Source organism: Hypanus sabinus, chromosome 1 (assembly GCF_030144855.1).
Source record: "Hypanus sabinus isolate sHypSab1 chromosome 1, sHypSab1.hap1, whole genome shotgun sequence".
Classification (NCBI taxonomy): Eukaryota; Metazoa; Chordata; class Chondrichthyes; order Myliobatiformes; family Dasyatidae; genus Hypanus; species Hypanus sabinus.
Window position 1 is genome coordinate 49166660 of NC_082706.1, and position 144179 is coordinate 49310838.

The 144179-nt window shown below is 42.3% G+C and overlaps 1 protein-coding gene across 1 annotated transcript; it reads left to right on the forward strand.

The window, feature by feature from the left end:
• Positions 1-12707: 12707 nt before the first annotated feature.
• On the forward strand, positions 12708-109075 carry LOC132399850 (carcinoembryonic antigen-related cell adhesion molecule 5-like). The gene is made up of 15 exons (XM_059980725.1): positions 12708-12759; positions 12957-13274; positions 13757-13844; positions 45059-45242; positions 46938-47232; positions 48927-49190; positions 51895-52170; positions 53600-53854; positions 61287-61559; positions 61646-61903; positions 67820-67961; positions 83952-84004; positions 84293-84349; positions 87156-87199; positions 107159-109075. The coding sequence occupies exons 1-15, from the start codon at positions 12708-12710 to the stop codon at positions 107273-107275; spliced, it is 2676 nt and encodes an 891-aa protein (XP_059836708.1). The 3' UTR covers positions 107276-109075.
• Positions 109076-144179: the final 35104 nt, after the last annotated feature.

Below are 144179 nucleotides of genomic sequence, written 5' to 3' on the forward strand. Positions count from 1 at the left end.
AACAACAGTCTGGATGTAGGGTGTAAGTTGAATGAAGAGTTAAAATTGGCATGTCGCAAAGGTAATGATACAGTTGTCATGGGGGATTTCAACATGCAGGTAGACTGGGAGAATCAGAATGGTACTGCACCCCAAGAAAGGGAGTTTGTGCAGTGCCTCCGAGATGGATTCTTAGAACAGCTTGTACTGGAGCCTACCAGGGAGAAGGTAATTCTAGAATTAGTGTTGTGTAATGAACCGGATTTGATCAGGGACCTGGAGGTAAAGGAGCCATTAGGAGGTAGTGACCATAATATGATATGTTTTAATCTACAATTTGAGAAGGAGAAGGGAAAATCGGATGTGTCAGTATTACAGTTGAACAAAGGGAACTATGGAGCTATGAGGGAGGAGCTGGCCAAAGTTCAATGGAACAATACCCTAGTAGGGAAGACAGTGGAACAAAAATGGCAGGTATTTCTGGAAATAATGCAGAAGGTACAGGATCGGTTCATTCCAAAGGGGAAGAAAGATCCTAAGGGGAGTAAGGGGCGGCCGTGTCTGACGAGGGAAGTAAAGGGCAGTATAAAAATAAAAGAGAAGAAGTATAACATAGCAAAGATGAGTGGGAAACCGGAGGACTGGGAAGCTTTTAAAGAGCAACAGTAGATAACAAAGAAGGCAATACGCCAAGAAAAAATGAGGTCCGAAGGTAAACTAGCCAAGAATATAAAGGAGGATAGTAAAAGCTTCTTTAGGTATGTGAATAGCAAAAAAAATAGTTAAGACAAAAATTGGGCCATTGAAGACAGAAACGGGTGGAATTTATTATGGGGAACAAGGAAATGGCAGATGAGTTGAACAGGTACTTTGGATCTGTCTTCACAAGGGCAGACACAAACAATCTCCCAGATGTAATAGTGACCAAAGGTACTAGGGTAAATGATAAACTGAAGGAAATTTATATTAAGCAAGAAATGGTTTTGGATGGACTGTTGAGTCCGAAGGCTGATAAGTCCCCGGGACCTGATGGTCTGCATCCCAGGGTACTTAAAGAGATGGCTCTAGAAATTGTGGACGCATTGGTAATCATTTTCCAATGTTCTATAGATTCAGGAACAGTTTCTGCTGATTGGAGGATGGCTAATGTTGTCTTACTTTTCAAGAAAGGAGGGAGAAAGAAAACATGGAATTATAGACCGGTTACCCTGACGACAGTAGTGGGAAAGGTGCTGGAGTCAATTATAAAAGAGGAAATTATGACACATTTGGATGGCATTAGAAGGATCAGTCCGAATCAGCATGGATTTATGAAGGGAAAATCATGCTTGACTAATCTTCTGGAATTTTTGAGGATGTAACTAAGAAAATGGACAAGGGAGAGCCAGTGGATGTAGTGTACCTGGACTTCCAGAAAGCTTTTGAAAAAGTCCCACATTGGAGATTAGTGGGCAAAATTAGTGCACATGGTATTGAGGGCAGAGTACTGACATGGATTGAAAATTGGCTGGCTGACAGGAAACAAAGAGTAGTGATTAACGGGTCCCTTTCGGAATGGCAGGCTGTGACCAGTGGAGTACCGCAAGGTTCAGTGCTGGAACCACAGCTGTTTACAATATCCATTAATGATTTAGATGAAGGGATTAAAAAGTAACATTAACAAATTTACTGATGACACAAAGCTGGTTGGCAGTGTGAAATCTCAGGAGGATGTTATGAGAATGCAGGGTGACTTGGACAGTTTGGGTGAGTGGGCAAATATATGGCAGATGCAGTTTAATTTGGATAAATGTGAGGTTATCCACTTTGGTGGCAAGAACAGGAAGGCAGACTACTATCTAAATGGAGTCAAGTTAGGAAAAGGAGAAGTACAATGAGATCTAGGTGTTCTTGTACATCACTCAATGAAAGCCAGCATGCAGGTACAGCAGGTAGTGAAGAAAGCTAATGCTATGCTGGCTTTTATAACAAGAGGAATGAGTATAGGAGTAAAGAGGTCCTTCTGCAGCTGTAAAGGGCCTTGTTGAAACTCCACCTGGAGTATTGTGTGCAGTTTTGGTTTCCAAATCTGAGGAAGGACATTGTTCCTATTGAGGGAGTGCAGCGTAGGTTCAGAAGGTTAATTCCCGGAATGGCGGGACTGTCATATGTTGAAAGATTGGAGCGACTGGGCTTGTATACACTGGAGTTTAGAAGGATGAGAGGGGATCTGACTGAAACATATAAGATTATTAAGGGATTGGACACACTGGAGGCAGAAAGCATGTTCCTGCTGATGGGTGAGTCCAGAACTAGAGGCCACAGTTTAAGACTAAGGGGTAGGCCATTTAAAACAGAGATGTGGAAAAACTTTTTCACCCAGAGAGTGGTGGATATGTGGAATGCTCTGCCCCCAAAGGCAGTGGAGACCAAGTCTCTGGATGCATTCAAGATAGAGTTAGATAGAGGTCTTATAGATAGCGGGGTCAAGGGATATGGGGAGAGGGCAGGAACGGGGTACTGAATGATCAGCCATGATCACAGTGAATGGCAGTGCTGGCTAGAAGGGCTGAATGGCATACTCCTGCACCTACTGTCTATTGTCTATTGATCCCTGTGGCACACCAATTGTCACTGGCCTCCACTCAGATTAGCAATCCTCCACTAACATTCTCTGGCTTCTTCCATTGAGCCAATGTCTAATCTAGTTTACTACCTCACCATTTATACCTAGCGACTGAATCTTCCTAACTAACCTCCCATGCGGGACCTTGTTAAAGACCTTACTGAAGTCCATGTATACAATATCCACTGCCTTCCCTTCATCCACTTTCCTGGTAACTGCCTCGAAAAACTCTAATAGATTGGTTAAACATGACCTACCACACACAAAGCCATGCTGACTTTTTCTAATATGTCCCTGTCTATCCAAATACTTGTAGGTCCTATCTGCTAGTATTCCTTCCAATAATTTACCTACTACCAATGTCAAACTTACTGGCCTATAATTTCCCGGCTTACTTTTTGACCCTTTTTTAAACAACAGAACTACATGAGCTATCTCCAATCCTCCGGCACCTGACCCATGTATATCGGCTTTTTAAATATTTCTGCCAGGGCCCCTGCAATTTCAACACTAGTCTCCTTCAAGGTCCAAGGGAATACCCTGTCAGGTCCTGGGGATTTATCTACTCTGCTTTGCCTCAACACAGCAAGCACCTCCTCCTCTTTAATCTGTGTAAGTTCCATGACCTCCCTACTTGTTTGCCTTGTTTCCATAGACTCCATTCCAGTTTCCTTAGTAAATACAGATGCAAAAAATACCCATTTAATATCTCTCCCATTTCATTTGGTTCCATACATAGCCGACCACTCTGATCTTCAATAGGACCAATTTTATCCCTTACTGTCCTTTTGCTCTTTACATACCTGTAGAAGCTCTCAGGATTATCCTTCACCCTGACTGTCAAAGCAACCTCATGTCTTCTTTTAGCTTTCCTGATTTCTTTCTTAAGTATTTTCTTACTCTTTTTATACTCCTCATGCACTTATTTCCTCCATGTTGCCTATACATGTTATGCATCTCTCCCTTCTTCTTCATCAGAGTTCAAATAGCCCTACCGAACCAAGGTTCCTTATTCTTATTCACTCTGCCTTTAACCCTGACAGGAACGTACAAACTCTGCTCTCTCAAAATTTCTCCTTTGAAGGCCTCCCACTTACCAATCACATCCTTAATACAACCCTATTAATGTGGTCATACCTTTCCTGTTTCTCAGCTCCACCCATATGGCCTCAGTAGACAAGCCCTCTAATCTCCTGCCGAAGCACTGCTGTCATATATTCCCTGACGAGCAAAGCAACCCCACCCCCACCGTTCATCCCTCTGCCTCTATCACATCTGAAACATTGAGCTGCCAGTCCTTCCCTTCCTGTAGCCAAGTTTCAGTAATGGCTATGATGTCAAAATTCCATTTGTTACTTCAGGCCCTCATCTTGTCCGCCTTTCCCACAATGCTCCTCGCATTGAACTATGCGCACCTCAGATTATTACCAACATGCACAACCATACTATTTGTGACTTTGCATGAACTACTAACATCATTTATTTTTACCTCCATTCCACTATCTGCTCTGGCACTCTGGTTCCCATCCTCCTGAAAATCTAGTTTAAACCCTCCCCAATAGCACTAGCAAACCTCGCTGCAATTATATTGGTCCCCTTGTAGTTCAGGTGTAACCTGTCTCTCTTGAACAGGTCCCACCTGCCCCTGAAAAGGTCCCAATGATCTACAAATTTGAAACCCTGTCCCTTACACCAGTTTCTCAGCCACGTGTACATCTGCCAGAGCATCCTACTCTTACCCTCACTGGCACGTGGCAAGAGCAGCAATCCGGAGATTACTACCATCAAGGTACTGTTTTTCAACTTCCTGCCAAGCTCTCTGTACTCTCTCTTCAGGACCTCCTGACTCTTTCTACCTATGTTATTGATACTGCTGTGTACCACAATGTCTGGCTGATCACCCTCCCACTTCAGAATGATGTGCACACGATCAGAGACATCCCTGACCCTGGCAACCAGGAGGCAACAAACCATCAGGGAGTCTCTGTAATGACCACAGAATCTCCTGTCTGAACCCCTGACTATGGAGTCCCTTATCACTACCGCTCTCCTCTTCTTCCTTCATCCCTTCTGCACTGCAGAGCCAGACTCAGTGCCAGTGATCCAGCTGCCGCAGCTTATCCCAGGTAAGCCATCTCCCCCAACAGTATCCAAATCGGTATGCTTGTTTGGAGGGAAATGTCCACAGGGGAGCCCTGCACTACCTGCCCTTTTCCCTTCCCTCACCTGACGGTAACCCAATTACCTTTGCCCTGTTCCGTAGGTGTAACTACCTCCTGGAAGCTACTATCTATAAACTGCTCAGTATCCCGAATGATACGGAGGTCATCCAGCTCCTTCTCCAGTTCCCTAATGCTGTCAGTTAGGAGCTGCAGCTGAATGCACCTCTTGTAGGTATCAGTGTCAGGGAGACCAGAGGTCTCCCTGACTTCCTACATCCTGCAAGAGGAGCATTCCAGCATCCTGCATGGCATATTCTCTAGTCTGAAAAAAAAGAAGAAAAACTGAAACTTACCAGAACCTACCATCGCCTCTGCCTCTCTCTCGCCGAAGCCTGATTGAGCCAAAGCCGTCCTACTCCAACTCAGTCCACTGCAATGTGGGCCTCTGTATATGGCGGTCTTCCTTTTAAACCTTGGCGCACTACGTCATGCACCTGCACAGTCTAGCCTCTTTTCCCCAATCAGTTACAGAAAACCAACCTTCACTCTTAGCCTCTTGCTTCAAATGAAAAGACCGTTGAAAGTTTTTCTCCTCCTTTTAAACCTTGGCACGCAATGTGTGCCTGTCTGACAGGCCATTAAATATCCATAATGTTTTAGCCTGGCAAGTCATTTCAAGCACCCCCAACCTCTGTGTAAAAGACTTACAACTGATGTCTCCCGTAAGCTTCCTTCCCTTAACTTTCTACATATGCCCTCTGGTGTTTGTTATTCGTGCTTTGGGAAACAGGTACTGGCTATCCACCCTATGTATGCCTCTGATAATCTTGTAGAACTCCATCACGTCCCCTCTCATTCTTCTACGCTCCAAAGAGAAAAGTCCCAGCTGTCCTAACCTTGCCTGATAAGACTTGTTTTCTAATCCAGGCCACATCCTGGTATATTTCCTCTGTACGCTCTCCATAGTTTCCACATCCTTCCTATAATGAGGTGACCAGAACTGAACAAAGTACTCTAAGTGTGGTCTCATCAGAAATTAGTAGAGTTGCAACATGGCCTGTCTACTCTTGAACTCATTCCCCATATTAAAGAGGCCTTCTTAACTATACTATCAACCTGTGCAGCGTCCTTGAGGAATGTATCGATTTGAACCCCAAGGTCCCTTTGTTTATCCACACTCTTAAGTAACTGACCATTAATCCTGTACTCAGTCTTCTGGTTTGTTCTTCCAAAATACATCACCACACACTTGTCCGGATTGAACTCCATCTGCCACTTCTCTGCCCAACTCTGCATCCTGTCTATATCCTCTTGTAACCTTCTACAACCTACTTCTCCATCCACAACTCCTCCAATCTTCATGTCATCTACAAACTTATCCATCCTTCCACCTCTTCATCCGGGTAATTTATAAAAATCACAAAGAGCTGGGATTCCAGGACAGGTCCTTGCGGCACTCCACTAATACCCACCCTCCAGGAAGAAAACTTTTCTTCCACTACTACCCTCTGCTTTCTTCCTGCAAGCCAATTTTGTATCCAAACAACCAAGGTTCCACTGATCCCATGCCTCATCACTTTCTGGATGAGTCTCTAGTGGGGGATGTTGTCAAATGCCTTGCTAAAATCCACATAGACCACATCTAGTGCCCTACCCTCATCAATTTCTTTTGTTACCTCATCAAAAAACTCAATTAGGTTCATGAGGCACAACCTCCCCTTCACAAAACCATGTTGACTATCCTTGAGTAGACTGTACTTCTCCAAATGCTCATATATCCTATCCTTAAGAATCCTTTCCAATAGTTTGCATACCACTGACGTAAGACTCACCGGTCTATAATTCCCAGGATTTCCCCTTATTACCTTTTTTAAACAAGGGAACTACATTTGCCATTGTCCAATCCTTCGGTACCTCCCCTGCAGTCAAAGAGGATTCAAAGATCATATCTACTGATCCAGCTATCTCTTCTCTCACTTCTCACAGAAACCTGTGGTGTATCATGTCTGGCCCTAGGGACATATCAATCTTGATGTTTTTAAGAAGATCCAACACTTCTCCTTCCTTAATCTCCACATTGTCCAGCACACAGGCCTGTTCTATTTCGACCTCACCCTGATCAAGATCATTTTCTCCTGAGCATTACTGAAGCAAAGTATTCACTTAGGACCTCCCCAACCTCATCCACGTCCAGGCACATGTTGCCTTCTTTATCCTTTAGCGGCCCCACCCTCATTCTTGTCATCCTTCTCTTCTTCACATATGCATAGAACGCCTTGGTGTTCTCCTTAATCTTACACTTCAAGGCCTTCTCATGCCCACTTCAAGCTCTCCTAAGTCCTTGCTTACGCTCCTTCCTGGCTACCCTATAATTTTCATGAGCCCTTCCTGCTTCCTGCTTCTTACATCTAACATATGGTTCCTTCTTCTTCTTGATGAGTTGTCTTACGTGTTTCATCAGCCACTGTTCCCTTTTCCTACATTTTTTCCTTGTCTCAGTGGGACAAACCTATCCTGAACCCAGCACAAGTGGTCCTTAAACTTCCTCCACATTACTTCTGCGCTTTCACCCTTAAACATCTGTTTCCAATTTACTCTCGCTCATTCCTGCCTCATCCTTTCATAGTTAGCCCTTCCCCAGTTAAGCACTTTCCCATTTTGTCATGTTTTTATCCTTTACCATAGCTATGCTGAAACTAAGGGATTTGTGGTCACTCTCACCAAAATGCTCCCCCACTAAGTGGTCTGTCACCTGACCAGGTTCATTACCCAGAACTAGATCCAATAGGGCCTCTCCTCTCATCGGCTGGTCCACATACTGTGTCAGGAATCCTTCTTGAACACAACTGACAAATTCAGCTCCTTCTCTCCCCCTTGCAGTCAGGAGGTATCAGTCAATATGAGGGAAGTTCAAGTCACCCATAACTACAACCCTGTATTTCCTGCACCATTCTAAATCTGCCTGCTTATCTGCTCCTTGGTGTCCCGAGGGTTATTTAGGGGCCTATAGACTACTTCCAGCACAATGATTGATCCCTTCCTATTTCTGAATTCCACCCACTCCGACTCAGTTGACACACCGTCTGTAGCGTCCTCCCTCTCTACAGCCATGATACTATCCCTGACCAGTAATGCTACACCCCCTCCCTTTTCTACCTCCCATCCTATTCCATTTAAAACACCTAAACCCAAGTACCTGCATCAGCCAATCCAGCTTTTCCTCCAGCCAAGTTTCAGTAACGGCCACAACATCATAGTTCTACGTATTGATCCATACTCTAAGTTCATCCTCTTTATTCCTAATACTCCTAGCATTGAAATAAACACATTTCAACCCCTCTAACTTGCTATATTTATGTTTTCTCTCCTGCCTATCCTTCCTCACCAACGCAGAACACATAGCATTATGCCCTTGTCCTTCTACCCTAATCCCTGCACTCACATTCCGATTCCCACCCATCTGCCAAACTAGTTTAAACCCTCCCCAGAAGCTCTAGCAGACCCGTCCTCCAGGATATTGGTGTCTTTCCAGTTCAGATAATGAGAGACATTTATCGTGTGGAAAGTCAGAAGCTTCTTCTCAGGGCTGAAATGCCTGGCATGAGAAGGCATAGTTTTAAGGTGCTTCAAAGGAGGTACAAAGAAGATGTCAGGGGTAAGCTTTTTACACAGAGAGTGGTGAGTGTATACAATGGGCTGCCGGTGGTGGGAGTGCAAGCGGAAATGATAGGGTCTTTTAAGAGGCTCCTGGAAAGGTACATGGAGCTTAAAAAAATAGAGGGTTATGGATAAGCCTAGGTAGTTCTAAGGTAAGGACATGTTCGGCATAGTGTTGTGGGCTGAAGGGCCTGTATTGTTCTGTAGGCTTTCTGTGTTTCTCTGTTTTCTATGAATTGAATTTATTACTTATGTCCTCCATATACATGACTAAATATCTTTACGTTACATCTCCGTTTAAATGTCCAATGTGCAACTTACAGTAATTTATAATAAATAGTAATTATAACAGAATAGTCAATATAACATAGAAATACAGTTGTATCATCATGAATTAATCAGTCTAATGTCCTGGTGGAAGAAGCTGTCCCAGAGCCTATTGGTCCTGGCTTTTATGCTATGGTACCATTTCCCGGATGGTAGCAACTGTAACAGTTCGTGGTTAGGGTGACTCGGTTCCTCAATGATCCTTTGGGCCCATTTTACACTTCTGTCTTTGAAAGTGTCCTGATTAATGGGAAGCTCAGATCTATACATGCACTGGGCTGTCCACACCACTCTCTGCAGAGTCCAGCGATTGAGGGAAGTCCAGTTTCCCATACCAGGCAATGATACAGCCAGTCAGGATGCTCTCAATTATGCTCCTATAGAAAGTTCTTAGAATTTGGGAGCCCATATCAAACTCCGTCAACCGTCTGAGGTGAAAGAGGCACTGTTGTGCTTTTTTCACCACCAGCTGGTATATACAGACCACATGAAATGTTCCGTGATATTTATGCCGAGGAACTTAAAGCTGTTCACCCTCTTAACCCCAGATACATTAATGTTAATAAGGGCTAACCTGTCTCCATTCCTTCTGTAGTCCACAACCAGCTCTTTGGTTTTTGTGCCTTTGAGGGACAGTTCATTTTCTTAACACCAGTGTGTTAGGGTGGTGACTTCTTATCAGTATTATTATTTGAGAATAGGCCAATCAGTGCAGTGTAGTCATCAAATTTAATTAGCAGATTGGAGCTGTGGGTGGCGGCACTGAAATGGGTATACAGAGAGTAAAAGAGCCCTGAGCATTAGGGCACAGCCCTGAGGGACAGCTGTGTTGAGGTTCAGCGGAGCAGAGGTGAAGGAGCCCACTCTTACCACCTGCCAGCAATCTGACAGGAAGTCTAGGATCCAGCTACGCAAGGCAGGGTGCAGGTCGAAATCTCTGAGCTTCTTGTCGAGCATGGAGGGAATTATGCTGTTGAATGATGACTTGTAGTCCAAGAACAGCATTCTCACATAAATATCCCTCTTCTCCAGATGTGTAAGGACCATATGTAGAGCTGTGGCTATTGCATCATCTGTCAATCGGTTGTGCCGGTAGTCTTGGTTCTTAGTTCCTTGGTTTCTTCATTCTTTATAATAACATTAAATACACTCAGTGCTTGCTTGACATCTGTCTTTGACAGTATATAATCTGCAGTAAGGATCATGGCGGGGAACTTTTTTTGGTAAGTAGTATGGCCTGCACTTAATCACTAGACCCTCCAGGTCTGGACAACAAAAATGAAACAAGAATGCTACATCTGAGCACCATGATAGTTAATCATGAAATAGACGCCCACTACCTCTGTTCTTACCTGATGGTGCTGACCGGTCCATTTGGTGGACTGAGATAGAGTGTGAGAGGTGAGCATTGCCTCAGTGAAACAGAAAAGACAACAATTACTTGTTTCCCTCCAATACAGCAATCCTACCCTGGGCCCTATGACTCGCACTCTAGTATATTGGCCAGGAGGATGATATAGAGCACTGGTCATGTTACCCGTCGCTTCAGTCTGGCGATGTTAAGGCGACAGCAAAGTTTCTGGAGATAGAGGAGCCGAGGTGCGAGATCAGAGCGAATCTATCTGCAAGGTGGAGACGGCTTGGAGATGAAAGTGACCATTGCTTTCATAATGAGCCCGATTCCGCGGATTTCCACACTGTCCTCCTGTAGTACCATCATCTCGCCTGCTTTCTGCGCTATTGCTCTTTCAACTGCGCCATTGAAAGTACGGCCGTTACTGTATTTTCACCAACTTCATTTATCACAGTGCACAATTGTGATTCTCCTTTTGTCAGAATCAGAAACAAGTGCAATATCACCAGAATCTGTCGTGGAAAAGTACTGCAATAGTGTTCAATGTACATTCAAGAATCGCATGGTGGAGGGGAAGACGCCGTTCCTGAATCTTTGGGTTTGTGCTATCTGGGTCCTCTGCCTCCTTCCTGATTGTAGCAATGAAAAGAGGGCATGACCTCAGTGATGGGGGTCTCTAATGATGGACGACACTTTTTGAGGCATGGCTCATTGAAGAGGTCCAGGATATTATGTCCATCTACTGAAAGTCTTGGAACTGGAACTTCCTAATACAGGAATGCCTTTCTCATAGATTGGAAACACTCACCATTATCGTTTGACTTTATCAACCGGGTGGCTGTCTTCCTCCTTGCATTTACCATAGAACCATAGAACACTACAGCACAGCACAGGCCCTTCAGCCCTCCATGTTGTGCTGACCCATATAATCCTTTAAAAAAGTACTAAACCCACACTACCCCATAACCCTCCATTTTTCTTTCATCCATGAGCCTGTCCAAGAGGCTCTTATATACGCCTAATGTTTTAGCCTCTATCACCATCCCTGGCATGTCATTCCAGGCACTCACAACCCTGTATGTAAAACACTTACTCCTGATATCTCCCCTAAACTTTCCTCCCATAATTTTGTACGTATACATATATTTAGGGGACTACATTAAAGATCGTCTACATGGAAAGCTGGTGAAGAGAACCAGCATTCTCGGGTTCGGAAACTTTGATCAATAGAAATAAACTGATTACAAAGGATGATAATAACATCAGAAATATTGGAACTTTCACAATACTTTCACTTTCATTTCCAGAACCAAGGGGTGCAGAGAGAAAACAAATATTTATTTTGCACCAAAACGTGTCACGGTCTTAGCAGCTAAAAAATTAATAACTAAATAGTTATGTGCTTAACATGATTCAAAATATGGTTATTTTTTAGTCATACTGATCTTCCAGAAGTTATTGTGCAGCAACAGACGCGGTTTCCACGAATAGACGGAGTAAAATATAATTTACAGAAACAATGATATAACGTTGTTCGTTTTTGTTAATGTTGATAGTAGAGTTTAGGTGGGTAAATATGGGAACACGGTTACTTTGACATGATAACCATAGCATACTCTGAAGACAAAGACCATGTTGGTCTTGTAACAACGATTTTGGAAAATCAAGGCCCGAGATATTATTTAAACTGCACAGGGCTTGAACGAAATTACACATGAAATCCAGCGTACATTACATGAAGATTAGGACAGACATGTTGAGATCTTGCGCCGACAGATAGGCAAGAACGCTGAGACAGATTGGCAAGGTAGATGGTGAAAATTCTGATTTGCACATTCTTCTTAGCTTCAACAACCGGACGTGCGAAACGGTCGTTAATAACATCTGTCAAAATGCGAGCGTGGAACAGAACATGTGGCTCCTCCGTTCCGCGGTGCCCAGCGAGAAGTTCACCGCTAATCTGAACCTAGTCTCACATCCATCCTCTGATCCTTACAGCATTCAGCATTAACTCCAAGTCCAAACACTCTTCAGTCTCGGCTGGAAATGCTGAATGACAGCCCCTAGTAGTACCCCCTTCCTGGCCCCAACCACCGCCACATTCAAAGCTCTGTGAGATGGAGAATACAAAATGTTCACCACCCACTTTGAGTACAGACGGCATTTTAATTGTATCATCACTCACCTTTTTCCCCGGTTCTGGATATCTCCTCCCCCCACCAAGTCAAACGTACTCGGGATCTTAAATGAAACGGAAAAATCCTAAGCAACTGCAAGTAAATAGTAGAGATGCGAAGGTGCTCAAACACCAGAGGTGCAGATGCGTGGTATGATAATAGGGTAGAACAAATTGTGTATAGAATTGCGTGTGTGTGTGTGTGTGTGTGTGTGAGAGAGAGAGAGAGAGAGAGAGAGAGAGAGAGAGAGAGAGAGAGAGAGAGAGAGAGAGAGAGAGAGAGAAAGCAAGAAAGCAAATTTGATTCGCTGGAAACTTGTCAACTGGACGGGGAGCGTGCCAATGAGCTCTGCCGCTTTTGATGACTGATCAAGTTATCCTGCCCAAAGACCAGGAAATGCGGTCTGTCTCCCGAGCGCAACAGAAGATCGGCGCTGTGATCTCGATATGGCGATGCTGCCTTTCGCAGCGTTTGTTCTTTGTTTCTTCATACCTACTGGTGAGGGTCTCACGGACCGTTAGTGTTCGGAGAATCAGAGCGGTGGGTGGTTGTAGGAAAGAAGATTCGTTTACAAGTGACGATCTCATTGAGCTGAGTACAGATCTTAAGTATCTATACTTACTGAGCTAATTACATTTCTCCAGTCTATCCGACTTTATCGCTTTATCCTCTCCTTATGATTTTCTCTACCTCAGGTGAGTGTCAAACGTTTTCGATAATCGTAAACGACAGCCAAATCACTGTGACCGCCGGGGAAAATGCATTCTTTTCAGTGCGGCCGACCAGCGACATCAAGAGTGGAAGCTGGTCTTTCAATGGAAAAGACGTCGGCCAGTGGATCGGTTCAGCTGTATCTATTGATAATGCGTATACATCGCGGGCTGAGTTATTCACCTCCAACGGGTCGCTGCAGCTGAAGTCGGTGATCACGTCGGACAGTGGGAAGTACCGTGTGACCATGTTTCCAATCAGCGGTAAACAAACCTCGGCGACCATCGCTCTGAACGTCAGTGGTAAGTGAGACGTTGATCTTGTTCGTTCATTTATTGTAGGGCTTCTATTTTTTTATTCTTTATTCCTGTGATGATTTAATACAACTTTTATCTTTACTATTCAACTTACTCTGTTACACTGTAAGTCACTAACTTCTTGGAGGTTTATTTTTGTTGATTGGGAAGTGTTCGTCAATTAATAGGTATCTCTGCCCTACATTTACTAGGCAGCTTTCGGATAGGCGTCGGTCGGCTGGCTGGGCAAACTAAGATCAAGGGTGTTTGTGGGTATGGAACACGACGCTGTCTGACCTCGTCTCGGTCCATCTTTCACCTCTGGCATGATTACGCCTGTTTACTAAAAAAAAACAAGAATGCGCTTTGATACGATAATTATTTCCAAATTTTCCCTTACTTCCATTTAGTATTCCTTCATGTGTGAGTAGCAGGGCCTTAAGTTGGCCTGAGTTTGTGGTCGACCCTTCCCTTGCGATTCTCCTTAGGTCCAGCTGACCCGGCTGGTAGCACTTGGTCAGGGTCCCTTGCTCGGGGTTACGAGCAATGGCCAACGGCGGACCCAGCAGGAGACTGGTGGGTAATGCGGAACAGCTACGGCCTTGGAAGACAATGGTTGCTTTGCAACCTAATGATCTACCAAGAAGAGAGGTGGTGATCTCTTTAAACTCACCCAGCAGTAGATAAAGGCAAACCACTGCTGTAACCTGCCAAGTGCATGATTTCTCAAACAGAGCGGCGTGGAGGAAATCGTCCGCCAATTGGAAATTCCAGATGGGACCTAACGAAAAATTCTTTCATGTAAACCCCGATATGATATAAAATGCCGGACGTTACGGCATTCCTAGTCACAAACCGACTTCTTTCATTCGACATTTGAATCAGACTAATTCTTTAGTCACTGTGTGTGTGTGTGTGTGTGTGATATTGAGCTGATAACGCTTTGTGTGTTTTTGTGGGCAGTTTAACCCCCGTACTTCTCAAAAGTATCCTCTGCCTTCCAGGAACACACTGCCAACATTATCAATGCTGGAAACTCAATGCACAATATATCTCCAGAAACCTGAACAAAACTTTGATAATCGACGTATTTGGTAGATGTTCGGAATCAGAAGGCAATCCTGCAATGAAATTAATAGGAACATAGAGGTTGTGAAGAATGCGTTCATAGAGGAAGAGAAGAATATATTTTGGTATCTGTCGGAAATGACAATCTGATCAAACGTGACGTGTAATGGATCACATGTTTAACAAAAATAATTCTGTTGTTGGGATGGAGAGAGTTCAGATGAAGCATGACCATTGGCCTTCAGTGGAGTAGAGTTTCCAGAAAACCTACTGAGCCACACCAATGATCCTGATAAAAAAAAAACTCATGATGCAGCTATTGACGTATATTTTGAGGTGCAATGCATTCATATTCTGCACAGCCATCTCCATTGGACACACAGGAAATTACCACATTTTGTCTAGTGATTAAAAGGCAAAATAATCCAGATGGCATAAATCTGAAATTAAAAAGTCAAACTTTCCAAAACATCGCAAACCAGGCAGAAACTGTGGAGAGAGAAATTTAACAGAATAAGGGTTCAGATGGGTAACATTTCCTCGGATGCTGTTTTGAGAGATTAATAATGTTCTCAGCAGCCCATGAGTTCCTGTCCTGCCTTAGATCTGTAGTCCCAGATCCTCCCAACGGGGTAAATGCATGCCCGGTCACAACTTGACCGGAGCCCTTCATCGTCACCAGATGAGAGAGATTTGGTCTAAAGTCTCCTAACTGTCCATAGAAGCTATTATTTATCACAAAGAAGCGATGCCTGCTGTCTCTGGAAAGGGTCAGGAGTTCCAGCTTAATATGTTTATTCAGACTTTTTAACTTCAGTGACATTACCTGGTATAGTGCAGAGGAGATACAAGCAGAAGGAAATTGTTTTTGATTCTAAAGTTGTTCTAAATCACAAAGAATCATTATTTATTTATTTATATTGCTTTGTACTAACAGAATGAAATGGAAATTTCATTTGTTCCTGATTACACGGCAAGGTTGTTGTTGATTATTGAGGATCAATCTGTAATGTTGTTGAAACACAATGCACTACATATCTCTGGAAGCCTGAATGATTCCTTGATTATCAACATGTACCTCCCTTTATGTTACATCTTTCCAGTGTATGATCAGAATTGATTGCAGACAACACTAGTTTTGACAGACCTAGAGACAGTTTCCGGTTAGTTAAAGTAAATACTTACAGTCTTTGAACCGCCCCTCCCCCAGGGTCTCAATTTTTACTACTTCATGTGTGAAAACGGCGATACCAACACTGGTTATCAATATACACTCATGTTCAAAAGCTGTACCCATATTGCATTGTTGCTTTGAAGCTACAATTTGGTGATTGAGTGAGGAACTTTCCATTGTTCAACATTAGGAGTTATGCTTGTTGTAACCGAGTCAAACATTTATGTGGTTTTGTCTTTCCATCAGCAGAGAAATTTACTATAAATTCATAAAGTCATACAGCACGGAAGCAGGACAGAAACCACATCCATCCCATTTAGGACATAATAAACTTTAATATTTGGCAGATTTCAATGAGATTTCCCCTCAATTTTCAAAACTCCTTTGACGACAGGTCCAGAGGCATCAAACATTCCTCACCCTCTTCACAATTAATTCATGTGAAGAACTTCCCTCTGTTTTTTTTTCCAGTTGCACTGCCCAACAATTCCTCTGAGCAGGAAATTATCATATAGGCTAGAAAATGTGCAGGACTTTACATTACCATTACACAATGAAAAAAGAAAAATCAAGCACATTTCAGCTACTACCCAGATGTGCACGTGAACGGCTCCATGGAAACAGTACTTCTGAACCTCCACTAGACCCTCTCAAACACTGGCACACAATTTCGCAGAAGAGGGGCCCAAAACTGCTCACAGAACTCCAACTGCTGTCTGACCAATACCATACAAAGGAATTGGGGAGCCTCTGTATTACATTATAAAGCCATAAGATATAGGAACAGAATTAAGCTATTTGGCTTATTGAGCCAACTCCACTATTTCATCATGGTTGACCTAATTTTCCTCTCTGGCCTATTCTCCTGACTTCTCCCCATATCCCTTCATGACCTGTTCAATCAAGAATCTATTAACCTGTGCCTTAAATATACATAAAGATTTGGCATCCACAGCTGCCTGTGGCAAAGAATTCCACAGATTTGCCACTCTCTGGCTAAATAAAGTCTCCCTTAATCTCTGTTCTAAAGGAAGCCTCTTTATTCCAAGGCTGTATCCCCTGATCTTAGGCTTTCCAACTATAGAGAATATCCTTCTCCACACCCAGTCTATCTACACCTATCACCATTTGGCATGTTTCAATTAGGTCACCCCTCACTCTTCTGAATTCCAGTGAGTATATCCCCAGAGTCATCACAAGCTTTTCATATAACAAGCCATTCAATCCTGGAATCATTTTTGTGAACCTTCTTTAAGCCCTCTCCAGTGTCAGCACATCCTTTCTACGATAAGGCATCAAAAATGCTCATAATACTCCATGTGAGTCCTATCCAATGCTATATAAAGTCTTAATACTACATCTTTGCTTTTAAATAATTGTTCTCTTGCAATGAATGCTAACATTGCATTTAGTTTCCTCTCAACAGACTCGTTACAAATTAACTTTTCAGGAATCTTGCATAATGACACCCAGGTCCTTTTACACTTCCATTTTTTTTTTATTTTCTCTCCATTTAGAAAATAGCCTGCCCTTTCATTTCTTCTACTAAAGTGTATAATCATACACTTCCCGACATTGTATGCCATCTGCCATTCCTTTTCCAATTCTCTTAATCTAAGTCCGTCTGTAGCCTCTCTATGCCCTCCAAATAACCTACCACTCCAACTTTCTTCATATTGCCTGCAAAATTCACATCAAAACTGATATTTCCATCATCTAAATCTTTGGCATATAATGTAAAATGTCTCTCTCCCAACACAGACCCCTCAGGAATACCAGTAGTCACTGGCAGCCAGCCAGAAAGGACTCCCTTCATTCTCACTCCTTGCCTCCTACTAATCATTAACAGCTTTATCCATCTTTGAATCATTCCTCTAATACCATGGGCTCGTTGTTTATTAAGCAGCCTCATGTGTGGCCTTCTGCAAATCCAAGTGCACAACATCAGTGAATTCTCCTTTGTCTATTCTACTTGTTACTTCTTCGAAGAATTCGAACACATTTGTCAAACAAGATTTAACCTTGAAGAAACTATGCCGATGATGGCCTATTTTATCATATACCTGAGACCTTATTCTTAAAAACTGAATCTATCATCTTCCCAACCACTGAGGCCAAATTAACTGTCCAATAATTTCCTTTCTTCAGCCTTTGTCCGTTCTGGAGAAATGGAGAATCATTTACAAATTTCCCGTCCTCCAGAACTATTCCAGAATCTAGTGATTCTTGAAAGCTCATTACTAATGCAATCACAGTCTCTTTAGCCACCACTTTCAGAACTCTGGGGTGAATGGTATCTATTCCAGATGACTTACCCACCTTCAGACATATTGGTTTCCCAAGAACTGTCTCCCTTGTTATGACAACTTCCCACTCTGCATGGTTTGTGACACCTGGAACTTCCACTATACTGTTGGTGTCTTCAACAGCGAGGACTGAATCAAAATACTATTCAGTTTGTCTTTTTCTAATTGTACCCCATTACTAATTCTCCATAATCCTTTTCCAGCAGTCTGATGTCCACTCCTGCCTCTCTTTTACACTTTACGTACCTGAAGAAATATTTGGTATCTTCTTTGATATTATTGGCTAGATTACTTTTGTATTTCATTGTTACCTTCTTAATGTCTTTTAGTTGTCTTCTCTTGGTTTTAAAAACTTCCCCAATCCTCTAACTTCAGAATATGTTTTGCTCTATTATATGCCATCTCTTCAGCTTTTATGTTGGCTTTGACTTCTCTTCTTAGCCACAGTTGTGCCATATTCCCTTTAGACTACTTCTTTCTCTTAGGGATGTGTATGTCTTGAGCTACTGAATTCCTGCAATAATAATTTCCAGCCATTGTTGCTCTGCCATCATCACAGCCAGTGTTCCTTTCCAATCAATTCTAGCTAACTCCTCTCTCGTGCCTCTGTAATTCTGTTTACTCCACTGTAATACTGATACATCTACCTTTAGCTTGTCCTTCTCTAATTTTTGGTGAATTTGATCTACTTACAATCATTTCTCCTTAAAGGTTTTTTTTTTACCTGAAGGTCTTTAATCATTTCAGGTTCAAAACCACATTCAGTCCAGAATAGCTAACACTAAAGTTGGCTCTCAAATGAACTGCTCAAAAAATCCATCTCGTAAGCATTAGAAATTTCAGTCCCTGGAATCCAGCACCAATCTGATTCTCCCCATATGCCTGCATACTCAAATCCCCCATGACTATTGTAACATTGCTCATTTGTCATGCATTTTCTGTCTCCAATTCGAATTTATCATCCTTACTATTGTTTGTGGGGCCAGATATGACTCACATGAGTGTCTGTTTACCCTTGGAAACCCTGAGCTATATGCACAATGATTCAATACCTTCCAACCACTGCGAGTACCCATATGGCCATCCTCCTCAACAATAATTACTCCATTTTGAGTACTGTTGGTGTGTGGGGGGGGGGGGGTGGGGAGCTACTGGGGAAGTAACCTTGGTCGTGCCTCTGGCCCTATGGTTCAGAAGGTTATGGAACTGATGAGGATGGCAGCTGTAAGGCAGGCAGAGAGGCAATAGGAAATTTTGTGGGCATGAAAAGGAATCATGGGTGGTCGTTTGCCTCCTAGGTGCCAGTGTCTGAGATGCTTCTGGATGCATCCACAATATCCTGAAAAGGAACGGTGAGCAGCCAGAACTTGTTGCACCAATGACATGTGAAGAAAAAGGGAAGAGGCTCTGAAAAAAAATACAGACTATTAGGAAAGAAGCTGAGAAGCAGGACGTCAAAAGTAGTATCTTGGGATTTCTACCTGTGCCATGCAACAGTAAGGATATTTGCAGACTAGCCAATAAGATAAAACAGTATACCAAAATTGTTTTCAGTTATATAAAGAGTAAAGGGGAAGTCAGAGTTAATATTGGACCACTGGAAAATAATGCTGGTGTGGTATTAATGAGGGACAAAGAAATGGCAGATGAACTTAATGGGTACCTTGCATCTGTTTTCACTGTAGAAAATAATAGCAGTAAACCAGATGTCCATGGGTGTCGGGGAGTGACATTGCCATTACAAAGGAGAAAGTCTGAGACAAACTCTAAAGTCTTAAGGTGAATAAGTCACCTGGACAGAATGGACTACATCCCCGAGTCCTGTGAGCTGTTATTGAAGAGATAACGGATGCATTGGTCATCATCTTTCAAGAATCATTTGATTTTGGCATTCTCCCGGAGTACTGAAAGTTTACAAATCTCACTCCACTCCTTAAGAAGGGAAGAAGTCAAAAGAAAGGCAATTATATGTCAGATAGCCTAAGCTTAGTAGGTGGGAAAGTGTTGGAGTCTATTATCAGGATTGACGTTTCGAGGTATTTGAAGACTAATGATAAAATAAGTCGAAGTCAGCATGGTTTCTTTAAAAGGAATTCTTGTCTGACCAAACTGTTAGAGTTCTTCAAGAAAGTAACAAGCAACGTGGACAAAAGAGGCACTGGATGTCATTCACTTGGACTTTCAGAAGGCGTTTCATAAGATGCCACAGATGAGGCTGCTTAACATGATAAAGTCAAATGGCATTACAGCAAAGATGCTGGTATGGATAGTGGATTGGCTGACAGGCAGGAGGCATTGAGTGTGAATAACAGGTGCCTTTTCTGGTTTGCTGCCAGTAACCAGTGTTGTTCCTCAGGGGTCAGTATTGGGACCACTACTTTTCACATTCTGAATCATTTAGATAATGAGATTCATGGCTTTGTGGCAAAGTTGGTGAATGATACGAAGATAGGTGGCAGGGTAGGTAGTGCTGAGGCAGTAATGTGATTGCAGTGGGACAGACAAGTTGGAAGAATGGGCAAAAACGTGGCAGATGGAATGCAATGTTGGGAAATATACGACAATACATTTTGTTAAAATGAAGAATCGTGCAGACTATTATCTAAATGGGGAAAAGGTTCAAACCTCAATGGTGCAGAGATGTATGAGTCCTCGTGTAAGACTCCAAGAAGGTTAATTCACAGGTTCATTCTGTGGTAAAGTAGGTAAATGCAATGTTGGCATTTATTTCAAGGAGGATGAAATATAAAAGGTGATATTGCTAAGCCTTTATAAGACACTGGTCAGGCCGCACTTGGAATATTGTCACTCCATGAATTGTGATTGGAGGCAGCCCAGAGGAGGTTCACAAGGAGGATGATTCCAGGAATGCAGGAGTTAAAATATGAGGAGCATTTAGGACTCTCAGGCTGTATTCACCGGAATTTAGAACAATGCTGGGGAAATCTCATTGAAGCTTACTGACTGCTGAAAGGACAAGATTGGGTGAATGTGAAGAGGAAGTTTCCTATGGTGGGGGTATCCAGAACTGGAGAGTACATATAATAATTGAGGGACAACTCTCTGGAACAGAGGTGGGGAGGAATGTTTTAGCCAGAAGGTAGTAAATCTGTGGAGTGCTCTACCACAGATTGCATAGTGACCAAATACGTGTGTATATTTAAAGCAGAAGTTGATCTTTTCCTGATCAGTCAGGGTATCAAAGGTTATGGTAAAAACGCAGGTGTATGGGTTTCCATCCTGCATCACCCATGATGGAATGGCAGGGCAGACTTGATGGGCTGAATGGCCTAATTCTGCTCCTATGTCTTATGGTCTTATAGACCCTAGGTCACCTCTGTCAAATGATTTGACATCATTTTTTAACCAACAGAACAATGCCACAACCTTTGCCTTCCTGCCTATCATTTCGCTACAGTGTGTATCATTGGAAGTTAGGCTCCCAGCTATAAATTTTCAACCATGATTCAGTGATGCCTACAACAGCATAAGTGCCACTCTTCAACACTAGGTTCAGTACCCTGTACCTTCACATCCTGAACACAAGCAAATGGGACATCTGCCTGTCCTAGGCTTTCAATACCAGTCCCTTTTCAAATTCTAAGTTCCCCTGATCCTCCCAGTTACTCTCTGGGCAACTCCCCTTCAGAGTAAACTCAACCTTGTGGGTTAAAACAACCTCATCTGCTAACCCAGCAGACTCCCTCAAGGTAGCGGCATCCTTTTCATCTAGGACTGCTCTTATATTATCGGGAACACACTGAACTTCTTCAACTGAAAACAGCTCTGTCATGCCAGACAGATCGTTCGTGTCCAACCCTGGACCTTCTAACTGCCCCATCTGTTTCACATCTTTACTATGTACCTCCATAACCTCCTTCCTCCCTCATAAGTGTCCATCTAGGCCTAGGGGTATCTTGTGAACCAGGTTCAAAATCTCGTTCCTTGACAACACTAAATCTGCTTCGTCTCCCTTACTCTCCTTAGCTCCACTATTCTCCGTTTTACCACCCTCTAACCCCACTTGGTACAGGTTTGGTAAAAACGTCTCTGCTAAATCAACACTGGACTCAGTTAAACTGGCTCCTGTCTCAGCCGCCTTTCTAGACATGCTGCGAGTAATTGCGCATGCGGGATAAATCTTTGACTCTATGGGCGTGTCCTCAGCACTTACAGGCTTACTTGTTAATTTCACTGCTGAATACACGTCACCTCCTGCCAGATCGTTACCAAGTAGGACGTCCACGCCGTCCATCGGTAATTTCGACCTCACCCCTATTTCGACTGGTCCGGATACGAGGTCACATTTCAGAAACATCCTGTGCAAAAGTACCGCCTCGGTCCCTTTTCCGATACCTCTTAACACAACCTCCCCAGTCTCAGTCTCAGGACCGAAGTCTAACATCTTCCTTAGAATCAATGACCGATCAGCCCCAGTATCTCTCCAGATCCGCACTGGAACTGGGGTTTCTCCTTCCTTCACAGACAACGTCCCTTCCCAGATAAACTTCTCACGCCCCTCTTGTGCTCTATCTAACTTTGCCTTCCCCATCGATCTGTTGACCGACTCAATGCAACCAGTCAGGACTGCCGTTTTAGCTTTTCCTGTCACCTTCTTCGGAGCAAAGCATTTAGATGCTATGTGACCAGCTTTCCCACAATCATAACACGTAAAGTTGGGAACCTTCCTGCCAGCCTGTTTTTCCTCCTTACCTTTTCCACTAGCTCCCGGCTTATTCTCTGACTTAACCGGTGGGCTTTCTCTGCCATCCCTACTGCCTTTCTGGTAGCTCTTACTTAGGGAATACTTTGTTTTGTGGTAAGGCATAATCGTCTGCTAATTTGGCAGTCGTAGACAGAGTCACTGACTCCTTCTCATCCAAGTAAGTCTTCATACTCTCAGGGATATAACCTTTGAACTGCTCCATCAGTATTAACTGTAATCGTTTATCATAATCTCCAACGACCCCTCTTGAGGCGCACCAATGCTCACAATACATTTGCATCTCACGGGCATACTCTAAATACGTGTGGTTCCACGGCTTTCTCAAGTTCCAGAACTTCTGCTGGTATGCCTCTGGCACCAACTCGTAACTCCTAAATACAGCCCTTTTTACTTCCTCGCAATCCTTAGACTCATCCATAGACAATGCCGAATACGCTTGTGAGCCTTACCCCTAAGTACGCTCTGTAACAGAACAGCCCATTTCCCCTTAGGCCAGTTCTGATTCACAGCCACTTTCTCAAAATGAAGGAAGAACTTATCGACATCCAACTCCTCGAATGAAGGTACTAACTGGATCCCCTGGCCAATCTTGAACCCCTCATTTGGGTTTGCAACCCGGTGTCTTCCCTGCGATGCCTTTAACCTCTCCATTTCCAGCGCAAACTGCCTCTTTTTCTCTCTGTCCTCCCTCTGCCTATCAGCTTCTTCTCTCTGCCTTTCAGCTTCTATCTCCTTTATCTGGAGTATCTGGAGCTCATGCTCCCTTTCCTCCTTCTCCACAGCCAACCTTAATCTTTCTATCTGTATCTGAACTCACTCTCGACCGGTTGTTTCTCAGGGAACAGGTCCAATACATCCGACGTGAACACACCCTCGGATACGTAATGCACAGCTATTGCTCTCTGTATATCCAACTTGCTCATCGATGATTTCACCGCCGAGAGATTTAATCGTTTTGCAACGCTCACCAGTACAGCCTTCTTGGCATCCTCTAATGCCCCCGAAGTCGGGTCTTCTAAAAATCTGTCAATTTTCATCTCTGCTGGTTTCCCATCTGGTTATCCACACAACCAGATCAGATAAGGGACCTTTATCCCGATTCACTGCCCCCCCCCCCGCAATTTTGTAATCAAATCACAGACAAGCCTCCAATTTGTTACATACCCCGTAACTGGGTGTCTGACCAGCAGAGAAAGAAGAATCCATCGGAGTCTGGTGGTACCAAACTAAAGGTGTTTATTAGTAAACTACACAATACAATATCAAAAATGCAAATATACATACAAAACAAGTTAACAGTAATAAACCTAAAAGTGTAGGAATAATATTAAGCAATAATAAACAAGTTCTATCAATGTCTTGGGGTAAATGAATTGTCATAGGAAAATATAGAGTTCAGTTCATAAATTCTGAGGTGGTTATGGTTGCTGTGTTGAAATTGTTGGAGAGGGAGCGAGCGAGCGAGATGAAACAGCAACAGCTGTGGCAGGCAAACCTTTTGTGGCTTTCTTAATCTGTCGTATCGTTGTGGCCATTCAGTTATGACCCCTCTGGTCTTCAGCTAGACCGTTCTTCTGTGGTGGACTCGTCACTCTGGCATGAGTGGATGCACACACAAGACCCCACCGACCCTGCTGTAACACTGTGAGCTTTACTGACCAATCTCCTGGTTCGGTCTCCGAAGTGCCCACCTTTCTGTGGGTTCCCAACACTCAGTCAGTGTCTACTGGTGTGTCTGAAGAGTGTCTCTCCAGACTTGTCTTTTTATCCCCACACAGGGTCTCAGCTATCCATCAACTCTGAATGACTGTGTCCATCAAATCAGGCCAATCCTGCTATGTCCTGATGAATGTTAACAAGCAAAGTAAAATCCTTGTAGTGGAAGGTAAATAATCCAGGAAGAGTCGAAATACAGTAAATCAACAGTCTCTCTCCTGCTCTTATCTGTAGCAGATGTTCTTGCCTGGGCTTTATCGCTCTCTCTCAGTCGCAGCATAGCAACAGCAATAGTTCATAGTCTTTGGGGGGGGGGGGGAGAAATAGTTAACTCTGCACCCCATTTCCATCAGGTCTGTTCATCACTCATAACATAGCATTATTATCCCCCTTTTATTCGATGCTTCTTGCCTTGAAATATAGATAGCTCTAGACACTAGTTGCACAATACTCAACTATTTGATTCCTAACCTTGTCTGACGTCTTACCACCATCTGCCTCCTCAAACTCTCCACTAACTGTTCTGGCACTCTGGCACCCATTCCCCTGGAACCTTACCATGAACATTAACAAACCTTCCCATGAGGACTTTAGACCCCTACAGTTCAGGTGCAAACAATGATCCAAAAATCTTTTGGGGTAGTGGAATAATTTGTCCAACAGTGCTGATCACGCCAGCTTTGACTAAGTTGTTCCACCATGAAAACGATCTGTTATGATTCAACATGGTGCTTTCAGATCAGGTCATGCATAGCACATACCTCCACCGCACTGCTCAGGTGTGTTTCTAGCTGAGCAGCAGTGAACCATCTGATTGGCCTATCAGAGTTTTCTTTAAGAACTAGTTGACTTGATCAGCATTTCTGATCTAGATAATGTTCACAATTCCACTTAATAAAAAAAGTGGCCTCACTCCTACATCAACTCATCAACCACGTATTAATAATGTATAAAAATAATAGGGTTTTTGTGGTGGGAAATTTTTATTTTCCAAATACTGAGTGGCATCTCCCTAGAGTGAGGGGTTTAGATAGGGTGGAGTTTGTTAGGTATTTTCGGGAAGGTTTCTTGACACAATATGGAGATAAGGGTATTGGGAAATGAACCTGGCCAGGTATCGGGTCTCTCAGTGCAAAATTTTAGAGATAGTGGTCACAATTCCATCCATTTTACCATAGCATTGGAAAGGGATAGGAACAGACAAGTTAGGGAATCGATTAATAGGAGTGAGGGGAAATATGAAGCTATCAAGCAGAAACTTGAAACATAAATTGGAAACAGATGCTCTGAGGGAAACACACGGAAGAAATGTGGCAAACGTTCAGGGGATATTTGCTTGGGCTTCTGCGTAGGTATGTTCCAATGAGACAGAGAAGTGAATATAGGGTACAGGAACCATGGCGTACAAAGGCTGTTATAAATATAGTCAAGAAAAAAGAAGAGCTTACAAAAGATTCAAAAAACTAGATAATGGTAGGGATCTAGAAGATAATAAGGCTGGCAGGAAGGAACTTAAGAAAGAAATTAGGAAAGCCAGAAGAGGACATGTGAAGGCCTCAGCGGACAGGATTAAGGAAAACCCTGAGGCTTTCTACAAGTATGTGAAGGGCAAGAAGATCAGATGTGGAAAAGTGTGTATGGAACTGGAGGAGATAGCAGAGGTACTTAATGAATACTTTGCTTCAGTATTTACTACGGAAAAGTATCTTAGCGAATGTAGAGAAGCCTTGCAGCAGACTGAAATCCTTGAGCATGTAGATATTAAGGAAGATGATGTGCTGGAGCTTTTGGAAAGCATCAATTTGGATAGGGCACATGGACTGAATGGGATGTACACCAGGCTACTGTGGGAAGTGAGGCAGGAGATTGCTGAGCCTCTGGCAATGATCTTTGCATCTTCAATGAGGACAGGAGACGTTCCAGAGGATTGGAACATTGCAGATGTATTTCCTTTATTTGTAAAAGGGAATAGAGATGGCCTGGGAAAAATAGAAAAAAAAACAGTGAGTCTTATTTCAGTAGTTGATAAGTTGATTGAGAAGATCCTGAGAGGCAGGAATTATGAACATTTGGAGAGGCTTAATATGATTAAGAATAGTCAGCATGGCTTGGTCAAAGGTAGGTCATGTCTTACAGGCCTGACTGAATTTCTTGAGGATGTGACTAAACACATTGATGGAGGTAGAGCCGTAGATGTAATGTATATGGATTTCAGCAAGACATTTGATAAGGTACACCTTGCAAGGCTTATTGAGAAAATAAGGAGGCATGGGACCCAAGGGACATTGCTTTGTGTATCCAGAAGTGGCTTTCCGACAGAAGGCAAAGAATGCTTGTAGATGGGTCGTTTTCTGCATGAAGGCCATTGGCCATTGGGCTCAGGGATCTGTTCTAGGACCGCTACACTTTGTGATTTTTATAAATGACTTGGATGAGGAAGTGGAGGGATGGGTTGGTAAATCTGCTAATAACACGAAGGTTGGGGGTGTTGTGGATAGTGTAAAGGGCTGTCAGGGGTTACAACAGGACATTGATAGGATGCAAAACTGAGCTGAGAAGTGGCAGATAGAATTCAAACCAGATAAGTGTAAGGTGGTTCAGTTTGGTAGATCAAACATTATGGCAAAATATAGCATTAATAGCAAGACGGTTGGCAATGTGGAGGATCAGCGGGAACTTGGGGTCCAAGACCATAGGACACTCAAAGCTTCTGTGCAGGTTGACTCTGTGGTTATGAAGGCATATGGTGCATTGGTCTTCATCAACCTTATGTCATGGTCCGGTCCATGAAGTCCGTGTTCTGGTTCACGGTCCAGTCCGTAGATTCTGGGTCTTCCGGCTGTTCCTTGTTTCAGTTTGGCTTAATCACGGGCGCCTGATGCTCATCTTGGTGCTTGGAATATAAGTGGCCCTGGGTTCACATGTAGGTGCTGGTTTGTCTTATCAGTATCCCATCCTTGCCTCTGTGGGGGGTAAGTCTTTGCCATTACTCTGCGGTTGGATTTGTCCCTTCCTGTCCTTGCCTCCATTGGGTAAGAAAGGCCATCTTTGTCATTACCCTAAGGCTGGACAATTCCCCTCCCTTCCCCTTCTTTCTGTAGCCCTTTGCCTGAAGCCTCACCTTCTACCCTTCGCCTGGAGCCTTACATGCGTCTTCACCTATTCTTGCCGTCCAGTTCAACCAGCAGAGCAAGACCGGAGCCTTGCTGAGTCCAGATAAGGAACCGCCTTTCGTAGATTGGAACTGTCTCTTTATGTCCATGCCTTCGCGAGGTAGGTCTGGCCATTTGCTACTACCTAGCACTGTGAACTGTCTCGTCATGTTCAGCTTTCTGTGTGAGTCCCGGCCCTACCTCCTATTCCCAAGGAGGGGTCCCGGCTCTGTGTTCTGTGTTCCTGTCTCCCATGGCCAAGGCTCCGTGTTTTTCATTCCTGTCTCACAAAACCAAGGCTGCATGTTCCGCGTTCCTGTCTCACAAGACCAAGGCTCTGTGTTCCAGTCTCCCAAGTTCAAGTCTCAGCTTCATGTCCTCATCCAGCCCAGGATTCCCGCGTCCAGCCCCCACATCCAGTCCTGTTGGCTTGCCACGTCTTGTCCTCGCCTAGATCCGGAGTCCAAGCCCGAGTCAAGACCCAGGTTTCAGGTCCCTATCCAGTCTCTGGATCAGAGTCCTTGTCCAGGTTCCAAGGTCCTTGTCCAGGTTCCACTTTTGTACTCTAGTCCTAGCCCAGGACCTGTATCCTAGTCTGGTCCAGGGCCTGTGTTATGTCCAGCATCATTTCTTCCCCACTTCCCTTGTTTTCTTGACTCACCTAGTCCTGTCGCTGGTACTTCAGTGTCTGTGTCTTGCATTTGGACCCGCTCTCAGCACCCACCTTATGTGATTGAGTTAAAGAGCCGAGAGGTAATGTTGCAGCTAAGTAGGACTCTGCCCAGACCCCACTTGAGTACTTTGCTCAGTTCTGTCACCTCACTACAGGAAGGACGTGGAAACCATAGAAAGTTTGCAGAGGAGATTTACAAGGATGATGCCTGTGTTTGGGAGCATGCCTTTTGAGAATAGGTTGAGTGAACTCGGCCTTTTCTCCTTGGAGTAACGGAGGATGAGAGACACCTCATAAGTTGTATAAGATGATGAGAGGCATTGATCGTGTGGATAGTCAGAGGCTTTTTCCCAGCGTTGAAATGGCTAACACAAGAGGGCAGTTTTAAGGTGCTTGGAAGTAGGTACAGAGGAGATGTCAGGGGTAGGTTTTTTGATGCAGAGAGTGATGAGTGTGTCAAATCTGATACTGGTGGCAGCGATGGAGGCAGAAACTATGGGGTCTTTTAAGATACTCCTGGATAGGTACATGGAGCTTAGAAAAGTAGGGGGTTATGGGTAAGCCTAGGTAATTTCTAATATAAGGACATGTTCGGTACAGCTTTGTGGGCTGAAGGGCCTGTATTGTGCTGTAGTTTTTCTATGTTTCCATGTACTAAGCTTTATTGAGCTGCCTCAGTAACACATGCTATGAGTTGTAGTCCTGAGATCACAACCCTGGAGTTCCTGTCCTTTAACTTCACAACTAACTCCATGAACGTTCTATGCAGAACCTCATCACTCATCCTACCCATGTCATTGGCATCTACATGTAGCATGACTTCTGCGAGTTCACTCAATACTTCAGAATGCTGTAGAGTCAATCCGAGATCTCCCAGATCCTGGCACCTGCAAGGCAACATACAGTTCAGGAACAAACATGAGGAAATCTGCAGATGCTGGAAATTCAAACAACACACACAAAATGCTGGTGAAACACAGCAGGCCAGGCAGCATCGATAGGGAGAAGCACTGTCCTGACTGACACCAAGATTCATGTGTCCTGCACCCTTGGTGTAACTGCCTCTCTTTATGTCCTATCTATCACCCACTCATCCTCCCAAAAGTTCTGGCATTCATCCATTTCCAGCTCAAACTCCATAACGTGGCTTGTTAGAAGCTGAAGCTGAATGCACTTCTCGCAGTTGCAGTCTTCAGGGCCACTGGGGGTCCCCTTGCCTTCTCATATCCCACAAGAGGAGCATTTCACTCTCCTGCCTGGCACCTCTGCCATCCTAGAATATTGAAGAGAATGATAAAAAAAAATTGAGCTTTTCTTTCTTTTGCTTTTACTGAGTAAAGTCTCTCTTCGTGGAAATCTTGAAGGGCTAAAGCCTTTAGATCACCAGTCTGACTATGACCACTCAAACAATGGCCACACTGAGAGTGGCCACTGTGCATGTCCTACTTCTCCTTTAATTTGTTCTTTGTAATATATCCCAAAGTCTGATTGGTCACTGGTAAAAGCTCTATTACGCTGTCGCGACCCACTCCTTCCTTTTTTCCATGGGTAGTGGACCTGATTGAAGTACCCTCATCTCCAAACTGCTGATGTCTAGATTGGCCACTAGTCAAAGCTCTAATCCTCTCAAAATGTATTATGTTCTAATCTTCTAGAATGTATGCCAACATTATATTTGCTTTCCTTACCATGGACTCAACCTGCAAAATGACCATATCTGCACTGAGCAACTACATCTGCACCAGGTGTGACAGCTGCATCTCCTCAGAGAACTTTAAGAAATTGGCACTACAGCTCAATGACTTTCAACTCATGTGGGAGACTGAAGTTGCAAAATATAGTAGCTACAGTGAGGTCGTCGCCCATAGGTTGCAGAATGCTACTAACTATGTGACTGTCAGGAGAAAGAAGGAAAATGAGCAGCCAGTGCAAAGTAACTCTGTGGCCGTTCTCCTCAATAATAAGTAAACCACTTTGGAAACATTGACGGGGACAACCTGCCAGTAGGAGCTGCAGTGACCAGGTCTCTGGCACTGGGTTTGGTACTGCACCCAAGAAGAGAAGAGAGGTGAATATGACTTGAATGGTGATAGGGGCTTCCATAGTCAGAGGAATAGAAACCAAATTCTGTGTGTGCAAAAGAGACTCCTGGATGTTATGTTGCCTCCTAACTGCCAGGGTCCAGGATGTCTGTGATCGGGTCCATATTATTCTACACAGGGCGGTGAGCTGCCTGACCTCCTGGTACATATTGCCATCAATGATTTAGGTAGGAAAGGTAAAGAGGCACTGAAGGAAGATTTTAAGGAGCTTGGTAGAAAGTGGAAAAGAATGACCACCAGGGTAGTAAACTCTGGATTGCTGTCTGTGCTATGCTCTGGTGAGGGTAAGAATTGGATGATTTGACAGGTGACTGCGCGTCTCATGAGCTCGTGCAGGGTGAAATTGGGTCACATTTCTTGATCTCTGGAATCTCTTCTGGGAGCTGTACAACATGAACAAAGGGGATCGGTTGCAACTGAACCTGAGGGGGAAGAATATACCTGTGGGTAGGTTTGCTATAGTTGTTTGGGAGGTTTAAACTAACTTTGTAGGGGTTTGGGAATTGGAGTGATAGGGCTGAGGATGGGCAATCAATTTACTGACAAAGTGTGTAGACTGCCTGCTATGATAGGATGATGATAGGGCAAAATTGCAGACAATGAGCTGAGTTGCAATGCAAAAGGAGGACAAAATCAAATGGATGATGAATGCAGGACTTGAAGGTGTTATATTGGGATGCATACAGTATACAACATAAGGTAGATGAACTTGTTGCACAGTTGCAGATTACAATGTATGCCCTTGTGGACCTCTCTGAACCGTAGCTAAAAGAAGATTATATCCGGAACTTCAATGTTCAAGGATTCTTATTATATCGAAAGGACAGGCAGGTAGGCCGAGGGTGTTGACTGGCTCTGTTGGTAAAGCATGAAATCAAATAATTAGAAAGAGATGACATAGGACCAGAAGGTGTAGCATCATTGTGAGACAAGCTGAGAAACTGCAAGGGTAAAAAGATATTGATGGGGATTATATACAGTGCTTCAAACTGTAACAAAGATGAGGTTTACATGTTACAGCAGGAGATAGAAAATACATGTCAAAGGGCAATGTTGCATTAGCCGTGGAAGATTTCAATATGAATGCAGATGGGGAAGATCAGGTTGGTGCTAGATTCCAAGAGGAGGAATTTGTAGAATGCTTACGAGAAGACTATTCAGAGCAGCTTGTGGTAGAGCCCACTATGGGGTCGGCTATTCTGAACTGGCTGTTGTGCAACAAATCAGAATTGATTAGAGAGCTTAATGTAAGACATATATGTCAAAATCAAGGCCCCCCGCGGTGAAATTATCTTTGGCCCGCGAGATAATATCTAATTACTATTAAAGCTGGCCCCAGTAATCGAAGCGCCTATGGCGTATGATATGGCTAATGCTGAGTTTATTCAGGTACCAGGTTTTCAGGGTTTTTAGTGTTTATTCGGTTTCCCTGGTTTATTTCCTGAATATCATTAATGAATATTTTTTTCTCTATTAGAGCTGGCCCGCCGGTATATTGCATGCACCACTAATACTAAAAATCCCACAATGCACTGCCAGTGCATTGCTCGCGCTTGCCTTAATCTCTCATCAGCATCCTTATGGCGCTAGTCACGTGTGGTCAACTTTCAGCTATCCCTCACCCCAAAAATGGCTGAACGAAAGGTGGACTTTGAAAACAGGGTTTTTCAAGGCAGGTGGGAGGCAGAGTATATGTTCGCAGTTATAAAGGGCAAACCTGTTTGTCTTGTGTGTGGAGACGGTGTGGCTGTAATTAAAGAATATAACGTAAGACGACACTTTGAAACGAAACACCACGACAAATACAAGCATCTGGACAAGAAACAGAAGCCCGCGATGTGCGGTCAAAAGAGTGGATTGGTGGGCAGGATTCGGGAGAAGATGCGGGAGGAAAACGGCGCAGGTGAGCTGACAGCTTATCACTGCATCATCCACCAGGAATCGTTGTGTGGCAGAGCCTTGAAAATGGAACATATAATGAGCACCATAACACGATCAGTTAACTTCATAAGAGCCAAAGGTTTAAATCACCGCGAGTTCAAGTCGTTTCTGGAGGAGTTGGGTTCAGAATATAATGATTTGCCCTATCACACAGAGGTGCGATGGTTAAGCCAAGGAAAAGTGCTGAAAAGATGTTTCGAGTTGCGTGAGGAGATCTTTCAGTTCATGGAAAGCAAAGGGAAAGACACAACAGAGTTCCGGGATAAAAAGTTGCTTTGTGAAATGGCGTTTCTGTGTAGCATCACGAGCCATCTCAATGTGCTCAACTTGCAGCTTCAGGGGCGGGGTCATGTGATCACAGACAGGTACGCTGCAGTGAGGGCTTTTAAAGCCAAGCTGCGCCTGTGGGAGACGCAGATGCAGCAAGAAAACCATTTTCCGTGTTGCCAAACTATGAAAGAGCAGGTTTCTACCGCAGTGTTCCCACGTGCAAAGTTTGCTGAAAAACTTAGCATAATTGGTTCCGACTTCACACGGAGATTTGCCGACTTTGAAGCCCAAAAAAGCAGGTTTGAACTGCTCAGTAATCCATTTGCAGCTGACGTGGAAAGCGCACCAACCAACATACAAATGGAGCTGATTGAACTCCAATGTAGTGACACACTCAAGGCAAAGTATGACTCGGGGGGCGCTGCACAGTTTCTACGTTTCATTCCCAACACAATGCCCCAGCTGCGTACCCAAGCTGCTCAAATGCTCTCTATGTTTGGCAGCACATATCTGTGTGAACAACTGTTCTCTTTGATGAAGATAAACAAAACATCACACAGGAGTCGTCTTTCTGATGAACACCTTCACTCAATTCTGAGGATTTCCTCAGCTCAGAGCCTGACTCCAAGCATTGATGAACTTGCATCCAAGATGAGATGCCAAGTATCTGGCTTAGACTAGTGTGAATTACAGAGTGTTGGCCTGTAGAAAAATGTTTTCATTAGAAATTACTCCAGAAAAGCTGCAGAGAAAGCCATAAGAAATAAATGCAACTGATTTATTTAGTTATTTAATGTTCAATGTTGTTTTTGTAGGCAATAACCTAAGCTTTGTTAGTTCCAGGTTAATATGTGTAATAAATTCATTTCAATAGATTTTGCAATAAACGCTAAACCAGTCCGGCCCTCGACTTGTACCAATTTTTAAATTTTGGCCCACTGTGTATTTCAGTTTGACACCCCTGAAAGGGATCACTTATGAAGCTGTGATCATAATATATTTTATGTTATATTTGACTTCCCTTGTTAGTTACGGTTGCCTCGTCCTCCCTTTAGAATTCTTTTTTCATCTTTAGGATTTATCTATCCAGGGCCTTCCAAATTTTACACAGAATCACCAGCGACCGCAGTTCTGCTGCCAACCCTGAAAGTGTCCTCTTCCAACCAACTTTCACCAGCTCCCCTGTTCTGCCTTTGTAATTAGGTATCCTGAAACCCCAATTAACACAGTAGGAAAATCTCGCTTTGACTCACATGTTCCTTGCTGCCACAAAATACCAACTTACACCAATTCTACACTGAACCACTTAATTCTCTGCACACTCTCATCAACTACCCCCAGGTTCCAGTGATCACCTGCAAACCCAAGACGAACTGCTTGCCAATAGCATGTGTTCTGCTATCCACTTTTAAAATATGGAAATGCCTGCCATTTTCATGCATAATGCTGATCAAATTCAGAGTTTTATTGTCTATCCAAAAATCTGAGATTGAGGTAAGTGTTACTCTCCTATCAGTTGAATACCTATGGTATGCTATAACTGTGTTTACAATGGAGAAATTCCATGGAACTTAAATGAGAATTTTTAGAATCCAAATTATCAAAACGTTGGGGGCCCAAGTGCAGAGAAAGTGTCACTGAAGTGGGTCAGCAGTTCATTGATTTTGGTGAGAACTATTGCAAATTTTAAAGGAAACGAAAATCAATAAACAACAGGCCAACACAGTCATTAATTAAACTGTCAAATTGAAAAGTAATGCCAGCAGAGTGGCAGGAAGCCATAACAAAATACTTGATGAATATCACTCCTTGACAGCATCATTTGAAGTAGAAGTTTTCTTTCCCGAATAAAGATGAGCATAAGCAGGCTGCGTAAAAGTTTTTTCACTTTTAGTCAAGTCTCGACAAGACAAGAATGAAAACCTTGGAGCTAAATCCCACCGTAATAAAAATCTAATTAGCTAGAACATGCATAGTCATGCAGGCATTTGCTGAACTTGTTCCATAGCCAGCCTGCATGGGTGTGTAGACCCTGCAACAGTGACCATTGCAGTGACACAGAGATCATTAGTTATGGCTATGAATCTGTTGGCAGGAGATTGAGTCTGTGAGGGAAAATGGATCATCCACAGTGGAGTAGACCCAGTGGGCAAATGGCCTAATTCTGTTCCTATATCTCATTGTCTCAACAACTATTGATCCAGTGTGGTGATGATAACTCAAATGCAACTAATGTAATGAAAGCCCTGAGTATTAGACAAATTTTAATCATATTGGGAAACAAGGGACTATGGTGTTGCAGGGTGTGGAAAGAGCATACCAATATGGTACTTAAACAAAGAATCAGCCACTGTTGTACCAAGTGACAGGCCAAGTTCACAAACTGACAGCATTTTCTAGATCAGATTTCTCCATTTAACATGTTTTTTCATCTAACAAAGAACACATGAATATAGTTACTCAACAGAAACAGCATTAATCTCCAGTAGCATAAAGCTGTTGGTTTATTATAATGTATAATGTTAACAGTTCATTGCGTCTAGATCATTTATCCTGTGCTGGCTCATTGTCTAATGTCCACGGGAGTTATATCACTGGAGAAAATATGGCAAAGCAACCAGAATTTCAGCCCAAAGAAAAAATATTTAAATTTGTGAAGATGTGGTTGGAAGGGTAGGACTTGATTGCTTACAAATCATTACATGAACAGAGATGTATCTTTGGGAATATGAAAGGAACGGAAACAATCTAGCCATGCGGTGACCAATATAACCTTAAATTCAGATCTGAAACTGTCAGATCTATGACTTGTAGTGAACTCCCAGACTAAGCAGGTAAGGTAACAGAAGGTGGGGAGGGATTCCTGGAAGATATTTGGCTCCGTCAGTGTTTATTTTCTGAATGGATGAAAATCACTGGACAGAATATGATGGCTAACCTTCTTTTGGAAATAGAACGGTGAAATTTATAGTTATTACAGTTAAACAACAGAAGTTTTCAAAAGAGAAAAGACACCAGTTCAATTCCAGAGAGGAATGATTGGCCTTGTTCTCATGTGGAAATATACTAAGTCTAGCTTCAAATGAAGATCTTGCTCATTTAAGATAGGGGCAGTGTGGACGATTTGAACTTCTTTTCTCAGATGGTCACAAAACCTAGTGATCATCTCAACTCTCCTCCCACCTCCAAGGTGAACGCATTGAATTGCTGTATTAGGCTTTGGAGGCTGGATCATCTGGAACATTTTAAGGGAAAGATTTTAAAATATTCAGGGCATTGCAGGCGATATATAACTGTTAGGAAAGAGTAGATGAGGTCAGAAGCAGATGAACAATAATATACTGAATGTGAGGCAGTCTTTATGGCTCCAGGTCTCCTCTGCTTTTCTTATTTTCCACTATTTTTATTCATTGTTCCATTTTGTTCTCAGTTTTTTGACAGTATGTGGGCTACAAGGGTGCTTGCTGAGGGGCCAATATGCAAAAACGCTGTACAGTATTATTGACTTGTAGAGGGTGGGTGGGCTTCTTCCTGCTCTGCTCATGAATAAGAGCTCCTACTTTGCATGAGTTATAGTTTGCCCCATGGACCTGTTTTAATTCAGCAACAAACAGAGCCTCAGTATTATGAAGGGCAGAAGAGTAAGTGGATCTGCAACTTTCAGGAAAACAAGGAAAACTGTCAGCTTTGAGACAGAAGTAGTGGAAAGAACGTTCTGATGAGGATATTATTTCTCTGCAATTGGGATTGGGGTGGAGGGTTGGTATTAAGTGAGTGGGTGAAAACCAGTCCCAATAGAATTAACATTGGAAGTATATGATCGTGCAATTCAGAAAATGGTATCCAAAGCTGCATTATGAACTAAAGGGAAAGATAATGACTATCATCTGAAGGATCTCAGTGGAATTTTGGCATGTTTAAAAAGAACATAGCAAGCAGCCGCAAAAGGTAGTCAAGAAACTACATGTTATTTTGCATTGGTTGCAACAGGGCTTAGCAATAGGGTGCTTTGTTCCTGGTGTACATAGTATTGGTAGTCTTAAATTTGTGGTCCACATCAAAGAAGTGATAAAATAGAATACAAGGCAGTACAGACAACAGTCAGCAATCTAATTCCTGGGATGAGTCTTATCAGCAGAGGTGGAAAAGTTTGTTTTGTTCTGCTCTGAAGTGTAGCTGAACAGAGTTCTTCTCTTAGAAGTGGGGAAAACTTGGAATTAGCGAACCCAAAGAGCATCCAGAGCAGATATATTGAGATTATTTCAAACCACTATTCACAGACATTGAAAATACAAGATTCTCAAGCAATAGAAAATAATATAGTGTCGATATCATGATGAAATCATTTATGATCTTATTGGCCATTGCAGCGTACTTCTCTAATTGGTAGTTTGTGACTCTATGCTGCGATTTCACAAATGAACATTTCCACTTGTTTTCCATTTGTTAAATAACTAATATGCACAATAGTATTTTTTCTGTTCTCAAACTTAGTTAGGGTATTAGCAGGACCTTCTTTTCGTTGTTCACGTGATTCTTCGTGTTTCTCTTTCTTGGTAGAGATCTCTCGATTTCCCAAACTGACACATCATACAAACTATTATGATGCAGCTGTATATTTCAAGTTTTGCACTCATTAAACAATATAGTCAGAACCAAGTGTCTCGCATTCCATCTAATATGTTGCTTTAATTCAGTCGTGCTTCTTTGCGATATATAACCCCAGTGAACTTGACTCTCCTGTATTTTGACAGAAGCCATTACTAAACCTACGATCTCTGCCAATAAAAGTCACCCCATAGAGCACGACGACACAGTTGCTCTATTATGCAATACCACGGGGTCACCAAGCTCATTTCTGTGGTTCCATCGAAATGAAAAGATCCACTCTGGTAATAGGACAGCGCTGAATCAAGATAATAGCACGCTCTTCATTTCGGGAGTGTTGCGGACTGACGGAGAATTTGTGTGCCGTGTATCTGATGGTAATACTGAGAAGAGAAGTGACCCATATGATCTGAATGTTGCCTGTAAGTCTAAAATCAAACTACATAAACACAGTTTAATTATTACCAAACCTACGGGTGGAACTGGAAGGGAAGTTGTTCACCTTAGGTAATTTCTATGCGATTTGCATATGGGACAATAAATTTGAAAAATATTGTATATGATCCCATGGTTACACAAGTCGTTCTTGTTTAAGTAGGTGTAAGTAGGTGTGGTAATACTGTGGGAAGCTGGTCGATAGGGAAATGAACAAAGATTATGATTCTTTGATTCCCTGTCAATGATCTTGTCCCGATAGAACTTCCTTATAACTGCATTTTCTGAGGTATGCTAAACAAAGCTTCAGATCATCCCCTCAGGAGTTAAAGATAACCTCAAATTCATGCAGTGATGGACATTTTAACAAGTAATTAGTTCAATCCAATGATTGCAAAGTATCAAGCTGACGACTTGGATTTATGTTGAAGCAAAGCTTTGTTTTCCATGAACTCTTCAGGCTTTAGGTTTGTTGCAAATTTGGTTTAGTTCAGTTCTTTGCGTTGTATTACTGGTAATTTCATGAGTATGTTGGTGTGAGAAGCTCGTAGTTTAGCATCTTTCCATGATCGTGTATTATCTTTGAAACATTCAATGCATTTGTTTTAGATGGACCTGAATCTCTACGCGTATCCACCAGCTCGGAGCTTACATTCTATCCTGTGGGTTCAAATGTAACCTTTTTTTGCTATGCTGTCTCAAACCCCGCTGCTCAGTTTCAATGGATTCGAGATCATTCAACACTTCAGACAAGTGGGCAACAGCTAAGTATTGCTGACTTGTCTTTGAATCACACTGGTAATTACAGTTGCAACGCTTCCAACTTGATAACACAGAAATACGCTGTGGCAACAAGGCTCATTGTTATATTAGGTAGGTAATATATCGCCGAGGTTCTTTCTTGTGGTACATTTTGTTGTGTTAGCAGCATGAACAGCTGTAGAAGTAGAGGGAGTTGTTTGACATCGCATCTGCTAATTTAGTTGCTAGATCTTGCTCTTCTTGAATTTACTGGTGATTTTATTTGTGAAGTTGTAAGCTCAAGGTGCTTTTATTCCATTCTTTTCTGTAGTCTTGCTACAAAATTGGACAATTTTCCTTCGGGGGAAACTAATCTTTGGATTCACATTTGAAGTTAAAAAGTGACGTATGTGGTTTAGTTTGTAAAACTCATTGTTGGCATAATGCATCTGAACCCCAAGTTTTGGATCGGAACAAGGGTTCTTAAATTGTATCAGGAACGGCTCAGAATTTAATGGCTGCAGCAATGCGTACATTTCTGGCTGCCACGGAACAAGAATCATCTGGCAGCACTGGAGAAAGGGCTAACGGTCTGACATGGCCTTTCTTAACAAGAATGTGAGACTGAGGTTTTTCTCCTTTCACAGAACACTCCTTAGAGGAATATTGAATAATGTGTGGTCGCTGACAATATGGAGTCCTGTGCACTAAACTTCAGTATTAGTCCAAAGACTAGGCTAGGGCAAGTGTTGCGAATTTTAGTCAGAGATCCTTTGGTCTAATTATCATTCTGACGTAGAACAAAGTTTTCACAATACATCAGAGAAACACAAGAGAAAGGCTCTGCTGTCAATAATTATGATAAGGAATTCAGCTTCTCTGACGTAGCTTCATTGAGTCAAAGATAATATATCACAGCAAACGGTCCTCGGCACAACTATTGTTCAGCCGTGTCCCATCGGCCTGTACCGAACGTAACTCTCTCCTCCCCTGCCATTATTCTGCTTACCCAAACATTTTTTAAATGCTGAAATCGAACCAGCACCACCGTTAGCCGCTCGTTCCATACTCCCGTCACCCTATGAGTGAAGATGTTCTCCTGATGTTCTCCATAAAAATCCCATCTTTCCCACTAAACTTATGACCTTGAGATCTTGTCTGACGAACCTCAGTGAGAAAACCCTGCTTGATTTCCCGATCTATACACCTCATAATTTCCCTTCATCTCCCACGTTCCACTGAATACACTCAACCTCTTCACCCTTTCCTTATAAATCAGGTCCTTAAGACCCTGCAGCAGCCTGTAAACTTTCTCAGTACTCTTTCCAAATAATAAATATTATTCACAGTCTGTATGTAACCAGGACTGAAGGTAATGCTCCAAATCGGGCCTCAAAAACGTAGTAAACAACTTCAACATAACATCCCAGCTCGTCTATTCGTATTTTGATTTATGAGGATCAATGTGCCAAAAGTTCTCTTTATGACGCAGTTTAACTGTGATGCGACTTGCAAGGAATCTTAATTCCCAGATCCCGCTTTTCTCACTTACTCCTCAATGCCGTACTGTACACTAGGTACCTCCCGCGCAGTTTCTTCCTCCCAGAATGCAACAACGCAGGCTTGTCTGCATTAAATCCCATCTGCCATGTTTTCAGCTCGTCCAGCTCCTGCTGTAAGATTTGATCGTCTTCCTCGCAGACCCTGGTATTGGTCACATTATCATTAAGATCGTTGATATAGATGACAAGCAACTTCACTGATTCCTGCGGCACAGTACTAGTCGCAGAATTGCAGTCAGAGAGGTAACCTTCTACTACCACACTCCGGCTTCTCCCGCGAAGCCAATGTCGAATCCAATTTGCTGCCTCACTCTGAATGCCCAATGACTGAATCTTCTTGTCCAATCTCCCATGCCGGACTTCGGCAAATGTCCTACTAGATTTCATGTAGACAACACCCACTGCCTTTCCATCATCAATGTTCCTATTAAACTCGCCGAAACACATCATAAACTTTGTTAGACAAGACCTACCACATACAAAACCATGTTGACTGCATTAATCCGACCCCATCTCTCCAAAGACTTATACATCCAGCCAGTTAGAATTCCTTCCAATAACTTAACATCTACTGAAGTCAAGCTTACTGGCCTATAGCTTCCTGTTTTATTCTTAGCGTCATTCATAAACGTAGTAAAAAAAATACTTTGGGCATCCTTTAAAGCTGTAACACCTCACCTGTAGCTAAGAATTCTGCTATGACACGGTAAATTTCTACAGAGTGTCACAGAAGGATCAAGGGTATACTTATTAAGCCCTTGGGGTTTATTCAACTCAGTTTCCTTCAAGATTATAAGGCAATATGATATAAGAGCAGAATTAGGTGATTTGGTCCATTGAGTCTGCTCCACCATGCATCATGGCAGATCAAATTTTCCTCTCAGCTCCAATCTTCCATCTTCTTCCTGTGTCCCTTCATGCCCTGACCAATCAAGAATCTGTCATCTTCTGCCTTAAATATACATAAAGTCTTAGCTTTCACAGCTCCCTGTGGCAAAGAAATTGCACAGATTCACCACTTTCTGGCTAAATAAATTCCACATCTTTCCAATTCTAAAAGGATGCCCCTCTAGTCTGAGACTGTCCTCTGGTCTTAGACCCTCCCACCATAGGAAATATCCTCTTCTCATCTACTCATTGAAGGCCTTTCAGCATTTAATCAGTTTCAATGAAGTCAACCCTCATTTTTTTGAATTTCAGAAATACATGCCCAGGGTCATCAAATGCTCTTCATATGACAAGCCATTAAATCCTGGAATTTTTGGGAAATTTCTTTCAACCCTCCACAGATTCAGCACAGTCTTACTAAGATAATCAGCCCAAAACTGTTGACAATACTCCAAGTGAAGGCTCACCAGTGCTTTATAAAGCTTCTACATTAAATTATTGCATTAATGTTCTAGTCGTCCTGAAATGAACGCTAATATTGCATTTGCCTTGCTCGCCACAGACTCAAACTGCAAATTAACCTTCTAAATATCTCTGCACTTCAGTTGGTGTGTGTGTGTGTGTGTTCTCTCCATTTAGGAAATAGACAATCCTCTCATTCCTTCTACCAAAGTGCATGGCCATACACTTCCCAACACTGTATTCCATCTTTCATTTATTTTCCTATTCTCCTAATCTCTCTGTCCTTCCATAGCCTGTCTACTTCCTGAAAATTAACGGCCCCTCCACCTATCTTCATATCGTCTGCAAAGTTTGCAACAATGTCATCAATTCCATCATCCAAATCATTGGTATATAATGTAAAGAGAATTGTTCCCACACAGACACATGTGAAACACCACTAGTCACCAGCAGACAGCTAGAAAAGACTCCCTTTATTCAAACGGTTTGTCTCCTGCGATCTGCCACTGCATTATCCGTACTAGAATCTTACCTGAAATGCCATAGCTTCATATTTTGTTAAGCTGCCTCATGTTCAGCATGTTGTCAAAAGATTTCTGAAAATCCAAGTACACAACATCAAGCGATTCTCCTCTTTCAGAATCTGAATCAGGTTTATATCACCAGCATATGATTTGAAATTTGTTAACTTAGCAGCAGCAGTTCAATGCAATACATAATAAAGAAAATAACAAAATAAAATAATAAATAATAAATAAATCGATTACAGTGTACATATAATGAATAGATTAAAAATTGTGCAGAAAAACAGAAACACTATAAATTTTAAAAAATGAATTAGTGTCCAAGGGTTCAATATCCATTTAGGAATTGGATGGCAGAGGGGAAGAAGCTGTTCCTGAATCGCTGAGTGTATGGCTTCAGGGTTCTATACTTTCTGTAACAGTGAGAAAAGGGTTCTGGAGGTCCTTAATAATGGACGCTTCTCTCTGAGACACCATTCCTTGAAAGTGTCCTGGGTACACTGTAGGCTGATACCCAAGATGGAGTCGACTAAATGTACAACCCGCTGCAGCTTCTTTTGGTTCTGTTCAGCAACACCCACCTTCCTCATTACCAGACAATAATGCATCCTATCAGAATGCTCTCCATGGTTTATCTATAGAAGTTTTTAAGTGTATTTGTTGACAGACCAAATCACTTCAAACTCCTAAAAAGTCTTGTCTTTTTTATAACTGCATTGATGCTTTCGGACTTGGATAGATCCTCAGAGATTTTGACAGCCAGGAACTTGAAACTGCTCACTCTTTCCACTTCTGATCTATCTATGAGGATTATTATGTTTGCCTTCATCTTACCCTTCCAGAAGTCCACAATCAGCTCTTTCGGCTTACTGGCGTAAGTGCCCGGATGTTGCTGCAACATCACTTCACTGGTTGGCGTATCTCACTCCCATACACCCTTTTGTCTCCACCTATGATTTTACCAACAATGGTTGTATTGTCATCAAATTTACTGATGGTATTTGTGCTATGCCTAGCCACACAGTCATGGGTATATAGACAGCAGAGCAGTGGGCTAAGCACACACCCCTGAGGTGCAGCAGTATTGATTGTCAGCGAGGAAGAGATGTTACCATGAATCCGCACATTGTGGTTTTCAGGTTAGGAAGTGGGGATCCAATTGCAGAGGGATGTATGTAGAGAGATCTAGGTTCTGCAACTTCTCAATCAGGATTATGAGAATGGTGGTATTAAATACTGAGATGTAGTTGATGAACAGCATCCTGACATAGTTGTTAATGTTGTCCAGGAGTTCTAAAGCCGTGTGGAGAGCCATCGATGATTGTATCTGCTGTTGACCTATCGAGGCAATAGGCAAATTGCAATGGGTCTAGGTTCTTACTGAGGCAGAAGTTCAGTCTAGTTATGACTAACCTCTCAATGCATGCCATCACTGTAGATGAGAGTGCTACTGGGTGATAGTCATTAAGACAGCTCACGTTATCCTTCTTAGACACTGGTATGATTGCTGCCTTTTTGAAGCAAGTGGGAACTTCTGCCCGTAGCAGTGAGAGGTTGAAATTTCCATGAATACTCTTGCCATTTGTTAGCAAAAGTTTTCAGACCCTTACCAGGTACTCTATCAGGACATTCCACCTGGCGAGGGTTCACTCTCTTTAAAGACAGCCTAACATCGGGTTCAGAGACAGAGAACACAGAGTCATCGGGTGCAGCAGGGATCTTCACAGCTGTAGTTATGTTCTCCCTTTCAAAGCGGGCAGAGAAGGCGGTGAGTTCAACTGGTAGTAATACATTGCTGCCATTCATACTATTGGGTTTCTGTTTGTCTACGCTGCTTGTTATTTCTTTTTTTTGTTATTTCTTGAAATAAATCCAACAGATTTGTCAAGAAATATTTTCCTTTGAGGAAACTATATTGAGTATGACCTATTTTATCATGTGCCTCCAAGTACCCTGAGACCAATTAAATTTCTTCTAAAATTACTGCATCATTTTTATGTATTCTATGTTCATCTCCTGAGTAAATATAGATGCAAGATTTCAATTTGAAATTAAGCCCTACCCTTTCGAGTCCATGCATGATTTCGAAGGCTCATCTTCAAGAGGACCAGTTCTGTCCATTGCTATCATTTTTTACTTAATTTCTCTGTGGAAACCATTGGGATTTCTGTTTACATTGTCTGCAAAAGCAACCTTGTGCCTCCTTTTAGCCCTCGTGATTTCCTTCTTTAGAATTCTCTTGCATTTCCTATAGTCCTCAAAGACCTCATTTGGTTCTTAATGCCAATACCTGCAACACACTGCCTCTTCTTCCTGACCAGAACTTTAATATCTCTCAAATACCAGCATTTATTACACGTGTTAGCCGTGCCTTTTAACCTAATGGGATTATACAAATTATACCATCTAAAAATTTCACCCTTCAAGGCTTACATCTTACATGACACGACTTTGCTAGAAAGATACCCACCCCAGTCCACTGACGCACACACAACTTGCTACTGGGACACAAAATCAGGCAGCTTCTATAGAAATGATGAAAAAAAAAATCAGTTGGTGTTTTGATCTGGCACCCTGCATCCAGCCTGGAAAGGAGGAATTACCATAATAAGAAGATGAGGAGAGGGAAAAGAGTACAAGCTAGAATGAGATAGGTGAATCATGGCGGGTGGGGGGTGGTGGTCGAGTATTAAATTAGAAATGTAAAGGAATGTTCTCGTCCACTTGCTGTCTCGTGGCATGATTTTTTTTTTTCCTTTCTGCTTCAGTGGTGCTACCGTTTAATCAGCAAGCCACGTTTTTCATAGGTATATGTATAAATTCATTCAGGATTTTCCTTATATCTGCTCGGAAAAGGACGTTGCATGGCCCGCTTGCCATCTTGATTCTTGGTGTGAGTTACTTTGAAAACCCTGTTTGATTTCAATGTCTGTTAAATATTTCAGGCTACTTTACAATAGTAAATGTACAATATCCAACAACCTGTACCGTGTGCATCGCTCATTACCGATGAAGCTTCCGAAAGGCCCAGTATCAAAACCCACACGCAGCACTCCCCCGACTTGACGGAGGGCGGTGTGGCAGTGTGAAGCGGCTGACACACAGCATCACAACTGCTGCGAAAGTCGGGAAGCTGAGTTAAAACTCTAAGAGAAAGCAAATTGATTATCAAAGTCTTTTCTGGGATATGATCATAGGAGTTTCTCGTGACTGAGATCCCAGATAACTGCTCTCAAAGTACTTTGCCTTATTAGTGCATGACTCTATAGAGGCAATTCCAAATTAAAATAGATATTGGAATCAATATCGGGGATTAGAAATTAATATATTAAATGGCGGTTATATCTCAAAGCAGTTAGCTGCTAAGTATAAGTTACCCTGACCTTTGGAAAAACACGTTTCTACTTGAGATGGCAATCTCAGTCCTGCGTTGAACACGCAGCTCCAAACGCCAAGTGAATCCAGACATGGAGCTGCTGAAACTGCTGCCGGCTGTGACAGAGATTTACCATCTTGAGGGAGAGGTCAGGCGCAGCCCCCAACACGTACAGACCAAAGTCACAGCCTTGGACAGCGTTAAGTATCTCGCAAAGAAGTCTGTTGCCATCATGCCCCAAAGGAGTTACGTATTTTTGGCTACTGTGCTGACATCATCCAAGATACAAGCATGTTAAGATTGTAATGAACATCCATTGTTAAATGACACCAGCTCTGACCTCTCAAAACGGCAGCGCTCAGAAAGCTCTGATAAGGTTTTTGTTTTCGATATCCCTGACATCACATAATCTGTACACACAAGCAACCGTGACTTCGCAGACGCCACAGCATTAATCTGACCTCAGAGAAAATCGATCTGAGCGTTGATAGAGTGGAAGCGTGGAGGATGATTGGCTGTGGCCGTCATGTCTAGAGACAGGGGTCAACAAAATTGAACAAAAGAAACAAAATAATTTATCGAGTCATTGTATGATACAGAATGGACACAAGCCCTTCGATACTCTATCGCTTCTCTCACTCATTTTATTTCTCTCTCCACTCTCCTTAAATCCCAGCAGTTTCCATACTAGTGGGCTCTTACAATGGGCAAGTCTCCTCCCACCCCATCATTTTTGTGTGAAACTCGACCACAGGCGGTATATGTGTGGAAACCTACACACAGACAACAACGGTGGTCAGGATAGATCACGGGTCACTCCAGCAAGGAGACAGCGGTTGTGCTAAATGCGGCAAGGCTCTGACTGGGATCTAGTGTAGAGTAATCTTTGAGACAGCCTACCCAATACCGGAGTGGAAGCTCAGTCGCTAAGTAGAGTTTGATGGCTTTGGTGGATGTGTTTGGAGCGCTGGGGAAATTTCTATTTCCTGTTCCGTCATTCTCCATAAAACTTCTCCAAGCCAACTTACACAACATGTTGACCGAGCAAAAGTCTTTGAATTATTTCTCACGTTCACCACTTCGGGATAATTGGTATTGAACAAAGTTAGAAAGTTTTGTTTTACAGTCACTCTCGCACCAGCTCATGCATCGCTCCAATGCAAACTAGAACACAAACCTCATCACCACAGAATTTTCCTTCACCCTTTAATGTTTTGTAATCATTAATACCCACTTTCAATGCCTTCATCTTTCCTTTTTAATTGCTCAGCTTTAGTTGGACAGAACTAGTTAGACTGGTAACACCCGGACGAATTCTTTGACCTAAATTGTAGAGATGGGACTTTGCTCTCAAGGAAGTGCTAACTGTTGGATTAATCTGGTTAAAGCATGAAAATCAATGGTTCAATACCGAGGAGAGCCTCCACAGACCAAGATGAGAAATAATAGTTTGAATCGTCTTTTCAAATTGTGGGGTCAAAATATGGCTCTCTGCTTGGGAAGTTTGAGATCCGGAAGTAGAATTTGAAATAGAATCAGCGTTTTGGAAATGGGATGTGGGATTGCCTCTGCATGGACAAGAATGGAAGTTCTCTGGTTTCTTTCAAGCGAAGTGTACCCATTTTATTAAAAATGGGGAGGGCTGAAGATAGAGAAAATTAGGTCAAGACGCAGAGCGAGTAGAAGGATGGGAGATGGGAGTAAAAGAGAAGGGCTATGATAGGAAAGTCCGGGGTAGAGCTTACAAACTGCAGGAGTGACACCGAACTGAACGTTTAACAATGTTTCCATGTCCGCTGTCACTGACTGGTCAGTTGAACATTCAATACATTCTCTGTTTTCATCTCAGTTTTCCAGGATCAGCAGTACTTTACTTTCTGTGAGACATGTTATTATTGGGCAGAAGAAGCATATTTTCTGCACATTGTGTTATAAGTAATTCAAGGTCTGCTATGTTTTAACAGAACCTGTTTCAAAGCCCGGTATCAGATCCAATAACACCGACCCAGTAGAACACAATGACACAGTTAGCTTGACATGCAGCGCAAGGGGAACGGATGTTTCGTATCTGTGGTTTATGAACAATAAGACAGTTAGCTCTGGCGGTAGGATTACTCTGAGCAGCGACAAGAGCAGCTTGACTATTTCTGGAGTGCTGAGATCGGACGAGGAATTCACCTGCTCTGCTTACAATATGGTGAATATGAACACCAGCGATCCATATCGACTGAACGTTCAATGTAAGTTCCACTGTGGTAGCCCGTTTGATCTAACTGCCTTTCCCCATCTCATTGACTGATTCAATTGATCTTAACTCTGAGAATGTTGACCTGGATTTCACTGGCATGAGGTTGGAATGGACAATTTTAAGCAATAATCACATTGGTTGATGGTGTGTGGAAAGAGATTTCTCTGCTCCTTTTGGAAATATTGTAAAATATCCATTGACCAAATCCAACCCCAGAAGACATGGATTCCAGTTCAGCTAAGATTCTCAAACATTATTTGACATCTATGGATAAACTTTTGGAGCATAAATCGGTATGGAAACAATTCCCTATTTCATCCTTCAAACCATCCAAAGTACAACATTTTCTCAATGGAATCTGCTATACCCCCATGAAAATTTTTAAAACCAGCCCTAAGTGCATTATCATACTGACCAATCAAATTTGGTGACCATATATTGATACAGTTAGAAATTATTTAGTGATAAACTGCCCACGGATCATTGTCAAACTGAACAGATGGAGATGTTGTCTTAATTGTTCCATTGGAATCCAGTTACTGTAAGGAAGTAAAGAATTTCTTCCTGAAACAAGAGAACTCGAGTGGTCTTCGCTACTCAGAGACTTCCCAACTCAACTTCCTCGACAAGCTAGTTTCCATCTGTCGATGACAGTTTTATTTGGGACAGGAAATATTCAGGATGAACCATGGCAACTGAACCTTATTGCGTCCTCTGAAGCCAAGTGGTCAGGTTCTCCCAACAGGGTCCAACACGACACAGCCTAGATGTATGTAAGAACAAAACAAAATGAATTGAGCAGTGTTCTTACTAATGCAGAAAGGACGAGTGACATGGTGAAATTTAAGTACATTCCACTTAGAAGCATGTTGGAAAAGCAGTGTCTTGATCAAAGGTTCAAACAACGCCCTAAAACAGAAGTACTGAGGGTTCGCCTCTGACAAAGTCACTGTTAAACTGTAGTCACACCGAGGCCCAAACCAGATGATGGCGTACATTGTACCCTGGGGATCCAAGAGAACCAGCCATGATTTTCACACGGCATGGTCATTTCTAATTTATCAATAGCAAGCCAGTTTTTTGACCACAATAATAGTTTATTTTAACCAGAAATGACCAGTGATATAGAGTCTAGATACTGATATTTTAGCCAGTTGCCGTAGATGCTACCAGTATCTACAAGGGCCTCCACAAGGCGCTCTGTGTAGAACATGCAATGTGGTTATTTCATATCATTAGGCATCTCAGTGGAATTTCAGGAGATACTGCAGGAGCAGGCTGCCTAAAGTCCGTTATAATGCACAGATCTTTCAACATCTGATGTATCAGGAAATATTATAGCAAAATAAATTATTGACTCCTGCTACACCTGAGCTGAGTCTCCCCAAACTGCTGACTTTCCACCATGATCACGCTTTCCCCTTCCTATCAAATTTGCGTCATGTCCTGCCCTCAGGTAGACACCACAACTTGAACAATCCCAGGTAATCATGCCAGGAGCAGACTGCACCAGTTTGTGCAGATTGCTATTGTCTGCAGGAGATTTTTTCCATACCCATATGCTGGGACTGGGTAGCATCTGGTGTTGATGTGTGTTCAGCCGTGTGCAGTTTCTTGGTGAAGGGATGGACATTTGGCTTTGACTGTTGGATAAAGTTCTGCAAACGGACTGTGCATTTGTTTTAGATGGACCCGAAAATTTAACAGTATACATCAACCCAGAACTTCCTGTGTATGAGTCGGGGTCAAATGCGAATTTTTCTTGTTTGGCTGTTTCGAACCCCGGCCCTGAAATTTTGTGGTATTTTAATGGCTCATCTCTTCAGCATAATGGACGCCACCTTATCCTTGTAAACGTATCCTTGAGTAACACTGGCATTTACGCTTGTGAGGCGTTTAACAACATAACCAAACGATCGAGTTCAACAACACGGAACTTTGTCGTCTTAGGTATGTATTATACGACGAAGGGGTCATGGAGTTGGAGTTGTACACATAAAAATAGAGATACTTGTTTGTTGTTTCTTTATCAGCACCTGGTATGGCAAACCCTGGAGATGAGTAATGTAGTCTTAAATTACTAGAAGGAAATATAAGTTTGCTATCCGCGTTCATAAGATAGTACCCAATAGGCTGTCCTTTGGTATGTGAGATAACAACTTCAATTAATTTAATAACATCTATACTAACATAATACCTTGTTTCATCGGTTATAATGTTAATGACTTTGGAAAGTCGTATATGCGTTGGCAATTCTCTGTGCTGACTTATGTTTATTCATCATTACTGACATTGCCTAGTGGCCCTACTATAACCTTAATTTAACTGTACTTCCTTCTCCGTGGAGAACGCTGAACTCCAAGCCATTGATATTGCATCCGGGTTTGTTTGAATCTGCGGGAGGAGGAAAGTCCCTTGTTTATGTGTGATAGGCAATGGAATTTAAATGATCTGCCTGCGAAATGCAATCAGGTACTTTGAGTATCAATGAAAACTCTTCCTGATGGCCGTGTTCGAAGGATCAGGGAACAGTACTAGAGTTTGGACATTTTAGGCAAATGGAATAGAGGGAGAGGGAGAGGAGACAATTTGTTGAGCATATTCGATCGTTATGTGTTGAACAACATATTTCACCATTTACAATGAAATGTTAGGGTTAGGGCTGAGCAGAATTGCGCATCACAGTGTATTCACGATAAATTAGACACGGTCAGGAGAAAGAATCTGTTGAAACGCCATGGGGTGTGAGCGGGGCAGAGCACTGACTGGGACATTCCACTCGGACTGGCATAGGCTGTGGGACCGAACAGACTACTATAGCTTTGGCAATGCACTATAAATTTATGTACTGCCTACCTAAACATATGTACCATATGGAACTTGCTTCTTGCATCCATCTGTTCAATTTAAGATACTCATAGCAGAAAAGTTGCTAGTTTGCACTGTAGAAAGTCGCTGAGTGCAGCAGGTGGGGTGATACAATGCAAAGCCCCGCAACTGTGTCCTGGGCCCCTCTCTTCCAACGTGCTTTGCACTGCCCATGCAGCTGTCATTTTCCCTGGGGACAATGTATGCCATTCAGACTCTGATTTTGTTTCTGCCCAGCGTTTGATGCCATGGACTAGAGCGGGGTGGAAATGCGGCTGGCTGGTGCACTCACTGGTGGGTGTATTGTCGCTCACCAACTTTCCAACAACCTCCAGCCGCTTTCTCACTGCTGAAGCCTCCTAGAGTATTATACACACAGGACTTATGGACTCCGTGGAAGCCAGGCACAAGATCATCCCAAACCTTTCTGAGAAACAAAACCGCGAGCTGTCCTTGATCACATTTTGACTAGTTGACAGATAATCAACCCCTTGCCAATGTAAAAATGCCCATTGGTTCTCTTGTGGTTGTTCAACCAGACGAACCTGTGCAAATATTCAGTGCCATCCCACTGCCTCCTTCCCAAATCCTATGTACGCCAAATATGCCCCGCAGAAAAAATAATTCCAAACATTCCTGGGCATCCTTAACACCTCAGTCTAAGTTGTCAATCCTTTATCGCCATTCTAAGCTACCCTTCAACACCTACTAGATTCCTCCTGTGACCCAATTCTGAAAATACCACGAATGTCTACTGGTCTTCCCAACTGTCTTCATATGGGGCATCCATTAACTCCACTCACTAACCTTTCCTGCACTCACTGCAAGGTAACCCTGTCCCTCCTGAGGTACAGGAACCAAAACAACACCACTGAACAGCGCATCCTTCTGCTCCAGAGGATCCTTGACATCCACAAGAAGCGCACATTCGCTGTATCAGAAAGACAGTATCGATTTAACCCCCTCAGTTCTGTTTGTAGTTTGTTTGTTTGGTCTATGTATGTATATTCATCTATGTATGGATGTATCTAATGATCTAACAATAATTTATGTATTTACTCGTTTTTTTACTTGTACCCTGTTGATTATTAATTTATTGTTTGTTTATTATTTATTTAATTATTCTTTCATTCATTTGTTGTCATCCATTTATTCATTTATGTGATTTTTTTTGTATTTGATTTCCTGTGTGTTTATTTTGCAACTACCAACGAGACAATTATCTCACGAATCTACACAGGTAAAGTCCACCAGAAGGAGAGAAAGGACAGGTAAGGTCTGTATTTTGGAAATTATGTCATTGAATAAATGAAGCCTGAACTATGACCTAGAGGTGGGGTCTGAACCCTCACAACAGTTGAAGTATTAGAATTCAATTTAACAAGTAAATATGAAAATTAGCAGCAGTCACCTTGAGGATTGCTATGAAATTACCGGATTCACAAGTTGAAAAGTGAAAGAAACCTGCCGCTCTTATCCACTTTGGTTCATAGGCGACTCCTAACGCATTCAAACTTCTGCCTGCTCCTGGGTACTGGTGGATTATAAGTGACGTCCACATCCGATGAATGAAGGACGAAGCTGCTTCTCTCTAGTGTAGTACCTGAATCTCAGCACTTGACTCAACACGAATTATCTCAAATATTCTCAATCCATTATCCCCTCTTATTTTGCTGCATGCGAACCAGCTGTTTTAATGCATTTTTTTCATCGAAACAGAGCCCTTTATCCTCTGGATTAACTAATCCAGTTCTTCTGCACTAACCAATCTCCTGTGTTTTAACAGAACCTGTTTCCAATGTCACTGTTACATCTAATGCCACCCAATTGATCGAGTACAATGACACCGTGAGCCTAACCTGCTTCGCAAATGGCACAGATATCTCTTACCTGTGGCTTGAAGAAAATACCCCGATAACTTCTGGTGGCAGGTTTGAACTGAGTGCCGATAATACCATACTGACTATTGCTGGAGTGTTACGGACAGATGGATGTTTCACCTGTCGCGCATCCAACTTGATTAATAACTTAACAAGCGACCCGTTTTGTCTTGATGTTAACTGTAAGTGTCAAGAGAGGCCTGTATTTCAACAGATTATTATTAGTCCTGCTGGGCATGGGGATTTGGTGGGAGTGGGGACATATTATACTTGCGACAGTAGCATAGTGATGATCTCGTTAGACTAATACCCTATTCAGTGGACACTCGAATATCCAAATGCCCTCGGCAGCTGCAAAGTCAAACTTCAAACCTAAAACTTCAAAACTGAAAAACCAGACTCAGTAACAGTGACCATTAAAAGACCAAATCTTTGGGAGAATGGAATCTGGGTCACTCGTGTACGTCAGGTGAATGAAATGCGCGGGGTAAATCTTCTTCCATATATGAAACTCCCGGCCCAACAACCTGGATGTTTCCTTACCAGCCCCTGAGTACAAAGAGAATGTACATTGGATGCCGGCACTGCCGGTAATGGCTATTTCCTGTAACCAGAAGAGGTCACATTTTTCTGTGTGCAATTCCTAAACGATGGAGACAGGCATTTGGTACCTCAGTGGAAATTTGCACCACTGACGTCCACCATAAAGTTTCACTAGTTTAAGTGCAGAGCAGGATGTGTAATAACATTCAGGTTAATTTATGTCACGTCTAATTTTGTATTTCCTGTCGAACCTATTCCTATGCTGGACAACTTTCGGTGTTCCTGATTGGTTCTGCACAGAGCTAGAGCTTCAATGACTCACCCCAGAACCCTAAACTGTGAAAGAAATCAGCCATGAAAATAAGCATAATTTAGAGAACCGCTTCAGGATGACGAATTCCCAGAGTTAGAATCACCCTCTGGACGGACGTCTGAAGAAATTAGAAGCTAGGAACAACTGGAGATGCATCCAGTATGCGAGCAAAAAATTATTGTCCCCTGATTGATATAACAGTTGCCATCCCCAGTGGGTTTACCCTAAGTGGTCTAAATTACCTTCCCAATATTCACACAGGGACTGGGACTGTCAATGGGATTAAGCACGAAAATGAGACTAAATCTGGAAGTATCTTGCACGCCCTTATGTCATTGTGTCCTGTTGGGCATTTATTGAATCTCTTGGGTGGGTCGTCCTTTTTTGATGGATTAATTATCTCTTTCCGTTTTGTGGAATTTCTCACGATTATGTCCATCAGATGACACATGGGCAGCCGAGTCAGGGAAGTCACAAGGGGAGATGTTTGTCCCGGGCGGACGCTGTGGAGCCCTGTGTTCCATGTTTTCGGGGCGGGGAAGGCTGGTAGAAATAGTTTTGGGAATATAATTTAATTTGTAGTGAAATATGATTTATTGCTTCTGATTTATAGTCCAATGCATTCACCGGCAGGCAGGGCATGTGTTGGTACGCAATCTCTCGTGGTGGGCTGCCCTCCCTTTCCTGCTCAGCTTCGCTGCTGCTTTTTGCAGTTCGTGTAATTTATTACAATTAGTTTTGTGCGTTTGTTTTAGACGGACCGGATCGTCCGAATATCGCTACTAACACCACTGCTTACATTGCTGGAAGCACCATCACGTTAACATGCTCTGCAGACTCCCGTCCTGCTGCTATCCTGAAATGGCATTTCAGCGGTGCCTTGCGTCAACCTGGGAAGGAGCTTGTCCTTGACAACATTTCTGTGAACGAGACAGGGAATTATACTTGTCAGGCCTATAACAATATCACAGAAAGGTTTAATGCCTCAACTCGGAAAATAACTGTGCTCGGTACGTAATACATTCCCACTTTATCTGTCGAAGAGAATACAATAGTGATAATATGCACTCGGTCATTGATCTAAGCTGCTGAATTTGATCCGAATACCGATTGAAAACATTGATTTGCACATTGCACGTTGTTCTATTGACAGTTATTATTTGTTCACATAGTTACTCAAGGAAGGACACAGTCTTTTTTACCAATCTGGACGAGCATATACGTGACTCCCGACAGAACCATCGTGTGAACGTTTCACTGCCACCAGTTTCACTGGATGGGAACGGTGCAACAGATAGGGGACAAGCGGTAAATTCCGATCATAACCACATCGAGCACAGACTTTTCACAAATAGCATTCCAGAAGCCCTTAAGATGGTTTTCGTAATAGTTAAGCAACCAAGGTACAAACCAAGGCAACTCAACGTTAACCCAGCCTGTATGTATAAGGTCCAGATGCGAAACTGTGACAGTCCATTTCTGTTCACGCAGCCTAACCCACAGAGTTCCTCCAGATGGTCTGCGTGTTGCTCCGGTCACTCCTGTCCCTCTCTCTACAGGCAGCTGTCCAAATGGAATGTGCAAGGTTCCCGGTTTTCTCCGGCTGATTATAAGTGAATGAGCTTAACTCTACCTCTTTACGCAGTTTTCATCAGTGTTCTCCGGATCCCTCTCACAGTTTGTTCCGAAGTTTAACACGTTATCACCATACAACTCACGGCTCTGAAAATACCCAGGTCTGCTGTCTGGGTCATCTGACCGTGACACGTAGACCTTACTCGTTGCTTCAGCTGGGTTTGTCATAGTTCCGTGGTCTTCGCAGTCTCTCCACAGGGTTTTACATCCTCTGCAAGTCACCAGGATAGCAACTTGTTCGCAAGAGGTGGCCTGACCTCATCAGTCATATTCCCAATCGGAACCAAGGCTCACAGGGGAACCACTCAGCACACCGGTCATGTGCTAGCACCTTGTGGACCAATGCCTCTTATTCTCAAGCCTTGCACTTTCCCTGACACTGATCCCAGTAGATTTCAAAGTCCTGGATGTTAAATTATAAATGAAACATCTTGCTATTCTCGTTTAATTCCCTCACAGTTTCCTAGTATCACGGAGTTGAACCCGCGTCCCAGTCTCAGTGTTGTAGCCGTTTGCAGCAGCTCCACTAACTGCGCCCTCGACAACACCCAACTCCCACCACCACCTCACCTCACGCACGCACACGCACACACGCGCACACACACACACACACACACACACACACACACACACACACACACACACACACACACACACACACACACACACACACACACACACACACACACTATTTTAACCCAATCAGATCGCGGAACCTAATCACATCCACGTTCTGTTTAGCATAAATATGTTTTTGCAGCCGGCCGAGTTGAATTCGTCAGAATAGCAACAAAAGTGTGATAGACTCACAACAGTTGTTTAACAAATGCAATTCTGACAACCTAACGCCAAATCATTTCATTGCCGATTTCCTCGAACACGAGCCCGGCAGTCCACATAGTCCCCAGCTCAAGGGCCTACAGAAAGAGCCAGTTTCTCTAACAAACAATCGTGTAACGACTGTCGGGGTGATCATGTTACAAGATTTGCCGTCATCAACTGGTTTCTGTTGTTAAAGAAAGGCAGTCTCGCCCGATATTTCCATTTTGATTACTTTGGTTGCCAACCTCATACAAACAATCGAAGTTTAATCACACAATAATGCATCCACGTATTTAAAGGTATTAGCAACAAGGTTATTATTCATATGACATAAAAAATAATAATTCCTTTAACCATTTCACCTTTCACCCTGAACCTATACAGTCTCACTGAAACTCAATGAAAAAAAGCCTGCTTGCATTTAGCCTTTCTATACCCCTCATAATTCTGTATACCTCTATCAAATGTCCCCTCTATCTTCCACATTCTAGGGAATAAAGTCCTGAAGTAGAAAATGTGACAGTCGCTGGTGACACCAGTACAGGTAGCCCAAACTGAGCTTGGAAAGGTGGTTGTGAGTTGCATTCTTGAACTCTTGCATGTTGTTGTTGTCCCATAACTAACAGGTTAGGTTCGGTGAAATAGCCGTCCCCGTGAAGGCTCATCCCTTCTGTAAACTGTATTGTGGTTACATGGCAAGAGCAGTCTGACAGCGGCTCTCTAAAGACAGTCTTCATCTACTACAAACGGCAGTGACAGTGGGTACTGTGGCACAACACCACTCGTAGACTTGGAAAATCCTTGCTGTGCCTTCTCTGTCATTCGCTCAAAATCAGCTCCTGGGCATTAGCATGCCACCTTCCTAGGACAGTGAAGAGTGAGAAGATAATGTCAGTAACACCCAATACCCATAAATGATAAAAAAAAGATCACAGGAGAAAGAAAGAGGCCTCCAAACCCATTATCTGTCCATTCTTAATGGGCTAAGTAGGGATACATTGAATATATTTAGAAAGGAAAAACAAAATGTGCTGGAGTTCCTTCTCAGAAGTTCCAGAATCTCTGAAGTTTATAGAAGGATCTATGAAGAGTGAATAATTGAATGTACAACGAATGAATCAGGCAGAGTTTTAGACTGTTGTTGCAGGGTGGGGTGAGCGTGGGGCTGTTAGTTATTCATTTGTCGCAATGAACAGGCCAGAAAATGGAACTGATTCTGCTAGCAGATCAGTAACCATCTACTAAAAGGCTGAACTAGCAAGAAGGGCTACCCCGTTATACATGTTTAATGAGCATTTATCTACAACATCCTTTGAAGTTATCAAATAAGTTAAATCTCCAACAAAAAATCTTTTCTTACTTGAAGTCTCACGGCTAGCTTATTGATTTGTCTGAACTCTATTTAGAATTAAGTATTAACGTTAGGTTTTTCGGATATTCACCAGGTGTATTTGTAAGTTCAAGGGAAGTGTAGATCTCTCTTAGTAAACATTATCCCTGCTAATGAGTATCCAGAAGATGAATGTCTATTCTGAGCAAGCTGTTTGGTTTTATCTTATCGCCTAAGAAGAAAATATCTAGGTTAATATATAACCAGACAGCACATGTTTATGATTGGTAACAGATGGTTGGCAAGGACAATATGAGCTGAATGTTCCATCAGCATCCAGTGCTCCCGGTGTGGCCTTCATTTATTGGTGAGACCCAGTGCAGACTGGGAGACAACTTTGCTGAATACCTACACTCTGTCCGCCAGAGAAAGCAGGATCTCCCAGTGGCCACATATTTTAATTCCACATCCCATTCCCATTCTGATATGTCTATCCATGGCCTCCTCTACTGTCAAGGTGAAGCCACACGCAGGTTGGAGGAACAACACCTTATATTCCGTCTGGTTAGCCTCCAAACTGATGGCATGAACATTAATTTTTCTAACTTCCATTAATGCCCCTCCTCCCCTTCTTACCCCAACCGTTATTTTTCCCCTTTTTCTTTTCTCTCTCTTTTTTTCTCTCTCTGTCCCTCTCACAATCACTCCTTGCCTGCTCTCCATCTCCCTCTGGTGCTCCCCTCCCACTTTCTTTCTGCCTGGGACTCCCTTCCCATGATCCTCTCACTTCACCAGCTGTGTATCCCTTTTGCCAATGAACTTTCCAGCTCTTAGCTTCATCCCTCCTCTCCTGTCTTCTCCTATCACTTCGGATCTCCCCTCCCCCTCCCACTTACAAATCTCTTACTATCTCTTCTTTCAGTTAGCCCTGATGAAGGGTCTCAGACCGAAACGTTGACAGTGCTTCTTCCTATAGATGCTGCTGGCCTGCTGCATTCCACCAGCATTTTGTGTGTGTTGTTTTATCTCCATGTTGTGTGAACTATAGCTCTATGGCTGATCTAATGCTGTCCTGTGGTTGTTATTACAAAGGACTTTATCCTGCGTGTTTTATTGGTTTTAATGTTTACTTATGGCATACAGTATTTACTGATGGGGGGAAATGCACAGACATGGAGCATCACACCAAAGGTTATGACCAGAAATCTTCACAGTCAGTTTGCCTTCAATAAAAATTCCCACCTTGGGAAAGTGTGAGGAAGAGAGATAAGAGATCAAGTTTGGGGGTGAGAAACTTCAACATCATGCAAGTTAATGGAATTGTTCACTACACCTCGGAGATTATGAAGGGGCTGATATCAAAATGGGTGCAAACAATATATATATATATATATATATATATACTGTACACAGTTGAAGTCAGAAGTTTAGCCAAATACATTTAAACTCAGGTTTTCACAGTTCCTGACATTTAATCATTTAATGCAAGAAAACATTCCCTGTCTTAGGTCAGTTAGGATCACTACTTTATTTTAAGAATATGAAATGTCAGAATAATAGTGGAGAGAGTGATTTATTTCAGCTTTTATTTCTTTTATCACATTCCCAGTGGGTTAGAAGTTTACATACACTTTGTTAGTATTTGGTAGCATTGCCTTTTAATTGTTTAACTTGGATCAAACATTTTGGGTGGCCTTGCACAAGCTTCTCACAATAAGTTGCTGGAATTTTGTTACATTCCTCTAGACAGAACTGGTATAACCGAGTCAGGTTTGTAGATCTCCTTGCTCGCACACGCTTTTTCAGTTCTGCCCACAAATTTTCTATTGGATTGAGGTCAGGGCTTAGTGATTGCCACTCCTATACCTTGACTTTGTTGTCCTTAAGCAATTTTGTCACAACTTTGGAGGTATGCTTGGGGTCATTGTCTATTTGGAATACCCATTTGTGACCATGCTTTAACTTCCTGGCTGATGTCTTGAGATATTTCTTCAATATATCCACATATTTTTCCTTCCTCATGATACCATCTATTTTGTAAAGTGCACCAGTCCCTCCTACAGCAAAGCACCCCCACAACATGATGCAGCCTCCCCCATGCTTCACGGCAGGGATAGTGTTCCTCAGCTTGCAAGCCTCACCCTTTTTCCTCCAAGCATAACGATGGTCATTATGGTCAAATGGTTCCATTTTTATTTCATCAGACCAGAGAGCATTTCTCCAAAAAATAAGGTCTTTGTCCCCATGTGCACTTGCAAACTGTAGTCTGGCTTTTTCATGGTGGTTTTGGAGCAGTGGGTTCTTCCTTGCTAGGCAGCCTTTCAAGCTATATCAATATAGGACTCGTTTTACTGTGGATATAGATGCTTGTCTACCTGCTTCCTCCAGCATCTTCACAAGGTCCTTTGCTGTTGTTCTGAGCTTGATTGGCACTTTTTGCACCAAAGTACATTCTTCTCTGGGAGACAGGATGTGTCTCCTTCCTGAGCGATATGATGGCTATGGTGTTTATACTTGTGTACTATTGTTTGTACAGATGAACGTAGTACCTTCAGGCGTTTAGAAAAACCAAACTCGAGAACGTCACAATTTTTTTTCTCTGAGGTCTTGGCTGATTTCATTTGATTTTGTTTGTAAACTTCTAACCCACTGGAATTGTGATATTGTCAATTAAAAGTGAAATAATCTGTCTGTAAACAATTGTTGGAAAAATTACTCGTGTCATGCACAAAGTAGATACCCTGACATCTTGCCAAAACTATAGTTTGGTAATATGAAGTCTCTGGAGTGGTTAAACAATATATATATAAAGGGAGAGAGAGAGAGATTCACACTGATGAAGCAGAACCAATCAACTATACTTTTTTAAACAACAACATCCCTTCCAAATGGAATCCTTCCTTTATTTCATAGGTTATGGTCACAGTGATCTTTCCTACTGCAAATAAATGATTCATCAGTATAACATATAAATTGAAGTTTAACCAATACACAGGTGCTTTCTGGATAATAAGTTTTACTGTTCCTTGAAAGTCAAGTAGTACCTTGTCAGTAAATCACAAGGACATGATTGACAAATGGAATTGTTGGTCATTCGTCCCATCAAGCTAGTTCTGCCATTGAATGCAGTGATCACTTCTCCATGTTCTCAGAACCCTTCAGTCCCCGATTGCCCAGTGAATCCATCACTCTTATGTTGGCCTTAAATGGACTGTGACTCATTCTCCACAACCCTCTATGGATTCAAAGTCCCAAAATGTTCATGATCAGAAGCTGATGACCACATAATTCAGTAACTCTGCCTCATCCTGCATTTCTCCAATTCCTTGAAGTGAGGAAATATCCTAATGATCACTGGACTTCTCTGCTGTCTATCTGGATGTCAGGTCAAACTGAAATTTAAAATAATAAAGCTAACTCAGGAACATCAAAAAATTGAAGTTTTGGGCCACTTGGCTCTTCTGTCTGCATCACAATTCAAATGATCAAGATGGATCTGCAATGGATTCATCTCTTCTCTTCTAGTTCTCTATATCCCTCGGTCTTTCAAATATTTCTCAATTTCCACCCTACTTGTATCCAATGGTCCAGCCTCCAGCTCCATCAGAGGCAGAGAATTCCACTGATCCACCTCCCTCTGAGTGAAGACATTCCCACACACCTGCCTTCTCAATGGCTGGTTGTATATTTGTGGATTATGTTAGTTTATTCATGACTCTCCCACTAGTGGAAACAATATAGAATTGCACATAAAGCAGTGCAGTACGGGAACAGATGCCTTGGCCCATCATGTCTGTAGTGGCCATGTTGCCAGATTACATTCTACCCATCTGCCTACACACTATCCATATACCTGCACTTTCTGTGTGTCCTTGCTTCTTGAACACCAATATGGCAACTGTTTCAATTACCATCCCAGGGAATCCTATTTCAGACACCTAACATTCACTGTGACAAAAAGTTAGATGGCACATCATCTTTACACTCCTTCTTTGTTTACCTAATACATTGACCCTGCCAAGCATCCTAGTATATGATCTGGTTGAGCACGATCATAAAGATCATGTTTCTGAATTCTGAAGAAGACAATCCTAAGCTTTCTAGGTTGTGGTTAAGATTAAGGGTTAGTGTTCAGGCCCTACATCGAGGTTCATGTTCAGGCCCTGTATTAGGGTTTCTGGAATACCCTACATTTGGTTGTTTTGATAGGACATCCCAGACTTTTGCTTGGTAAATCCTTTTGAATTGCCTGTTAATGCTACTATATTTTTAGGTAAAGGACTGAAGTCTATAAACAGTATTCTAAATCAGAATGAGAATCGAGTTTAATATCACTGGCACATATCGTGAAATTTGTTGTTTGCCACAGCAGTATATTGCAATGCATAATAACAAAAACTATAAATTACAAAGTAAAATGCATATATATTAAATTAAATAAGTAAAGCAAAAAGAACAAAAATAAGGAAAACATGTGCTCTCTGTACGATCCTATGTAACAGTAGTCATGCCCTCCTCTTCATAAACTCCAATTCATTTACTATTGATGCTGATGTATGAGTCATGATCATAACTTGTTGTACAGAGCCTCAGCAGATATGATTGGACTGCAGTAAAAAGGAGTAATTCCATTCCCCTTTTACTTCTATTTACAGAGCTTATTTCTAACGTCAGTGTAAACATCAGCAATTCACAACCTAAGGAAAACGATACCGTTTTATTCACTTGTGTTGCAAGTGGCACAATTCAGAGAAGAACATGGTTTAAAGATGACAAACTCATCCAGAGTGATAACAGAATAAGTACATCTCCAGATAATGCGAATCTGACCATAACTGGTCTTCTCAGGAATGACACAGGAAAATATAAATGTAACGTTAGCAATGAATTCAGCAGCGACAGTGCAGAAATCGACCTGCAGGTTAACTGTAAGTACACAGGCAGCTCATTACATTATATTACATTCAATATTAGTTTTAATAGAAACAAATTTCCATCTTGATTTCTGTTATAGATGGGCCAGACAACATCACGATTCATCCACAGGGTCCAGTTAAGAAATATACTGGTGAATTTCTGACATTACAGTGTTTTGCCGATTCGGTTCCCAGTGGTGAATATTCATGGTCTAATGGGACAAATAGTGTGATAACAGGACAGACCTACAACATCACATCAGTAGAGAAGTTTGACAGTGGAAATTATACTTGTCAGGTTAATAACACTATAACCATGAAAAGCAACAGTCTTACTGTAGAGGTCTCCATACAGGGTGAGTAAAAGTTTCTGACTATATTCCACTTCAATCAACCTCTTTAATTTCTAAGCAATGTTATTTTGCAATTTTCACATAATGCTCTTCTGTCTAGTTTTGTCATCAGAGGGAAATTTTAATCAGTGTTTTTGGGAGAGTGAATGTGAAGCAGAGTAAGAGAAGTAATGTGAAGGGATTAATTAGCAGTAGTTTTGCTATAAATTTAAAATGTTCATTTAAGTCTTCAGTGAATAATGTTCCATGTCATGTTTGCAAGAACCTTGATATCAGAAGAACAGGTAGAACTTGTTAGTTAGAATAATGGAGAGCCGTGTTTTTATCTGCCACAGTAACTGAGGGGCATTCTGTGCCCATGATTGTAAACAGGATCACTCAAAGCTGTTCTTCACGGTGACAACTCCTTTTGACATCACTACCTATTGTGGAGTGAATCTCCTGAAGTTCTGAGAAGTAGTAAGGTTTCTCAGAACACAGAACCCTGAGCAGTATGAATGCAATTTCACAAAGTTAAGGAAACAATCCTTTTGTGAATAAAATACTGTAACTGGGCATACCAAATGAACCAATCTTGAAGCAATTACAAGGTTTCAAGTAACACAATGTTCAGGAGTATAAACAGAAAGCATTGGAAACACTCAACAAGTCAAGCAACACCTATGAAAGGAGAAACAGAGGTTGACATCCCAATGTAGGATGGGGAGGTGGCAGAAAATGAACACAACACTTAAATATGAACTGAACTATCACTGGAGAGAGATGGGATTGCTCAAACAAGTCAGACAAAGGATCTTTGACTTGAATCATTTCTTGCTCCCTGGAGGCTACCAGATGACTTGTGTGTTTTCCAGGATTTCCTCTTGTTTTTTAATATCATATTTCCAGTATCTCCAGTGTTTGCATTCTCTTTTGCATAAAATTCTGTTAAATCCAAAGTAAAGGGTGAAAGAAACTCAGTTAACCCTTCCTGATAGACAGAGGAACGGTGATGTATGTATACTTCAAGGCACCCAGTGAAAAAGCAGCCGGCATGATCAAGGATCCCACTCACTATGGACATTCTCTCTCTTCTCTCTTCTCCAACCCCTCTCCTCAGACAGACAAAACAAAATCCTAAAAGCACAAACCAGCAGGCATAAGTACAGATTCCATCTCATCTGGCTTTTCCAATCTAGCTTGTAATGAACTCACACTTCAGATTTTGCTGTGCTGCAATTTTTGGGTAGCTTTTACACCTTACATGGTTACATTACATTGTTAGTGATTACCTTATTCTAGCTCACTGTACCGTGTAATGATTTGATCTGTGTAACCAATATTGAAAACAAGACATGCACCTTGATACTGTGACAAACCCTGTACAACTCTGCAGCACAGGACACAATGAATGCGTGGCTAGTCTAGCACACAGTACAATCGCAGGATATCGGTCACAATCTGCAGTAATCAAATGTCACATGTGGGACATTTACGGACACCCCAATTTAAGCAGGATGCTAGTGTTCTACAGAGATCCAGAGAGTGATTTCCCACAACGGTTCCAAAGGGAGCAATTTCAGCTTCAGCTTCAGTATGAACAAGTGTATTTTTGCCAAAATATGCACGGGCTTGTGGAACAGTTGTTTACATAGTGTATTGCAGTGGTGAACTCATTGTCTCGGGAGAAGGGCTGGGGATGTGTTGGAAACAGTGCTTTCAAATGGGAATTGAACGAGAGTGAGAATAATATACAGAGATACAAAACCAGAAGATTATATATACTCAGAGGGTTGAGTGGTCCACTTGTGTTGGTGTGACATGGTTTGGAATTTCAAGGACCTCTAAATGATTGTGCCCAGGAGTGTTTCATTTTTTTTTTCTTTTTGGCATTGTTTTGCTACAAGAAAGAATTGGAAGAGTTACTTTAATGTTACATTTTACTGTCACTAAATCATCCTCTCTCCATGAAAACTGGAATCATTCAGAATCAGTATCAGAATTAGGTTTAATATCATTGGCATATGTCATGAAATTTGTTGTTTTGCAGCAGTACATTGCAATACAAAATAAGAAAAAACTATACCTGTCAATAAGCATATTTTAAAAAAATGGAATAACTAGTGCAAAAAGCGAGGGAAAAGAGTGAGCAGGTTTTCATTGTCCATTCAGAAACCTAATGAAGAGCTGGTTGTGAAACACTGAGTGTGTGCCTTCAAGCTTCTGTACCTCCTCCATGATGAGAAGACAATTTAGCCTGGGTAATGGAAATCCTAACGATGGATGCTGCCTCAAAACATTACATTTCAAAGGTGTGCTTGATGCTGGGGAGGCCAGTGCCCACGATGGAGCTGGTTGAGTTTACAACTTCTGCAGCTTTTTCCGATCCTGTGCAGTGGCCCCTCCTCCTCAAATGCTGAGCAGGATGCTTCCATTATTTCTCCTGACACTAATTCGCAGCAAGATTATGTGCAGATGTCAGCTTTCATCTTGCCTGTCAAACAAAGTTGAAGTTGATAGCACTCAAAAAATATAACAAAATGTTCTAATATTATCTGGTTTCTGTGAATTACAAAGCAAATACATCCTGCGCTTTTTTGCTAATCAGGTAGAGCTGAGATGGATTAGTGTTTATCAACTTACTCAAACCACAAGAAATATCAACTTATAGACATTTAAAGATCAGACCATGCAGCAACTTGCTGTAACAAAGGCAGGACAGAATTCATTCAAAATGGAGACAGGCACTTAAATGTACCTGCTTGAGTAATGGTAACATTAAAAAATTAGAGTCACAGATTCAGAGGGCAATACAGCAGAGGTACAGCCCCTTCAGCCCATACTGACCACAGTACTCATCCAGCAAGTTCCCATTTCATATGTTCAGCCCATATACCTCAAATCCCCAACGCTATCAAGGTGCTTCCTAATTTATACCACTGTACCTTCCTCAGCCACTTTTTCAGGCAGCTCGTTCCATGTACTCATTACCCTATCTCTTGTGTTCTTTTACATCATTTTCTTCTTACCCTAAATACGTGTATTCTTGTTTAAGACTACCTGAACCTGATAAGAGACTATTATCATGCACATTCTATGTAGTATTCAGGTCCTACCAACATCCTCATATTTATTTTTACTGTACTTTTCTTGTTTAACTATGACTTACATAGAAGAGGGTGACCAGATGTGTACATGGTCCAAGGTATTTGGGTGACAGTTTGACAACTGGTTAAAAATAGAGAGGCTCTAGAACTTGGAATTAGCCAAAATCTTATGGAAGGATGGGGCACACTGAAGGTTCAAGTGGAGTATCCTTACTCCTGTTACCTGTGTCACTATGCACTCCACTGTGCAGAAAATCACACTGGAGGCAAAAGTCCTGAGGATTGAGAATAAACATGGGAAACTGTAGCATCTTCTCCCTGTAAAAGAAGGCAAATTTCTATAGTCATTTGAATGATGGGTTGTTGGGGGGTTCACTGTGTGGGAAATATCGACTTTAGTAGGTCCCCACATGTGAATGAGAGGACAATTAATTGGCAACACAAGTAGAAACGGTGGTGTAAAAGGCACACATCATCCTTGCCTTCATCAGTCAGGAGATTGAGGTTAAAGGTTGAGAAGTAATAGGTTTCAATGGGTATATTTATTGTCAAAGAAATGTACACAATATACATCCTGAAATTCTTTTTCTTCATAAACATCCATGAAAACAAAGGAGTGCTCCATAGAATGAATAAATATTAGAAAACCAAAGCCTCCCCCCAGCTCCCTCCACCCATGCATAATCAACAGCAAAGCAAAAAACCCCTATCCCCCACCCAGCACTTAATCATGCAGCAAAGCATCAATAAAGACACAGACTTGCAGTGTCCCAAAGACTAATTGTTCACCCGGTAATTCGATATGCCATAAGCTCCCTTCCCTAATAAGGAAAAAAAGAGATGTCCCCATTTCACAACGAGAGGGGAGACATAAGAAAACAACTTGCTGATTTATGATTCCAATGCCTGTTGTGTCACTTCTTCTGAGCTCTGTGCTCTGGTCTCTGGGCACACAGCCAGCATCCAGCTCACTGCTTTCGATCTTCCATCTCCCATGACACATCCATTTTCTGTGCCGGCACTGACCTCTAATCCGCTGGCCTCCAGAGCCACAAGAATCTGGCACCCTGAGGGCACACTACTGCTCTAGGGTATCGAAAAGCAGCCAGTTGTGAGATGCTGAGAGTGGGTCCCATTTTCGTAAGGAACTGAAGTTTGTTGCAGTAATGATGCAGTATATAGAACTTTGACCAGTTCACATCAGGAGTACTATGTGCAGTTCTGGTCACCCCATTACAGGTAGTAAGTGGAGGCTTTTGAGAGGGTGCTGAAAATGTTCACCTGTAATCTACCTAGAGGAGAGGTTTGCTATGGAACATTGGTGGCTGACAGGAGGCCTGATAGAGGTTTTATAAAGTTATGTCAGAGCAGTTAGAGTAAAACATCAGAGCTGTTTTGGCACAGTGGAAATTTAAACACTGGAGGCCACAGTTTTAAGAACGGAGACAGGAAATATTTGCAAGATGCACAGGCCAAGTTGAATTTTTGCACAGAGTGGTGCATGTCCAGAAAGGGCTCCCATGGAGGTAATGGAGGGAGACAGGGTAGTGACATTTAGGAGGCACTTAAACACAAACAGGAACAGACAAGGAATCGATGATATAGATGGTGTGAATGCAGAGGTGTGTTTTAAAGTGGCACTATGGTCAGTAAATACATCAAGGGCCAAAAGCCTTGAATTGTGTGATATACTGCTGCATGCTCTGTGTTCCATTCCCAGTTTCAGACTCACTATTTCATCGACAAATGTTCTGATTTGTAAATGTTTTTTAAGCCATTTCTATTGTCTCCAATGTCCACCTTACCAAAACTGTTCCCCTCATTGAGCCAAATTTCTTGCTAACATACTGTACAAAATGGTCACTGCAAAACACGTGTCTTCTGGAATGAACAAGTGAGCTTCTTAAAATAAAGGCAAAAGCAATCCAGTGAGTTTCATGTCTAATCCATGAATTTTATGGGTTGATTTAAATATCAAATAGACCAGATATGTGTGTAAAATAATGTGAGCACATAGATAAAATGAAGTCACAGCTTTTCACACTGGAGTTCGGGATAGGTAATTACAGGGCATTGGTTTAAGGTGAGAGAGGAGAGATCTAATAGGAACCTCAATAGCAAAATTATCACCCAGAAGGTGATCGGTATATGGAAGCTGCCAGGGGAAGAGGCTGAGACGGACATTTAAAAGGTATGTAAATCAAGAAGCTTTACCAAGACATGAGCCAAACACAGGCAGCTGGGACTACCATGAATTGGAATCTGAATCTGTATAGAGCATTTGGGATAAGTGCCTGTTTCCATGTGGTATAATTATATACCTTCATGTACAACTAAGATTTAGAGCCTGCTATTTTGAACTGCAGTAAAACACAATCCCTTGTTATCAAAGTCAATCAAAGTAGAATGGACATTTACTGTGCTATGTTCCACTGGGTTATCATAAGTGCATAGACCCTAAAACATAGTAGCATAATTAAGCCATTCAGTCCTTCGTGTCCGACTTATTATCTCTCTCAACCCCATCCACATAACCTTCTCCACATAACCTTTAATTCTCTGATTAATCAAGAATTTGTCAACATCTGCTTTAAATTTACTCAATGAATTGGCCCCCACATCCATCCATGGCAATAAATTCCACAGATTCACGATCCTCTGGCTGAAATTCCTTCTTGTCTCTGTTCTAAATGGACATCACTCTAATCTGAGGCTGTGCCCTGTAATCCTAGACTCGCCTACTATTAGAAGCATCCTCTCAACAACCACTCTAACTCAGCCTTTCAATTATTCCATAGGTTTCAATGATATCTCATTATCTCTTCATCTTCAGATCCACTACCAACAAAATCACCTCCAGGCGGTTCAAGCGGTTTGTCAGGTGGAGCAATAGCCGGGATTGTGATTGGAGTAATTGCTGGAGTGGTGCTGGCGTGTGGATTAGCTTTCTGCATCATCAAGACAAAGACAAGCAGGTAAAGACATTTCATTCAAACCTTCCCTGCATGTTGACAATACTCTGTAATGCCTGATGTCCTAATGTAACCAGAGATTTTTACATTTCACACGTTGTTATGTGTATGAATGCAGCTTTAAAATAACTCACCTTTTATCTGTCAGTCAGTCAATGTTCATTGCCATCACTGGTATTGTCTACAAGTTCTGCTTCTGTTAATTCGACAGGGATCTAAATAATTCTGTGAAGGGTCAATCTGGGCTTGTAGTGACTTTCACTACTTTGTTACAAATGACATATTTTTTTGTGTGCAGTTTTGATCAGGTCCCTTCAAGAGATTCAGTGTCAAACTCTTACATTTTAAGCAATGAGTTTACTTTAATATAGATGTCATGTGTCTAAAGACAAGGTGAACATTTATCGCCCCTTGATGAGGATGCATCACCTCGGTGTACCACTGCTGTCTGTGTGGTGAATTCCCCCTTAGAAAGCATTGAGTGTCTATAAATCACCAAGTGGCATAGTGGGTGGAGCCGCTGGCTGCAGTGCCAGTGATGTGGGTTTGAACCTGACCTCAAGTGTTAACTGTGTGCTGAGTCTGCTCTCCGTTTTACCATGTGAGATTACTCCCACGTCCCAACAAGATGCAGGTTAGTTTTATCACTATTAATCAGTCATTAGGTAGAGTCATTGGAGATGTGGGGTTCAATGAGAATACCAAGAATTAGAGACAGGAGTTGTTTAATCGACCTTTCTAATATGTCCCACAGTTCAGTACCATCAGGCCTTATCTCCCATTCCATCCCAATTCCTCTTTGCTGTTAATCTTCCATGCGTTTCCCCCCACCAGTGATCTGTCCTCCAATTCACATCAGGTCCGAGAAATTCAGAGATCCTCCACCTTCTGCCAAAAGTACCCACCTCACACAGTGTTAAATGATCAGTGGCCCTGTCCACCCCTACCCATTGATCCTGTAAAACTGACCCCTCAATCAAGACTCTCTCACTGAGGAGAAACATAACTACATTCACCCTGTCCTGTGTCCTCAGTGACTGACATGCTTCAGTAAGGTTACTCTCATTCCTCTATCAGCCCGAACAACCTACACACAACTTAGAACATAAAACAGGAAGAGGCCCATTGGCCCACAGTATTATGCCAACCTAATTATATTAGTAATAAAAACCAACTAAATGAAATCATTCTGCCTTCTCAATATACATATCTTTCAATTTCCTGTTATATATCCCTATTTAAGAGCCTCTTGAATACCACCATATTTCCCTCCACTACCACACAAGGCAGCATATTCCAGACCCCTACCACTTTCTGTGTAAAAAAACATTTATCCCCTCTCACTTTAAGTGCATGCCCTCTGATTTTAGACATTTTGATGCAAGGAAAATGATACTCTTCTCTATCTGTGCCTCTCATAATCTTATAAAGCACTATCAGATCTTCCGTCGGACTCTGCCGCTCCAGAGCAATCAGCCAAAGTTTGTCAAACCTCTCCTTATAGTGCATTCTATCTAATTAGGCAGCATCCATGAGCCACTTCTGCGCCCTCTCCAAAACTTGTGTGTCCTTCCTGTAATGAGATGATCAGAACTGATTGCAATACTCCAAATGCAGATTAACCAGAGTTTTATAAATATTCAACATAACCTCCGGACTCTTGAAATAAATTGCTAGACTAACAAAAACAATGATGCACCATCAATAACTCTCAGAAACGGGAGGCAAAAGATAGGCTTTTATTAGCTGCAAGAGACCACGATTAGTAGCAAGAGACCACCACACAACATCCTGGAGACTGAGGGGGGTGTAGTGTTTCCAACCGCCTTTATAAAGGGGTCTGTGGGAGGAGCCACAGGAGCAGTCAGCAGAGGGGTGTGGCCAGACAGGTATATCACCACAGACAAACAGATCATTCTTGGACATTCTTGATAGCTCAACCCTATCATCCCAGGTACCAATGCAATAAATCTCCTTTTGACTGCCTCCAGTGCTAGTCTCTCTGCAAACAAATGAACCCAATCCATGCCCATCAGTCCTGGTGTGGCCTTGCCAACACATCAAGTGTGTATCTATACCTCCTTCTTCTGAACTCCAATCTTCTGCTAATGACTAGGTTTTGAACAAATCGGTGCTTAGTGACTGGCACAGTTGTAGGGTTGAATTGCCCATTTGTACGCATTTTAAGATCCTTCAGCAATGGTCATTCCATGCTCCTTTCATGCCCCAGCTACCCAATCCCAAATGAGCTTCCCATACTTCCGCTCCTTCCCCCCCGCCCACAGAGAGGTCCACACCCCAAGAGCTCATCCATCATCAGAGATTTGCTACCGTGGCCAAGACATGGGCACCTCCGCTTGCAGCCATCTCAGTCACTATAATTATTTATTTCAAGGAGCTCATCAACCAGTGACAAACATTGACAGGCAGTGCAGTGGTAGTAGGATTCTAAATATCAATCTATAATTGCTCTCATTCCCAGCATTCAATAATGACCCTTCTAGCCAGTAATTGCTGACATGTCATAAACAGTAAATACCTCATGTGTTTAGTTGGAACCCTAGGGAGTTTTGCCACAACAATACTCCTAACACCCATGGCAACTCATGTTGAGGTATCATTACTAGAAAGTGAAGTCTCTTGTTTGAGACAGTTACAATGCCTATGAGGTAGCCCACTCTTGTTTTTGGTGACCTTGTTGTGCTTCTTCCCTATTCATCACTCTTCCGAAATTTTTAATGCAAAGTTATCTAAACAAATGCACAAAGATAAGATACAGGAGCAGAATTAGGCCATTTGGCCCATCAGGTCTGCTCCACCATTTCATCATGGCTGATCCATTTTTCCTCTCAGCCCCAGTTGCTGCCCTCTCCCTGAATCCCTTCATGCCCTGACCAATCAAGAACCTATCAACCTCTGCCTTGATTACATGTAAAGACTCAACCTTCACAGTTGCCTGCAGCAACAAATTCCACAGGTTCACCACTCTCTCCATCTCTATTCTAAAAGAACACCACTCTATTCTGAGGCTATGACCTCTGATCTGAGATTCACCCACCATAGGGAACATTCTCTCCCCATCCACTCAATCAAAGCCTTTCACTGTTCGATAGGTTTCAAATAGGTCACCCCTCATCCTTCTGAATTCCCGTGAAAACAGGCCAAGAACCAGCAAGTGCTCTACATTTGGCAAACCGTCCATCCTGATAATCTTTCAAGTTGATACACTGGGAGACAGGCACAGGCAGCAGTTAGATGTCAGAAGTACTGGGACTCCAGAGCTAGAAGTTTGGACAACAGATAATCTGCAGGAGGGAATCAGATGGGTTGAGCCGAGCAGCATCTGTTAGGGGAAAAGAATTGTGCACTGTTCCCCAATGTCCCCCACCTGCCTTATAAATGCATCTCAGCCTTCTGAGCTCCCCTATCAGACTGTGTTGTTCCAGTTGATTCTATGATGATTTGACAGTCAGACTGCCACATCCTGCAAGTGTTACTTTCTTTGTGTGTGGGAGAGAATGCTTGTGTGTGTATATGTTTATGTGACAGAATGTGTGTGTGAGAGTCTGTAGGTAAGCGCTTGTGGGTGTAGGTGGGTATCTGTCAGTGTCAGTATGTATGCATGTGACTGAATGAGGTGCATGAGTGTCTGTACATAAGTGTTAGAATGTCAGTGTGTGTGAGTGAGTGTGTAATTAAATGTGGGAGGGATTGTCATTGTCTGTGTGTACCTGTGTCTGACTGAGAGTGTGAGAGAGACCGAGTCTGTGTGTGTGTGTGTGTGTGTGTGTGTGAGCTCTACCCAGACTACTCAGTTGCACTCCAGCACAATGTTAGCTGAAGAGGAAATACCCCAGTGTATAGATGGGAGAAGTAGCATTTCTGCGGCAGAGAGCAGGTTACAAGGAAAGTAAATGAAAGGGTGTGGCTCTGGGAAATCCACTAGAGTAGATGAACTGAATGGCCACATTTATGTCTTTCTGAAAGAAGCATTTGAAATTGGTTTATTATTCCTACAAGTATCCAGATATAGTAGGCATGAACACTGTTCTTTTCTTGCCATCCAGATAGATGTGCTGATAGTTTTTAAGAGCCGGATCATAATGTTACCCTTACAGTGAAACTGTAGTGCAGGTAGACAAATAAAGCATGGATGAAGTAACACTGTACAAAAGGCTTAGGCACCTGTGATTTTTATATAAACTATGATTTAGATACTTATATTTCATCTTGACTAATCTGTTGGAGTTTTTTCAGGGTGTAACAAGGATGTTAGATGAGGGTAAGCCAGTAGATGTTGTGTACCTAGATTTTCAGAAGGCATTCGATAAGGTGCCACATAGGAGATTGGTGAGTAAAATCAGAGCTCATGGCATTGGGGGCAGGGTTTCAACATGGATAGAAAACTGGTTGGCAGATAGAAAGCAAAGGGTAGCAGTGAATGGGTGTTTCTCGGACTGGCTGGAGGTGACTAGTGGGGTACCACAGGGCTCTGTATTGGGACCACAGCTCTTTACGATTTATGTCAATGATTTAGATGAGGGCATTGAAAACTATATCAGCAAGTTTGCTGACGATACTAAACTGGGTGGCAGTGTGACAAGCGAAGAGGACGTTAGGAGAATACAGGGAGACTTGGATAGGCTGAGTGAATGGGCAGATACTTGGCAGATGTCATTCAATGTGAATAAATGTGAAGTTATCCACTTTGGAAGCAGGAACAAGAGGGCAGAGTATTGTCAGAACGGTGTCGAGTTAGGTAAGGGAGAAATGCAAAGAGACCTAGGAGTCCTAGTTCACCAGTCAATGAAGGTGAATGAGCAAGTGCAACAGGCAGTGAAGAGGGCAAATGGAATGTTGGCCTTTGTTACAAGGGGAATTGAATACAAGAGCAAAGATGTTCTTTTGCATTTGTACAGGGCCCTGGTGAGACCACACCTGGAATATTGTGTACAGTTTTGGTCTCCAGGTTTAAGGAAGGACATTCTGGCAATTGAGGAAGTGCAGCGTAGATTCACTAGGTTGATTCCTGGGATGGCAGGGCTGTCTTACGCAGAGAGATTGGAGAGATTAGGCTTGTACACGCTGGAATTGAGGAGATTGAGAGGGGATCTGATTGAAACGTTTAAGATAATTAAAGGATTTGATAGGATTGAGGCAGGAAATATGTTCCAGATGTTGGGAGAGTCCAGTACCAGAGGGCATGGATTGAGAATAAGAGGTCAGTTATTTAAAACAGAGTTGAGGAAGAGCTTCTTCTCCCAGAGAGTTGTGGAGGTGTGGAATGCACTGCCTCGGAAGACGGTGGAGGCCAATTCTCTGGATGCTTTCAAGAAGGAGCTGGATAGATATCTGATGGATAGGGGAATCAAGGGATATGGGGACAAGGCAGGGACTGGGTATTGATAGTGAATGATCACCATGATCTCAGAATGGCGGTGCAGACTCGAGGGGCTGAATGGTCTACTTCTGCACCTATTGTCTATTGTCTATTGTCTATTATCTTCAATGTTCGTGTGTCATTAGAAAACATGAAGTTTTGGATTTCTGAACATTCATTTTCCAATAACAATGTGACAGAATGTTTTGTATTTCATTAGAAAAAGTAAAAAAAGTAACATATTGAGTAACAGGCCACTTTTCAAATAAAACTTCATTACATGGTAGGTGTATAGCTCAGTGCGTAATTAAACAAAAATAACAAACAGGATGCTAATGTTCAATGACTTAATGTTTTGAATAAGCTAAACTGATTAACTGAAGCAGAAATAAGTGTAGAAGGAATCACAATCAAGCTAAAAGATGAGGGTGTTGCAGAGGTGATAGTTTAACTCTCAAATTATCAACTCTTACACCATGGCAAGAGTGAGCATAGCAACATGACACAAGGTGGCCATCCTGCATCTGCAATTATCTCCAAAGCAGAAATGTTGCAGCAGACAGGAGTTTCAGGAAACACACACAAAATACCGGAGGAACTCAGCAGCCAGCCAGCATCTGTGGAAGAGTAGTCGATGTTTTGAGTTGAAACCCTTCAATGTGCTCCCCAAGCTCTTCTGAAGAAGCACAAAGAAACGAGAAAAATTGAGGATCAGTGTGTGTTCGGCATGTATCATGCAGCAGACAGAAGATGCATGAAACTGATGTCCCTTCTAAATTGGGAGGAGTCCAAAACTGCTATCACCCCTGAACTGATAGAAACCACTGGAACTTTTTAAGAGTCTGGAGAAGTCTTGTCTGACATAGGCTTCATGAAAGAATTGTTGCTAAAAAGCCTTTCCTCCAAAGTGGAAACAAAACCAAGAGACTCCACTATGCACAAAAACAGAAGTACTGGGGTGCTGAACAATGGCAGCAAGTGCTCTGGACTGAGGAGTCAAAATTTGAAATTTTTGACTCTAACAGGAGACAGTTTTTCCACATATGAGCTGGAAGGAGAAACAAGGATGAGTATCTGCAGCCAAGAGTGAAGCACAGTAGAGGTTACCTGCGGGTTTGGAGTTGGTGATATGGTCAGAATTAATGGAATGTTCTATGGTGAGAAGTAAAATCAGATTCTCATCCATCTCACAATCTTGTCAGGGAGGAAATGACCCCCAGAAATATGGCCAATTCCATATAGCACTACCTTCAACAAAAAGAAGAAGAAGGAGCACTTCAACAGCTACTATCGCCTGCACAGAGCCAGGATCTCAGCATCATTCAATCTGTCTCAGATTGTCTGGAGGGACAGAAGCAAGTCAGACAGCTAAATTCTGGAGAACTGTCTCAAGTTCTCCAAGATGCTTGGAAGATCATACCAGCCAATTTACTTACACAACTGCATGACAGAGAATTGATAAAGTTTTAAAGGGAAAGGTGGTCACAGCAAATATTGCTTTGATTTATTTTTTTTTTTAACTGTTTACTGCTGTTTATATTTTTGATATTTAGAAGCTTTTCATTTCATTATTTTTGAAAGCATCTTCACTTTAAACAATATTTTTACATGTGCCTAAGACTTTAGCACAGTACCGTAGATTGGGCGAGCTGGTCTTTAGCTAATGAGGTCTGTTCAATTTTAATAGCAGGACAGAAGCTGTCCTTATACTGGTTATACATTCTTTCAGACTTTTGGACCTCCTTCTAGATGAGAAGGACATGAAGACGGAATGTTCAGTGTGGGTGTGCATTTTGATTATGCTGCTAATCTACTGAGATATCAAGAAATTTAGACAAACTCCACCGAGGAGAGGCAGCTCTCTGTGAAGTACTGAGCTGCGTAGTGTCTTGCAGTCCTGGGCAGAATATTTAGTACAGCAAGCCATGGTGCAAATCCCCATGGCTGAGAGTTACAGATTGCTTGGCAACTGACTGCTGGCATCGCCACAATGTGAGTCCAAGTTAGCCAGTTCAGGGCTACAGCTGCTGCTAACAATTGTGCAACGTTGTCAAGTGATTTTTGCTGGCTGCAGGCACACTCACCTTGCCATGATCTGTGAATAGAGAATGTAAAGGAGGTCACTCATTGTCCACTCACAGAAGAGTCTGAAGTCATAACAACTCCATAATTTAAGAGAAGGAGAGCCATATCCCAAATTCTGCCTCTCACTCCTGCTTACACTTTCCTTTTATTTTAATGAACTAACTGTAACAGTCCAATTTTACCAGGGTGGAGTTAGAACCTTTAGCCTATTGGTTAACTGTCCATCAGCATTACTGCCTATTCCTGGCATCAATATGAGGAAACAAAATGTCCTGCCCTCCATTTAAGTTGTTTTCAGATTGTGTTTCTTAAACAAGTTAAGTTCTGTTTGAATCATCACAAATCTCATTATTTTTGTTCTCATGCTATCTCTCAGATCTGGACAGCATAGTCATAGTCAAAGAATGACACGGTCAGGAAACAGGCCTGATTATTGTGGCAAGTGTCCCATTCTGAGCTGTTCCCATTAGCCTGTATTTGGCCAATATCCCTTTAAACTTTTCCTAACCGTGTACCTGTCCAAGCAGCTTTTAAATGTTAAAGTTGCTCCTGCCTCTGGCAGCATATTCTACACATATACAACCTTCTATGTGAAGAGGTTGTCCCCTCGGGCCCGTTTAAATCCTGCCCCTCACATCTTAACCCTATGTGCTGTAGTTGTAGATTCCCATAACCAGGGAGAAAGATTACCCATTTATGTTATCTATGCCCCTCGTGAATTTCTTTACCTCCATATGGTCAATCCTTTGCTTCCTATGCTCAATGTAAAACAGTCCCAGCCTGTCCTATCTCTCCATAAGCCTTGTACTTACTGCCTGTTAAGTCCCTGGTGCTTAGGGCAGCAATGGAGGTCCTCTATCTCTGATAGTGCTCAGGGCTTCCTTCATCATGCCAGGAGTTCCTCTCAATTTCCGCTTCTAACAATCATGCAGGTGGTGACTCAGGAATATCATCACACTCAGATGTAGAAGGATTCTTGATTGCTGTTTCCATAACTATTTTCTCCTGAGCTGAACCCCCACACCTGGAGGGCCAGTGGACCACTCTTAGTCTGTCCTCTACCCTTTGACCTGCTTGGCATGAATGAAACTACAAGGAGCCAAATCATAAAATGCTGACTCCAGCTTTCCGGGTCCTTGAGGCACGCAAGCCTCCAAACCACAACAAGTTTGTGGTCCTTTTGGAGATCCATTTCCCAAGAGCCCGTGTAAAATCCTTGAGAATCTCTTCTGCATCATCTCCAAATTAGTAATACCCTCCTTCCCTGCTGCCAGAGTTTTGTATAGTTGAATCATGATACCCTAACTCTTGTACTTAGTACGTTGAATGAAGAAGGCAATTGTGTCCTCACCTTGACCCAACCAGACCCCATGTTTGATTGAACTTCCATAGTTTATTCCACCTTTTCTGAGATTCCACCACCGGACAGCTCTTCCACTCTTATGCATTTTCAGCCTTTTGCATCTGCATCATTGGTCCGCACTTCCATCATAATTAATGCTGACCACCCCCCCATCCCATTATTCCTGGCCATAGCAGCATGGGAGACACAACACCTACCTATTCATCCCAGAAGATGGACAAACTTTTATTTGCTGTGGATTGTCTGGTGGGGAGACATTAAGAAATATACAGTGCAATTTCACGTAAGACAGAGAGTATGGAAAGTCTTTTGTTCTCAGAGTAGAAATATCAAATGCCAGAGGGCATTGGTTAAAAGGTGAGAGGGCAAAGTTCACAAGTCAGCATGCTGTCAGGTAGATGGTGAAAGCAGATATGATAGTGGTATTTAAGGGTATTTACATTGGCACATGAACAGTTTGGGGATGGACCAATCTGGACTGTGCCCAGGCAGAAGGGATTTGTTTAGAACGGCCAGTCCTTAGAGGTGAAGCTGTGAATCACATACTTCCTGTGCTCTTGTTGTGGTCTCTGCTACCTTAAAAAAAAAGCAAGTGCAGATTGGGGGACTGCATTGAAGAGGCACACCTGAAAAGTCGCACATGAACTGTTAGTGACTTCCCACTTTCAGTCTCCACCAGAATCTCGGTTTCAATTCCTTGAGCACAGGCCAATGTCATTCTCACATAGACTCAGTGCCTCACCTGGAAAGTTGCAGCTCAGGAACAGTATAGCATGGACATCCCTTCAGTCCAACAAGTCTGGTCCAACTGCAAAGGAAATATTTATAGTGGACCCACTTTCTTCTTCGCACCCAGTGCCCCCTATGCTGATTCAACACTTGTGAAATGCGCAGCTGCTAATTAACCTGCTTCCTGGCCATACCTGGGATGTCAGAGAAATCCTTGCAGACATCTTTATCTTTAGCTTTAAATGCCCATCCACATGCATGTATGGTCACAAACAGAGCACGGGTGTTTGGTATTGAAGCCGTGTCTCCAGCATTGTGAAGCAGTAGTCCTAGATGCTCTCTGGCATCTCTTTGATAATTCCTGGTGTAAGTTCATCTACCTACATCTTTAATTCAATGCTACAAATACAAAATGCGTGAGAGACTCAGCAAGTTGAGCTGGAAAGAATAAACAGTTGGCTTTTCGAATGTTCCCCGTCCTTCTTCAGGATGGGAGGGGGAACGTACCCGAATTAAATGTAAGGGGACATGAAGGAGGTTAGCTGGAAGGTGATAGGTGAAACCATGTGGGTGGTAAATGTAAAGAGCTGGAGAAGAAAGAGTCTGGTACGAGAGGAGAGTGGACAATAGGAACAATAGGAGAAAGGGAAGGAGGAGAGGACTCGGGGAAGTAATAGGCAGGTGAGAAGTAATGTGTCAAGAGTGCAGGAAAGAAAGGTGGGGAGGGGATTTGTTTATTGGAAGGAGAAATTGATATTCATGCCATGAGGTTGGAGGGTACCCAGACAGAATATAAGCTGTTGCTCCTCCACCTTGAGGGTGGATTCAATTTGGCACAGGAGGAATCAATATTGGAATTGAAAACGGAATCAGAATTAAAATGTTTGGCCACTGGGAAATCCAACTTGTGGTGGATGGTGTAGAGGCGCTCAACTAAGCAGTTCTCCGATTTATGCTGGAACTCACTAAAGTAGAGGAGGTCACGTCGGGAGCACCAGACACAATAGACAACCCCACTGGATTAACAGGTGAAGTGGTCCTTCACCTGGAAGCATGGTTTGGGGCCCTGAATGGAGGTGAGGGTTACTCAATGTTGTAGTCTCTCTCTACTTGCAACATGCGCGTTTACTTGTGTACTCTTTTGGGTGCCTGTTTCAGGAAGGATGTGGTGGTACTATTGCAAAGGCTGTAAAAAAGGTTTACGAGAATGCTGTCTGAATTAGGGGGAACAAACTATAAAAAGGGACTGCAAAACTTGGTTTGCTTTCTCTGGGGTGTCATGGGCTGAGGGTAGTTTTGAAGGAATTTATACAATTAAGAATGGCAGTGACAGAGGAGACAAAGTCTATTTTCCAAGTGCAGAGATGTCTAATACATATCTGGAGAGAGTACATGCATTTAAACTGAGGGCTGAAGTTTACGAATGACGTGTGGGCCAAGTTTTTACACAGAGAGAGGTGGGTAATTGGAATACTTTGCCAGGTATGATGTTAGAGGCAGATACAATGGGATTTTGTTAAAGAGCTTTTAGATGAATATGCAAAGAACTGAGGGATATGGATATTGTGCAGGCAGAAGGGATTTAGTTAAAATTGGCATCATTTTCGGCACAGACATGGTGGATTGTGGGCCTCTTCCTGTGTTGTTTTACATTTTATTTCACGTGTTCTGTATCTTGTAATTTCAGCAATTATTCCCCATCTGTTTCTCTCCACCTTCACTGCCTAAATAAAGATCGAATTTCATTAATAAGCATTCATTCCAATGAGTCATGCAGAACACATTTTGCTCTGTCCACCCTTCCCCCATTTCCTTGTTTATTCAGTTTTCCAGATCTCATACACCATTACCTGACTTCCTTCTCCATGACTCCCCAGACATATCATTTTTTCATTTCTCCGCCTCTAGTTAATCCACATTTTCCTGGACAACTGGCATTTTTGGTGCTTCTGTCTGATTCTCTGCAAAATAATTTGGGGTCTATATTTTCGTAACACACTGAGAGTGAGAGTTTCCTTACTTCCAAACAAGTTCATGGTGTAGGATGTGAGTGGAACTGGATCTGTGCTAGAACCTTCAGACAGTCTAGCAATTATTGGTTTATGCCCCCCTCTCTACCCTCCTAGTGACAAATGCTAATGTTCCCACATAATTGGTTTGGTTTGCTTTCCCAGTGGATATCAGGGCCCTGGGGACTGTGGCTGAGCAGTGAGACCTTAGATACAAGTGGTTAGTGACAAGAAAGTTGCAAAAAAGGTGCTTGGCACACTGACCTTCATTGTCTGGGTAGGAAGTACAAGAGTTGGGACATCATATAACATCATAGATACTTTAGGGACATTTAAGTACTCTTAGGTAGGCACATGGATGATAAAAAATGGTGGGCAATAAAGAATGAAAGAGTTAGTTAGGTTTCCAACATCATGAATCAAATGGCCTCTATTGTGCTGTATTGTTCTGTGTTCTATTATAGGACACATATATAGGATGCCAGTTAGGCCATACCTAATTAGTAAAATATATTGTAGTGTTTTCCACACTGGCTGAAAGACTTGGTTACGCTGGAGAGGGTACAGAAAGTAGTCAGGAAGATGTTGTCTCAATCTGAGGGCAAGATAGAAGGGAAGATTGGACAGACCAGGTCTGCATTCTTTGAAATGAGGCTGAGTGATTAAATAGATCTATCTAAGATTAGAGGATGCATAGTTAAGGTAAATAGGCAGTCAGTTTTCCCACAGCTAGGGATTTGGGGGGTGCTTGGTTCAAAAGGTATACTTGGGAAATTTTAGCATAACAGATTTATAATTGATATGTGGGAAGAGCTGCTAGAGAGCTCTTCGAGGCAAGAACAGTAGCAACCTACAAGTGGCATCTGGACAGGCACTTGAATGAACAGCACACAGTGGGACATGGACTTAATGTACGCAAGAGGGATTAGTATAGCGAGATATGACCTTCAGTTTATACTCATTGGGCCTCTTTGTGGGTTGTATGTGTCTCAGCGATAGGCAACTGGGAAGCAGATAATTAAACAGATTACCTGGTCATCATCTTTTATGACATGTTGAAACTTGTGTAAAAAATTGGCTGCAATAATTCCCAAGACGTATCAGTAGATGTATTTCAGAGGTGCTTCCTACTGGGTCTGTGTGTTCTGGCAGATGCTCTAGAAATAAAAGTGCATCTTTTCGAATTTAACAAAATATTATCCACTGTTTAATATGAGAACACTGAAAGCACTCAGCCGAATAGGAAGTTAATTTGGAAGGAGTAACAGTTAATGGGACAGGGCAAGGACACTTCATCAATATTCTGAAGGTTTACCAGCTTCCTCTTCCACAGAACTAAGTGTTTGTAAAATTCTCCTGAATTTATTTGAGAATTTCAGCATCTGTAAAATTTTAGTTTGTACATGACTCATTTTCTCTCTGACTGTGTCCTTCGCACACTGGCAGCATTTTATCAACATTATTTCCTGCCTACTAAATGAGAGGTTGATTATCAATATTTACTCTGCTATGTTCATCCAAGTTAAGCAAATAGGGATTCGCACAAGTATTCTTCTTTGCTGCTGTTTATCAACCAAGTTAGTTCTGCACTCTCATCTCAATATCGAGAATATTTCTGATTCCCCAGTTTACTCAGATAGGTGGGCGCAGTCGTTTCCCCAGAGTAAGGGAGTCTAAAGTCAGGCTTCACATGAAAGGGGACAGATTTAAGTGAAGACCAAGAAGCAAGTTTTTTTTCTCACATGACTGGTGGATACGTGGAACGAGATACCAGATGAAGTGGCAGAAGTGGGTACAATTAAAACATTAAAAAGACATTTGAACAGATACATTGGACAGAAAAGGTTCAGAAGGATGTGAACCAAATCTCTATCCTCCCTGATGGAAGTAGCTTAGATAGGCAATTGTGTCATTGCGCATGAGTTAGAACATCCATGATGTTGTTTCCACGTTGTATAACTCTGTGATTCTTCTATACAGAATAATCTCCAATCTGCCAAACAGTTATAATGAATTGGACAGCCAACTAATCCACTCAACTTTGTTTACTTACTGCCCATTATGCTCCTGACAGTTAGGGCAGTAAGTAAGCAAAGTCATCTATCTCTATTTGTCCTGACTTTCTTCCCAATTGTGTTTTAGGCTCCTTAGCCACACACAGATCTAGAAGGATTCTTCATTGCGGTCTCAGTAACAATTTTTTTTTGACTATTCAGAGTTGTTAGCCCTGACCAGAACCTCAGAACTTGGAGGAATGGAGGACCACTGTCTGTCTGGCCTTTACCCTTTGATGTGTTTGGCATGACCAAGAGTCAAAGCATAAGACCCTGACAACAGGGACAACACAAGCCAACAGAGCTGTCGAGGTCTTTGAGGTACACAAACCTCAAAACATAATGATAAGACTGTGGTCCTCTTGGTAGAACATTGGCTTAGTTGACTGCCAAATGCTTTGATAGATATGAAGGTTGCTCTGAAGTGTGTTAAGAAATGTAATAAAATGATAAACAATGGAGATTTCTCAAATATGACTACTTAATAAAATCTAAGAATGCATTAAAGTAATCCAATAAATGCCAGCCGTTAGTCAAATACTAAAGATATAGGCTTATAGTGAAAGGGTAAAAGTTTAAAGCATAAGTGTGGGGCACAGAGGGTAGTGGGGGCCTGGAAAGTGCCTCCTGGGGTGGTGATGGTTGCAGATACAATAGAAGCATTGAAGAAGCATTAGACAGCATGAACAGGCAGGAACAGAGAGATGTGGGTCATGGGCATGTGGAAAGGATTAGTTTAGATTGATAGCACTTAAACCATGGGCATAATGGCCTGTTTCATGTGGACAGGGAGGGAGTGCCATGCAGCCTTACTCAGGTCATGCAATTGGAGGAAGATGCTTTGTCAAGACAACCTGCTGATTACTCAATTTGTGATTATAATGGGCATTGTGTATCGAGTGGCGACTCAACAAATTCAGTTCTTCAAAACGACATCAGCTTCAGCATATCACTGCAGCGTTTGCATATTTTAGTATTTGTGTCATATTTCCACACTACGAATGAGCCGTTAACAACATAACCAGTGGAGGGTAACAATGGACAAACCAGTGCAGGGTGTGTAATGTCATGTTCTCTGTGATGTTCTGATTTGGGCTGATTCATCCTCTGTGTATGTTGCATTTGTTATTCAAGTATTTCTAATGGACATATTTTCTTCTCTGTGTGTTAGTATATGTGTGGGTATGTGAGTAATACACGTTCACGTTTACTAATCAGAAACCTCACCCTTCCGTTCTGTGTGATAATCAACTTCAAATGAAATGTAACTCAGTTATTCCGAATTATGCGCGGGAGATGCCTATAAAATGGGAGCAAGATATTTTGTTGGGATGATCCAGAGTAAACTGTGAATTCTGAGATAGTGTCCTCCTGGGCTACACTGAGTACAGTCAATAAAATTCCACTATGAAATACAGTAATGTCATTGCATGCTGAATGCAGCAAGGCTGGAGTAATTCAGTGGAAAATGGGAATTTTAATAGATATCAGAGCCATTATAATTTTGGTACTGATTGCAAAAGTGGAAAGATGGGCCTCATTTGGCACTTGCCTTTATTTGCAGAGCCCTGCAATGTTTCAGTTTGCTCAACAGTTTTCCTGGACCAGGAGCCACTGCAGAGATTGGTGGCAGTCTGTAAATGCAGTGTGCTGGATTTCCTGGCCAGGACTTCAGGGCCCGGGGAGTTAAACCTGCAAGGGCTGGATTGTTGTTTCTGCAGTAAAAGCAAGGAGGAGAGTAGGGCATGGGAGTGGGAGTGGATGAGACAAGACGTGGGGAAATCTGGAGAGTTGTACTTACCAACAACAGTGGATCAGTTTTCCTTCGAGCAAGGGAGGATGAAGGAATTGTGTATTCCTGTTTGTGAAAGCACACATGCACCAGGAAGGAAGAAGTTACTCCCTTTAGCAGTGGGGGATGTTGATTTAAAATAATTGGATGGGGTGTTGCAGAGGACACAAGGAAAGCTGTTCATCCAGAGGATGGCAACATTCAGCAGCCCGCCTAAATGGGTAAGAGTGGTCGTGAGACACTTGGGAGTAATGAAGATGCCCTTTGAGTCTGGGGCTACAAAGAGATAATGTGTCACGGGGAATGGACTAAGTTAGTTGTTCTTGCCATGTCTGCCATGGTCAGGATTGCCCTCCAATTCCCTAACCTTTCATCATACCATGCTCTGAGCGTGTCAGAAAGTGGGCCTGTACAATCTCTGCAATCAGCTCTGCCTGTATCCAGGGTAGGAAAGAACACTCTGGGGACATTGGACCTGCTTGCTTGTGAATATTTTTAGTAGACAATAAGATTATTAAAAATATAAAACACACACTTATCTCAGAAACATGCAGTCGAACTGTTGTGTGATATTCATTTAGGTTAAATACTGGAATCGGCAAAAGTGATCCCAAAGGGACTTCACCAGAAAACAGTGAGTAAAACTGACCAGTGTTTGCTATGCACATCACATGCTCCAGCACTTCCTCTTCAACAGCTTGACTTGAAATGTTTTAACAATGAAATGAAATCATTGTAGCGTTTAGTTTCTGTCCTTTCCCTATTGCCTGCAGCAAATTAGTACGTCATATTGCAGTCACCTTCTGTAACGCTTCGCACATCAGCTAATCACTTATCTCATCTCAAAGCTTGTTGCTGCCTTGACTAAATTCCACTGACAATACATCTTTAGTTGAAAGCTCTGTTGTATTTCTTGAAACAGTCCCATCATCACAAACAGAGTATGCGGAAATTGAAAGGAAAAAACCTAGCCAGCCGAGTAAGTATCCCATCTCGAAATGTGTTTGTTAATCATGAAGTACCTCTCCATTTGACTGTGATGGCCAACCCGCTCTGCCGTTCCATCTCTTAAAGGGTTAATTGGCATAAAGGCTCACAGTTGGGGGGAAAAGTAAACTGTTTAGTGCAATTGTAATTGACAATTAAGTAACTAGTGCATCACTTTATTAAGCTGTGTTTCTCTCAAGTAAATTACATTTCAATTCATTCTTATCACTCAACATTTGTGGACTATTGTTTGATTTAGTTACGTCTAATCCTATTTTTCTAGGTAGTAACCAGAAATGGCACAGACGGTGATGTGAATTGCTAATTATTTTTACTTTTGTGAACTGACACGTTAATTCTCCCTTTTTGAATTCCAATATTTCCTAATATGGGAACAGACGTTCATAGAAGTTAATACATTAACATGAGAGTTTTCAGCCACTGAACAGGTAAACAGTATCCTAATTTTAAAAAATAAGAATGCCGGTGTGTGGCCTGAGGATGTTATTCCATTGCCAAGGTTTACGATATTTATTTGACTACAACCAAGTTGGCCAAACATGGAAAGTAACACTTGTGTTCACATGGTTATCTAATCTCATGGGTGTAGGAAGTTTTGCTTAACCTTCAGCTGATGCCACCCTCAAAGGATCACTCTGCTTTCACTTCTTGAAAAATACTGCTTGGTTGTTTTTTTAAGGACTTATGTCAAAGGTAATGCCCTCAGGGGCAAATAGGACAACAAATTTCATCTACACATGGAGTGGGCAGTACAAACTTTTTATTTCTTCTGAATAATTCCCATCTGCCTTCTGAAAGACTTCTTGGTTGCTTAACCCAAGCTGATGTAAAGCATTTGATATGGAAAGCCTAGAAACAACAGGACACTTCCCCCACAGAAACATATTATGTAAACTTCCCTTCAGCCCATCACACAGAGAATCAAGCACCCATTTGCTTCAATCTTATTCCATTCTCTCCATTTCCACCATCTCACAAACACAGACTATAAAGGTAATGAATTAAAGATTAACTATTTGTCACGTGTACAATACATGTAAACATTGTGAAATGTTCATTTTCATCAATAACCTACCTGGTTTGAGGAAGCACTGGAGGCAGCCTACAAGTGTTGTTTTGCTTCCAACACCAACATAGTGTTCCCACAAATCACTAACCTTTAACCATATGTCTTTTGAAAGAAATTGATGGAAGTCATGGGTGGAAACTGGAGCACCCAGAGAAAATCCACACAGTCATGGGGAGAATGTACATATTTAGAGGTTGGGTTGGGATATTTAGCCATTCACCCACATTCTAAGTAGGAAATTGTGTTGCTGGTAACTCACGCAGCTCTGGAAACCCATGAGGCTGAAGGAGAACCTGTCAAATTCTCACACATGTGCACACACACACGTACACAGTGCCAGTGTTCGGCATCAAGCCTAGGACCCTGGAACTGTGAGGCAGCAGCTCCAGCCACTGTGCTACTGTGGCCTCCATTGGTACTACTAAAGGAAGCTAGGGTGTGAAGTTTGTCTAAGTTGAAATATTTTCCTAGTTGACACCGACATCACATTGTAACATTATATCAGAGAGCTCATGGGAAGTTGATGGAGGGAAGGATTTTCAACTGCTTCCACACTGTCTGGCTACGTCTTTCCCTCTTACTCCTCTGAGTACCTTACTACCTACATACTTCACTTTCATTGGAGGTAGACCAAGCCCAACAAGACTCCAGTCTTAAGCCAGATGATTGCAAAGTATGATATCACTTGTGTTCTTGGTAACATCATGACTATACCGTGCAACATAAAATGTCCCGCACTTGGAAGGAAATAACACAGCAGCAAACCATGTGTCTGTTTAACTTCTCCTTGCAGAAAAAAGTACAAGTAAACCATTGACAGCATATTGGTCTGACATTGTTTTCAGAACTTTTGTTGTAGATTTTTCTCCACAGAATCCGCTCCACCAACTTAAAAGCAACTTGTGGAAAGTTACTTCTAAATGCTATACAATGTTATAAAGCTAACAAATCTTCAGCAAAATAGGTGGAATTAATTAAACACTAAGAAATTATCAAAGCAATGTTATAAGAAGGATGGTTCTGTCGGAGGAGTGTTAAGTATATTTTTAACTGTTTAAGTCTATTTTGATATTATTTATGGAGAACTAAAGTTGATAATATTGCTCAAACTAACGAGCTAAAGGTTGGGTCAGGAAATGTAACTCTCGGCAAACTATTGCTTAAACATTTAATGAAGAAGTGGTTATCTTAAAGAGATAAAAACAACAAAAAAAACTGTCAGAAAGAGCAGGGATAGTTCTTTACAGAATGCAAAGTATGGATGTGGATGATATCCCAAAACAAATCAATCTCAGTCACAAGAACAGTGTTGGCAGAGAGATCGATTAACATATTTATTATTCATTGCCCCCATTGGTGGTAATATCCTCATCCTGGCCTCTTGTTATCACCTCCAACTCTCACCAGAGACAGCAGATGACCCTAAATTGGTTTTAAATCCTTTATGTTCCAGAGAAGGAGCCAATGAGAAACTGATACCCGTTGATCGTTGGTAGTACTTCTCAGCAATAATTATATCTAAAGAACATTGTCCATACACACTTAAATTACCAATGTTCTCCATTTGATCTGGATGACGATTCAGGAACCTAGTCAGGTGGAGGGGATTGGGTGGAGGAGGCAGTATTAAACAGAAGACTCTGCCACCCCAAGTACATTTGGTGACTGTCCGAACTAACAATGTGCATATTTTTCTTTGTCTTTTCAGAACCGGCGCCATCTAGCAATGGGGCAAATGCAGCACCTACACAGGTAAAAGAATACTGTCAATTGTCATTGTGTGTGAGCACTGGAATATCTCAGCAGCAATAGGAAAAGGGAAAAGGGAAAAGGAGACTGTACTCCAAGTGAAGGTGTTCCATGTTACTTGGCAGCAACTTTTATGGAACTCCAGGTCCATCTTCAGTCCTGGTCAGTGTAAACAAATGCCAAAGTGCTAATTAAAAGAAGAAATTACTTATTCACTGCCTAAGTGTAGGATTCCTATAATCCTTCTTTATAGGAAGGATGTGGAAGCTTTAGAGAGGGTACAGAGGAGTTTTACCAGGGTGCTGTCTGGATTAGAGAACATGCCTTATGAGGAGAGTTTGAACAAGCTAGGGCTTTTCTTTATAGCAAAGAAGAATGAAAGGTGACTTGATACAGGTAATCCAGATCATATGAGATAGAGTGGAGAGCCAGAGATATTTTCCCAGGGCAGAAATGGCAAGTAAATGGGGGCATAATGGTGGTAGAGGCAGATGCATTAAGGACGTTTAAGTGTCTCTTAGACTGGCACATGGATGAAAGAAAAATTGATGGCTATGCAGAAGGGAATGGTTAGATTGACCTTGAGGAAGTTAATAGTTTGGCACAACAACATTGTCTGAAGTGCCTATATTTTATTATACTGTTCCATGTTCTAAATATCACATCAATGCACACAGCAAGAACAAGACAACATTTAGACATAGGTTGATTATTGGACAGTGATGCTCACTCCACACAGTCACAACATCTGGGAGAGGGAGTGAGAGGTGGGTCTCCACTGAGCAGAAACCCAACTTAATGAGCCACAGAAAGATTATAGTGGGTCAAAATTTGTTTTTTAGAGATTGACTTAACTCTTGACAACCTATGGCTCTTCCCCCATCTATGAAGTACAATCAAGGAGTGTTAAGAGACACTCAACACTTTCTCACGTGGAGTTCATCCATATCATCAGCATTCACCATACTACTCACATTGACTTCCCCCAACTACAAGACAGAACAGAAGTGTAATATGACACTATCCACTTCCCCGGGTGAGAGCAATTGCCAACGACCCCCAAGAAGCTCGACACCACCATTCAGTAGGCATCCCATCCACTCCTTCCACCCCAAAAACATTCCCTCCATTCATCACCACTGCACAATGGCTACAGTGTGCACTGCCTATAAAACACGTTACTCACCCAGCTGTAAATAAGTGACCGCTAACTCCAGTTTGCTTCCTACTCGAGAGCACAAAGTAATCTTCTGATATTGCAAATAGAGTGCAATTTGATCTCTCATTTGATTTTCCTGTGACTGTCAACAAAAGGCAAAACAGACAGCAAGTTCTGGGTCACAGTCAAAATATGGCCAGACTGAGGATTAGAATAAGGTACATCATCACTGTCTCAGATGCATGTAATTGTGCAAAATCAGTTTTATTATCATGGGCATATGAAGAAATATTTCTTGGTTTGTGACAGCATTACAATGCAAAGGTATAAAATTACTAAACATTACATATGTAAATATTGTAAAACTACAAGAATAACAGGGATCAAAGATCATTCAGAAATCTCATGGCAAAGGTAAATAAGCTGTTCCTGAATCACTGAATGTGGATAAACAGGCTCCAGTACCTTCTCCTTGGTGGTAGCAATGAGAACAGTGCATAGTGAGGATCCTTAATGATCGATACACTGCCTTTAGAAGATGTTATCAATGTTTGGGAAGGCTGTGGTTATGATGACACAATGTAGGATAATGAAATGTAATGCCCTTTGAATATGTATCAATAGAAAACAGAGAGATTGGTTTTGTTCAGACTACAGGGATGAGACAAGTTTAGTAACCAATTTATTGGGCCTCAGTTGTTTATTATTTACATTAATAAACTGCAACAGGATGAAATATGGAAAGAACATAAAATTTGTCCTGTGGCATTAGTGCTAGGTGGGAGGATTAGTTGTTATGTAAATATTTCAACCTGCAATGAGTTTGTATGTTCCTGTCAGGATAAAAGACAAGGATAACAGGTTTAGGGAAACTTGTTTTTTTTTTAGAGCTTTTGAGGTTGTCATTAATAGTAAAAATACAGTGTATAGCAGGTATAGACAGCAATAAACTAATGAGGTACTTGAAGCGTACACCAAATGCAGGAGAACTAAAAGAATGCACAACATTGCTCTCACCAACAAGGTGAAGAAAAATTCCAAATGCTTCTACAGATATATTAGTAGCAAAAAGATAGCAAGGGGAAAATGTGTCCTTGGGAATATCAGAGTGGTTTCCTATAAATGGAATAAAAAGATATGAGGAGATCTTAAATAAGTTTGCATTTGTACTGTTTTTAAGCAAGAGGAAGTTCCATAGCTTATAGAAATGAGAAAAAAAAATATTACGGTCATAGTCTCTATAAAAGGTACAAAGTAGGAAGTGTTTACTTTCTTGAGGCTAATTTCAGCAGATAAATCCCCAGTGCTTGACAAGGTGACCTTATGAAAGGCATGCTCAGAATTTGCAGTGAACCTACCAGCAGTATGTAAATATTTTTAGCCATGGTTGAGAACTTATAGGCTGATGAGCCTGGATAAGCTACTGGAAAGTACTATAAGGGGCTGAATAAAAAAATGTATTTGGATAGACAGGGACTAATTATGGATAGCCAAAGTGAAGTTCTTCCACCATTTTGTGTGTGTTGGTTTTTACAGGTAGTCAATATGGTTTTGTGCTTGGTAGGTCAGGTCTAACCAATCTATAGACTATTTTGAGGAAGTTACCAGGAAAGTTGATAAAGGAAAGGAAGTAAGTGTTGTCCACATGGACTTTAGCAAGGCCCTTGACAAGATCCCATATGGGAGGTTACTCAAGAAGCTTCAGTCACTTTGAATTCAGGTTAAGGTAGTAAATTGGATTCAACATTGAATTTGTAGGAGAGGCCAGAGAATGGTACTAATTGGCTGCCTATCTGACTAGAGGCCTGTGACTAGTGGTGTGCTTCAGGGATTGGTGCTGGGTCCATAGTTGTTTGTCTTCTTTACCAATGAGCTGGATGATAATGAAATAAACAGAATCTGCAAATTTGTGGGTGAAACCAAGGGTGCAGACATAGTGGACAGCAAGGAAGACTATCAAAGCTTGAGGCGGGAGCTGGACCAACTGGAAAAATGTCCTGAAAAATGGCAGATGGAATTTAATGCAGAAAAATGTGGGGGTCTTGAAATCTCATATGACAAACCAGAGTCTGGCTTATACCACAGACAATAAGTCACAAAGGAGTGTGGTAGGACAAAGGGATCTGGGAATACTGATCCATAATTCCTTGAAACATGACACAGCTGCTTATGGTAATGACAAGTTTTAACTCATTGACCTTCATAAAGTATTAGAATATTATATTTGCCATGCTTTGTAACTTCAAAACATAACACTAATTGAAATCAGGATGGGAGCCCAGGAGAATGTTCATTTTAACTTCTAGTGAGGTATGGTAGAGTGATGACATATGTCATTCATGTACATTTATATATAACCCATAACAAATCAGTTAAATGAACAAAAATGCTTAGTGAGGCAATATATTACACTATTGCTCAAATATTACTGAAGTACTAAATACTCCTTACTCAGCTATAAATTCCAACTCAATATAGAATACAACTCAACTATATACAGAACATACTATATAATTCAACTGTTATACAGACATTCACAGCACAGTAAATTTTAAATTGTCCCATTCAGTCCTGAAGATATAATCACTGTGAAGCCTTTCTTACTCTTGCGGGATAACATCTTTCCTGACAAGGTCAGGTCATTCTACTTGACAAGTGATACAAACACAGATTCTGGGACCTCCTTTGTAGTGGCTGGAAGGATTATCTCTGAGACTGCAGCACTAAGTGATCATGATGCAAAGGCTAAGGGGCATTCAATTCCTTGACTCATAATGCCTAACGCAAGATGTCACAGGCAAGATTTATTGGGTGCTGTGGATCGTAATATTTGAGTACAGTGACTTACAAAACCATTTCCATTAAGTTTTCAAAGCTTCCTCACACTGCTTTGTTCACTGCCATTTCTTCCTGACCTACAGTATGGCTTCATGGGATTGAGTACAGTAGACAGGTTTGGCAGAAACTTGGTTGAGTAATTGACAAATCCTGAAAAAGTTTGCAGCTTTGACCTTGGGGCATCCATCACTGCTTGTTTTCTCATTACCCTTATGTAAGCTTGTGCACCAATGGTGTAACCACACTAAGTGATGCTTGGTTTGAGGAATTTATACTTGCTGCCTCATGCTCTGATCCCATAATCTTATAACCTTTTTAACACCATCTTGAGATTTTGGAGATATTCCTTGTCATCCTTGCTAGTAACAATTATGTCATTCAGGTAACACTGGGTATCTGGTCTGTCTTACAGAACCTGGTACATAGCTTTTTGCCAAAGTGAAACTCCAGATGCTACTCCATAGTCATGAAGACTTTTGTGAGTGTTTATGGTGAGAAATACTCCAGATTCTTCCCTCATCTCCATTTGTAGGTCAGCCTCAGCGAAGTCCACTTTGCTGAAATGTTTTTCTCCAGAAAAGTTTGCAGTGATATCCTTAATCCTGGGCAAACAGTGTTGATCTACTTTCAGTACTGAGGTGATGGTGATCTTAACAGATCCTGACAGATCCATTCTTATTGGCTACTGAGACCACTAGCCTGGCCATGGGCTCCTCTCAAACTTGGAATGGATTCCTATAGCCTCCATTTGATCTAGCTCACTGGCTTTTATATCACAAATAGTGTAAGGAAACAGATGGGCTTTGTAAAACTTGAGTGTAGCATTTTCATTTAACTCCATTTAACCCTTGATATGTTTGAATTTTCCAGTGCCATCCTTGAACACTACTGTAACATCATCCAGTATCTTTCTTAATTCACTTTTGGTGGCATGCAAATGATGGATAGATCCCCAGTCAAATTGTACTTGTCTTCACTGATCAGGGCCCGATAATTTTGGGCCTCCTGTTATTAACACATACAAGCCCAATGTGGTTTGCTCAGTGTTGTATTACACTGTCACAAATGCTATTCCCACAGGAGTGATCTTTTCTCCAGTGTAAGATCTTAGTTAGATAGCCACATGCTTCAATTCAGTATCTTTAAACTGCCATTCAGATTCATCTTCTGGAATGACTGAAACAGCCAAACCAATGTCGTATTCTATTTTAATTAATTTGTCAGTCACTTCTGGTGGAAACCATTTTGCTTTTCTCTGGTTATTTTTTACTTTGTAAATCTCAAAGTGAGAGAATCCATTGTCACTCTTATCATTATCAGACTTTTCATCAACAGCATGAAGGTTTATTTGTTCATTAAGTCCCGTGTTGTATATATGGGCTGTCATGGTCTTTCCATAACCATGATGGTTCTTGGCAAATTTTTTCTTCAGAAGTATTTTGCCATTGCCTTCTTCTGGGCAATGACTTTACAAGATGGGTGAACCCAGCTGTTATCAGAGATGGTTTGCCTGCTGTCAGTTGTCACATAACCAGGACTTGTGATATGTTCCTGTTGCTCATACGACCATCCACCATCTGCTCCCATTGTTTCACGTGACCCTGATCAGGAAGCTAAGCATGTGCTACAACTTGCCCAAGGGTGACCTGCAAGCTAGTGGAGGAAGGGAGTGCCTCCTTATGTAGAGATGTATCTCCACCCCACCACTTATCATGCAGACTAATGCTCATTTTGAAACAGCAACTTGACTTTTTATTATTTCCTCTTCCCTATGCAATCCATTAATTTTTGTCTGTCCACCAGGCTCTTTCTAAGTGTCCTACATTGTTGCATTTTCCCGTAAGTTTTGCCTTTAAACCTGCATTGGTTTGGTATACTGTATGTGAGCCCATGCCACAACAGCAGACCAGTTTCTGTTTTGATGGTGAAAGAAGCTTTTTTGTAAGATTCCACAATCTAAGTTATCTCTCAGTGCATCATTAAGCCCATCACTGAACTGACAATGCTCAGAGAAATTTTTCAATTCAGCTACAAATGCAGAAATGGATTTTGCTTATGAAACTTAAAGCATTCCACAAGTAACAGGGCTTGGCTTCTTGCACTACTTTCACATTATCTGCTACACCTTACCCAAAGCTCATTTTAGATGGTTTGATTGGAGCAGTTAAACTTCGAAGCAAACTTTATGCCTTTAACTTCAATGCACTCAGCAAAATTGGCACCCACTTTTCATTGACTATTTTATTTGCTTAAAAATATTGCTTAATTCACTTATTATACAATATCCAGTTATGATTTATGCAATCAACCACATCAATCTTTCAAACATAGACAGCCACTTCTACATTTTCTTTAATTTATGGTTATTTTTACCAAGTGCACATTGTTTAGGAACCTGTGAATTTGACCATTATCTGTCATTCTTTTTAAACTCAACTATGTCAGTCCCTTCCTGAAAAGACATGCAGTGTTCCTTTTCTAACTTGAATACCTTGTGGTGCTTCAACAGGTAGCAGTCAACATGGGTTCATTTAAAACTTCCTTGTCACCACTGTTATGTTTTGTAACTGCAAAACATAAAACTAACTGAAAGCAGAAAGCAAGAGCCCAGGAAAATGTGTCTTAGTTTGTCTTTACTTCAAGTAAGGTGCACATATATAATATGGTGATGTGCTGACGTACTTTTACATATAAACTATACCAAATCATTTAAACAAACCAGAGTGCTTAATCAAACAATATATTTAGAATATTACTCAAATATTAAATACACAGTAATGCTGAAGTTGTATAAGACTTTGTTGAGGCCTAAATCAGAGTTTTGTGTGCTGTTTTGGTCACCCAACCATAGGAAAGATAACAATAAGATTGAAAGTACAGAAGAAATTTACAAGGATGCTGTCAGGAATTGAGCACTTGAGATTGAGGAAAAGTTTAGAACAGGTTATGACTTCATTCATTAGAGTGTATAGAATGAAGGAAGATTTGATAGCAGTATTCAGAATTATGAGGGATTTAAATAATGTAAATCTAAACAGGCTTTTACCACGGAACCGGCATGAAACTAAAACTAAAGGTCATGGATTAAGGGTGAAGCATAAAATGTTTAAGGGAACTTGAGGGGGAATCTCTTCACACAGAGGGCGATGGAAGAGTAGTACAAACTGGCAGTGGAAATGGTGGATATGTGTTTGATATCAACATTTTTGATAGTTACATGGATGGGAGAGATATGGAGAACTTTAGTCCATGGGACTAGGCAGAGTAATAGTTCAGCTATGGCCAGATGGGCCAAAGTGCCTACTTCTGTGCTGCAGTGTCCAATGACAATGGCATTAGGTAGTTTCAGTAAGTGAGGGTGCACCTGGCAAATTGAGTTTAATGTGGGAAAGCATGAAACAATAAGAGGAACCAAGAAGAAATAATAATCTCAGTGGAGAGATACCACAAGCGATTGAAATACAGGTGGGATCCAAGCATTCTACGTAGTTATGTTAACAAAAAGCTGAAGGCAGGTCTAACAAGCAGCTAAGACTGCAAATGACATTTTAAAATTGCAAAGACTGGTTCCCACTGCACTGGGTCCTGGTGAGGTCACATCTGCAGTATCATGTACAGAAGTGTTTCCATTATTGAAGAAAGGAGATATTGGTTAATTCCTGGGGTGAGAGTGTTGTCTTACTGGGAGAGGTTGGATCGTATCCCATGGTGTGAGAAGAACAAGGAATGACCTTATTCATATATCTCAGACCCTGAGGGCACAGGACAGGGGATGTAGTGATATTTCCCTTAGTGAGAGAATCACAAACCAGGGGACAGTGTTACTAGAATGTAAGTGGGTGATGCGGACACTCACTTCACACTGATTTGAGTGGGAACTTCTGACTGGGGAGTGGGGAGATCTTTGGAATTTGCTGCTCCAGAGGGAAGACAAGAATGGATCACTGAGGGGTGGAATTCAGGAAGAAACAGAATCAGAATCAAGTTTAATATCACTGGCATGTCATGAAATGTTATTGTTTTGCCATAGTAGTACATTGCAATACATAATAAAAACTATAATTTGCAATAATAAGTATATATTATACACTCATATATATAAAGTTTGGGATTGAGGTCCATTACAGCCCTGATCATGCTGAATGATGGAATGGGTTAGACGGGTTGAGTGGCCTTCTCTTCTTCTTGTATTCCTGCTGTTAGGCTTTGCCAACCAAATTGCCCTGCATTAGTTGTAATAAGGTTCATTGATTGCAGTGGCTTATAATTACTTGTATGCACAAAAGCAAGGTCTGGTTCCACCTCATGTCGGGTAAAACAAAATGGAAGGAAACAGGAAGCAGTGGTAACCAGGACCAGATGCAGTGGGGGAGGGAGGGAGAAACTGAAGTGTGAAACATCCAGCAAGTAATGCATTTAATCACCCAAATACAGAACATCTCCTCCCAGACCCCACAACCTCTGCCAACTGTATGGAGCAAGGCAGTTAAACACTTATTTTGGCCCCAAGTTAAATTGTGGAACTCTACAGAGAGACAGGCGCAGTCTTCACAACCTACCTTTCATTGAAGTGTGAAGACGCATTGCACACTTTGTTCTTGTAAATGTTTTCTATTTTGATATTTTGTGCCCCTTTCCCCAGCCACCTTCTGGAACCGTTGCAATGATTATAATGCTCATTTGCCTGTTGGGTCATTCAAGTGCTGCCTACCATGTAGATTCATAGAGGCCAAACCAGCTTTGGGTACCAATCACCAGCTGGGTTAGAACAATAAGGCAACACACACAAAATGCTGGAGGAACTGCAAGTCAGACAGCAACTATGGAAAATCATAAGCAATGTTTAGGACTGATACCCTTCATCAGGACTGGAATAAAGATGAGAAAGAGTCAGAAGGTGGGGAAAGTGGAAGAAGAAGAACAAGATGTTAAGTGAAAGATGAAACTGGGAGAGGGGGAGGGTGGTGAAGAAAGAGCTGGGAACTTGTGAAGACGTATTCCCAGGAAGGATATCCGACTGTGGTAGCAGATCTGGGTGAGCACATGGTTGAATATATACCTAGCCACACTTGCTACCACAGCCACATATCCTTCTCGGGAACTTGTCATTGTAATTTTCCAGCTCTTTACTTCAACCCCTCCCCCCTCCCGATTTCACTTTGTGCCTCTTCTTCCTCTCCCCCCCCCCCCCGCCCTACATTTTTCCTCTGACCTTTCATCCTTTTTCTCAGTCCTGATGAAGGGCCTCAGCCTGAAATGTCGACCGTCTATTCCTTTCCATTGATGTTGCCTGACCTGCTGAGTTCCTCTAACATTTTGTGTGCAATTCATTGGAATTCCAGCATCTGCAGATTTTCTCAGGTTTGAACAACAATCCAATTGATGCTGGAATCACCATCACTGGCCCTCCAATTTGAATTCCTTTCCTCCACCTATCTTCTCATTCTGGCCTTTTCAAGCCTTGGTGAAGAAACATTGACCGTTCATAGATGCTGCTGGACTTGCAAGTTCCTCAATTATTTTGAGTCGATTACGGCTCCTGAGTGCTAAGCATAAGTACAAACAAGTCCCCTTTATATAAGGAAGTGGATTGACATTTTGCAATGATCCTGGGGGTAGTTTGAATTTGCATTGCACAATTATTGTAACCCAGTTCCTTAGTAACATGTAATCCTTGAGAACCAATAACATGTTCGAGCTTGTTGCTTCTGTAACAATGTTCACAATGGCCCAATATGGCAGCTCCTGAACGTGTGTGTGTGTGTGTGTGTGTGTGTGTGTGTGTGTTGCTACTATTAAATTTGATGTGTAGAGCTGCCTGCATTCTGTCTACCATGTGCAGGTCTGTGGGGGAGAGTGAGAAATTGGGTTTTGTAATTTTATCTCAAATTGAAGGTTGAAGAAATATGAGGAAGTTATTACCACTATTTCCCATTTCTCTTATCTATTTGCAAAATGTAGAGAGTTAGACACTACCACAGAGCAATTGAGTGCAGTTGGAACATTCAACTTCCCTTCCTCCTTCTACCAGCACACTGTGACAGCAGTGTGCACCGTCTATGGAATGCCCCATGCTTACTCAACCAGGCAGTTCTGCTAGCCCCTCCTGAACCCCCACCTTCACCTCTCCTGCCCTGAAGGAGAAGGACAGCAAGGAAAAGGAGGAACAGCACCACCCTCTCTCTCCCTCATTCGGAAATCCATCTGCAATGGCGTCACCATGCCGGTCCAAATCCTGGAACTTTGCCAGTGTGGCAGCTTCAGAAGGTAGCCCACCACAAACTTCTACATGTGGGATGGTTAAGGGAGGGGTGATAAATACCAGCCTTGCCAATAACACCATCCCCTTAAAAATGAGAAATAATCCCCACCACTCTTGTCTGAAAATATTCCTCCAGAAATGGTTTTCCTGATGACCATTTCCAGCTGAGAATTGTTCCACAGGAGAAAGTATGCTCTTCGTGTAATCTACTGATTACACTGTGCCTACTGTGCCTACTGATATTGTAAAGAACAGCTAAGATCCCTTATCACCAGAATCCATGCTGCTTACCCCAAATTACTGAACCTCTCTGCTCCCCCCTTAACCTTCCAGACATTGGCAACCAGAACTGAGTGCTTGGCTCCAGTTCAGAATCAGAATGAGGCTTGTCATATGTCATGAATTTGTTGTTTTGTGGCAGCAATACAGGACAATAAATAAAAGTTTCTACATGTTACAATAAGAAACTTGGAGTAAATAAGTAGTGCAAAAACATTGCAAGCAGTGAGAAAGTGTTCACAGGTTCATGGACCATTCAGAAATTAGATGGCAGAGAGGAAGAAGTTGTTCATACAGTACAGAGTATAAGTCTTCATGCTCCTGTAGCTTCTCCCTAAAGATAACAATGTGAAGAGGATATGCCCTCAATGGTAATGGTCCTTAATAATTTATACTGCCACTTTGAAGCATTGTCTTTTGAAGATGTCCTTGATGATGAAGCTGACTGAATTTCCAACCCTTCACACAATATGGCGATGCAAACTGTTAGAATATTCTCCATGGCACATTTATAGAAATTTTCTTGGTAATATACCTTCTCAAACTCCCAATGAAATAATACCGCTGCCGTGCATTCCTTGTGATTGCATCAATATGTTTATCAGGTGATAGATCCTCTGAGATGTTGACACTTAAGAAACTGAAACTGCTCACTTTTCCATTGTTGATCTCTCATTGAGGATTGGTGTGTGAGTTATTTCTAATCCAGACTGACTGTGTTGGGCAAATCAAGGATCCAGGTACCAAGCGTTGTATAGAGGCCCAGATTCTGAAGCATGTTGCTTAGTACTGATGGGATGATGGTGTTGAATTCTGCGCTGTAATGAATAAACAGCAGCTGATGGAGGTATTGCTGTTGTCTAGTTCATCCAAGGCCAAGCAGAGAGCCAGTGAGACTGCATCCACTGTAGAACTATTATGGTGATAAACAAATTGCAGTCAGGTCCAGGTCCTTACATAGGCAAGACCAACCTATTAAAGCACTTAAGCACAGAAGATGTGTAAGCTAATAGGCCACAAATCTCTGTGTAAAGAAACATCCCATATTTCTCCTTTAAATGTCTCCCTTTTCTTCTTAAAACTATGCCCCCTAGTATTTGACATTTCTACTCTGGGAAAATGATCTGTCTATCCTATCTATGTATCTCATAATATTATAAACCTCTACCATAGGGGTTTCCAGCCTTTTTTTATGTCATGGACCTCTACCATTAACCATGTGGACCAGGGACACCAGGTTGGGAACCCCTGCTCTATCAGAACTCCTCTCAACTTCCAGAGCCCCAGGGAAAACAACACAAATTCGTTCGACCTCTCCTCAACTCACATGGTCCGATAATCTAGGGAACATTATGGTTCTGCACCCTCTCCAATGCCTCAACACCCTTCCTGTAAAACTTATCAAGTGTGACCTGACCAAAGTTTTACACAGATGCAACCAAACTTCTCAACTCTTAGAATCAACATCTCTGCTTTTTCATTTACCAATTGAGTTCCATACAATCTCTAAACACCATCTCCAAATTTTAGTCAACTTCTGCATATACTGAACTGTGTTTCACAGCTGTAACCATTAAATGTAATCATGTCAGTTAGTCTGGAAATGAAACAACCCCAGAACATTGAGAAATGAAGAATACAAAATAATAGATACTTACCCTGTGTCTGAAATTTCAGCCTCTATACCCCTCCCTCTCTGTAACCCCAACCAGTCTCTTCACACCCTCCCTGTAAACCTCTGGCCCCCACACAGTCCGTCTGTATGACCTCTCCTGCCCCCAAAACCTCTCTATGCCTTTGTAAACTCCTCCCTTGAGCTGCTACATTGATTCCTGTCTGTAACCTCTCCTACCTTTACACTCCTCCCTGTCCCCATATATCCCTCCTGCCACGACATCCCGCTATCTGTAACCTCATCCAGTCCTTAACCCTTCCTTGTTTCTGTAATGCTGTGCAAGCCCTACACGCCTCCCTGTCTCTATAGTACCCTCTAGCCACTATGCCCTTGTCTTTCTCTGTAATCACACAAGCCTCTACTCCCTTCCATCTGTAAATCCCCTTCAATCTCTACACCCTCCCCATGTGTAACCGCCTCTTGTCTATAATACCCTCACTGTCTCTGTAAACTCTTCTGGCCTTTACACCCACTCTGCCTCTGTATCACTCTCAGTTGCTATTCCTTCACTGTATCTGTAACCTTCCCAGTCCCCTATCACCTTCCCCATCTCTGTAACTGCCTACCATCCTGACACCCTTAATGAAACATTTAATATCCCTGGGGAGATTTGGTCGTGCAGATGTAAAAATGTTTTTCTTCTGTCATCGTAAATATTTGTAGATGGGACAAAATCGCAAGATTGAACCCGGTGCAGGTGGGAACTGTCAGAATTTCAAAATTCTTTGCCCCAGAGGGAGGTAGAGGGCAGATCACTGGGGTAAGATTAAAGAGGGAGAGATTAATGCTTGAATGGTCAGGGAGTGAGTTGGCAGGGGATCGAGGATGATGGAAAACTGGGGCAGGAGAACTTGGGGCTGATTCTATTGAATGGGGGAGGAGGTTAGCGGAACTGAGAACTTCTTCTGCAGTTTCCGTGACATCAGATGTTGTGGACTGTTTAACTATAAAACCATGCTTTGGGCGGAATCTCTAATCTGACAATGTATATCTAAGCGTGCCAAAGGCTGAAATTCCTGAGATGTTTTTTCCTTACTTTTTCTTAAAATTAAGAGTTTGTTGAATCAAATTCGGGAAGTAGTTGTTATATAATACTAACTTGTACAGTTCCGAATTTTGTTACTACAAAGGAATAAGATGATGCAATCTACAGCAATTAGATCTACAGTAGCCTTATTAATCTTTCATGGGATGGCTGCACAAATGCCCATAGAGAGATAGAGAGGGCGGAAATCTGGATCATACCCGGGTGCCTGCAGCTGCACTACTGCAGACCACATTTATCTCTGCTCCATTGTCACTGCTTTGTTTCCAAGTGTCTTCTCTTCCTGGGAACAGACACAAATGACTGGGAACACACCGTGTCAGCCATCAGCTGTGGAGAGACACATGGTCTGCATTTCTGGTCCGGGACCCCCAAAGAATGTTCCAGCACCCAAGAACAATAGCTGGTTCCTGCCCAGGCACTGTTTCCTGCAACTTCTGTTTGCACGTCAGATTTCCAGCAGCCGTGCAGATCTTATTTTAAATAATAATTTACTTGGAAACTCCCTCCAAATGGGCAATCATGTCAAAACATTTTGAAAGACTGAAGAAGCGTGTAAAGCCATGAACATGATAGTAGGGTGGATAGTCACAGTGTAATTTTCACAGGGCAGGGAAATCTAAAATTAGAAGGCATATGGTTAAAGTGAGAGGGAGAAGTTTAAAGATGACTTTGTTTTCACACAGAGGGTAATGAGTCTGTTGAACAAGCTGTGTACTGTTACAACTGTTGGACAGGACGTGGTAGGAAGGGACATGGGCCAAATTCACGCAAGTGGACTAGCTCAGATCAGTATGAACAATTTGGGCTGAAGGACTTGTTTCCATGTTGTCTTGCTGAAGGGTTTCGGCCCGAGAAGTAGACTGTACTTTTTTTTCCATAGAAGCTGCCTGACCTGCTGAGTTCCTCCATCATTTTGTGTGTGTTTCTTGGATTTCCAGAATCTGCAGATTTTCCTTTGTTCATGTTGTAATACTTTCTGACTACTAAAATGCCCTGGGGCAGAGAAGTGGAACGACTCGCACAGAACGGGTAGATTGTAATTCAGATTCCTCACATAGTCAGAGAACTGTCAGATATATATCTAAGCCAGACAACGTGGATACCTGATGGGAAATAGAAACTGTGCTGTGACCGGCAGCAGATGCACTGAAGAGAGAGAGGGGGAGTTGATGCTGAGAGCCTCTGCTCTTCAGGCAGCTGTTTGAAATCCCAGTCCTGCCCCTGAGTTGTATCACCTCCAGCAACAAAAATAAATTGTAGTTTAAACAAAAGGAAAACAACCGCTGCCTGAGCGGCTGCTCACATCTCTGTATGAGCCTGGCTCAGCCACCAGTGCAGCTCAATTGATTGCTGAAATTTCAAGCGAGGCAAGTCGGCCCAACCCAGCTGTGCTGATCCCAGCCTTGATGCTGAGTTCCTCCAGAATGTTGTTAATTACTCCTGCTCACGTTCTGTCCCACATTTCTGCCAAACATGCCGTCCTCTCTCACCGGTGTGCTGCTCTTGGTTTGTCCCTCATCTACATATGGAGAGGGGGTGCGCTTTACCGCCACGAATTGGTCATTGAGATGTGAGGGGAGCCCACTCATCTTTGGGGAAATCGATAACTGGTTGAATTACAAACACGAGTAAGTCTGCAGACGCTGGAAATCCAAAGCAACTCAAGGTCTCAACGCGAAACATCGGGAGGTTATTCTTTTCCATAGATGCTGCCTGACCTACTGAGTTCCTTCAGCATTTTCTGGTGTTGATCTGGATAAGTTAGCATTCATTTTGAGAGGTCTAAAAGCAAGGATTTAATACTAAGGTATTGGTCATATTCCATTTGGAGTTTTGTGAGCTACTTTGGGCTCCATATCTAAGCAAGGATGTACTGGCTTTGGAGGATCCAGAGGAGGTTCACAAAAATTATCCTGGGAATGAAAGGGTTAATGTTTGAGGCGTATTTGATGGCTCAAGACCTGTATGCATGAGTTTAGAAGAATGAGAGGGGATATCACTGAAACGCTGAAAAATTGAGAGGCCTAGATAGAATGAACATGGGGAGGATGTTTCCTATACTAGGGGAATCTCTGACCAGGGACACCCATTTAGAACAGAAATGAGAGGGAATTTTTTTAGCCTCAGGTTGGTATATTTGCAAAATTCATTGCTACATATGATAGGTACTGGATCAGTAGGAGTGTCGACATTTTGGGGAGAAAGCAGGGGAATAGTGTTGAAAGAGAAGATAAACCAGCCATGATTGAATAGTAGAGCAGACTCAATGGGCGAAGTGGCCTAATTATTCTTCAGTGTATTGTGGTTCTGTAACATGTAAACCCATGGAGAGGGCAGATGAAGCGGGTGAAAACACAGCCCCTCAGGTCACTTTTAAATCTCACCCTCCCCCGGACCAAAGCCATTTCTTCCTTTAGAACTGCTCTGTAAACAACCAACACCTTCAATCCCAGGCATGCATTCAGAGGAAAACACTGGGGATCTGCACTTCCCATCTGTTCTCTGCAGCTGTTGACTCCCTCTAGGGATGTAATTCCTACTTTGTCCACCTGGAATGTGCTCAGTGGAATGTGCCCCTACAGCAATCAGTGGAGAGGGGAGGATTTAGGGTATGTATTCCCACCTGGAATGAACAACTTCCCCAAGCAGACAGCCCATTGTTCCGAAACTCTGCTCTTCTGGCTCTGAAATCATAGGACAGGACCAGGTCCTTCAGCCCAGCTTGCCTGTGTCATCCACCTGAGCTGTTCGCATTTGCACACATTTGGCCCTTATCCCTCTAAACCTTTCCTGACCACTCTCCTGTCCAAGAAAGCATTTTAAATATTGTAATTATAGCCATTTCTACCACTTCATCTCGTAGCTTGTTCCATACACCCACCACTCTCTGTGAGATAAATTTGCCCATCAGTTCCCCTTTATATCCTCTCATCCAAAACCTAGGCACACTAATTTTGGTGAGACTCAGACCCCATTCTGATCACTCCACACAAGTACAAGGAGGTGATCATTTTCAACAGATGACAGCCTGTCCCATCCCACTCCCCCTGACATTCAATACGGCTCCCATTACCGAGTCCAACAATGGACATGGGGGGGGGGGGAGCTGATCACCCTAACAAGAAACTCTTCAGACCCCAGCCATAGCTACAGGATTAAGTCAGGGTCTGTTGATCCCATGGAGGGAGACTCACATTCTGACTTCACCAGTCCTTACACCTGACTAAAGGGGATTAGTCAGCAGAGTGATGAGACACTCCCCACTTTCCTCCGTGCAGTTAGTCTATATCCACCACATTACTTGTCCCCTATTGAAAGTCTAGAAGTGTGATGGGACACTTCCCAGTTTTCTGGGTGAGTACAGCTCCAGCACTGTTATCTCTGTATAACAGACTATCATTACGAGCTGTAGCTTACTCCAACAGCAATTTCCAGAACACCAATGCCCCAGTTCTCATGGTGAAAGGGGAAAGGCAGCACAGGGCGAGGTACACCCCTGGGTTAATCCTCTGCAGTCCCCATTCAGAAATCTATCAGCTGTTCCTTCACCATTGCTGGGTCTAAACTCAAGGATTCCCTCCCACTGTCAGCAGCTTCCCACATCAACTCCGGTTGGTTTGCAATGGTGAGAAATGCCCTCTCTCAGCAGCATAACACAGCATCCAGAGCTGAATGGTGAGCCCACTCTTCCCTCAGTGAGCTACACTGGGACTGCAAAGAAACAAACTATTTGGCCCACCTTACATATGCCATTTAGTTTTCTGCTTTGTTCCATCTGCCTGTACCCAGACCATAATCCTTCATACCCCGCTCATCTTTGTACCTATCCGAACTTTTCTTAGGTTTTACAATTGAATCTGCCTCCACCTCTTCCTTTGACAGCTCATTCCACACTTGCAAGTTCCCCCTCAGGTTCCCCTTAAAATATTTCAACATTCATCCTAAACCTAGTCTCAACCAACCTGCGGGGGAAAAAACCTGCATACATTCAGCCTATCTGTACCCCTCTAACATTGTATACCTTGATAAGATCTCCCTACATTCTCCTGCACTCCTGGAATAAAGTCTAAACCTCTTCAACCTTTTCCTATAATGCAGGTCCTCAAGTCCTGGTAACTTAATATGTAAATTTTCTCTGCCCTCTTTTTATTGACTTCTTTGACAGGTTTATTGACATCTTTCCGGTGGCACGTGAATAGAAATTCACACCATACTCCAAATTCAACCTCAGCAAAGTCTTATACAACTTCATCATAACATCCCAACTCCTGCATTCTATGCCCTGGATTATAAATGCCAATGTGCAAATAGCTCTATTCCAGGTGTTATCCTGTGATTCCAATTTCAATGAATTATGAATATGTAGGCAAGTTGGTATAGTTTATAATCTAGCTTTTGTAGTTTATGTATTTAATTGCATAATTCAAAATATTTAGTCCTGAAGAAGGGTCTCAGCCTGAAACATTGACTGTTTACTCTTTTCCATAGAAGCTACCTGACCAGCTGAGTTCCTCCAGCATTTTGTTTGTGTTGCTTTCAATATCCAGCGCCTGCAGATTTTTGCCTGTTTGCAAAATATTAAGAAGTTTGGTTCAGTGAGGGCAGGACATTTGTTTTTACATTCTCGTAATATTAATTTCATACAGTAGTTTTTCCTCCCCTCTCACCCCAAAGAGACACTTCATGCAATCATGGTTCTGCATGATGCGTGTAAGCAGCATGGTCTCCTGAGGTTCCCTCTTCCTCATCCAACCAGAACATCCTGTTACAAGCACCAGCTGCACATCAGTCACAGCTGGCTGATGCCTGACTTACAGTAACACAGAAACACAGGCCAGTGTTTATTGATTCCAACTAATTGGGGGGGTGGGGGTGAGTTACTGTCTTTTCCAGAAGTCTTTCCTGTTTTACTAGGAATTGAGCAGGAGTTAGAGCTCAGCTCTCTTACCTAGGTGAGTAACCCTGGCACACTTTAGACAGAGAACACTGCAGGCACTGTGCGGCGGTCCTGGAAGGAGAGGGTGTTTACACAGAGTGGGTAATGCAAATCAAGCAGACTGCATTGTCCTGGGTAGAGGCAAGCTTCTCAAGTTGTTGGAAGCTGCCCTCACTCATGGAAATGGAGAGTGTCCTGTCACACATCTAACCCAAGCCTTGGAGGTATGGAAAATGAGGCAGAGGTGAAGTGCATGGACTAACTCCACCCAAGCAAAGGGGTAATGTCCCATCAAATTCCCCACTCATATATTGTTCAGGGGAGAAAGGTAATATGGTAGCTGTGGCGTGCATGGACTAATCCATCCAGGCAAAGGGTAAGTGTCCCACCAAACTCCTGACCTGTAAATGGGCGATATGTAATGTGGTGAATATTGAGATTATACGTTAAAAATCACCCCGTTTGGGTGAGGTGGAGCCCATTAAATTTCTGATTTGTAGATGGGGAGATGTGATGTTGCGGTGGACATGGACTAACTTCATTTTAGGGAAGTCAGGAGTTTGTCCTGTCCCACACCTGACATGTGTACAGGAGAAAGACATTGGCACGTCAGGAGGTGAATCATTCCCCCTGGGATCCTTAACCTCTGCCTTGCCCCTATAACTATTTCTGTCACTGGTCCAGTTGAGTACCCAGTCAGTAGTGATCCATAGGATGTTGAAAATGGGGAATTGAATGATTGGAACATCACTGAATGCCAAAGGGAGGTGATAAGACTCCCTCCTGTGGGACATAGTCACTGCCTGACTCATGTGTGATGAGGGCACTGTCCACTAATCAGCCTATGTCTGATTGTGGGTTCTCTTCCATCAGTCAGGGTACTTCGGTTTGGGACATTGTGTTGCTGTTATATACGACTTAGATGTGGCCACACATTTGGAGTACTATGTACAGTTTTGGTCATGTTGTTATAGAAAGGCATGGTTAAAGTAGAAAGAATTTAGAAAAGATTTACAGGATGTTGCCAGGACGAGGGTGAGGTTGGACAGGCTTTCTTCATTTCTTGAATTGTAGGAGAACAAGGGGCAACCTTAGAGAGGCGTTTAAAATTATGGGGGCGCCTAGATAAATTGGATGATCACAGTCTTTTCCCCAATGTAGGGGAGAGGCAACTTAATCATGCAGAGTGCGGTAAGAACACAGAACAAATTGCCAGAGGGTGTGGTTCATGCCTGTAGAATAATATAATTTAATAAACCTTTGGAAGGGAAGTAGAGGGGTGTGTCTTAGATGGATATGGGCAAAATGCAGAAAATTGGAACAAGTTGGGTGGACACCAAAGTTACTATTGACTTGATGGGCTGAAGGGTACGTGTCTGTGCTGTACTGCTCTGTGACACTAGTTCTGATCATTTCAAGATTGGCAACTTCACTTCTCCACCAATCCACACGTCAGGAGTGTGATGGGCCACTCCCCAACTTCCTGGGTGGGGTTAGTCTATGCAATCCACATTCCCCACATGACCTGTCCGCAACTACAAGTCATTATGGAAGTTCAAATGAGGGAAAATGTTTGAGTCGCCAAAGGATTGAAGCCAGGAAAGAAGTGCTGGCAATTCAAATGGTCAAGTCAATTGAAGTCAAGTTCATTGTCTCTCTAACTGGCTGACATGGGCTGCACCATCTGCAGTGGAGTTGCTCATGGCATAGCTGAAGAAGCCAGTGCACTATGCCTGCCTAACTATCCTTTTCCTTTGTATCGCAGGCGAAAGGTGAAGATGTGATCTACACCAGGCCCAATATCATTAATCCGGGTACCAAGCCTACCAGCGAAGCTGTGGTTGACAACAAGACAGACTATGCTGAAGTGAAGTACCGATGATTTCCCTCCACTAATCAGAGAAAACTTTCCCCAAAATGCACTGAGAACTGCCTATGTTATCTGATTCCCATGCCACAAGCATGTAATGTCTCCTTGAGTTTTACTAATCCTTCGTCAAGTCCCACCGGGTGCTAGATGCCTGTAGGGCCAACCAGTCCAGCTCAACAGGGATCATCATGATGGGAGGGAGGAATGTGACTGCAGAAAGTATACAATGCTGGTCCCAGATCCCTCGGATTCAACATTCCACAATTCCTGGCCCAACCGGATCATGAAACCTCCCACTGAGATAATGTAGCCACACCATGGAATGTGCAGTCTCACACATTCCTTCCAATGAACACACATCAGCAAGCAGCTGGATCTCCCCCACCCCCTCCATTCTTCCACCCTTCACCTCCTTGTGTCTGGTCTCCCCACAACTCCAATTGCCCCTCTGTGAGTGTCTGGTTTCTCCAGCTGCTTCCAATGTGCCGAGGAAGAAGTAGAGTCTGTTGCCTCAATGGTCCTTGTGAACACTTGCCCAAACCCCCTTGAAGCAATGAGGTGAGTTGCACCGCCTTGCTCATACTCACCTTGTTCCAGTTTGTGGGATCTCACTGTGCCTCCATCTTGCCTCTGTCCTTCCAAGCTTGTGTCAGTGCCTTTTGCCTGTTGATGTGCTATCACTACTCCATGTGGAAATTCAATACATATATTTTTTTATTTGTGTATGAAGTGGTGGGAGGGGATTGATGGGGAGGGAATGTGATGAATGGTGCATGATTAAAACTTGAGAAGTTTATTTTTATTTACCTGAATGCACTAACTGTTGGCACTTTGTATGAATTTCATTGGCACTTCCCATCCTGTCTAGATGTTCTTGGTAGGCAACTTCACGTGGGCTTTCCCTTGCTCTGTGAGTGAAGCTGGTTCCTATCCCTCCAAGGGGCTCTCCAGTCCTGAAACTTCCACTATCAGAGAAAAATTATAAAACTGTCCCTCCAGAAATATGGGGTTGCTTTGCAAGTGATTCCAAACTAGGAACGTTTGGTGGGGTTTCACATGCCCCTGTTGCTGTTCAGCTCCTCGCAATTCCACTTACCTTGATGCTTAAGGAGACTCTTCAGTTCACTGTCAGTTCCATCAGCTCTGCTTTGAGTAATCCACAAAGCATATATCTCTTCATACACCAACTCCCTTTTGTGGTCTTTTTGTAGCTTATTGTCCTACCTGGAGTGTAAGGTACAATAGTTAACCAAGCAGTACGTGGAAGGAAACTAGACCACGCAGGGAAGTCTGGTGGGGCATTGGCTAGTGGGTGTTGGGATGTATGGGAGTGGAAATGTGTGAACTTCACACAAAGAATACTGGAGAATGGAATCGAACCCCAGTGTCGACTCAACCTACATTTAAAACTCCAGCTTGTTGCTATGTGTAAGCAAGCCCATTGCTACTTACAAGAGCAATGAGGTCTATAAAATTAGAACAACCTCATCAGCTTCACAAATGGAGACTCCATAGATTGTTCCTTATTTGACCAAAGTTACCCTTAAAAAGCAGCTCCAAAAATAGATAATTGTTTTATTAAAAATATAAATCTGATGGGGAAGCAGATGATTCACACGAGTATTATTTAACTGATACTTAATTGTTGAAGCAGTGTAATAAATCTGGATTGATATAAATTTAAGGCAAAGTGAAATATAATCTGTTACAAAATGATTGCTATAAATGTAATATATGTATATTTCAACAGACATCAGCCAGTTATCAATCTGCACTGAATCATGTTATTAAAGAGCTTTAATGTTTCGACAATCACCATGTTAATGTGACCATGTTTTGCACCGATTGATCTTAATTTAATTGTGCTCTACATCTTCTCCAAGAAATATGTCAGTAATGGCTTTGAAACTGGATTCACTGCATTCATTGCATAGAGAGTCTTTGGTATTTCTGGGTTTTTATGCGATAAGGCTGCTAGACTCATGCCCATCACTCCTCTTTTTGCAGCTGAGATGCTCATGGCTGAGTCAACAATGTTAATTGCCTTTCTGAAAAAATGTAAACTAAATTTAGAATGTTCTGTGCCATTTCGTCCAGGGGCATTTCCCACATGCAGAGGGCACAGTGGGATGCAGGGAAATTGGGTTAGTATGGATAGGTGTAATAGTTAGCAGAGACACAATGGGCAGAAAGGCTGGCTTCACATGCAGAACTGTATGACTCTGGGAAGAGAGTGTATCCACAAGCAAGCATTATTCTGGCTGACTTCTGCACATTTCACATCTGGACTAACTTATCTCCCAGTGACTCGGGCCTCTCCACTTCCCCACTTAACACCACCTCCCTTCACCCCCCAAGCCTAGTGCTAGGAGACAGCCTGCACAGGAGCATGGTATCACTGGATTTAATCAAAAAACCCTGTAGATTTCCCACAACATACAAACTCAGGATCAGAATTAGAATCAGGCTTAATACCCCTGGCATATGTGGTTATGCAACAGTACATTGCAATGCATAATAAAAATATATTAGAAAGTTAAATAAATAGTGCAAAAAGAGAAAAGCTGGAGTAATGTTGTGTTCGAAAACTGGAGTAATGTTGTGTTCGTGGGTTCAATGTCCATTCATTATCAATGGGAAGAAATTAGGCCCTGGGTGATGGAGGTCCTTAATGATGGATGCCGCCTTTTTGAGGCATTGCTTCTTAAATATATCCTGGATGCTGGGGAGGCTAGAGCCCATAATGGAGCTGACTGAGTTTACAACTTTTTGCAGCTTCTTTTGATCCTGTGCAGTGACCCACCCCGTACCAGGTGGAGTTCCAACCAGTTAGAATGCTCTCCATGGTACACCTGTAGAAATTTGAGAGTTTATTTGGTGACATACCAAATCTTCTCAAACTGCCAATGAAATATAGCTCCTGTCATGTCTGCTTTGTAACTGCATTGATATGCTGGGTCCAAGAGCAATCCTCAGAGATACTGACACCCAGAAACTTGAAAATGTTCACCCTTTCCATTACTGACTGTTTGAAGACAAGTGTATCTTTCTGAACTTCACAATAAGTTCTTTGGTCTTACTGATGCTGGGGGCAAGGCTTTTGCCACAATACCAGCCAGGCTATTGATCCATCTCACTCTTGTACACTTATTGTCATCATCTGAAATTCTGCCAAACAGTAGTTGTGTCATCAGCAAACTTATAAATGGCACTTGAGCTATGCATGGCCACACTGTCGTAGAGGTAGAGAGAGTAGAACAGTGAGGGTCACCAGAGTTGATTTTCAGTGAGGTGGAGATGTTATTTTTAATCCACACAGATTATGGTCTTCCAGTGAGGAAGTGGAGGATTCAGATGCAGACTGAGGTACAGAGGCTTAGGTTTTGGAGTATTTTGAACAAATGTTGGAATGATTGTGTTAAGTGCTAATCTGCAGTCAATAAACGGCAGCCTGACTTAACCAGGTGATGCAAGGCTGTATGAAGAGCCAATGAGATTGCATCTGCTGTAGACCTATTGTAGCAATAGGCAAATTGCAGTGGGTCCAGGTGCTTGCATACCCAGGAGTTGATTCTAGCTATAACCAACATCTCAAAACATTTCATCACTGTAGATGTGAGTGATATTGGATGATAATCCCAAAGGCAGATCACCCTACTCTTCTTGGGCACTGGTATGATTCTTGCTCTTTCGAAGCAGGTGGAAACTTCCAATGTAGCAATGAGATATTGAAAAAGTCTTTGAACATACCGTCCAGTTGGCTGGCACAGGTTTAAAGTGCCCGACCAGGCACACCATTGGGGCCTGTTGCCTAGCAAGATTCACCCTCTCCACACAAAGAGCACCAGAGGTCGGGATCGAACCCAGGTCTTTCGGGAAGGGAAGTGGCATCTCTGCCAGACCTTAAAGCAGGTTATGTTAGATCGAAACAATATTGACCCAGAAGTCAAGAAAGATACACGATTACTGTAATTGTATTTGTAAAGATACATGAATACTGTACTGTATTGTTCGGGTAGATGGAGCTCGTCAGCCTGGGGAGCAGTCCATCTAAGAGAGGAAAACCTCTGATTTCAAACCTCTGCTGCCTTGCGGCCATACCCACTCATGGGAAAGGCTTTGGGAGTAAACCCTGAGGACAAATCCGGAGCTGGAGTCCCTAAAGCAGTCCGACATTGTCTTCAACCTTGTTTTGGCAACTCCTGCGACGTCACTGGTGCCAAGCTGTATCGGCCCTTGCCCTTCCCTTGGACAACATCGGTGGCACGGAGAGTGGAGACTTGCTGCGTGGGCAACAGCTGGTCTTCCATACACCCTTGCACAGGCCTGAGCCCTGGAAACCTTCCAGGCACAGATCCATGGTCTCGTGAAACTAACGGATGCCAGCACCACATAATTATTAGGTGTTGGTAACCAACTCCCTCTACTGTGATGGAGAGTGAAAAAGCGAAGGAGAACAAATAGAAGATAAAGAACAATGAATCTGTAGTCAGTTTACACTAAAAAATATCTCACTAGAGAGATAAATGAAATTGCAGTGCCAAGAGTAAGCCTATGAAATAGGTTCAGTGATGTAACACAGGCTACAGAGAAACTTCCAGAAAAATACAGATTGAATTATACTACAAATGTACGTTTAATGATGAGTCATTGAACAGTTGCACACATAGAGCTGATTATATAATTCACTTCAACTCCAAAATGATTCTATTACCTACAGACTCATTTTCAAGGACTCTTTATAGCTCATATTCTCTGTATTATTTTATTCTATTTGCACAGTTTATCTCTTGTACATTGGTGGCTTCTAAATCTTTGTCAGGTTATGAGTAGTTTCTTCTGTAACATTCTATTGCATTTATTTATTTTCAACTTAATGCTTTTAAGAATATAAACCTCAAGGTAGTATATGGTAAAACATGTACATGTACTTTGATAATAAACTTACATTAAAGGAGGAGGTACAGGAGCCTAAAGAGACGCAGTCAACATTTTCAGAACTGCTTCTTCCCATCTGCCATCAGATTTCCGAATGGACATTGAATCCATGAATATCACCTCAATTTCTTTTGCTCTCTATTTACACCAGCTACTTAACTTTCATTTCTTTTTGTAATTTATAGTTTCTTTATTATTATATATTGCAAAGTACTGTTGCCACAAAACAACAAATCTCATGACATATGCCAGTGATTCTGAGATTGAAACGCTAGTCATTTGAAGAGCATTTGATGGCTTTTGCACTGTACTCATTGAAATTCAGAAGAATGAAGGTGATCTAATTGAAAACTATTGAATGTTGAAAAGCCTTGACAGAGTGGATGTGGAGAGGAGGTTGCCTATGAAAAACAATAGGCACAGAAGTAGACCATTCAGTCCTTCGAGCCTGCACCGCCATTTTGAGATCATGGCTGATCATCTACTATCAATACGCAGTTCCTGCCTTGTCCCCATATCCCTTGATTCCCCTGTCCATAAGATACCTATCTAACTCCTTCTTAAAAGCATCCAGAGAATTGGCCTCCACTACCTTCCGAGGCAGTGCATTCCAGACCCCCACAACTCTCTGGGAGAAGAAGTTTTTCCTTAACTCTGTCCTAAATGACCTACCCCTTATTCTCAAACCATGCCCTCTGGTACTGGATTCTCCCAGCATCTGGAACATATTTCCTGCCTCTATCTTGTCCAATCCCTTAATAATCTTATATGTTTCAATCAGATCCCCTCTCAATCTCCTTAATTCCAGCATGTACAAGCCCAGTCTCTCTAACCTCTCTGCGCAAGACAGTCCAGACATCCCAGGAATTAACCTCATGAATCTACGCTGCACTTCCTCTACAGCCAGGACGTCCTTCCTTAACCCTGGAGACCAAAACTGTACACAATACTCCAGGTGTGGTCTCACCAGGGCTCGGTCAAATGCAAGAGGATTTCCTTGCTCTTGTACTCAATTCCCTTTGTAATAAAGGCCAACATTCCATTAGCCTTCTTCACTGCCTGCTGCATTTGCTCATTCACCTTCAGTGACTGATGAACAAGGACTCCTAGATCTCTTTGTATTTCTCCCTTACCTAACTCTACACCGTTCAGATAATAATCTGCCTTCCTGTTTCTTACTCCCAAAGTGGATAACCTCACACTTATTCACATTAAACGTCACCTGCCAAGTATCTGCCCACTCACCCAGCCTATCCAAATCACCCTGAATTCTCCTAACATCCTCATCACATGTCACACTTCCACCCAGCTTAGTATCATCAGCAAATTTGCTGATGTTATTCTCAATGCCTTCATCTAAATTGTTAACGTAAATTGTAAACAGCTGTGGTCCCAATACCGAGCCCTGTGGCACCCCACTAGTCACCACCTGCCATTCTGAGAAACACCCATTCACCGCTACCCTTTGCTTTCTATATGCCAACCAGTTTTCTATCCATGCCAATGTCTTCTCCCCGATGACCTGAGCTTTAATTTTACCCACCAATCTCCTATGTTGGACCTTATCAAATGCCTTCTGAAAATCGAGGTACACTACATCCACTGGATCTCCCCCATCTAACTTCCTGGTTACATCCTCAAAAAACTCCAACAGATTAGTCAAGCATGATTTACCCTTGGTAAATCCATGCTGACTCGGCCCAATCCTATCACTGCTATCTAGATATGCCACTATTTCATCCTTAATAATGGACTGTAGCATCTTCCCCACCACTGACGTCAGGGTGACAGGTCGATAGTTCTCTGTTTTGTCCCTCCCTCCTTTGTTAAAAAGTGGGATAACATTAGCCATTCTCCAATCCTCAGGAACTGATCTTGAATCTAAGGAACATTGGAAAATGATTACCAATGCATCCATAATTTCCAGGGCCACCTCCTTTAGTACCCTAGGATGCAGACCATCTGGATCTGGGGATTTGTCAGACTTCAGTCCCATCAGTCTTCTCATCACTGTTTCCTTCCTAATGTCAATCTGTTTCATTTCCTCTGTTACCCTATGTCCTTGGCCCATCCATACATCTGGGAGATTGCTTGTGTCTTCCTTAGTGAAAACAGGTCTAAAGTACTCATTAAATTCTTCTGCCATTTCTCTGTTTCCCATAACAATTTCACACAATTCATTCTTCAAGGGCCCAACATTGTTCTTAACTATCTTCCTTCTCTTCACATACCTAAAAAAGCTTTTGCTATCTTCCTTTATATTCCTGGCTAGCATGCGTTCATACCTCATTTTTTCTCCCTGTATTGCCTTTTTAGTTAAGTTCTGTTGTTCCTTAAAAACTTCCCAATCATCTGTCCTCACACTCACCTTAGCTCTGTCATACTTCCTTGTTTTTAATGCTATGCAGCCTCTGACTTCCTTTGTCAACCACTCTGGCCCCTTTCTCCCCTTTGAATCCTTCCTTCTCAGGGGGACAAACTGATTTTGCACCTTGTGCATTATTCCCAAGAATACCTGCCATTGCTGTTCCACTGTCTTTTCTGCTAGGCTATCTGTCCAGTCAACTTTGGCCAGCTCCTCCCTCATGGCTCCATAGTTACCCCTGTTCAACTGCAACACTGAGGACTCTGAGCTGCCCTTATCCTTCTCAAATTGCAGATAAAAACTTATCATATTATGATCACTACCTCCTAATGGCTCCTTTACTGCAAGATCGCTTATCAAATCCTGTTCATTACATAACACTAAATCCAGAATAGTCTTGTCCCTGGTCGGCTCTCGTACAAGCTGTTCCAAGAATGCATCCCGTAGGCACTCCACAAACTCCCTATCCTGTGGTCCAGCACCAACCTGATTCTCCCAGTTCACCTGTGTGTTGAAATCCCCCATAACTACTGCAACATTACCTTTGCCACATGCCAATGTTAACTCCCTATTCAACTTGCACCCAATATCCATGCTACTGTTTGGTGGCCTGTAGACAACACCCATTTGGGTCCTTTTGCCCTTACTGTTCCTTTTGCCCTTAGAGTCTGTATCCACACAGACTCTACTTCTCCTGACCCTATGTCCCCCCCTTGCAAAGGACTGAATCTCATTCCTCACCAACAGAGCCACCCCAACCCCTCTGCCCACATTTCTGTCCCTACGATAGCACGTATACCCTTGTACATTCATTTCCCAGGTCTGATCTCCCTGCAGCCATGTCTCCGTTATCCCAACAACATCATAGTTACCCATTCGCACCTGGGCTTCAAGCTCATCCGCCTTATTTCTGACATTTCGTGCATTCAGATATAGAATTTTTAACCCATTTCTCCTCTCTCTGTTTGAATCACTGCCTATTGTGCTTAACCCAGCTCCCTGAACTCCCATAGGGCTATACGCCCCTAGAATTTTGTTGCCTTTCCTAAATTTACTTATTCTTTCAACACATTTAACTTCATGTTCCTTCAGACCATCCATCTTTACATGTGTCCTCCTTATCACTTGTTCCACCTCACCTTTCTCTACTACACACTTAATATTCCGGAACCATGTAGTCCCCACCTGTCCTTTATTCTTCCTCTCGCTATCCTCTCTCACATTCTGGATCCCCAACCCCTGCAAATTTAGTTTAAACCCCCCCCCCCAAGAAGCTCTAGCAAACTTCCCTGCAAGAATGTTAGTACCGCTCCAGTTCAGATGTAAACTGTCCCTTCAGAACAGATCCCACCTTCCCTGGAACAAAGCCCAATTATCTACAAACCTGAAGCCCTCCCTCCTGCACCATCCTCTCAGCCACGTATTAATCTTTATAATCTTTCTTTATAATATGATTGGGGAGTCTAAGACCATAGCCTCAGAATAGAGGGGCATCCTTTTAGAAGGGAGATGAGGAAGAATTTCTTTAAGCATACAGTGGTGAATCTTTGGTATTCATTGCCACAAGAGACTGTGAAGACCAGATTATTGGGTATATTTAAGGCAGAATTTGATTGATTCTTGATTAGTTGGGGCATGAAGAGATACAGGGAGATGGCTGGAGATTGGGACTGAAAGGGAAATGGATCATCCATAACAAAAATGCAGAGCAGACTCAATGGGCCAAATGGCATAATTTTGCTCCTATATTATATGGTCTTATGATATTAAACCTGATTGTGATTCTTATTTTGAACACACACACACACACACACACACACACACACACACACACACACACACACACACACACACACACACACACACACACACACACACACACACACACACACACACACACACACACACACACACACACACACACAGGAAAATAATTGCAATATGATACAAGTTCTAGACCCAAAGCATCAAGCAGCCATCTCCTCTCCACAGACACTGCTCAGCCGACTGAGATCCTCCTGCAGGCTATATGTTACTGCCGCCAAAATCAGAATCAGAATCAAGTTTATCATTAATGTGTTGTTTTGTTGCAGCAGAACAGTGCAAGGACAGAAACTTAATTCAGATAAATTATAAAAATTAAATAAACTGAAGTGAAAAGAAGGAAGAAGGTGGCAGTGTTCATTGGTTTTTGGACCATTCCGAACTCTGATGGTGGAAGGAAAGAAGCTGTTCCTGAGATGTTGAGTGTGATTCGTCAGGTTCTGCTACCTCCTCCCTGATGGTAGAAATACAAAGAAAACATGTGAAGGCATATCATCTTTAATGATAGATGCTGCCTTCTCAAGGCTCAGCCTCTTGAAGATGGGGGGAGGCTTATGCCTGTGATGAACCGACTCAGGTTGCAAGCCTCAGCAGCATCTTGTGAATCAGAATCAGGTTTAATAGCATGGCGATATGTCATGAAGGATGTTTTATTGTGAAGAATTATACATAAAAATAAAAGTAATAAGTAGTGCAGAAAGAGATCAAAACAAGCAAACAAAATAGTGAGGTAGTGCACGTGGGTTCATTGTCCATTTAGAAATCTGATGGTCATGAAATGTTGGTGCCCCAAATGTCAGGGTATCACTTAAGGGCAGGAGATGGAGAGCAATGCTCCTCAGCTGGCCACACTGCATACTGGACAGCCACATGCAGAACCGTTAGGGTTACAAATACACACTGTTCCTCAACTTCCAGTCCCCTTCTCACATGCTGCTTCAATGACTTCTCCACAGCCCTTCCTCCTCTTTCTGCAATCTGTAGAAAAGAAGAAGTAGGAGCTCATTTGGAGACAAAACAACTTCTCAAGCAAAACTACAGCTGACTGGGAAGCCTTCAGACTAATTATATCATAATACCCATAAGACATGGGAGCAGAATTAGCTCATTCAGCCTTGTATTCCTTCTATTGAAGTAAGTGACCATACACCTCCCTGCACCACATTCCATTTGCCACATCGCTGTTCATTCTCACAACCTGTCTAAGCCCCTCTGCATCCTCCCTGCTTTCTCAACACTGCCTGTCCCTCCATCTATCTTCACATTGTCTGAAAACTTGGCCTCAAAGCTAGCAATTATGTTATCCAAGGCATTGACACATGATGTGAAAAGAAGCGGTCTCAACACCGAACCCCTGCGGCAATCAGAATGGCACTCTTTATTCACAGTTAATTGTCCGATCCCCGCAACAATGTCATGGTGAGGGCATTCAACAAGGTCTCAAAGGCTAGGCTGATCCATTAGGTTAACATGAGTGAGACCTACTCTGACTTGGCTGTTTGGACTCAGAACAAGTGTGTCCACAGAAAAGAGAAATGGTCGTGGCAGTGGGCTGTATTTTTTTGGCTGGAGGTCTGTGACCTGTCGCTTTTCTCAAGGACCAGTATTGTCTGTAAGTAAGTGTGTGTGTGTGTGTATTTTTATATGTACCAAATATAAATGTCATGAATTACATTTTATATACATACAAACATACAATGCACAAAATTAATCCATTCAGCCCTTCAGGTCTGCACCACCATTCAATCATGTCTAATTTATATTCTCTATAAACAACTTTCTCCTGCCCTCTCCGCGTAACCTTTAACATCCTGACAAATCAGGAACCTATCATCCTTCACTTTTAGTATATCTAGAGTACACCCAATGACTTGGTCTCCTCAGCCATCTGTGGAAATGAATTCCAAAGATTCACCACCCTCTGGCTAAAAAGAAACCCTCCTTATCTCTTTTCAAAAGGAATATCCTCAGATTCTGAATCTTACCCCACTGGTTCTAGATTTCTCCAATATTGGAAGCATCCTCTCCAAATCCACTCTACTTGGGCCTTTCAGAATTTAATAGGTTTCAGTCAAAGTCTTCCCAATTTTATAAATGCTAGTGAGAACAGGCCCAGAGCCATCAAATGCTCTTCATACATTAAGCTTTCCATTCTTGGGATCAATTTCATAAACCTCCTTTGGACCCTCTCTATATCAATGACTTGGATTCAAATGTAGATGAGTATGTTAGGAAGTCACAGATAAACAAAAATTCATGGATTTTTGGCCAGCATAGAGGGCTGACAAAGGAAACAGTGGGATGTAGGTGAATTCAGTGGGATGTAGGTGAGTTCAGTGGGATGTAGGTGAGTTGCAGAGGAGTGTGGAGAAATGAAAGATTGTGTTTATTGTGATATGCTGCATTTTGAGAGGTGAAATGCAAGTGGATAAAGACACAGTAAATGGCAGCACTGATTCGAGGGATCTGTGGGTCCATGTCTACAGCTCCCTAAAATGAGCCTCATACGCAGACAAGGTCATAAGGGTGGCCTATGATGTGCTTCGTTCAGCAGTCAGGCCATTGAGTATAAGAGTCAAGAAGTCATGACACAGCCATAGTAAATAATGATTAGGCTGCAAGGAGTATAGTGTGTAATTCTGGCTACTCCTTTATGAGAGCAGTCAGAATCACTGACAAAAGTCATGAAATCTATTGTTTGTGGCAAAATATAAGGAATTACTATGACAAATAAGTAAAATGACTAGTGAAAAGAGCAAGTTATATACCAGCAAGCTGGGGTTCTTGAGTTCAGAAATCTGATCGCACTGAGGAAGAAGCTATTCCTGAATCATTGTGCCTTCAGGATCCTGTATTACCTCCCTATTGTTAACAATGAGAAGAGATATTATTGAATGTGGGTGGGAAGCGACATGTCTGGGCTTTAATTTGCACTGATCCTAAGCCTCTGGCTTGCTCAGTAACATCAATAGGCAACAGAAATTGTTTTGACAATCTGCCAAAAAGGATTGATGATGGGGAAGGAATGGTCAGTGCCAGGAAATGGGAGTTTCCTCTGGTGTTAAGTGAAATGTGTCTGTAACCACAACAGGTCTGCTGATAAGCTTACAGCAGAGTACAGACCACACAGCTAATGCTCTCTGCTCACTTCCTTTTTGGCAGCACAAAATGGCCCACATTCAGAGGGATCTTGAGGTTCTAGTTCATCGCTCCCTGAAATTAGCTGCACAGGTCAATAAGGCAGTAACGAAGGCAAATTGCACACTTACAACACTTGTTAGGATTAAATTATTGGCACATGGATAAAATGATGTGAGTTTCCACCCTGTGAGATTAAACGTATCTATAAATGACTTTTGTCATTGATACATGACACATGACACAGACATCCCAAACTGCAAGACCATCCAATTACCAGGATAACATTCCGGGCACATGGATCCAAGCAATCTTTCACCATTCGCATTCTGCCATGTCCATACATGGTCTCCCCACAATGAGGCCACTCTCAGGTTGGAGGGGTAACACCTCACAACCTATCCTGGTAGCCTCCAACCTGATGGTATGAACATTAATTTCTCCTTCTGCTAATTGTTCCCTTCCTCTTTCCCTCTTCTTCTAGTTCCCCACTTTCATCTCTTACCTCTTCCCTTCCCTGTTGCTGCTCCTGCCCTTTCTCCCATTGTAATCTATGAATCTATTTCTTTTAGCACAATGATTCCCCTAATCACTAATTATTGACTGATAACTTATCCATGCACATTGATTTGTTGCTCTTTCTGCAAAGTGAATATAAACATTAACTTCTCCTCCGAATGTGTGCCTTCATTTATTTGGTATGTGGTTGTATAGACACAATAAATTGACAATGAGTACAAACCTGAATGGCAATGAATATCAGCAACTGCATCAATAACTACAAGACAACAGAATTCAGAGGAAGAGAGAGAGACAGCAAGAGGAAAGAGAGAAGCAATGTGGAGAAAGAGATCATGAGTGCTGGAAAAGGGCACATGAGCAACAGTGAATAATACAGTGAGAGATGCACAACTAGCATAGCTAAAACTAAAATAACATGATGATCATCTTCATTGGGAAAGTTAATGAATTTGATAGTGTTAATAAGGAATGGGAATTATAAATTGAGAGGGTTGAACAGTATCGTAATGGTAACGATGTAGATTAGGTAAGGAAAGTCTGCATCCTTCTTTGCTTAATGCTTGCTAGAACATACAGTCTCTTGTGTAACACAGCAACTCCTGAAAAGCCAGCAAGCAAAATGGTCAATGAAACTGTTGCAATTTTTTTTTAAATTGTTTGACCCCAAAACCAGTAGTAATAGCTGAGAGATTTAGATTTCACAAAAAGAACCAGTCAAAGGATGAAAGCTTTTCTGAATACCTTGCAGAACTGTGCAAACTTTCCCAAGACTTTGTGATGCATTAAGGAATGGGCTTGTATGTGGCATGCATAGTCAATGCACTCAAAAGAGGCAATAATCAGAAAGAGACCTAAACTTAGTACGGGCATTGACTATGTTGTGGACGTGTCATTGACAAGTATGTCTTACACAAGTCACAAGAGAAGACTGAAGTAGTGCTGCAGGCAGCCAAACCAGATAAAATGTCACAACTGAAATCATACTTGGGCCTTGTAAACTAATATCACTTGTTTTTCACAGAACATTGCAACAGTGCAGCACCCTTTGCATACATGGGTGCAGACAGGAGCAGATTGTGAGTAGTCAGAAAGATGTGAAAGGGTATTCAATGAAACAAAGAGTCTAATAACATCAGATGAACTACCCAACCATTATGACCCATCTCTGCCCATCAGACTGGCATGTGATATGTCCTCTTATAGCATTTGTGTCATTTTGTCACACACTATGAACGATGGATCTGAACGCTCAACTGCATTTGCTTCAATATCACTGATAAGCATAAAATGCAACTTCACCCTAATCAGCCAAGAAGCCCTTAGTCTAGTGTGGGAAATAAATAAGTTCCACTACTACCTCTGTGGACAAATTATTAATTTAGTAACAGACTACCAGTCCCTTGTGTCCTTTTGCAATTCCAACAAGGTAATCCCAGTGATGTCTGCTACCCAGTTGCAACATTGGGCACTTACCTAGGATCCCACTCTTGTGACACAGAGTACAAGAGTATCAAACAACACAGCAATGCTGATGGCTTGTCGTGTTTTCTGCTGTTGACAACTGAAGATAAAATGTGATCCAGCAGAGGTGTTCCATACAGCTTTGGTGGACCAGCTGCCAGTAACAACTTTTGAAAAACAATGAGAAACAAGGAATGAACCAATATTGACAAAAGTCTATGACATCACCATGTAAGGATGGCCAGCTTGTGGTAATCCTATGTTCCCTTTGTTCTCAGTAAGGTGAGAGCAAATGTCTATATGTCAAGGACCCCTGATGTGTGAATCTTGTGCTGTGGTTCCCTCTAAGTTATGCACTGGAATGTCAGAAAATCTGCATGAAGGACACCTGGGTACAATCAAGATGACGAGTCTTGCCCAGAGCTACATGCGGTTGCTGAGAATAGATAGACAGATTGAAAGCTGTTCAGGATGCCACAAAGTTCAAAAATGCACTCCCACAGGGTGTGGCTGTCTTCACCATGGTAATGAGGTGCCTATTGACTTTGCTGGGACATTTGTGGACTCTATGTTTCTGTTTGCTGTGAATACTCATTCAAAGTAGCCTGAAGTCATACCAAAGAAATCAACCACATCAGAAAAGACTGTTTCCAGTCTGAGGACTATCTTCTCCAGAATTGGCTTACCAGCACAGATTCTGAGTAACAATGGACCACAGTACCTGTCAAAGGAGTTCAGACTATTAATGAAGAAAAATAGAATCAAATATTTCAAGTCAACTCCTCACCACCCAGCAATGAATGGATTAGCTGAAAGGTTTAACCAAACCTGCAAGAAGTTCATTAAAGCTATGGGCAAGGAGGGCTTTTCTCTACAGCACAAGGTGGACAACTACTTTTTAGTTTATCACAATTCTGTTCATATGGTGACAAATCAAACACCTGTAATGCTGTTCATGAGCAGGAATATGACATCCTGAAACAGGATCTGTGGAGGGAAGTGCAGAATAAACTGTTCAGACAGTTGCCAAGTAAATCAGCCAGGAGCTTCGAGTTTGGACAGAAAGTCCTATCATGTGATTACCGAGAAGACAATTGGACACCCAGAAGGACAGCTACAACAACAGGACCATTGATGTACACAGTGGATGTTGAAGATCATACACAGAGACATCATGTGGACCGGATACCGGATGCTCAGCGAAAGAACACACCTGAGTCAATGGCAGCCAACAAGACAGACACATTACAGCCACTGGACCTGCCACTCAGTGATGATCATGTCACTAACAGCAACATGACTCCTGCAATGGGCAAGGTGTCTTTGACAAGTCAGCGGCCAAACCTGATGCCACTCCACAGGTCCAAGGGTGCTATCATGAAAGTAACAGCGCCACTCAGAAGACAGATTCTTTAGTCTGGAGGAGTTAGTTAGGCACAGTTATTGTGAAAGAACATTTAATTGAAAATGATTTGTTAAAGGGCAATTGAATGTTTTACTGCATATACAGTTTTATGTTACATTGATCTAAAGGTAAGGAATTATAATCTATGGATCCATTTCTTTTAGCACAATCACTCCCTTTATCACTAATTATTGACTGATAACACACATGTGCATTGATTTATTTCTGTCTCTGCAAAGTGAATTTACATTTTAACTTCTCTGAGTGTGTGACTATTTGGTTAATATGCAGTTGTATAGATACAATACCCACGACCCATTCTTCCTCTCCCATCAAATTATTTCTTCTCTAGTCCTTTGCATTTTCCACCTATTACCTCCAGTCCCTTTCTTCATCCCCCTCCCCCACCCATTTGGTTTGAACTATCACTTCTAATTTGTCCTTCTTCCCCTACCCCCACCTTCTTATTCTGGCATCTACCCTCTTTGTTTTCCAGTCCTTATAAGAGGTCTGGCCTGAAACATTGACCCTATTTATTCATTGCCATTGGTGCTGCCTGACCTGCTGAGCTCCTCCAGCAATTTGTTGCTCCAGATTGCCAGCATATGCAGGATTTCCTGTGCTTTCGTTTTTAATCTAGATTTGCCAGCATAAACAGGATTTCCTGTGCTTTTGTATGTAGTTCTGGTCCTTCCATTATCTATGCAAATTAAACTTCTGAATGAGCATCCTTTGAATGCAGACTTACTTTTTACTCTAGTTGTGTTATTTTCCTGTGAAAACCACTGTCTAGCACTCTAACAGAGAACAATGTCCAAAAGGTCATCACTCCCTCCTCCCATAGATGCTGTCTGGCCTGCTGAGTTCTGCCAGCATTTTGTGTTTTTATTTATTTCCAGCATCTGCAGATTCGCTCATGTTGCCTCAGATGTTGTGATGATTTCCAAGGTCAGACAGACGTCAATTTGAAACATCCGGCACATTTCATGTCCAGCAAAGGGTGTCCTGTCAATATTTCATAGTGTGTACTGAGTCACAGAAGTGTACAGCAAAGAAACAGGCTGTTCAGCCCATTGTATCCATGCTGACCATAGTCTGTCCTAGTTCTATTTATCCGCACCACTGGACCTGTCCCTAACTATCTGTGTCGTGGCACATGAGACCATAAGAATGTAAGATATAGGAGCAGAATTAGGCCATTTGGCCCATCAAGTAAACTCTATTAATTTGACTTGAATGGACTTAATAACTGGATTTGTCTGCATTTGCTTCCTAGTTTTGATGCTTTGCTGACTCAGGTACTGGCCCTCAGTTTATCATCCATAATGCATCATCTTGAACTTGTCAGGACTGGAGTTACTGAGTGTAATACAGGCCCTTCGACTCAACCAGTCCATTCCAAACATGGTGCCCACACAGCAAGTCCCAATTTCCTGTGTTTGGTTCATTCCCTGTCCCTCCATCTACCTGTCCAAGTACTTCAGAAATGATACTATTGTACCTGTTCCAACCACTTCCTTCTCTCCACCCTCCATGAAACAGATTCCCCTCAGAACCCTTTAAAATGTTTTCTCCTCACCCCAATCCCATGCCCTCTAAATTAGAACATCTGTAACTAGGGAAAAAGAAGCTGATACCATTCACCTCCTACAGTCCAAAGACATAACAGGTGGGTTAATTTGTTATTGTAAATTGCCCCATGATTTTGTTAATTGGATTAATTGGATTAGTTGAGTTATGGAGTTCCTGGGACAGCTTGGCTTGAAGAGCTGGGAGGGCCTACTCCATTCTGTGTCACCAGCTAAATAAATAAACCAATAAATTTTACTGTAACCACTTCTGTAAGGTTGCCCACTCTTTCTGCAACATTCCAGGGAATAAAAACCCAGTCTGGCCAGCCTCTCCATATAATTCAGGCTCTCCAGTCCAGGCAACATTCTTGAGAATCTTCCACATACTCTTTAGTTTAACTATGTTTTCTTTTCAAGTCCTATTTACTAACTACTCTAAGTACAGTCTTGTCAAAAGCCTCGCTGTAGCTCAAATACATGATGTCTTGCCTATATACATGACTATGGCTAAGCATAGCTCAAGCACTATTTGCAGATGACCATTGATATCACCAATTACATGAACAGATATTGCTCCTCAACCATCAGGCTCTTGAATCAGTGAGGATAACTTCTCTCAACTATCCACTCCATCAAACCACAACCTATGGACTCACTTTTAAATGCTCTTCATCTCATATTCTTGATATTTATTGCTTATTCATGTATTATAATTATTTCCTTTTTTTCTTTTGAATTTGCACAGTCTGCTGTCTTTTCTACAATGGTTGTTTCTCTGTCATGTTAGGCACAGTCTTACATTGGTTTTGTTATGTTTCTTGGATTTACTGAATATGCCCACAAGAAACTGAATCTTAGAGTTGTATATGGTGATTTTGATTATAAGTTTACTTTGAACTTTGAAATTTGAACTTTTGGGGAAATCTCAGATGGCATCAAGGAGGCAGACTGCAGAGAGATAGATAGCTGGTTGAATGCTGTTGCAAAGCAACCTTGCACTCAGCATCAGCAAGGCCAAGGAACTGACAGTGGACTTCAGGACGAAGATGTTGGGAGAAAACACATCAGGCGTCATTGAGGGGTCAGCAGTCGAAAGAGTAAGCAGCTTCAATAGGGGCTAACCCTTGTTGACATCAATGGATCTGGGGTTGAAAGGGTAAACAGCTTTAAGTTCCTCAGCATCCACATCATCGAGGAACTCAAGTGGTCTGTACACACCATCTGTGTGATGAAAAAGGCACAACAGCACCTCTTTCATCTCAGACGGTTGAGGAAGTTTGGTATGTGCCCGCAAATCCTAAGAAATTTCTACAGGGGCACAATTGAGAGCATCCTGGCTGGCTGCATCACTGCCTGGCTTGGGAAGTGTACCTCCCTTAATTGCAGGACTCTGCAGAGAGTGGTGTGGACAGCCCAGCGCATCTGTAGTTGTGAACTTCTCATGATTCAAAACATTTACAAGGACAGGCACGAGAAAGGACCCATAGGATCATTAGAGACCCTAGTCATCCCAGCCGCAATCTATTCCAGCTGCTATCATCCGGGAAGCAGTATGGTAGCAGAATACCCAGAACCAACAGGCTCCAGAACAGTTTCTTCCACCAGTCCATCAAACTGATGAACTCACGCTGATTTGAGTGTACTCTATATTACATAACTGTTCTATTTATTATAAATTACTATGATTGCACATGGCACATTTAGATGGAGACGTAACATAAGGATTTCTACTCCTCATGTATGTGAAGGATGTAAGAAATAAAGTCAATTCAATTCAATTCAAGTTTCTGGGCATCAGCATGTCAGAGAATCTGTCCTGGGCCTAATATATGAATGAAGAAGGTATGCCAGTGGCTATACTTCATTAGGGGTTTGTGGAGATTTGGTATGTCAGCAACTACTCTGACAATTTTTTACTAATATATTGTGGAAAGCATTCATGACTAGTTGCATCACACATCTGGTATGAAGGCCTCAAACACAGGATGAAGGGAGGATGTAGAGTGCTGTAGATTCAGTCAGATTTATCATGGGCACAACCTTCCACACCACCGAGGATATCTTGAAGAAGTGGTGCCCCAAGAAGGTGTCATTCATTACTAAGGACCCTCATCATCAGCTATATGACCTCTTCTCATTACTACCATCAAGATGGAGGTATAAACACACTCAGCATTTTAGGGACAGTTTCTTCCACTCCACTATTAGATTTCTGAATGGTCCATAAACTCATGGACACCATCTAATTATTCCTCTTTGGCACTACTTGTAGTCATTTTAAGTATTTCACTGTCCTGCTGGACAAAACTACCAATTTCTCAACATATGCCTGTTATAATAAAACACATTCTGTTTCTGATAGTGCTCCTGCTGCTCAGATTCAGCTGTAGCCACAGACACTTCCACCTGCCCTCCAGGGCACCACCACTAACATCCGTGCTATCCAAAAGTATCATGCAAATTACTGCCAATAAAAGCAACCATAAAAGTCAAATGCACTGGATCATCATAAAACTCAAAGCAATAAGTTTCCTAGGAGTCACAAAGAAAGATTTAATCCCAATAGGAAAGACTGTGAAAACAGAACAGTCTTCACACCCCACCCGCCCCAACACCTTCAGATCTCCTTCTCTTCTAGGACACTCCACACTGGTTCTCTGCCTGCACTAGATCTTTTCATCCTGAATTGCCAATAAGACATCAACCATCTAAACTTCAGAACTCCTCACTCCTCCTTATCCCATCTGAATACACTGCCCTCTACTCTTTCCGCACCAAACCCAACCTTACTATCAAACACGCAGACAAAGAGGGTGCTGTTGTGGTGTGGCACACTGAAATTGACCTTGCTGAGGCCAGGCAGCAACCCTCAGACTCTTCCTCATACCTACCTGTTGAAGAAGGCCCCAGTCCAGACCATGAGAAAACTGTTTCCAGCATCAACACTGACCTCATCCACTCTGTAGAATTTCCATCCACTGCCTCCAAACTCAAGGTTCCCCCACCCTGCACTGTTCACTTCTACTCCCAACCAAAATCCTCAAACTGGACTGTCCAAGTAGGCCTATTGTCACTCCCTGCTCCTGCCACACTGAAATCTTGTCCTTACATCTTGATTCCATTCTATACCTCTTGGTTCAGTCTCTTCCTACCTACATCCACAGCACCTGTCATGCCCTCGATCTTCTCAGTATCTTTTGCTACCCTGGCCCTGACCACCTCATCTTCACCATTGATGTTCAGTCCCTACAAACTTCTATTCCCCATCAAGAACTCTTCAGAGTTTTCTGCTTCTTTCCTGACAAAAGAACCAACTAATCCCCTTCCACCACTGCCCTCCTCTGTCTGGCTCTGAACTCTGAACAATTTTTCTTTCAGTTCCTTCCACTTTCTCCAGGCTTGAGGGGCAGGCATGTGCCCCAGCTGTGTTTGCCTCTTTGTTGGCTACATCAAACAGTCATGTTCAAAGTAATCCCCAGTAATACTCCCCAATTCTTCCTCTGCTACATTGTTGACTGCTTTGGCACATCTTCATGCACCCATGATGAGCTTGTCTATTTTATCAAATTTGCCTCTAACTTCCTCCCTGTCCTTTAATTCACTTGATATCTCTCTGACACCTCCCTCCCCTTTCTCGATCTCTCAGACTCCATCTCTGGAATTCCCATTCACATTCCAACATGTTGCTCCATGTCCTTCCCTTGTGCCAAGTTGAGGCTCAGGTTGTAGGAGCAACATCTTATATTCAATCTGGGTAGTCTCCAACCTCATGGCATGAATATCTGGTTTCTCCTTCCAGTAAAAACAAACCCTACAACCCTTCTTCCTCTATTCCTCAATCTGAACTTTTTCTTCTTCTTCTTCCCTGCCTATTACTACTGTCTGGGTCCCATCCTCTTTCCAGTGGTCCACTCTCCTCTCCTATCAGATTCCTTCTTCTCCAGTCCTTGAAATTTCCTACCCACCTGGCTTTGCCTATCGCCTTTCAGCTGGAGTCCTTCCTCTATTCCCACTTTTTAATTCTAGCATTCTTCCCCTTCCTTCTTAGTCCTGAAGAAGGGTCTCAGCCTGAAACATTTCCGTAGATGCTGCCTAACCTGCTGTTTAACGGCTCAGACAGCATTTGTGCAGAAAACAGGAGAGTCGGATTTCTGGCTGGTGAGGCTCTGTCAAGCTGGATTAGAAATGGAAGGACAGAGCAAGGCTGCAGAGGGAATGTTGTTGATGGGAGTAGAGGGCTGGTTTGTTGCACTTGGTCTCTCCAAAGCAGAAATGAACAAAACGGCAGTCCAGTAGCACAGGAGATAGAGCCACTGCCTCCCAGCCCCAGAAGACCGAGTACTACCCTGACCTCTGGCACCATCTGTGACCTCACTGTGACTACGTGGGTTTTCACAAGGGGCTTCAATTCCCTCTTATATCCCAACAATATGCAGGATTGGTGGGTTGATCGAGCACTAACAATTGCCCATTAGTGTGTTGATAAAGAACAGAATATAGGAGGAGTTGGTGAGATTTTTTGGGGCAATGGGCTAGCACAAATGGTGGGCTGAACTGTCTGTGTCTTTCTGTGGACGGCCTAATTTGCAGATCTCCACTGTGCCTCATGTGCTAAGCTGCAATTAAACTAACACCATCTGGCAAAGCCATTGTATAACTCCATGGAGACTAATTAATCAGCCGGTTCTGAGCAACGATACCTGCAGCATTTAACCAGCCATTCTCCCTCCTCCATCACACATGCTCTATTCTGATTTTACAGCAATTTCTAGTCACCAGACCAGGTGCCCTGTCACAGACCTTGTACCGACTGCACCAGTAAGGGGTGGGGGAGAAGGAAACTGAACCACCCCCTCCCATTATCATCAATATGCCATCCATCATTCAGGACATGCCGTCATCTGATTTATACCATCAGGGAGGAGGTACAGGAGCCTGAAGGCCCACTGTCAATGATATTGGAACAGCTTCTTAGTTTCTGCCTTCAGATTTATGAACAACCCAAGAACTATATTGATATGTGTTTACTTTATTAAACACCAAGATACATTGAAAAGCTTGTCTTGCATGCTGTTCATATAGATAAGAATGCAATGAGGAAGAACGAGGTTAAACAATAACTTGCAAAATAAAGTGTAACTGAAAAGTTCTCTCTACTCCTCTTTTCCATTGGGCAAAAGCCTGAAAACACCTACCACTGGGCTAAAGGACAGCTTCTATCTCACTGCTATCAAACTCTTAAATGAACTCCTGGCCTCACAATCTACTTCGTATTGACTTTGCACTTCATCACTTTCATATGATGCATTCTCTCCATATCTTTACTCTTTATTCTGCATTTTTATTGTTTTATTCTAGTTCAATGCACTGTGTAATGAATAGTATGCAAGACAAGGTTTTCACTGTATGTCAGTATATGTGACAATAGCAATGCAATTGGGGGGAGGGGGAGGTCTGGGTCTGATGTCCCACTCACCCAGGGAAAGTGCACGCACAATACATCGTCTCTCCTTTCCTGGTGTCTTTCCACTGTATCGCAGCCACAAGACAACAGAGTTCACAACATACACTACTTCAGTGATAATAAACCTGATTCTGATTGGTCTACTCTCAGCCACAATCATTCTATCGCCAGTGTTCTGGTCTTGGAGACAGGCAGGCTCTTTTGCCCGTCACTTCTTTGCTGGCTGTTGTACCTTTCCCACTTCATTGCCCTCTGTATCCTGTTCAACCTGGTACCTGCCCAGCCGCTTCTAAATTGGTGTTCCTGCTCCTGTTGTCCTCACCTCCTCTGGCAGCCCCTTTCTGATGCTTTATATGTGTGAACCATATACCCTTCAGATCCACTCTCACCTCTGCCCTGTACTTTTAGACACTCCCATATAAGGAAACATGATGAATCTGGTTGGCTTTAAGGAAGAGATTACTGCTGTATCTTGTTATATGACAATAATAAATTGGTTTATTACTTTTACGTGTATATTAAAATCTTGTTTTGCATACTGTTCATACAGATCAGATTATTGCACAGGGTTTTGAGATAGAAAAAACTAAAACAAGATCAGAATCCAGGATAATGTGTTACAGCTATGGAGAAAGTGCAATGCAAATACCACCCTTGGAGTAAAACAGCTACCCTCAAAGTTCCTGTTAGAGCTTTTACCTCTCACCTTTAAACTATGCTTTCTATTTCTTAATTCCCTAATCCTGGTGAGAAAAAAACTGTGCATTCCCCCTTCGTATGTAAATGTAGTAAATTCAATCCGCAGTCTCTTACATTCCAGGAAATAAAATGCAAATCTGGCCAATTTCCAAAATTAGTCCTTCAAGTCCTGGCAATTGCTTCAGAACATTTTTTTCTGAACTCTTGCCAGCTTTACTTCAGCACGGCTCCCGGAGATCACATTACCTCAGCTCTCTTATCTCTCGACCAGTGAACTTTACTCAATGCTTGTTAGTTCCAGAGTTCCAACAAAACAGTTTCTTCCTGTTCAAGCTATCCTGGTCCCCTCACATACATTAACCCTTCCACCTCCAGCCAACTAGCAGAAACATTCCTTTGGCAACTTTCTTGAGAGCATAGGACCCCAAGTGGACGGGGGCGGGGGGGGCGGATGCAGTGAGGAAGCCCCTCAATTATTGTAGTACTGCCCCACCCCAGGGGAGCACTTTAGTGGCAATAGTGCTATTGGCTTTAAGAAATGTAGTTGGACAAACATATACAAAAGAGCTTCTGCAGATACTGAAATCTAGAGTTACACCCTTGAAATGCAGATGGAATTCAGCAGGTCAGGATCAGAATCAAGTCTGATATCACAGGAAAATGTCATGAAATTTGTTTCTTTGCAATACCTAATAAAAAAACATTAATAACACTAAAAAGTATATATGAAAAATAAATATGTAGTGCAAAAAGAGAGTGAAAAATAGTGAGGTAGTGTTTATCGATGTATGATCCATTCAGAAATCTAATGGTAGAGGGGCAGAAGCTGCTTCTGAAACACTGAGTGTGTGTCCTCAGGCTCCTGCACCTCCTCCTTGATGGTGGCAATGAAAAGATGGCATGTCCAGGGTGATGGAGATCCTTAATGATGGATATCACCTTTTTTGTGGCATCGCATTTTGAAGGTATCCTCGACGTTGAAGAGGCCCAGGATGGAGCTGGCTGAATTTGCAACTTTCTGCAATTTATTCTGATCCTGTACAATGGCCTTTCCATACCACATGCTCTCCACAGTACATTTGTAAAAATTTGCAAGTGTCTTTGGAGATATCTCCTCTAGGGAAAGGAATAAAGAGTCGATGTTTTGGGTCAAGACCCTTCATAATGACTAGGAAGGAAGGGGCAAATACAAGATAGAATGTGATAGGTCAGATCAGGTGAGGGGGAATGTAGGTGGTGGGGGATGGGGTATGGTCCCGAGAAGCTGGGAAATAAAGGGCTGAGGGAAAAAACAATCTGATAGGAGAGGAGAGTGAACCATGGGAGAATGGGAAGGAGGAGGGGCACAGAGGGAGGTGATGGCAGCTGAGGACGAAAGAAAAGTTAAGAAGGGAGACAAAATGAGGAATGAAAAAAGAGGGAAAGGGGAGGAGGTTAATTACCGGAAGTTAGAAAAGTTAATGTCTATGTTATGAGTTTGGAGGCTGCCCATATGGTATATGAGGGGCTGCTCCTCCAACCTAAAAGTGGCCTCATGTCGATTGGGAATGAAAATGGGAAATAGAATTAAAATCCAAGTAACATCCAGTGACTTTCCTTTGTGTTATTTCCTCAAAGTTGCTAAACTGAGGTAGTGATTATGGTTTACAGGCTGGTTCAAGGACAGAAAGTTTGAAGATACAAGAATAAGCAAGGAATAAAGGATTATGGATAATAACTAGGTAGAAGGAATTGAGTTTGATTTGGCATCATACCTGTCACTAACATTGTGGGCTGTGCTGTTCTGTTTTTTTTAAAATATATTTTATTGAATGAATAACACAATACAGAATACATAATAGATTACATTTTCCTCCATTTTGCTTTTATATCTTACCCCTAAACAAAACTCCCCTCATCCGCCCTCCCCGAACATACCATGGCAACTAATGTATTTACAATACAACACTTCACAAATACAAGCACGGACATTTCACAGCCATACCCCCACACTCCTACAAAATAAAGGCTCACGCACATCCACAACATGCCAGATGATCCAGAGTACACTCAATTTACAATTCATCCACCACCCTGTCAGGTAAACCATATGTGAACTAAAACTTCCTAAGTACAATCAAATGCCCTCAACTAGTAGGTAATTCCTTAACAGTCCCAAAATATGACAAGAAAGGTCCCCATTTTGAATAGAACCTTTTCACAGACCCCCTCAGAGAGAATTCGATCTTTTCTAATTTCAAAAAAAGCATTACGTCCTCTAACCAAGCAGCAGCAGATGGGGGAGTGGCAGACTTCCAGACCAGCAAGATTCTCCTACTGGTCAAAAGCGATGTAAATGAAACGATATCTGACTGGTTTGCGTTTAAACCGAAAGCATTATCTGCCACATCAAATATAGCTATAAGCAGGCAAGGTCTCAGTCTCACCCACAAAACCTCACTAATAATTTTAAAAACCAGTGCCCAATAGCCATCAAGCCGAGGGCAAGAGCAAAATGCATGCACTAAACCAGCCGGAGAGAAGGAACACCTGTCACAGCCAGCGTCTGTCCTGGGATATATGTCAGCAAGCCTGGCTTTATTTAAATGTATCCTGTGTAAAACTTTAAATTGTATGAGCCCCAGTCTAGCACATGATGACGAGGAATGAACCCTATTCAATGCTTTTGCCCAATATTCCTCAGCCAGATCCATACCAAGGTCATCCTCCCACTGAGTCTTAGTATTGTTTAGATCTTGAACTCCCAAAGACATCAGCTGAGAGTATAGTACAGAGATCAGCCCTTTATCATTAAAGCAAAGAGTGAGTTTTTCCCACAACATAGTAGGTGGTAGATCAGGCAAAGAGGGAAATTTTTCCTTGACAAAGTGGCAAATCTGCAGGTATTTAAAAAAATAATTAGCGGAAGGCCATGTTTACTGCACAGGTCATCAAAACTATCAAATGTATTATCAGTGCACAAATCCTTAATGTGCATAAGACTGTTCAAACAACATTGTCTAAAAACTGAATTGAGTGTGGAGGGAAAAAATAGATGGTTTCTATGAATGGGACCCAAAACTGAAGCTGATGTGAACTTACAGTGGCAGTGAAATTGCTAGGAAGAATACACTAAAGCTGGGAGAGACGAGGAGTGGCAAGACTGTGTCTCAAGCAGGCACCAGTTTATATCTGGCTGATGAAGCCAAAATAATACCTTTTGAAAGTTTGAAGATACAAGAATGTGCAAGGAATAGAGGATTATGGATACTATCCAGGCGGAAGGAATTGAATTTGATGTGACATCATACTTGTCACAAACATTGTGGCTGAAGGTTCTGTTCCTGTGCTGTTCTGGATACTATCCAGGCGGAAGGAATTGAATTTGATGAGACATCATACTTGTCACAAACATTGTGGCTGAAGGTTCTCTTCCTGTGCTGTTCTGGTGTGTGTTCTCTGAATCAGAATCAAGTTTATTATCATGGAATGTGTTGTGAAAACTGTTAACTTAGCAGCAGCAGCAGCACAATGTAATACAAGAAATATAGAAAGGAAAAATAATAATAATAATTAAAAATAAATAAATTACTGTACACACACATACACATATATATAAATAATTGTCTGTGTGTGTGTGTATGTGTATATATATACATATACACACACACAAACATTTATATATATTAACTGGATTAAAAATAGTGCCAAAACAGAAATAAAATTACTGTATATTTTTTAAAAAGTGTGGTAGTGTTCATGAATTCAATGTCCATTTAGGAGTCATATGGCAGAAGGGAAGAAACCATTGCTAAATAATTGAGTGTATGCCTTCAGGCTTCTGTACCTCTTTCCTGATTGTAACCATGAGAAAATGGAATGCCCAGCATAATAGGGGTCCTTAATAATGGGCTTGGCCTTTCTGCGGCAATGCTCCTTGAAGATTGAGCTCACTGATTTCTGAGTTCTGTTATAACTTTCCTGGTCCCGAGGGTGAATCAGTCATCTTCTCCCAGATGTCTAGTCTGGGACCTCCCTAGCCAACAGCTTTGATCTTTAAATACTATTGCAAATGTCAGTTGTTATCAATTGATCAAATAGAAATCTGTATTTCCCTTCTTTTCCCACAAGAAGCTCTTTGATATTGCAACAGAATGCAGAGAAAGCAAACCAACACGATCTCCGAGACTGTTGTCCAACTGCCTGAAACTTTTTGGTCATTTACGATAATGAGATTGCATGTAGTTCTGATTGCCCCAAGTGTGTGCTAAATTATGGAGACTTTGGAGGACTTACAAAGTGGTTGATCAGGAGATCAGAACATGGATAATACAACAGTACAACACAAGAACAGGTCCTTTCACCCACAAAGTTGTGCTGAACTAATAAATCTAATGACAACTAATCCCTGTGTTTTTCTGCATTTTCAGCATCTGCAGAACCTCTTCATTTCTAGGAAAATGGAAATGGCTGTCCACTTTCTGTATTCCTCTTTTAATCTTATATACCTCTATCAGGTTGCTTCTCATCCTCCTTCTCTCCAAAGAGAAAAATCCTAGCCCAAACAATCTTTCCACATAATGCACACTCTCTAATCCGGACAGCAACCTTGTAAATCTCCTCTGCATCCACATCCTTCCTGAATTGAAGCAAAAAGAAACTGAACACAATATTCCAAGTGTGAGCTAATTATAGACTGCAACATTACCTCGCAGCTCTTGAACTCATTCCTCTGACTAATGAAGACCAAAACACTATATGCCTTCTTCACCATCTTCTTACATTAGATACCAATGTATGAGGAGTGGTTGATATCTCTGGACCTGTACACGATGGTGATCAAAAGGATGAGGGAGGAACTCACTGAAAGTCTGTAGATATTGAAAGGCTGGTTAGAATGGATGTGGAAAAGATGTTTCCATCAGTCCAGGATCTGAATTAAGGAATGTCCCTTTAGATCTGAAAAGGATTTCTGCAGCTAGAGGGTGGTGCTCCTATCATGTTACTATATCTAATGGTCTTATGTTAAATTAAGTTTATGTGAACTTATGGTTGTCATATTTATAATATCCTTCAGAGAGTTTACAACCATGGTTGCATGTCTGTATATGTATGCGATTGACAACAATAGACATAGACTTGAATTCCTTCTGAATGAGACAGCATCATCAGTTCCATGGTCATGGCTGATTGATTGGCACCACAACAGCAACTTTGTACTCAACATCAATAAGACCGTGAAACTGATTATGAGCTTCAGGAGGGGAACTCAAGGAAACAGCCATCAGTCCTCATCAAAGGGACTGCAACGGAAAGGTTGACCAGCTTCTAATTCCTGGGTGTCAATGTTCTCAGAGGGCCTATCTCACCATGCATGCAACGTATTCATGCAATCATGGAGAAGGCATGCCAGCAGCTGTACTTCACCAGGAGTTTTGAGTAGATTTGGTATGTCATGAAAGACTCAAGCAAATTTCTTCAGAAGTACAGTGGTTGCATAACCACCTGATATGAAGGTCTAATGCACTCAATTGGAAATAGTTATACAGGATTCTAAACTCAGACTTCTCTATCACAGACACCAGTTTCTGCACCATTGAGGATATCTTCAAAAGCTTTTGCCTCAAGAATGTGGCATTTATCATTAAGGACCCTTGCCATTCAAGATAGGCCCATTTCTTATTACTTCCATTGGGGAGGAGGTACTGGAGACTGTAGACACACACACAATTCAGGAACAGCTTCTTCTCTCTGCCATTAGATTCCTGAATAGTCTGATTGTAACTTAAAGGTATACTATTATTTTTAATGTCTGACATTGTTAAAGAAAAAAATGCATGACATATGTCAATGATGATGAACCTGATTCTCAGAGAGAGAGAGAGAGAGCACAAGGGAGAGAGATGGAGAGAAAGGGAGTGAAAGAGACAGAGAGAGAGAGATAGAGATGGAGACAAAGAGAGAGAGGAAGAGAGTGAGGGAGGGAGAGAGAGGAGGAAAGGAAGAGAGGGGGAGTGGAGGGGGGAAGGAATGACTCCCTTCACCAAACTCACATTCATTTGCTTCCACTCCACAAACCTGTCTGACTAGTTTCTCCACCATTGGGTTCTTATCAGAATCAGGTCGGTGGCCAATTGTCTGATTAGCTTAGCAAGGGAGGAGCAAGGTTTGTCCTCAGGTCAGGAGGCATGCAAAATTAGGGCAGAAGGATCAATCATTGTTTCATGCTCAGTTGATTTGTTGCCTTTGTACAAAGGTAGAACTGTTTTCTGACTAGCTGCCGGAAGTGTGGCTTTGATCCTGGCTTTCAGTGTGGAATTGTACATTATACCTGTGACTCCATGGTTTCTCTGCCAGCTCCATTTCAGTACCCCATCCCAGGGTGGGTTGATTAATCAGCCACTGTAATTTGACCCCGCACCCCACCACTCTCCCACCTGCCTAGTGCATGTGCAGAAGGGATTGTATCTGGAGGGCAGTGTTCGAGTTGATAGCAATGTGTGGGGAATGGAATGGATCAATAGGCCAAAGGGCCTAATGTTGTTTCCATCAGCGGGGCAATCTAAGGCCAGGGTCCCTGGTCTTAGAATGAGATCTGTTCAGAGTTGACAAGATGAGAGGTCTCTGCCCGGAGGTTTGGACAATCCCATAAATTCCCTCCTCCCAGAGATTCAGTCATTGAATATATTTGGGTCCTGTATCTAAGGAAGGATGTGATGACCCTGGAGAGAGTTCAGAAGAGGTTCACAAACCATCTTGGGAAGGAAATAGGCTTCAATGTTTGATGTCTCTTGGCCTGTACTCAATGAGTTTAGAAGGACAAGGCTGGATATACTTGTGCCTTGCCAGACCCATAAAGGCCTGGATAGAGTGGATCTGGATAAAATGTCTCTAATAGCTAAGGCATCTTGAATCTGAGGGCCTCAGAATGCAAGAACATACCTTTAGAAAAGAGGCGAGGAGGAATTTCTTTAGCTAGAAGGTAATGTATCATTGGAATTCATTGCCACAGACAGCTGTGGAGGCCAAGTCAGAATATATATTTAAGGCAGAGATCGCTAGGCTCTTGATTGGTCAGAGGGATAGGTGGAAAAATGGGGTTGGAAATGTTCAGCCCTGATTGCATGGTGGAGCCAAATGGCCCGATTCTGCTGGTATACTCTGTGATATAATGGTTCAAGATGAATTTGAGGACTGAAAAGGGTTGGGGGGGGCGATTGGTGGGATTTCAGAGATACTCCTTGCCTCTTGTGGGAATAGGAGACCCAAAGGCCTGAGCCCAGTAATCATTGCTTCCAATCCACATCTCTCCATGTGCAGCAGAGGAACAGACCCCACGGCCCATTGAATCTGTCCTGACCCTCAAACACTCATTCATAGTTATCTCCTTCCACTCTCCCCATGCCCCCAACAGAATTGCCTAGATTTCCAGTCTCTACCCCTATCAACGCTCGCAGGGGGATGATGCACCAGAGCTGATTAACTCAACGACCTCAGGATGTGCGAGAGAACCGGAGCCCCTAGGGAAATCCATAGGATCACAGGGAAAATGTCCAAATGCCACACGGACAGCATCAGAGGTCAGCAGGGAACCCTGGCCTGCCTATCCATCAGAAATTTGTAAGATGACAACAACCATTCCCACTTGTCTAACATCCCCAACATCTTTTGTTGGTGCACAACAGAGTAAGCGTGTACCACTCAGCCCTTCTTCTTTGATCTCCCAGATATGCTTCAGGAGTATTTCCCTGCACTGTCGCCACATCTCTCAAGGTCTAAAGATCAACTAATAAGCTGACTGGTATTGTCTCAGGAACTGCAAGGACATGGGGAGGCTCTGGGCAGCTGACACAGACCAGGAAGACTTTGGGCATGTGTGTGTGCATCAAACGTGTGGAGAGGATCCCACGTGATAATATTCATTCAGGACAAATTCAGCTGTTGTCCCCCAACCAATCCCCTCCTCTCCTGCCATTTATAATGTCACAGTCACATAGCACAAAATCTGGCCTTTCAGCCCAAAATCCAGGTTTTTCCCAGTGAGCTACTCCCATCTGCCCACACTTCCTAATGTGTGCACTTTAGCTACCACTGCACCATGGATGATCCCAAGCCTGGCTATGAAAGGAGCAGGGTTGGGCATGGACTTGTAAACCCATCCTGTAGAAACCCACAGCTACAGACAGACCATCATAATCTACAAAGACCTCATCCCTTGGAAAGGAAAGATCTTCGGTTGGCTACACCTTGAGCGACTAAAGGACTGGTCCAGGTCCAAGAATTCTGTCGGCAGCCTATGCCTCAGTCGGCTTAATGGGCATAAGAGGAAGAAGATTCTATAATACACCACACTTTGCATGAAGAAGCTTCCTCTGATATAGCTTTCAAATCTCTCACTCTGACCTTAAACCTAGCGTATGTCCTCTTGTTTGCAGCAATCCCTCCCTGGGAATAGGACTGTGTACATTCACCCTGTCTAGTACCTCATACATTGGACACCTCTATCATATCACTCCTCAATCTTCTACATTCTAGGGAACAAAACTAAAAAACACGTCTCTTTGTGACTCATGCCCCTAAATTTTGTGTACAAAATATTGTGTACAGTTCTGGTCACTGAATTATAGGAAATATGTTAACAAAATAGAGAGTACAGCGAAGATTTACTAGAATGTTGCCTGGGTTTCAGCACAAAAGTTATAGGGAAAGGTTGAACAAGTTAGGTCTTTATTCTTTGGAGCGTAGAAGGTTGAGGGGGGACTTGATAGAGGCATTTTAAATTATAAGGGGGATAGATAGAGTTGACGTAGAAAGGCTTTTTCCATTGAGAATAGGGGAGATTCAAACAAAAGGACATGAGTTGAGAGTTAGGGGGCAAAAGTTTAAGGGTAACATGAGAGGGAATTTCTTTACTCAGAGAGTGGCAGCTGTGTGGTACGAGCTTCCAGTAGAAGTGGTAGAGGCAGGTTTGGTATTGTCATTTAAAGTAAAATTCGATAGGTATATGGACAGGAAAGGAATGGAGGGTTATGGGCTGAGTGCAGGCCAGTGGGACTAGGTAAGAGTAAACATTCGGCACGGACTAGAAGGGCCGAGATGGCCTGTTTCCGTGCTGTAGTTGTTATATGGTTATAAATCCAGGCAATATCTGGTAAATCTTTTACATTAATACAACTTTTCTTTCACACGGTGACTAAAACTGTACAGAGTACTCCAAGTGTAACCTCACAAACATCTTACATAACTGCAACAATACCATGACCCAATCTGGCAAAGTCAAATCAAATTCCTAAGTACATGTATTCTCATTCTATGCACTGTGTAATGAATTCAATTTCATGATCATAAGGCCCTAAGATACTTAAGCAGAGTTCAGCCATTTGGCCCTTCAAGTCTTTGCAAATTCATTATGGCTGATCCATTTTTCCTCCTAGCCCTAGTCTCCTGCCTTCTCCCCTAATCCTTTCATGCCCTGGCTAATCAAGAATGTAAATTCCTGCAGCCACCTGTAAGGAGTTTTTACATTCTCCCATGAATACGTGGTTTCCTTGGGTGCTCAGGTTTCCTCCCACAGTCCAAAGATGTACCAGTTGGTAGGTTAATTGACCATTGTAAATTGTCCCATGATTAGGCTTGAGTTAAATCAGGGGTTGTTAGGTGACATGGCAGCTCAAAGGGCTGGAAGGGCTTATTGCATGCTGCATTTCAATAATAATAATTCAATATACCCAATCATTTGGCCTCCACAGCCACCTGTGACAATGAACTCCACAGATACCCCACCCTCTGACTAAATAACTTCCTCCTCTTTTCTGTTCCAAATGGATGTCCCTGTAGTCTATGCCCTCTGGCTTATACTCTCCCTCTTTTGGAAACATTCTCTCCATATCCACACTATCAAGGCCTTTCAGTATTAGGTTTCAGTTAATTCATCCCTGTTCTTCTGAATTTCAGGGAGTACATTCATCGAGGGAAGCTACCACACTCCTCTTGGGCTCTTCTTGTTTGAAGCCTGGTTGAAGCAGGAGGGTACCTCAGATTGTTGAAGGGAGAGGTTCAGGATGTTGGTAAACACTCCAGTCAGTTGATTAGGTACCTGCCTGGTCCAGATGGTTTCCCGAGATTTACCCTCCTGAGTGAGTTTTAAATTGTATTTATTTATTTATTTGTGTATCGAGATACTGTGCAGAATATGCCCCTCTGGCCTTTTGAACCACACTGTCTAGCAATCCCCCAGTTTAACCCTTGCCAAATAACAGAACAATTTACAATAACCAATTAACCCACCAAGCAGTACATCATTGGACTGAGGGAGGAAACCAGAGCACCCGGTGGAAACCCGTATGGTCATGGGGAGAATGTACAATCTCCTTAAAGGTAGTGGAAGGAATTGAACCTGTGTCCCTGGTAATGTGAAGCATTGTGCTAACCACTACACTGCCATGCAGCCCCAACAAGACCCTCATGTTGGCCTTAAAGACTGGAAGTACCAGGTCATCAGGGTGGCGGGGGTTCGTGAAGGTGCTGCCATGTCCTGATGGTCAAGCAAGCATAAAAGGCATTGAACTCACCTGTGCTTGGAATGTTCATGTTGTTTATGTTCCTTTGTTTTGCTTTGTAGGATCTGATTGCACTCTACTCCTGCCACAGCTTTTTGGCATCCTTCAGTAATTCAAGTTTAGTCCACAATTTCCACTTTGCATGTCAGATGCCTTGCTGGAATTCATACCTGGATCTGTTCTACTTCTCTGGATCACCTGAGCTGAATGGCACCATTCTGGCCCTCAGCAGTGTATGTATCTCTTAGTTTATCCGGAGGCTCTGATTGAGAAAGACCGAATTATTATGTGGGGACACACTAGTCGATAAGTGCATTTATAAATTCTTGACAAATGTGGCATATTCATTCAGGACCACTAATGAGTCCTTAAACATGGCTATCCATAATCTCGAAGCAATTCTGTCAGGTACCACTCTGACTCCCATGAACCCCTCTTTGCCGTCCTTACCTCTCTTGCCTTACTCTTAATTCTATGTCTAAATGCAGGTAGGAGGAGGACAGCCAGATGATTGGAGTTCCCAAATTGCAGTCTTGGGATGGAATGGTAGGCATTCTTGATGGTAATGGTTGTTAAGCAGAGATTTCTTCAGGCTAGCTGAATTAAAGTGCCCAGCAAGGATATCAAAAATGTCAGGGTAGGCAATTCTCAATATTATTTTCATTTGCAAACTTTATCTTCTTTTGCACATTGGCTGATTGTCAGTCTTTTTCTTTATATGTAGAGTTTTTTTGTAAAATTCTATCCTATTTTATCCCCCTGTAAATGCCTGCAAGAAACTGAATCTCAAGGTACTTAGATAATCAATTTACTTAGAATTTTGAACTAATCCAAATTCCTTACTCACTGGCCATAACACTTCTCTGCATATTGATATGCCTGTTACTGTCCCTCGTCTCACTCTCCCACACACACACACACACACACACACAATCTGATTTATTTTCCCTTTCTCTCTCACTCTCTTCTACTCTTCACCCCACCCCCATCTCCCCATCTCACTGTCCCCTCCCTCCCTCCTCTCCCTCCTGATCACTGTGCCACAAATGCTCAAACACAAAAAAAACTACTCACATACATAGGCATACACTCCCACGCAAACACATAAAGACTCACGTGGGGACGGACACACACAAAACTGAGGGTGTAATGTTATGTGAAACTCCCCACAGCCCAGCCTTGCCCAAATGATTCAGTGGGAAATTCCAGACCTGCAGCTCAGCATGAAACTTGATCTCCTGGCTGTGTATCCTCCAACACCCACACCAACCTGTGACCGGCCCTGATCATCCTGATCTGGTGAAAAACAATCAACCCTGCTCACAGCACAGCAGTTGGATCACTGACTGCCCACAGGAGAAGGAGGTTTTTTTTTGTTGAATCACCACTCTCGATGGGATCATTTATCGGCCAGTATCTGCATTTTGGCGAGAAGGCCCTCAGGGCTCACATGAACAAATTAGGAATTCCTTAATGGGCTGAGCTGAAATTACTTGCACTAATGCAATCACACTAATAATATAAAGTGCCTGTGGACTGTTCCAGAATTTCAGCAAAGACAGTATGACTGCAAATTCAATGAAGCAATATTTGACTGGAGAGAGTGAGGGAGAAGTAGGGGGAGAAGGGGGAAGTCGGAGAGGGAGAGAGAGAAAGCGAGGAAGAGGGAGAAGGAGAGAGAGAAAGCAAGGGAGAGGGAGGGAAATGGAGAGAGAGGGATGAGGGGGGAGAGGGAGAGGGATGGAGGGATGGGAAATGAGAAAGAAGGGATGAGGGGGGAGAGGGAGAGGGATGGAGGGATGGGAAATGAGAAAGAAGGGATGAAGAAGACAGAGGAGCAGCAAGGATGGAACAGTGATGAGGGAGGGGTATGAAGGGGAGGGAGATGAGTTGAGGAAGGAGGGGCAGTGAGAAGGGAGGGAGAGTAAGAAGTGGGGGGAGTCCACCCTGTCAGGGTTGTCTGATTTGATTAATCCACTAGCTGAAGCTGTTTCAGGAGAACCTTTGTGTCTTTGCCTCATCGTAACCACAAAAAAATGACTAATTACATGAATTTTTGTGGAATCTCCATTGGCACGCACCATCTCCCCTACATAACGCAGGCATACAGGGTGTCATGATAATGTAGCAGTCAGTGCAGCATTATTTACAACACCAGTGAGTCAAATATAATTGCACCACTGTCTATAAGGAGGTTGTACATTTCCCCAGGACCGAGTGGCACTCTGGTTTCCTCCCTCATTCCAAACATGCAAGGATCAGTAGGTTAATTGGTTCATGGTTGTATTTGGTTTATTGAGCCAGAAAGGCACGTTGCTGTGCTACATCCCTAAACAAACAAACAAACAACAACTATATGTGTTCTGATTGTTAGCTCAGTGTTTGGAGAGCGTCCTGACTGGTTGCACCACTGCATGGTTTGGAGTCTCCAGCGCAGTGTGGAGCACAAGAGGCTTCAAAGGGTTGTAGATTCAAGCACATCCATCATGAACACAACCCTCTCCATCAAGGATATCCTCAAAAGGATGTGCCTCGGGAAGGCAGCATCCATTACCAGGGAAACTCATCACCTGGATCATGCCCTCTCAATATTGTTACCAACAGGTACAGCAGACAGAAAATACACACTCAGTACTTTAGAAACAGCTTCTTCCCCTCCAACTTCAGATTTCTGAACATCCATGAATCTATGAACACTACATCTCCGGGCTGAATATGGTGACATACGTACAAGGGGTGATTGATAAGTTTGTAGCCTAAGGTAGAAGGGGTCAATTTTAGAAAACCTAGCACATTTATTTTTCAAGATAGACCCTTCCTACGTTTACACAGTTAGTCCAGCGGTCGATGAGCATACAGATCTTGGACCTCAAGAAAGTGTCCACAGCAGGGATGATTGTTAAGTTCATAGCCTAAGGTAGAAGGAGCTTACTTATTAACTTCAAAATCTCTGCATAATCACTCAAAGAGTTGACCTGCATGTGCATGTAA

Coding starts and splice junctions, on each gene's coding strand:
- LOC132399850 (XM_059980725.1), top strand. CDS start 12,708: ATGGCGATGCTGCCTTTCGCAGCGTTTGTTCTTTGTTTCTTCATACCT. Junction 13,275..13,756: donor CATCGCTCTGAACGTCAGTG/GTAAGTGAGACG, acceptor GATTCTCCTTAG/GTCCAGCTGACCCGGCTGGT. Junction 61,560..61,645: donor AATCGACCTGCAGGTTAACT/GTAAGTACACAG, acceptor TTTCTGTTATAG/ATGGGCCAGACAACATCACG.